Below are 123000 nucleotides of genomic sequence, written 5' to 3' on the forward strand. Positions count from 1 at the left end.
GATTTGCTTAAGTAGCGTGTCCTGTTTTATGTTGCTTAACCCCTCTGTTAACGAGTCTCTTTGAAATCTGGGGTTGTAACAGCAAACACTCTCTATATAGCTCAAATTACCCCACAGATCATTTACTATATCATTTAAAAAAAATACTAGTTTAGGTAGAAGTAGAAACATGCTGTTTTCAACCATGTCTTTTTAAATGCAGATGAGCTGCTGCTCTCCGCCCACTTTTCTAGAATAGAGGGTATGCATGTGACGTCACTGTCAGCTGGAGTGGCTGCAGCTCCGCCTACTGAGTGGCAGCATTAGTTTCAACGCAAATGCTGCGACAGAACACACACAAAACACCTCTAAAAACAGAACGAGCTTTGCGATTGACCGTACAAAGAGATAGGACAAGAAATCTGAGGTATATTTTTACAGACTGCTGAAAGCTACTGAAAAGAGAAGCAAATTAATCACTGCAGTTCAAAGAAACAAATGGTCTTACCATCTTAAATTCTGCATAACTGGCTGTCAAATAAACACTGACAAAAACTATATACGTTTTTCAGCTGGACGACATCACAATAACATTGATATAAGTGATCACCCGGGTTTAGACCAACCTGTTTTGTATTTACAAAATGAGTTCACAGGCAAATTTGCTTTATTTATTTTCCCCGGCATCAAAATCAGACACATGTAAGTGTTATAAAACAAAAAACTTCCTGGTTGCATCAATATCCATTGACCACTGGATGTTTGTTAAGTTGTTAAGAACATTATATCGAGTTCAGCAACCTTTAGTTTAAACTGATTATCGTTTGTTTTACTCATGTTTTCGCATATTACCTATTAAATCTGTTCACGCCGAAGGCTCTTTTGCCACTCAGACTGGCTGAGGGGGCGTGTCCCGACAGGAAAGTGACGTCAATGCATACCCTCTATAGGGCTGTCCCTTTACAGCTTGTAAATCAGGTACCAAAAAAACAACTGTTTGGTTTTGATTAACACGTCTATCGTGCGATATCATGCTTTTTAAACCATATTAGTTTAAACTTCTGATTTAAGGTTTTCAGAGCACGCACATCCAAAGCACACACACAGAAAGCGGCTATCACATGGCATGTGAATACTAAACTAAGTTCTCTTTCATGTCTTATTGCACTTAAACTGTCAAGTACATACAAGTAATGGTAAAAACACACGAGTCGGTTATGTCTGTGAAGGTAAACAGATAGGAAGGAAATCGCATGTTTATAGTAGATATAGTAGTTTCAGTAAATCCACTGCTCTCTTGTCTCCTCTGAGGCTGGGACTCTAAATAGTGTTATGTGCTCATCTGTGCAACCAGTGATTGAACAGTTAGCATGTTTTAGGAGCGAAATCTGAGCAACTTGTTTTTTCACATGCTTGCAGTAAAAGGCTTCTCAAAACAAAGTTACTGGGCTGGTAGATGCGCTGGGGACCCGATTATAACACTTCGCCACAATTTTCATGATATGTCACCTTTAAGACAAACTGCTTAATATAAAATCCTCTTGAAGAGATTAAATGTTATTTTTGAATGGAATTAGTCTACAGTTAGCCTAAATAATAATAAAACTCAATAGAAAGTGTCCATGTAGATAGCTAAATTAGGTAAACGTGTGCGACGTTGAATGACTCAGATGACTCATGCCAGGAATGCTCCATTAAATCGAGAAAAATGCTGGGAGAAGGGGCGTGGCCTCCGTTCTTCAAAGCTCCTGTCACTCACAGGGGCTCCGGATTCCAGCTTAGGTGTTACAGAGCAACACGCGCAGCCCCACGAGTCGCGCTCAGAGCAAAACACACGCACAACTCACTTCTACCCGAGCAGCGCGACCGGACAGTTGTCACTGGGGACAGAAGTGGCTCTGACAGACGCTTATTTTGAGGTTCGCACTAATGGCGTTGTCGCGCGAGAGTTGTGTCCTATTTCAGGTGAATAGTTTCTGTTTGTTATGGGAGCAGATCACCTCCGCTCAGCGTTTGCGCACCTGGCCAACCCACGCCAATGAAGTCGTGCTCCTACATGCAATCTGAAAGGCTCTGGAGCGGAATCAGGTTCCCGTGCGAATTGTGGATTAAAATCCCTCGCGGGGTTTGATACGTGTAATTTGTGGCTCTTTTATTTGTCCTGGATTGATGACTAATATGGAGCTGCCAGGAAGATGTGTGTTATTCGCAGCGCTCGTCATGAGCGTTCCTCACCCTGTGTGTTCAGGTCAGTGCTTTACGCAGGTCAACGTGTGATCAAAACAAGTTGGCTGGTTGTCAACCAAACAGAGACTCATGGTGTCTGACGAACCGACGGGGAAGATTTGAATATGCAAAACAAAACCAAACTTTGCATATGCATACACACCCAGCATCCAGATGTTTCTGAATCCAGCCAATTTGCATTCAGATTGATTTTTACAATAGTAGATTTGTCTGTGTAATATACTGTGTGTTTGTTTATCAGTTTGGGAATTATACAATCACTTTTGAACGCTAAGTTAGACAAAAAACGCACTAAAGTTTTTGTGATCTGTAAATCTGTAACAAAGTCAGACAGTGCTGGGTAGATTACTTACAGATTGTAGTCCATTGCTGTTTATAAATTACATGGTGAAAATTGTAGTCACTAGTCAGTGGCATGATCTTTTTGATTACACATATTAGGTAATGTGTTATAACTACTTGATTATTTTACTAACTCATAAGAAAATATATTCCATTTGTTATCAACATCAACAACATTACATAACACATTACTTCTTATTCAAGAGCCACACAAATTTTTCTTGTAATCTGTCTTTAATCAGTGCTGAAACCCATATAATATAATATTAAAAAATTAAAAATGTTTCAATTTCATTGCATTATTTGATTTAACTATCAAAGGTATCTGCAAGCAAAGTATGCTAAATCCAATCTCAAAACTACATTTCTTAAACTTTTTATGTAGTTACTTTTTTATGCTTTTTGGAACAACTACACTGCCATTCACAAGTTTTGGATCAGTGTGATTTTCTCTTTTGCTAATCAAAGTTTATTTTATTTAATCAAAAATACAGAAAAAATATATTATGAAATATTATTGCAATTTAAAATAACAGTTTTCTATTTTAAAATATATTTCTGTGATGCCATGCTGAATTTTCATCAGCCATTACAAGAAATCATTCTAATATGCTAATTTATTATCAATGTTGGAAACGGTTGTGCTGCTTAATTTGGAATGTGATGCTTTGTTCAGGATTCTTTGAATGAAAAAGTTAAAAAGAACAGTATTTATTCAAAATAGAAATCTTTCCTAACACTATAAGTTTTTTACTATCACTTTTTATCAATTTAACAGATCCTTGCTGAATAAAAGTATTAAATTATTTCAAAGACAGAAAGAAAAAAGGTGTACTGATTCCAAACTTTGAACATTTTAACGTTTTATTCATCAAAGATTCCTGCAAAAAGGATCCTGCATCACAGATTCCAAAAAAAAAGCACAACTGTTTCCAGCATTAATAATAAATCAGCATATTAGAATGATTTCTGATGGATCATGTGACACTGAAGACTGAAGTAATGATGCTGAAAATTCAGCTTTGCATCACAGGAATGAATACTATTTTAAAGTATATTACAATATAAAACTGTTATTTTAAATTGCAATAATATTACACAATAATACTATTTTTTCTGTATTTTTAATCAAATAAACACAGCGTTGATGTGCAGAAAAAACTTCTTTAGAAAAACGTTAAAAATCGTACCAAATCCCAAACTTTTGAATGTCAGTATTTCGTCATCATTTGAAATTTGCGTCATCTAATATTACCCTTTTTTGTGCATTTATGCAATTTGTTTGTTTAATGTACTGTATTTTAAAAATGTTTGTTTATGTAACAGGATGTGAGAATCAGGTGTGTAATCCACGCATGGGAAACCTGGCAGTTGGGCGTCCTGTACAGACAATTTCCCAGTGTGGCTCAGCCTCTCCAGAACGTTACTGTAGCGCTACTTACAAAATGGATAGATGCGCGATGCATTGTGAAGTGTGTGATGCTTCAGTAACGCATCTTGCGCACCCACCTGCCTCCATGACAGACTCGCCCTTCAAACACCCACCGACCTGGTGGCAGTCCGCTCAGGGTGTTTCCACAGAATCTCTACAGCTGGATCTGGAGGTGGAATTTTACTTCACCCACATCATTATCATATTTCGGTCAGCACGGCCTGCTGCCATGGCGATAGAGCGCTCGCAGGACTTTGGACACACATGGAGCGCTCTGATGCTGTATGCGCACAACTGCAGTGACGTGTTCAACCTGGAGGATGGACAGAGCTGCACTCAGAAATACTCCACAGCAGAGCCTTGCAGCAATGGAGAGGTGAGAGTGTGCATGTCAGTATCTGCCATTTCAGAGATGCAATTTGGGGTGAATAATGATGATCTTCTTAAAGGAGTAGTTCACCCAAAAATTTAAATTTGCTCAAAACGTAACCTCAGGTCATCCAAGGTGTAGATGAGTCTCACCCTCATGTCGTTCCAAACCTGTACCATTCATCAGATATTTTTCATGAAATCTGAGAGCTTTCTGACCCTGCATATACAATAATGCAACTGACACGTTCAAGGCCCAGGAAGGTAGTAAGGACATTGTTAAAATAGTCCATGACATCGGTGGTTCAACCTTAATTTTATGAAGCATACGAGAATACTTTTTGTACACAAAGAAAACAAAAATAATGGCATTATTCAACTATTTTTTTTTCTCTTCTGTGTCAAAAATTACGTACATAAAATTACAGCTGAACCACTGATGTCTATTTTAATGATCCTTACTACCTTTCTAGCCTTGAATGTGCCAGTTGCATTGCTTTCTATGCAGGCTCATAAAGCCCTTGGATTCCATCAAAAATATATTACTTTGTGTTTCAGCATTGAGCGAACATATTACAGGACATGAGGGTGAGTAATTAATGACAGAATTTTATATTAAGAATATATATTAAGTTTATAGTGTTCAGTTCCCAGTTCTAATAACTAGTACTTTGACATTTTAAAAATGAAAATTAGCTCATTGCTAAGTAAATTACTGTTTTTTTGTTTTCTTTGATATATGTATTTGTGTGTGAGCAGGTCATTTACCGTGCTTTGTCACCCTGGGACAAACTGGATCCGTACAGCATTGATGCCCGAGCCCACCTCGGCATTACTAACATAAGGATACGTCTACTTCAGCCGCAGTCATGCCTCTGTCAACAAAAACTTCCTGATGCCAACGTACTCACTCCCCACTATGCCATTTATGACCTCATTTTAAAGGGAGGCTGTTTGTGCCATGGACATGCAGACCAGTGTGTGCCTGCTGGTGACCAACAGATCACACACCCTCCTGTTAAACACATGGTAAGTGTATAATTGTAATACAGGGTCATTATTTTTTGGGCCTGTACATGCTGTATGCTCACACAATGTGGAATGAAACAGGTCTAAGATTTAGTTTGATAAACATAAACTCTACATGACATCATCTACATGTTGTTCAAACCTGTGTGACTTTCTTTTTTTTAGACAGAAGACAGTTTTTTTTTTTTTCGTACAGCTAAAGTTATTAAGATCCAGTGTCATTTTGGACTAGTGTTATTTTAGAACTTGCAGTCAAAGTCAAAAGTTTACATACACCTTGCAGAATCTGCAAAATGTTAATTATTTTACCAAAATAAGAGGGATCATACAAAATGCATGTTTTTTTTTTTAAATTTAGTACTGACCTGAATAAGATATTTTGAGATCCATCTTTTCACACAGAGGACACTGATATTTCAGAAAGAAATGAAAAGCTAGGGGGTGTAAACTTTTGAACGGAACGAGGATGTGTACATTTTCTTATTTTGCCTAAATCAGAAGCTACAGAAGATAACAGAAGACAAAATAAGTTCATTTTACCCTGATATTCAGATTCCAAAAGTTTTCACCCCCCAGCTCTTAATGCATTGTGTTTCCTTCTGGAGCATCAGTGAGCATTTGAACCTTCTGTAATAGCTGCATATGAGTCTCTCAGTTGTCCTCAATGTGAAAAGATGGATCTCAAAATCATACAGTCATCATACAGTGGAAAGGGTTCAAATACACAAAAATGCTGAAAAAACAAAGAATTTGTGGGACCTAAAGCATTTTTCTGAAGAACAGCAGGCAGTTTAACTGTTGGGGACAAACTAGGGACTCATGAACAACTATCACTAAACAAAAAAACAGCTGTGGATCATTCAGGTAACAACAAAGTATTAAGAATCAAGTGTATATAAACTTTTGAACAGGGTCATTTTTATAAATTCAACTATTATTTTCTCTTGTGGAGTATATGTAAACATCTTTTATGTGAAATACCTTATTCAGGTCAGTACTAAATAAAAAAAAATAACATGTATTTTGTATGATCCTGCTTATTTTGATAAAATAATTAACATTTTGCAGATTCCGCAAGGTGTATGTAAACTTTTGACTTCAACTCTATATATCAGTTTACATTTTAGGTTCGGTTATTTATCTTTTATTTTATTTCTGCTTTATTTGAACAAAAATGTTCTTAAATACTTTGAGTTTTAGTTAAAAATTAACAACACAATTTTGGACCCCCATTGACTTTATATGGGCAAAAATTGTTTCTGCTCTACTGAAGAAAGAAAATCATCCAGGTTAAAATGACACAAGGATGAATAACCAATGACAGAATTTTCAGAGACTTCGTCCCTGTAAAGGAGAACAATGGCAATGCAAAACAAAAACAGCAAACAACCTTGCATTACTTATGGTTATCACCATTCCCAGAAAACACGTTTCCCGTGTGATTACATAAACAGTTCCCCCTTTCCATTTACTGTCTTTCACTCTTTCATTCTCTATCCCCCTCTGACTCTCACTGTCTTTGTTTCAGATTATATAAGGCATGTGTTTGCTGTTCATTTGGCTCTAACTCTGTGGAGAGATAAAAGTCTGATAGCAACTGAAGGATAAAAAGACAAAGTCAGGCAGGAAAACAACGGAGAGAGGAATACCGATAAGTGCAGAGACGAAAACGAGGGGCTGCGTTGCTCGCCCCTTTCGCTAATTGAGTTGTTGTTTGCATGCTGTGATCAGACAATAACAGCAATTAGTCTCACTCGCTCAAACGCACACACATCAGCTCTTTGCTCTCTTATCAAAGCTTAAACTGTGTGATCTAGCAGCCCAGACAAAACACACACCCCGTGCCAATCGACAAGCATGCACACAGACATACACGCTACCCACCCAGACATGCAGACAAACACGGTCGCTTTGACATGCTTTGTCCATCCACACTCATAATAGGAACACGTGCTCACACGCAACCCTTGTGTGCCCCTGCAGGAATGTTTTGGTTAGCAGGGAGAGTATGTGCGTCTGAGCGCGTTTCCTCCCATATTATGATGATAAACATGTGAAAGTGTTTCAGATGCCAAGCGGATGGAGCGCTGCCAGTTTACCCCCCTCCCTCTGAAGCGCTAATTTGTCCTTCTCTTTCTCTCCTGAAGTATTTTCAAAATTCTTCTCTCGCTTGTTTGTTTTCACTGCTCTGTATTGGAGAGTGACCGATAATAATTATCCGTGCTTTCATTTGAAACTCATGGAGGAGAGGACATCTTGATGGATGGCTGAATCTGGGATATTAGCATTAGGTAATCGTGGACATTGAGGGCGAGGAGGATGTTTTTATACAGGACTATTGAGTGAGAGATTAAGCACATAAATTAAGAGATGTAGGAGAGAATGATTGACTGTAGCAAATGAAAAGACTTAGGGCTTTGTTTAAATCTCTAATTGTAAGAGCAATAGTAAGACTGATGGCCTTAGCAGGAAGAACTAGAGATCTTACAGATCCATCAAGTCAAAATGTTATCAATTACACTACCATTCCAAAGTTTGGTGAAAAAGTTTGAATATGTTGTCAAAGGTATTTGCGATATTTTATGTCACGTTTTTTCACAATTGCAATGTATAGATAAAAGTCAGAACTGTTAGAAAAAGTCGCAAATGCGTATTATTTAAAAAAAAAAGAAAAGAAAAAGAATTGTCAGACGTAAACTCGGAATTGTGTGGAAAAAAATTTGAGTTCCTAGTTTATACCGTTGAGGTCAAAAGTGTACATACACTTTGCAGAATCTGCAAAATTATTATTTTACCAGAATAAGAGGGACCATACAAAATGACCTGAATAGCATTTTCACATAAAAGACATTTACATATAGTCCACAAAAGAAAATTAGTTAATTAGTTAATGCATAATGGTTGAATTGATTAAAATGACCCTGTTTAAAAGTTTACATACACTTGATTCTTAATACTGTTGTTACCTGAATGATACACAGTTGTTTTTTTTTTGTTTAGTAATAGTTGGTCTTGTATCCCTTGTTCATCCTGAACAGTTAAGCTGCCTGCTCTTCCTCAAAAAAAAATCCTTCAGGTTCCACACATTCTTTGGTTTTTCAGCATTTTTGTGTATTTGAACCCTTTCCAACAATAACTATGATTTTTGACTCATATGCAACTATTACAGAAGGTTCAAATGCTCACTGATGCTTTAAAACCCAATGCATTAAGAGCTAGGGGGTGAAAACTTTTAAGATCCGGGTAAATTTAACTTATTTTGTCTTCTGGGAAACATGTAAGTGTCTCCTGTAGCTTCTGAAGGACAGTACTAAATGAAAAATATGATATTTAGGCAAAATAAGAAAAATGTACACATCTTCATTCTGTTTAAAAGTGTACACCCCTGGCTCTCGATGCATTGTGTTCCCTTCTGAAGCTTTAATGAGCGTTTGAACCTTCTGTAATAGTTGCATATGAGTCCCTCAACTGTCCTTAGTGTGAAAAGGTGGATCTCAAAATCATACAGTCATTGTTTGAAAGGGTTCAAATATACAGAAATGCTGAAAATCCAAAGAATTTGTGGGACCAGAAGGATTTCTGAAGAACAGCAGGCAGTTTTACTGTTCAGGACAAACAAGCGATTCATGAACAACTATCACTAAATAAAAAACAAAACAAAAAACACAACTGTGGTTCAGATCACAACACAGTATTAAGAATCAAGCACATGTAAACTTTGTCAGAATGGGATCATTTGTATAAATTCAACTATTATTTTCTCTTTTGGACTATATGTAAATGTCTTTTATGTAAAATACCTTAATCAGATCAGTACTAAAAAAATAACATGCATTTTGTATGATCCCTCTTATTTGGGTAAAATAATTAACATTTTGCAGATTCTGCAAGGTGTGTGAAAACTTATGACCTCAACTGTATCTTGCAATTCAGAATTTTTCTCAGAATTGCAAGAAACAAAAAGTCCCCTCCATAGAAATCTGTTACGCTCACCAGTTTAGTTGATCAAAATACAGTAAATACAGTAATGTTGTGTAATATTATTAATAACTGTTTTGGGTTTGAATAAGTCTTCATTATCCCATGATCCTTTAGAAATCTTTCTAACATGCTTATTTGGTGCTCAAGAAACATTTCTCTTATCAATGTTGAAAACAGTGCTGCTTAATGTATTCATGGAAACCATGAATCTTTAATGAAAAAAAAAGTTCAAAAGAACAGCATTTATTTAAAACATTTTTTGTAATAGTGTAAAAGTCTTTACTGTCATTTTTGTTTCATTTAATCCAAAATGATTCATTTCTTAATAGAAACTACTGACCCCAAACCTTTGAACGGTAAAGTTAACAGTAACCTAGTGATTCTAATAATCAGTTTTTGCAAGGTGACATCCACTGAGGGGGGAAATCCCAAGCTAAGTGTAGTTTCTAGTAAGATGACAAAAATGTGCTGGGTGTTGGCCTATCCTGTTTGGTTTATAGTTTGGCAAAGTATGTGGTATGATAAAATATTTGGCACCTGAGTGAACATAGTTGATGCTGGAGCATGTTGAAGATCGGCTTCGTAAAACTCTGATCGTGAGATTATTAACAAGGGTTCAAACTGAGGTCTCCCTAGGTGAATGCATAACAATGTGTCATTGTATTGTCAATTGTGTTTTCTGGTCTCTGCCACAGGTGCACGGCAAATGTGTGTGTCGGCATCACACGGCTGGGGATCATTGTGAACGGTGCGATCGCCTCTACAACGACCGACCGTGGCAGCCAGCTAACGGTTTAACTGGAGAAGCTCATCAGTGTGTTAGTAAGTTTCAGTTCATATGTAAAACTAAGTACTGACTTGGAAAGAGAAACACTGAAAGTGGAATGTGTTACTGTGCAATAGTTTACTTACTGGAATAAGTTAGTCAAGAGGTCATGAACTGCCTTTATATTATTTTGTACTGCAAGTCCACTTATAATGTTATCAGGATTTTTACATCAAAAAACAGTTTAGAAGACCCTCTTCATCCGAACGCTCTGTTTGAATAGGCATGGCCAATTGTAGACTCGGAAGTAAACGGCCACTGCTATGATTGGCTAACAGCTGTGTATGTTTGACAGCCTACATCCTTTATAGATAGACGCATAAATACATAAATACTGCATTAATCTGTAAAAATAATATTCCCTTTTTCAAACTCAGCCATTCTCAGATGCCTGTCGTTGTGGCGTCACACCCACAGAGACCGCTCCCACGATAGTTGATAGACATGAGCGTCTTAACTAAGATCAGTTGAAACAGTCTAACTTCCATGTTTTGATGCCGGAGCAGGGATGTAAGTTAGACAAGAATTGAGCGATTGAGGTGTTGTGTTGCTGGATGTAATAATGAACATAGTGGTCGTCATTTACTCCCAACATCTGAGCTGCTGAAGATGCAGTGGATTATGTTTGTTTGTGAAGGGAATGCGCCTCCCAATCTACATGTATCCGTCTATGTTCGCGTGAATCATTCGTGATCCAGCCTCACTTACAGCAGAAGTGTGTATAAGGTTTTTTTTATGAATCTTTGCAATCGTCTTTCCTAATAATGTGCTAGTTAGCAAGTTTAGTGGCTAAACGCGGCTAAAGTAAACAGGCTCGTCACTCCACAGAGAGAAGAGAGGGGCGGGGTGAGCAGAGCTCATTTGCATTTTGGCAAGGTAAAAAGGGTGTTGTTTTACACTAACCAAAGTATGTTATAGACGTTTAATTAAGACCCTAAAGAATCATATCAACTTGTGGAAAATGGGCATCCGATGACCCCTTTAATACTTTACTATAGTTAGGGGTGGATAATTTTATCAGTTGTTTATTATTCATGCAACAATACACATTATAGTTGTAGTTTTTATTAATAACTATTGCTTTATAGCTTATAACGTTGTCTAGTGCTCTTATGATTGTTTATAGCATGATTTGTGAAAATTTAACGACTATACTGACAGACTTCTTCATGGCTAGTGTTTGTGTATTTAATTTTATTCTGTAACATACTTGTTCTACAGATCTGTGTACTAGTGTTAAATTCTACTTTTTTTGACGGCGTTGCTAACGTTTCTGAGAGATAATACCTTTTACCGAATGTGGTATCCTGTCAGCAATAACCTGTCCGTGGGCTTTTTTGATTACTGTCAGTTTAAGTGCCAGCGATGCGGTGTTGTCAGATATTGCATATTTTGCAAATAAGAAAAAAAAAAAAGATATCATTGACCGCAAACTGCAGCTTTCTACTTTATTAACTTTCTAGTGTCAAATTAAGTGGAAAAGACAAGTCCAAAAATGCTTGTAATAGCTGGATCTGGCAACACGGAGGCTGCACCCACGCCCTCATTCACAAGCTACTCTCTCAAGCCTCGTTCACTCCAGCTGTGTCTCGCAGCGATCATTTTCATACCATGGACGTTAAACATTCCATCCATATGAGGAGTTTTTGCACACTATTCCATCATAAAGTGGCACATTTCACAACCTGTCATTTTGGCAGATTGGCTTCACAATAAGCTGTTTTTAGACTAATGAGAAAGTTTTGAATTCTGAAACTTATAGGATGTTTTTATAGTACAATGACCTCCTATATGTCAAAAGATCAAGGGAATTTTCTACTGATTAAAGTAGAAATCTTTTCTAACATTGTAAGTGTCGCTATTGATCAATTTTGTGCATCCTTAGTTTTTGTGTAGATATATGTAGCTCTGATCCCTCCTTCAATATAAATCTATGATTACTCTACTTTTAAAGCATAAATTTGATTTAAACAATAGGTCTATATAATATTCACATATGCTGTTCATAGGGGACGCATTATATTAGCCCTACAGTTAAAGCATGAAATATTATTTAAACCTATTACAATTAACATTTTTTACATAACATTTATTTTATCTCACTGAATTTTTCTCGCAAATGCAAGTTTATATCTCCTAATTGAGACTTTATAACTCGATTTAAGTAAAAAAAAATAGTGAGTTTGTCAATTCTGAGGGAAAAAAAGGCCAGAAGTGTGCGATATAAACTCCTATTCTGAGCCGAGGGGAAAAGAGGGAATGACAAGTTGTTTTACATTATTAGAATTGTGAGATATAATCTTGGAATTGCAAGAATAAAGTCAGAATTTTAAAATAAAATTTTTTATGCTTTCATTCCATGGCTCTATAGACTGCCACTTAAAAACTGTCATTTTCTGTCACCAGATAGGCTCAGGCCACTAAAAACATTATCCCTGTTTCGAATCTGTAAGATTATTCTTGTAATATGCGGAGAACATTTTGAAATAACCCAAAATGTATTTTTCCATGTAGAGTGCAAGTGTAACGGACACGCAGAGAGCTGCCACTTTGACAAAACCGTATGGCTACGTTCGGGTCAGCGGAGTGGCGGCGTGTGTGACTGCCTTCACAACACCGGCGGCCGCCACTGCCAACACTGCCAGAGCGGCTTCTACAGAGACCCAGAGAGACCCTCGACTGCCCCAGATTCCTGCAGACGTAAGACACAATCATGCATCACTCACAACGGTTGTGTAACACGCATTCAAGCACATGATCTGCATAAGCACAAAGGTGTAAATTTGGTGGAATTGAATGCAGTGTTCCTTATATTGGTCATAATTTTTTTTTACTGTGTTTCTGTGTGTCTTGGACTAAGATGAAAGCCATTAATCTCAGATTTTGAAAAGCTGCTTAAAATGGCATGTGGAGTATCTGTGATTTCCCTGCCGTACGCTTCCGTTCCTGACCTTGGTCTTTCTTCAGCGTGTGTGTGAAAATATGTGTGGTTTTTCTGTTTACGTGTACAGCTTGGCCTAGATGATGTCAAAATCCAGGAACTCGCCAGATCAGCGAACATGTCCGATATTGTAGCGCACACACGCGTACACACACCGAGGGGATGTTTGGTATTGAATGTTGTTCCTGCTCGGAATGCTAATGGCTCTTATGGCGAGTCAGGACATGTAGAATAACAAGAACAGTGGTGGGATCTCAGCATGAGTGTAAACGTGTGTATTGTGTATGTGGAGGCAGACAGATTAATCATCACATGACACCAGGCTTATAATTATTGACTGCGCATACAAAGCGTCAGTCTGGTCTGGACAGCTCTGTCGTTGTAGTCATTGAGAAACTCATTACACTGAACAAAACATTAAGTTTGTTTAGAGATTCAGAAAAGACCACTAATTATATTTTGCAGTCTGATGAGTGTGTTTTGAGTAACTTTCTTTCTTTCTGAATTGCAGCTTGCATGTGTGACCATGCTGGTTCCACACATTGTAACCCTGATAATGGAGACTGTGTCTGTAAGCCAGGGGTGGCTGGACCTCACTGTGACCAGTGCATGCTGGGATACTGGGGTTTCGATGAATATGGTTGCAAGCCCTGCCAGTGTGCTGGTGACTGTGACCCCTATACAGGAGACTGTATGATTAGGTGAATATGAACCTTTCTGCTGTTTGTTTTATAATTTTAGGGGTAGCCAATGTTTCCACAGACATTTTCATCTTATGCATGAGACTATATAGGGAATTTCAGAATCTACAGTTTTTGCTAATTTAAACTATAACAATATTTTGACAATTTTTTGATAATTGAAATAAAGCTGAATTAAATAGAACAAATATTAGTTAAAAATATATATACGCTGGCGTTCCTAAAGTTTGGAATGTTTAAGATTTTTTAAATGTTTTAGAAAGAAGTCTCTTATGCTCACTAAGGCTGTAAAAATACAGTAAAACAGTACAATTTTACAATTTATTTTTTTACTATTTAAAATAACTGTTTTCTATTTGAATATATTTTAAAATGTGATTCTTTTCTGTGATCAAAGCTAAATTTTCAGCATCATTACTCTAGTTTTCAGTGTCACATGATCCTTCAGAAATCATTGTTATATGCTGATTTGCTGTTCGTGAAACATTTTTTAGTATTATTACTATCAATATTTAAAACAGTTGAGTAAATTTTTTAGGATTCTTTAATGAATAGAAAGATCCAAAGATCAGAATTTATCTGAAATAAAAAGCTTTTGCAAAATTATTGTTATAGAAATTATAGAAATTAATCTGTTTATTTAAAAAGGATACTTTAATTTGATCAAAAGTCATGATAAAGACATTTATAATGTTACAAAAGATTTCTATTTCAGATAAATGCTGTTCTTCTGAACGTTCTATGCATCAAAGAAACCTGAAACAAATCTACTCAGCTGTTTTCAACATAATAATAATAATAATAAATGTTTTTTGTGCAGTAAATCAGAATATTAAAATGATTTCTGAAGGAGCATGTGACTGGGGTAATGATGTTAAAAATTCAGCTTGGAAATCAAAGGAATAAATTACATTTTAAAATATATTCAAACAGAAAACAGTTATTTTAAATAGTAAAAATATTTCAAAATTTTACCGTCTTTGGTGTACTTTGGATCAAATAAACACAGGCTTGGTGAGCAAAAGACACTTCTTTAAAAAACATTAAAAATCTTACTGTTCAAAAACTTTTGATTGGTAGCGTGGGTGTGTGTTAGATTAAAAGCATAGACTTGAAAAAATTAAAAATGAAAATTAGAAATGTTGCATTGACAACTAACTGAAATTACTGAAGTTGAAGTACATAAAATTACTAAAACTGAAAAACAAATTATCGCTACACAGTCATATAACTAATAAAGTAGTAAAAATGACCAAAATTACTAAAACTGAAATTAAAAACGAATTAAAAACATTCATAAATAGCGCACTGGTATGTGTCAAATATTAAATTAAGTGATAACATTTTACCAGCTGGTCTCTGATGTTTGGTGAGTTTATGACAGCAGTTCACCTCAAGTTCAAACACAGATGTAGTTCATCCCATTAACTCTGAAATCAACCAGTAGGACAATCAGATTAAGACAAGTGTGCATAATAAAGCCAGTATATGGAAATAAAATGTTTTGTCTTTTTAATTTCTTTTAGAGCTAATATTATAAATGAAATATAGGTATATAACCATGCATGTGTCTGCTTTATGTGTATTTCTTGTCCAGGTCTGAATCGGATCACAACAGCACATCAGAAGATCATCTGTTTCGAACAGAAGAGCTTTTCTCCGCCCTTAGTCATCCAGGTATTAAATAAAAATCCTGGAGCTGATAACAGCACTGTTTTGTACAAGTCCTATAAAAAGTTTATTGTCTCGTCTGAGATAACAGCATGCGCTGTTGTAATATCGTTCCTGTTTTTAAGTTGTCGTAGCAACAGAAAGAAACTGACAGCAAGAAACCGACAGCCAATACTTTAATTGGTGGGTATTTCTTTTCTTGACAGACAAATGTGTATGCAAACAGCAAGCGCTTGGAAACAACAAAATATTCTGCAATGTAAAATATGTTTATGGTAAGTAGCATATAAAACAGTGCCCTCAATGTTCTGTTCAGTTGCTATAATTAACGTGTGTTTTCTCATGATTGTAGCAGTGAAAGTGAGAGTGTTGGGCGCTCATGATAAGGGCTCTCACGCAGAGGTGGATGTTAAGGTTCTTAAGGTGTTGTGGGATAACACACGCCTCAGGCTCTCTCGTGGAAACCGAACTCTTTATCCTGAGTCTTGGACCTCACGAGGCTGCACCTGCCCTGTGCTTTTCCCAGGTTAGCCGACATGCATAGATTTATGATTTGTTATGAGATGAAATATGCAAGCCCTTATGGAATCTGCACATTTTTTCCCACATGTTCTGTGTTAGCTGTGGGAAACAGTCTGTGGAATGGATTTAAATACGATCAGATGTGTTAAATGGACCTCAGAGAAATTACGGTATTATCAAATTAAGTGCATATCTGTAGTGTTTTCTGCTGATTTCTGAAATCCTTATGAAAGCATAGTTATTATAATTATAGAAAAGGTTCATATCTTGAATAAATGCTGTTCTTTTTATTCATCAAAGAATCCAGAAAAGTATCACAGGTTCCAAAAACGTATTTGACAATACAACTGTTGCCAACATTAATTCGAATAATAAATCAGCATATTGAAATGATTTCTCAAGGATTATGTGACACTTAAGACTTGAGTAATGACTGATAAAAAGTCAGCTTTGCATCACAGGAGTAAATTATATTTGAATGTATTTTAAAATAGATATTATAATAATAATTATTAATAATTATAATAATTATATATATAATTTTTTTCTTTCTCTGTTTCATAATGGTATGTTGTCCTAGTCTTGTTACTGTTAACTATAGAACTAAAGACTATTAAAAATCTTTTCTGATAAATAAAATAAAGCTGAAATAAAATCTAAAATATTATATGGGGAAAAAAGCTAAATGAAAATAAGAAATGTTGCTGTGCTAACTAAAACTGAAATAAAAATAAATAAATACAAAATAGAAATATTAAGAACTTAATAACAATGACACAAGCATAAAATTAAACTGAAACTAAATTAAAATATAAAAAATATATGGGTTGTTGACGTGAAATGGCATTTTCACTGTCCCACAAGATAAAAATGAATGTAATTAATATTGTTGTTATTTAAAATGCAGTAAATCATAAAACAGTTCTTTGTCCTACATGGACCTGTTCTTTAAAAAGCTGCAGTATTATTATTATTATTATTATTATTATTATTATTATTATTTTTTTTTTTTTTTTTTTTTTTTTGAGCCAAATGTAAAAATTGTCCTATGGTGTGACTGTCTCAAGCATGGTTCAATAAATTACAACTTTTATAAATTAAAAAGAAAAGCATAAAAATGTTAATAAATACTTTAAGTGCCTAGTATGGCAATCATTTTTTTCATCCATATATTTCTGAAAGCATACAAACTTGATACATTTTGTCTCTGAAAACCATGGTCAATTTTTGTCTCAAAATTGTTTAAATATTTCACTTTTTTGGAACCACTACAGAAGTGTTACGTTTGGTGTCCTTTGGTGTGACATCCCTAAATTATATATATATATATATATATATATATATATATATAATTTTTTTTTTTTTTATTAAAAACTGTGTTAAACTACATAATTATAGAATAATGTGTCTTGCAAACTGCTAATGACAGGTTAGCTTGGAATAGCAAGGTAATTAATTGACAGGCTGAAACGTCCTATGGTGTGACAGAAAATGTAGGACAAAAAATGTCACACCAGAGGACAGGGTCTCTTTGAGCACTTATTTAAATAATTAAATAAGATTGGTTTAACTCCTTTTTATTATTTTATATTGATCATTTTCAGTGTCCTTAAATGCAATAATTACATTAATTAAACTAGTTTCTGGGCTATAAGAGTTTCAGTAACAAACTGATTGACTAAAAGACTAAATTTTGTTGATGATAAAAAATTTGTTTTGTTTAAAAACATGTTGATATTGTTTATATCAAAATTAAACTTTTTTTTTTCCTTATTTGATGTTCAAAATTAAATAGAAATACTTTAATAACTACCATTTCTGTCCTTTAGAGTGACGTAATGTCCTATGGTGTGACACACAAAAGAACCACAGATTTGTTTTTTTATCACAAAATATCTTGAAAAACAGTTGAATATTGCTATAGGGGAGATACATATCACTCATCTTAAAGTGGTATAATTTTCAGGAGTTTTGAATGGATGACAGCAAAGTTTTTCTTGTTGTCAAAGTTTGTGTTTGACATTGTCCAACAAGTTTGTCTTGACATTGTCCAACAAGTCATGGGGAAAAATGTTAATTTCGTATTAAATAAATAACACTATATGAAAAGAAGTGTCTAACAATGAAGATAAATCTCTCATGCTATTTGTATATTATTAAAAAAAATCTTATTTTTTTGCTGTCACACCATAGGACAAATTTATGGTACAGTTCAGTAAAAATGTTAAAAAAGATCAGATTACACTACATAAATATATGCATTTATTCTTCATAAATGGTCTTTTACAAAAACTTTTACTGACTGTTTGTCAACTACCCATATATAAAAATAAAAAATAATACTGCAAGAGTCTATAATTAACACTGTGGCCTATATTTGTTGATACATGTTTAGTGAAATTAGGCTAATTTGATCATTTTGTTGACTAATGAGACTGTTTTTCTCTTGCTGTAGGGATGGAATATCTTGTAGTTGGACACGAGGATGTGAAAAAAAGGTCGTCCTATGGTTAACATGAAGAGTATAGTGAAGACATGGAAGCCCAGCTTGAGCCGAAAGGTTCACCAGCTCCTGAAAACCAAATGTAGCTGAAAGACGTGGAAACACAAAGAGACACTGAATATGTATCTTCAATGCCACGCGTCAACTTAGACTTTATTTTATTACGCTCCTTCTTCACCCTCTGAATCATACTAATGCTTTAAAACACTGGTTCTCAACCTTTTTGACTTCCTAAGGCCCTAAGTTAATATGTACCTCTGCTACTTCTGTTAAAAAAATAAAAGAATTTGAATGAACTTAAAAATATGATGGTATGATATTTGGTTGAGAGCCACTGCTTTAAAATTAGCTGTGTGGATGTATTTGCTAGCTGTCAGATGAATACTAGGACTGTACAGAATGTATAATATATATGTATGTATGTGTATATATAAAATAATATATGTAGTTTTTTTATATCTATAACTAACCATGTATATAGCATGCATTTTGTACACATGAAAATACAATGCATACATGCAATAGAATTTTCCTATGGTTATTTTAATTATTTTAAACGTAAAAACAATTGAAGAGTTTATTTGCAAAAACAGATAACTTTTTTTTTTAATTTTCCAAAATCGTGTTTTTTATTCTGTTTTGATGCTTTTGTGTTAGCTGTATTTTGTATTTTTTACTAAATCAAAATAACCCAACTCCAGTTTGACTGAGATTAATTGAAATGTACAATGAAAAAACATGATTTTTGCAAACAAACGGTTCAATTTTATATGACTGATACGCTTTTCTTAAGTTTGTGGCATTAACATGTACTTTTTAATACCAGTCAGGACCACAAGGTGTCAGCCTATGATCATATTATTGATTATGTAAAATCACATTCACAGGAACACGTATTCAGGTATGAAACGTGCTGATTTATTGCTGAAAGAATTGAGAGGCAGGCTAACTAAAAAAAAACTAAAAAAAAAACGACACAAATATGGCTAAAATCTAGACTGTTTTACATTGTTGCTTAAAGACCTAAATGAAACCTCATCACTATTTAATTATTTACCACATTATATGAGAACTAAAATACAATTCAACAAATATAACATATTAATCTCTATAAATGTAAAACACAAAAGTATAAAACTTTTACATTAATAATTCAAAACCAGGGATTGCTCAATATCAGGCAACCCCTGCTGATGGGCGGAGCTAACGTTGGTCCATGAGGCCCCGCCCCGCCTGCATCCGCGCCTCTGTCAGTCGCGCAGATTGGGGTGCCGCGATGTCGCTTTCCGCAATGAGTACTTTGATGGAATTACAGTCAAACTAAAGAGGAAAAAACATGTCCGAAGTACGAAAATTCACAAAGAGGTTGAGCAAACCTGGAACGGCTGCGGAGCTCAGACAAAGTGTGTCGGAGGCGGTGAGGACGTCCATTGCTGTGGTTAGTAACTCAAGAGCGTCCCGTCTCTCTCTCTTTGGGCAGTGCATCTGTAGGCTGTGTCTCAACGCGTAGTGAGCTACCTATATAGGCGGCGTTTTTTGACATCACAGACTCGTGCGTTCTGTCTAGGTAGGCAGCTCACTAGATTTTGAGACCGTTTAGTTTATTGTAAGACATCATATGTGTATATAAGCTGTCAGATGTTGCTTATATTCGTTTTTTTAGTTTTTTTTTTTTTTATTGAAACACGTGCCAGAGTGCTGAGGCATAACGTCTAGTGCCTACCAGGCAATTACACCAGCACAGCTTTAACATCTGTCTTACACATCCCACAGACAGCAGTTCAGACCTTGTGCACGTAAATACTAAGATATGCATTTAATTAAAAGCAAAATTAGGTATCTCCTCACCTCATAAAACCGGTGATTCTCAGTTTCCTAATAGGGAAAGACATTGTTCTGTAGCTCCTACTGGAACCACATGGAGCATCCTTATGCCTTTGTGTAAGGAGTCATGTGCATGTGCTCATGCACCAGTCCAAGAGCAGAGCCCATTCTCTCTTTTTGCCTTTATTGAACTGTTGAGAAATGTATTAACAGAGGTGGAGAACAGAAATGTGTCATTATTAAGGAGGATCTAATTTCTCAGCACTACTGACGCCTCTAATGAATGCTTAGTGGTGAGAAATTATATTGTTAGCCAGACATATGTCATGTGACTGAGATTTTCTATAGGTGTTATGAATATAGGCCTATAATAGCCTGCGATTGTCAGTTTGATTGTGGTTTCCAGGGAGACAGACAACAAATGGTACACTATGGAGATTGCAGATCCGTTGTGTTTCCCTTGAGAGTACCCTCAGGCTGCTCAGCTATGCTTCCTGTGTCCTCTGCATGGGCTGAATAAAGTGTTTGTCTCATCTTTACTCTTTTCCTCTTTCGCACATTGTGCAATTGCTCAAATATGGCCAAAATGATGATATGAGTGACGCCTTTTGTTATTATTGCTGTTGATTGTGTTACTTATTGTGTTACCCAGTGGAACTGATTAGGGACGCTGAGCACTTTTTTCTTACTGGGAGTTTTGGTGGCATATGTTGAAGGCCTCGTCCCTTATTTTTATGAGAAGCATAGTTGGTTTTAAGAAGTATTAAGAGGAGGGGCATTCTTATTCAGGAGAGCATTTGATTGGTCAAAAATGTGTGTAGTGCAGTGTATCAAGATTTTTTTCTTAATTTTTTTAATCTGTTTTTGTCTAAAGAATATGGTTAATTATGAACATTTTGTACTACGCTAACACATTGAGTGCTAGTGACATTTTTTCAGGCCAGTCCAAAACTTTGTATGGCGCTGGTTGCCTCAACATAAAGACACTACGTTTTGCTTTTTGACTTTTGGATAATTGTATAAAAAAATCTCAGCAGCCAACAAAATTTCATGTTTCTTGATTCATGATACATTTTGTTCATTATGATCTTCACAAATGAGCACAAATGAACTGCTATGAATACAGTCGCCAAAAGTAAAAAGTAGGGCTGTGCAAATAATCGCATGCGATTATTTGCACAGCCCTAGTAAAAAGCTACTTCTTACAGGAAGTTTTGGTAGCATGTATTAAAGGCCTCATCCCTTATTGTTTTATTTAACCAATCGTTTTTTGTCACGTGTCAGCTTTAAACACAGTTCACTACTTGTTTTTGGTGGTATTAGGGAGAGGGACATTGTTATTCAAGAGAGCATTTGATTGGACAAAAATCTTTGAAGTGCAGGATGAGTCACTGAGACTTTTTGCTCTGTTTTTCTCAAAGAATATGTTTTAAATGTGTGTATTACAGTTGAGGTCAAAAGTTTATGTACACCTTGCACAATCTGCAAATTGTTAATTATTTTACCAAAGTAAAAGGGATCATGCAAAATGCATGTTATTTTTTTTATTTAGTACTGACCTGAATAAGATATTTCACATAAAAGATGTTTACTTATACGTCCACAAGAAAAAATAATAGAAGAATTTCTAAAAATCAAAAACGTACAAAAGTTTACATACACTTGATTTCCTAATACTGTGTTGTCACGAGTCACTTGTTTGTCCTTGTGCTGTTCTTCAGAAAAATCCTTCAGGTCCCACAAAGTATTTGTTTTTTCAGCATTTTTGTGTATTTGAACCCTTTCCAACAATGAATGTGATTTTGAGATACATGTGTTCACACTGAGGACAACTGAGGGACTCGTATGCAACTATTACAGAAGGTTCAAACACTCACTGATGCTGTAGAAGGAAAAACAATGCATTAAGAGCTGGGAGGTGAAAACTTTTTAATTATGGGGTGAATATTGGGGTAAATTTAACTTATTTTGCCTTCTGGGAAACATGCAAGTATCTTCTGTAGCTTCTGAAGAACAGTACTAAATAAAAAAATATGATATTTACGCAAAATAAGAAAAATGTTCATTCTGTTCAAAAGTTTACACCCCCGACTCTTAATGCATTGTTTTTCCTTCTGAAGCATCAGTGAGTGTTTGACCCTTCTGTAATAGTTGCATTTGAGTCCCTCAGTTTTCCTCAGTGTGAAAAGATGGATCTCAAAATCATACAGTCATTGTTGAAAAGGGTTCAAATACACAAAAATGCTGAAAATCCCAAAAATGTATGGGACCTGAAAGATTTTTCTGAAGAACAGCAGGAAGTTTAACTGTTCAGGACAAACAAGAGACTTAGAACAGCTATCACTTAACATAAAAAACAGCGGTGGGATCATTCAGGTAACAACACCGTATTAAGAATCAAGTGTATGTAAACTTTTAAACAGGGTCATTTTTATAAATTCAGCTATTATTTTGTCTTATGGTCTATCTTGTGAAATATCTTACTGAGGTTAGTACTAAATAAAAAGTAACATGCATTTTGTATGATCCCTCTTACCTCTTAACATTTCACAGATTCTGGAAGGTGTATGTAAACATTTGACCTCAACTGTATATAAAAGTGAATTTGGTTACACATTTGGTTCACGATAATCTTCACAAATGAAAACAACTATTATGAATTCTGAAGCCTGAAACAATCGTCAGAAGCAAAAAGCTAAAGGTAGGCTATAAGCTGACTAAACTGTGGTTGCAAGACTTCCGTGTCATCACTAGTTGAGTATCACAAGTATAAAAACAATGAGCCTGTAAAATTGGACCAGTAAATTCATAAATGTTCCTGCTCTGTTATGATGTTTAATGTCACTTGCAACCTCTGTGCTCATTTAGTCACTGTTTAGAAACCTCCTTTGGAAAACATGTAAAAAATCAGTGGGGTATTACTGATGTATTTTATGTCGTAGAATAAGCGTGAAAATATGTTGAGCTTGTGTTAACCACAGACCTTATTTTAGATATTTAACCAAAAGCCCATTCAAATAACCTACTTACTCATTTCTGGGTATCAGGACTCATTACTACAGCACTCTGTAGATGGCCACTAAACTCTTTAAATCCAAAACTGACCCAGTTTACTTTATAAATGCATCTTTATTGTAAGAGACTCATTGGTGCATGTCTTCATAATCTAAACTTACTGTTTTAACATGCTCTTCCTTTCGAAATGACCCTCCGTTTCAATTTTGACAATGTGCTAATGTTGATAATGCTAACTGAAACCTTTTTAGCAAACAGCAATTCATACTGACTTTAAATATGGGAGAGTTGTGGTCAAGGTGCAGAAAGTTGTGTTTTACGACGTGTACTCCAAAGTCACAATCATTTACGCTGTGTTTTCGAAACAGGACGCACTGGATATAAATATTTCAAGATGCTTTTCAAATAGTGGGCCTCAAATGCTTACAAATCCACAGAGCATGTGGTCCTCAATGAGATTTACAAGACAAGAAAAGCTTTTCAAAAGCCTTGTAGTGATACAAAAAGAGATCAGATCTGTTCGCTATCAGTGCAGAAGTTCAGACAGAGGCCGTAGTCGTTGAGTTCAGATGTTGGCGTGTGTGTTTGCAGACAGTTGAGGAGCTCTTTCTGTCTCACATCTGGAAAGTACATTAACCACCCTAGAGACGTGCTCCAGTCGTAGTTTCTGTACAGCATTAAGTCACCCACTTTGTCGTCCTTCACATTTTCATGTTGCGTTCTTGCATACGGAAATAACATGAGTGAAACGTGTGTGGTGCCAACGCCCATCGGCTTGTGAGCGGGCAGTAAAGCGGCTCATGTTTCCCCTTACCTCAGCCTGTGGTTTGTTACCCTGTGATTCTTCTTCTAATTCTTCTTGAGTTCCTTTCTGTCCTCAACAGGGTTGATGCTGATGGCATTTTTTTTAAATGATCTAAGGCCTTGTGGTTGTTTTTGCAGTGGTTGGGTTATTTTTGGCTGTAGGAAATTGGTCATACTACTGAATGGTAGCTTGATTTTGGCCCTGAGATTTTAACGCCCGGCTTGCAGCGATTAAGGGACTTGGATTGGGGAAGGACTTGGATTGGGGAAGTTGGTACAGTTTGGTCTGAAGGGCAGTTGAGAGAGAGTATAGCCACAAGCCAACAGAAATGAACTGTAACATGCTCTGTTGCAGTGGGAGCTGGACTGGCTGTGGTTTTCTGCCTCTATGTGGTATGACACATGACAGGAAGTTGCTGCTGAAACGCTCATGCGTATGTGCTTGTGAAACACAGGAAGCGTTTATGTGTATTATAAGAGATGATACTGATGTATGGCTGTGTTAGTCTGGGTTATATTTAAGCTGTCATTTTCCCCTCTCAAGCAAGGTATATAATAAAAGCAATATATAATGCAATTGGATGCACTGACTAAAATGGACAGTCAAGACTTTTAAATTGTTTAAATGATTTCTGAAGGATTGTTTTTTTCCTATTTTTTCTATTTTGTATGTTATGTTTCATTTTATTCTTAACCTGAATGAATTATGACAAAAAAGCACCATAAAATTGGTCCATATGGCATGTTATTTTGCAAGTTTTCAAGGCTGCAACCATTTTTTTTTTAAATCCTCGATTGCATTTTGCCCGTGTTGAGTAATCAGCAAAATGCCGGAAGTGGCGCATTCCACATATTAAACCAATTTAAAAATCGTAAGAAAGCATAATGCTTTTAAGAATTCACAAACGCTACGATTTATTTAAATAAGTGTATACGCGATGCAGGTTTAATATATGCGCTTTAATGGACCTTTCTCACTTTTCCGGGTTTCTCATAGCAGAAATCGTCATAGTTGGGTAAAATCTGAGAGCAGTGAATGGGGGAGTACCACAAATATATTTTTTTGCATTCACATTTGCTCAAATAGCAAAAGAAAAACTACACGATAGTGTTTTCACAACTTTCAATCAAAGGAAAAAAAGAGAAACTAATATCGGCAGTCAGAAGAGAGAGCAATGTCAAATTTACCGTCCCTCCCGTAGACGCGGCATTAGAAACACCCTCACATAGCGTTGCGTAGTTTTTTTTGTAACTTGATAAAAAGGTGGTATAATACAAAGTATAGTGTTATAAATGCACATACATATTTTTAAAAATCTAAATATATAAAAAAGTTTAAAGGATTTATGATGATGATGACTGTTAAAACGCGTCATCACAGGCTTGTGAAAAGAGTACATTGTTCACGTGCGTGTGGAGAAGTTTACGTACGTGCATCTCAGAGTGACTCCTTTCACAGCACTGCTACACAAACTGTTATCATTTACATGTGGAGCTTCTCAAACTCCATCTCTGTATGTTGTTGTAAGTTTGGGTTTATTATAACGTTCATCTGGGAACGCGATGTGCCCTATTTCTTCAGATTCGTAAGGTAAATCGTTTATAAACCTACGCAAACACAAGAGAATACACCATTAGCTTTCTAAATATGCTAACTGATCAACGCGATTATAGAATAAAAGTTTAAACCTTCACTGAGTGTATGCGCTTTAATGTCCACATATTCAAGAAATTACAGTGGCTGTGGCGTTCTGTCATAAATGGCCAAATATTAAAGATTAAGTAGATATTTGGATTAAATGTTAAGTCAATATTAAACACAGCCCTTAAGTCACAGCCCTTAAGTCATTAAACACAGCCCATAAGTCATTGCTTTAATTTGGACTCATTTCATTCCTTTTGATTTCAGATGAAATATTCACAAAAGACTTGTGTGATTATGGGTTCAAGCCCCGCTGATCCTGTTAAAGGTGAACTGCTTGAAACATCAGAAACAATGAGCAGCTTTACCCAGCCTCAGACTTTGGACAGAAGACTCTGGCTGCCCATTTTTTCATCTAAACCTTATGTAGTTGTGAAACTATAACTTCCTCTCTTAATCATAGTTTATTTCCTGCTGAACGACACCTTTAGCAGGAGGTTAAAACCATAAATGTAAAGTTTTCTATCATGAGTTGCTGGCAAGTCAGCTAAAATGTCATCTGTTTGGCAACTCCCGTACAGTGCAACATGGGTCAAAAGAGTGCAAAAGATTAATCTAGTCCACTGCCTGTGTTTTCTGTTCATCCCACGTGGTTTGTTTTGGTGAAAACACTTTCTCTTCCATGGGCTAAATTCTTTGAGTGAGTATCGGAGCATGACACACGCATGTCAGATGAGTCAGGAGTGTGTGTTTAAGCTTTAACACATGATTCTCCTTTAGAAGGAACTTGAAAAGAGAAAGCACTTGGGAGTAAGCTTTGAACTGAACTCAAAAGCAGGGAAAATAAGAAATCGGAAGTCCTGTGGTAAATTTTTGTTTTAGAGAAAGATTATGGGGGCAGTGAGCTGATAAATTCAGAGGCAGAGCTGTCAAATCTTTGTAAGCTGTGCTAACAAGCATGACATATGAAGGAAATCTGAATAACAGTGTGTGTTGCTTTGTTCAGTAGCAGCAGTAAAGAGGGATTCAAACACTAGAAATCGCAGGCCATTTGAGGGCCACTGTGTGTAAATTCATTGATCCGTCCTGTGTGTTTGCAGGAGCAGCCGAAGATCATCGAGCCGCTGGATTATGAGAATGTGGTGTTCCAGAGGAAAGCTCAGATCCATAGTGATCCACAGAGAGACCTGCTGCTGTGGCCAGCTGATGATGTATCAGTGAGTCATTTCATGAGCACATTTCCTGCCGTTTTTTTGTTTGACTTATTCTCAAGCTTGGTCCTCATCTGTGTGCTGCCACCATATGAATCTAATTATCTATCTATCTATCTATCTATCTATCTATCTATCTATCTATCTATCTGTCTGTCTATCTATCTGTCGATCTATCGATCTGTCATTCTATCTGTCGATCTGTTGTTATATCTATCTATCTATCTATCTATCTATCTGTCTGTCTGTTGTTCTATCTGTCATTCTGTCTGTCGTTCTGTTGTTCTATCTATCTATCTATCTATCTGTCGTTCTATCTGTCGTTCTGTTGTTCTATCTATCTATCTATCTATCTATCTATCTATCTATCTATCTATCTATCTATCTATCTGTCTCTGTCTATCTATCTATCTGTCGTTCTATCTGTCTTTCTGTTCTATCTATCTATCTATCTATCTATCTATCTATCTATCTATCTATCTGTCTATCTGTCTATCTATCTGTCTATCTATGTCTGTTGTTCTATCTGTCTTTCTGTTCTATCTGTCTTTCTGATCTATCTATCTATCTATCTAACTGTCTATCGATCTATCTGTCGATCTATCTGTCGTTCTATCTGTCATTCTATTGTTCTATCCATCATCTATCTATCTGTCATTCTATCTGTCGTTCTATCTGTCTATCTATCTATCTATCTGTCTATCTATCTATCTATCTGTCTGTCTGTCTGTCTGTCTGTCTGTCTATCTATCTGTTGTTCTATCTGTCTTTTTGTTCTATCTATCTATCTATCTATCTGTCTGTCTATCTCTGTCTATCTGTCTATCTATCATTGTATTGTTGTATCTATCATTGTCTCCGTCTATCTATCTATCTATTGTTCTATCGTTCTATCATTCTATCATTCTATCTATCATTCTCTCCGTCTGTCCGTCTGTCTATCTCTCTATCTAGGAAGCACAGATTGGACGTCAAAGGAGGACTATTGTTCCTTCAGTTCCTCAAAATGCCGAGAACGAAGCTAAAAGCCTGTTTGCCAAAGAGGTAAGGAACATCTCAGTGTCAAAATAAGAGAAGACCACAGCTTTCCAGACTAATAAAATATGTGATCACATTTTCCTGTTTTTTATATTCTGATGCGTTTCTGCTCATGCAATTGAGTAACCGAGCAATGCTTAATGCTTACACTCTTTGGCAGTGCATTAAGATGTACAACACCAACTGGCATGTCATCAACTATAATTACGAGGCCTACTCTGGAGATTTCCGGACGCTGCCCTGGTATGTCAAAAGTTTGCGTTTTTTGCCAAAGCTTTTGCAGTGCTATTTCCAAAGTTTGGCATAAGCTACTTTTTCTGTTTTGCAGTAAAGGGATGAAGACGGAAAAGCTTCCCAACCAAGTATTTGAGGTGGATGAGGGGGAGGAGGTAAGAGACATTAATGTTTGCAGATGGAAAACCGAGTCTAGAATATCACACTGTCTCAATGTATTCTCTCATCTCTCTGTCTGATGGTGCATTAACTGTGCAGAGTCAAAACAAAACTGAACAAAACAATCTTTTTTCCAACCACTAACCAATAATACATTGGAGTCTTGAGTGTTTATATAAATGGTTAGCAATTTGGTTAGCAAACAACAGTTTCAAAATAATTAATTTAAAGTAATTTATATTGTAGCACAAAAAAAGAATGTTAACCACAGACCTAATCAAAGCCACTGTTCTAAAAACCCATTAGAAATTTCCAAGAAAATTTCCATGAAATCTTCTGCCATGACTGAACAGCTCTGTTGCTGTCTGATGAACCAGACATTGTGTGAAATGCTTTTGAGTCAGTTTTGTTTTCATAATCCGTTATTGCTTTTACTTCCAAATACTCAAATGCTCGGGTGCTCAAGTGTTAATCTAAACTTTAGCACTTGCATTAACCAGCAGTTTTAAGTGTCAGCACATCTTGTTGAATTGTGCTACACCTTTTATTGACATTATAGATATTGTTCGTCGTCCAAGATAACACTCAAAATGTTGTGAGGCTTCTGTAAGGTCATAATCAGATGTAGAAATGAAGGCCGGACGGTCAGCAGAAAAGCCTATTACATGGAACCTGACCCTCGTGGTCTATGAATAGACACACACTGAAGTGTCCAGCAGATCTTGGTAAAATTAGATGTAAGGAGTCGTGATTACAGGGCAAAGAGATTGCCTCTCCACCCTATGTGTGTGTATGCATGTCTGAATCTATGTGTATGTGCATGTTTAGACATCAATAAACTTGCCTTTTTCCTTATAGTTAATGTGAATGATTAAATGAAATTAATTAAAATCATTAAATGAAATGCATAAAAGAACATTTTTGCCAGTGAAGCCAAAACATACACAGGAAATGATCTGTATGAGAATGAATTCAGGCCCTGTTTTCACTAGTGCATTTTCGTTGCATGTCACATGACCATTCATAATAAGTACAATGTTTTTGCAAATTCCCTTTAAAATGGAAACGCACTAGTGTAAACGAAGCCTCAGTATCTTGTTCCGTTGTAAAATTTAGATATACTTATATGTCATTCCAGACTATTTAAAACATTTTTTACTGACCCCAAACTTTTGAACTTTTTGGTAGTGTATATATATATATCATGTTGGCTCTGTCATGTCCATTTAATTTAATCAAGTAGCTGAGTGACTCAACAGGAGGACAGGGTGCAGGCGATTGATCAGTCTCAGAGGGGCTGTTAGGAACAGAAAGAGAGGGAGGGAATGAGAAATGCTGGAGGAAAGATGGGAGACGGGCATTGGGACAATTATATTACAGTGGAGAGCTAGAGAAAAGCACATTCATAAAGGACGCCAGGCCACTTCAATTAAATTAGACACACACATACTCTCTCTCACACACACTCACACGCACATGCTCACATTTATACATGCTGTAAGTAAAAAATCCCACCTCATTCTGACATTTAGGAATACATTAATATTACTGTAATATGTAATATATTAGTTTCCAAGCATTTTTAAAGCATGTTTGTAAAATGTAGAATGTTTGTAAAATCAGAACACACGGTGTTCATGTTTGTGTCAGAGCAAGATCTTTAAGGCAGAGAGGTTGCATGTGTAGAAACGGATTCATCTGAGTATTTGTATTCAAATTAGTCTGTCTGCTTTATTAGTTCTTGCTTTGTGTGTGTATGTGTGTGTTTCAGGATTCATCATCTCTTTGCTCTCAGAGAGGAGGTGTAATGAAACAGGGCTGGCTGCAGAAAGCCAACATCAACAGCAGTCTGTCCGTCTCCATGAAGGTTAGTAGAATCATCCGCACACTTTTGTTTTAAAAGACATCAGCAGAAGTACAGCAGTCAGTGTTACTTAATATACTCTACATCTGCTGATATAATGCAGCTTGAAGACCCATTGTTGGAGAGGTTTGTAAGGTCTTTTGTGACCCTGGACAACAAAACCGGTTGTAATCAGCACAAGTATATTTGTAGCAATAGCCAAAAATACACCGTATGGGTCAGAATTATCGATTTTTCTTTTATGCCAAAAATCATTAGGATATTAAGTAAAGGTCATGTTCCATGAAGATGTTTTGTTGATTTCCTACTGTAAATATATCAAAACTTAATTTTTGCTTAGTAATATGCATTGCCATGAACTTCATTTGGATAATTTTAAAGGCGATTCAATATTTAGATTTTTTTTGCACTCTTAGATTCCAGATTTTCAAACTGTTGTGTCTTGGCCAACATTGTAATATCCTAACAAACCATACATTAGTGGAAAGTTTATTTATTTAGCTTTCAGGTAATAAATCTCAAGTTCACAAAAATGACTTTTATGATTGGTTTTTGTGATTCAGGGTCACAAATGTCAATTACATGCACTAATGTTCATACACAAACACACACTGTTAATAAAGTGCAGCACTCTGCACTAAATGATGTCTAGCAAGGTACATTAGGAAATAAGGTACATTATATGACTTTTTCAATATCATTACTCATAAGTCAGGAGACCAGCAAAATCCTTTCATATACTATTAATAATAGATAACATGTGAACATTGCTTGTGTGAAGCTAAAGTATTATATCAGTGACCCAAATAAATATTTTTGAGGCACACTATCAAACAAGGTGAAAATTTATTTTAAGGAAAAATACCGCAAGCACACTTTTCAGTGAAAATATGTTTTCATAGTTTGTGTTGTCCCTTATCAGTGCAAAATGATCACAAATTGAAAAGGATTCATGCCAATATTGTCCAAACCCCACTTTTCTAGGGCGTTTTGGAGGGCAGTTTGTGTATATATATATACAGTTAAGATTAGTAAGAAATTAAGATTAATAGGAAATGTTTTTGAGTACCAAATCAGCATATTAAAATGATTTCTGATGGATCATGTGACACGGAAGACCGGAGTAATGATGATAAAAATTCAGCTTTGCAAAAGAGTAAGAAATGACATTTTAAAATAGTAATAGTAAAATAGTAAATAGTAAATAGTAAAATAGAAAACAGTTCTTTTAAATTGTAATTATTTCACAGTAGTACTTTACTGTATTCTTGATCAGATCCGGCACTGGTGAGAAAAAAAAAATCCTTGTTCTGCTTATTTTCAATATAAACATGAAGGATGAAAAAAACTATAAACATATCACAGTATTTCTGGCTCATTTTTTTTACATACATATATATTTTTTCTTCACAGGTGTTCAAGAGGAGGTATTTCTACCTGTCTCAACTCCCTGATGGTTCCTACATACTCAATTCATACAAAGATGAGAAAAACTACAAAGAATCAAAAGGCTCCATATACCTGGACTCCTGTATAGATGTAGTTATGGTACATACTGTAAATTTTTATACAGAAATCCTGAGAAGTTTTTGCATGTGATCAAGGGATACAATAGTTTACAGGCCCTGATAAACAAGGTTTAATTCTAATTGTCAGAAACTCAGTGGTAAATATTATTATAAAGCCTTTTTGTTGCTAGAAATGAGCATTATGACGATGATGGAATTGTAGTTCTTATCATTGGACAAAAGTATTGCATGTTAAACTTAATTTACAACTTGGAAAATCTGAACTTGGTTCGATGCATCAGGAAGTTTAACAACAGCATGTAACAGCCCTTAGGCTCTGTAACACAACCAGAGGAATCTTCCTAGCCGAACACCCGTTGTTATTATAACCACAGACAGCTCTTAAAGTTACACCTTTAAATTCCTCCACCTACTGACGAAGCACATTTCTTGCAGTGTTCCAAGATGAAGCGCAATGGCTTTGAGCTGAAGATGCAGGAGGGTTTCAGTCACTATCTGGCGGCAGACAACGAGGCCGAGATGGAAGAATGGGTGAACACGCTGAAACAGGCCTTACTGAGTGCAATGGAGGACAGGAGGAATGGATCAGAACCTTCTGAAGGTTCTCTAGGTAAATAACACACACACGTACCAGAAACACCCATATTAGCATACATAAAGATGCCTTAGACATTCTCATTTTATGTTGAACCATAAAATAAAACTTTGGGGAGTTTTAAACTGTTCCTTTAAGGGGGTGGTTCACACCAAAAATAAAAATGACCCCATGATTTACTCACCCTCAAGCCATCATAGGTGTGCATGACTTTCTTCTTTTAGACAAATACACTTGGAGTTATATAAAAAAGTCCTGCCTCTTCCAAGCTTTATAATGGCAGTGAATGGGTGTTGAGATTTTGAAGTCCAATAAAGTGCATCCATCCATCATAAAAAGTACTCTGCACGGCTCCTTTTTTCTAAAAAGTTTTCTAAAGTGAATTTATGTGTTTGTGTAAAAAAAATATCCTTATTAAAAACTTTATAAACTGTAATCTCTAGCTTCCGTTAACTGTTGTACACACGTTCAAAAGAGAGTGGCATTCCAGCGAATGACATAGGACGTAGCTGTAGCGTGAGCTACGGTGAGAATATAAAACAAGTTTTGTTTACAGCAAAGGAAAATCAGTCTCCTCTTGGCTTATATTGAAATCCTCTGACTTTTTTCTGTACAAATCATTGTTTTGTACTTCTAATTTGTGACTGGTGGTTTGTGCTCCCTCGCACTGTGCTTCCACTTTCGCACCGCATTCCCCTACACCCTACATCATTGGCTGGAACGCCACTCTCTCGTGAACGCATGTACGACAGTTAGCGGAAGCTGGAGATTACAGTTTCTGAAGTTTTAAATATGGATATTTTTCTTACACAAATGCATCAATTCACTTAAGAAGGCCTTTATTAACCCTCTGGGGCTGTGTGGAGTACTTTTAATGATGGATTGATGCACTTTACTAGATTTAAAAATCTCAACACCCATTCACTGCCATTATGAAGCTTGGAAGAGCCAAGACATTTTATAACATAACTCCAATTGTGTTCGTCTGAAAGAAGAAAGTCATACACCTAGGATGACCTGAGGGTGAGTAAATCATGGGGTAATTTTCCTTTTTGGGTGAACTATCCCTTGAGACCACCAGCATCACTTTAATGAGCTAACTTATTGCATCATCATCTTCAAAGAAGACATGATGTCACACCCAAAATAACAACAATAAGCAGTTTCTAATTGGCTGTTCTCCTACAAATACCACCCTCATCCTAATGAAAATATCCAAACGATCCCCCAACATAACCAAATGACAAGAATTTTGGAAACGTAGGGAAACTCTGGTATGTGCTACTTCCTGAAAAGATGCGTAGTTCCCATTCTGCTACTTCCAAATATAATACGTTTATTTGTTTTTATTTTGGGGCCTTTTTGAAACCTTTTGAACTTGGTGTTTTCTCTGAATTCGAAATAAGGCCAGCTAAAAAAACTGTAATAATAATAGTACAGTTTCTGCTATTTTATTATAGGAGCCTGTGAGTAAATATTCTTGTGTTGACAGATTACTGAAATGTTAGGGAGGCTGTATTCACATAGAGGAGCTACTTTTGGCCTGTTCAGTAAAGACACTGATAAACAACTCCCTATCCTTCCATGGTATAAACTTTGGCCAATAGTGGCTTTGTTTTTAAGACCTTTCATGTGCTAGTCATGAGGAAATGAAAATATATTTTCAATAACATGCTTTCAATCTTTAACTTCTCGATTTTTGGACTGACTAATATGCAGAATTGAGATCTCTGTTGAAATGATTCAGTTTTTCTATGATCAAATCTCTGGGCTTTGGTGTGTGGGCTGTAGAATTAGAGTTAAACATAACCATATCCGTTAGCGTAAGAATTAAACAAAACCATAACTACATAAAAAAAAAACAGCACACAACAATCTCTGAATGTCTTCATGCAGACTTCGGTCTCAAATGCTGCTTTGTAGTTGATCTGGTTTTCATTGCTCTAAGTTTAATAGACTGTTGTACCATTTATGAAACCTTTCTTTGCATGTCCCTATTTGGGAATGAATTTATTTTGTTTATTGTAAGTCTAGATAGTATACCAAGCACTTTCCATTAATGGTGTATAAAATAGTCTAAAATACTTTTTTGTTCAGCAGTGAAAGGTGCTTCAGAAAATGCACATTTAGCCTAAATTAAATCTAGGTCAGTGTATTTTGTAGTTAAAATAAGTTATTTATTTAAAATATTAATGCAGTGAATTTAATATAGATCAAACGGTTTATAATAAATTATTATAATTGCAGGATTTAGACCAAAATCACATTTGAACAGGAGGAGAGAGGCAGATATTTTGTGTCCTGGGTTAGATAATCGTTTTACGAATCTGTCTAACGAGATAAAACCTGACCAGTTTGTAACCTATTTATAGAAAGTGACAGTATAAGAACCAAGCAGCCATTTAAAAATCTTCCACCTCACAGTGTGAAGATAAATCTTCTATCAACCTAGAGAAGGTTTCTCTAGTGTCTGTGTGAATAAATGAGAGTAGCTGATTTTCCAGAAAGCTCCACCTAGTGTCCTAGATTTGACACCATTTAACACATACAGACGTTACAGTTAATGGCGCTGCTTTCTGTTCCAGTGGAGCGGTTTAGAAACTCATTTGACTTTCAGATGTGTCAGACACCTTGATCAGCAAATCAGCAAATATGAGATTTTGTCTTTTACTTTTTAAAAGTACCATTCAGCCTTGGCTAAAGACCGTTTTCATTGTTCTGCTTGGTGTCTAAGATAAGGCCATATTCACACACTACATAATGATATAATGTTTTGTCTGTTATGAATGCATCTTCAGTTAGAATTAATCAGTTTGCCTTTTGATTAACAAGTGTCTCATCCAAACAGATGACGACAGCAGTAGCCAGGGGAGACCAGAGAACATTGCGGAGAGCTTTGGCCGGAGTCTTCATCCAGAGCTAATGAAGGTACTTGATGCAAAAATAATTACAATGCAAGTCGTAGAGGTTTGAACCCTTCTTTGTGCATTTTAAGTGGGTGTATTTAGAATAATAGGATGTTGTCTACTGTGCAGTATATGATGAATACTGTTTACTACATTGCTTCATTGATGTCACATGAGCACATCATGTTGCATCATTTAATTTAGTGAGTATGGAAATAATATTATTTTGTGTTTTATACATATTTTGTGTTTAATAATATAATATTATTTTAGTATTTTGTCCAGTATTGTGCTTAAATGTCTTAAACTGTGACAGGCCAGTCAAAAAAAGTAAAGAAAGAGATATTAAAAATTGCAGTTGATTTGCTTCTGGTTTATTCATTGTACTGGAAATGAAAGGTTGAATTGAGTTCAGTGCATTGTGGGATAAAGTATATTAAAAGAATAATTTACCAAAAAAATTAAATTTGCTGAAAACTGACTCATCTTAAATGCATATGAGTTTGTTTCTTCTTCAGAACAGATTTGGGGAAATTTAGTATTACATCACTGTAGATCACATCACTAATAAAAACTTCATCATAATCCAAAAGTAATCCACATGACTCCAGTCCATCAATAACAAAAAACATTTATTTCAGTGAAAAAAAAAAAAAGAGTCCAAAACTATCAGTTTCAACATTCTGAACAACTACAATCTTTTTCTTTCTTTTTTTTTCCCAGAAATTTTTGTGTTTTAATTTTTCTGATAATCAAATGAGGGCATTGAACATTTATATATTTTTAATCAAATGAAAATTAAACCCTTTTGTTTTTTGGCCAACAAACAGAGGTTTACAGTTAAAATTAATACATGGAAGAACGTGGGTGAATGTTCTGTTAAAAATGTTTTAATAATAATTGTAGAATTTTTTTCTGTAATTAAGTGGTTAATCTGATTGTAATATTTTTTTTATCATTTAACTGTTTTTATCATTTAAATGTCTTTTTGTGTTTTAATATTCACAGACATTATCCACCATTTGTATTAAGTGACAGACCCAATTTTGATGTATTCATCCAAAAATTGATGAGTTCTGTGGCATTCCGCGCTATAGAGTAAATTCCGTTTTTATGAATGGACTCGGCGATCCCGTCCGCGTTTTCGCTGAGGAGAAATTGTAGACGCGCGTTCATATAAAGACAGAAATGACATGCCGTCGTGTAAATAAGATAAATAACATAAGACCTTTCAGTTTGTTTAATGAAAGAACAAGGTATAGACCTGTTCTATAGGAAGGGTAATCTTAAATGACTTCTGTTGTGATCTGGCGCAATATTGAAAATAAAATTAAATAAAATTAACTTGACCTTCAAGGGGGGCGGGGGTGCTCCTAATATAATGAAACACTGGGGAAACACTGATCAGTTAATGTCTTGTGAAGTGAAAAGCTGTGTTTGTAAGAAAGTTTAAACTTAATTTTAGCTTTAAATTTATAAATATCAGAGATCCATAATCCATAATAACACTTCCTTCAGTGAAAAAATAAACCCCTTGTTGTCTTACATCAATTTTAGAAAGAAGTAATGGTTTGATTAAAACATCTGAATGATGAATTTGTTTATTACAAACACTCAGTTTTTTGCTTTACATGCCGTTAATTGATGGACTGGAGTTGTGTGGATTGAATGTGGATTATTGTGATGTTTTTATCAGCTGTTTGGACTCTCATTCTGACGACACCCATTCACTGCATAGGATGCATTGGTGATCAAGTGATGTAGTGCTACATTTCTTTAAATCTGTTCTGATGAAGAAACAAACTCATCTTGGATGGCCTCAGGGTGAGGCCTGAACTATTCACTCTGCTCTTTTCTGTGCAACTCATTTTGGTGATTTTTGGTTTTATTCATTAATACAGTTTTACAAATGCAAACCGTATTTTGTCATGTTATCTCCAGTATGCAAGAGAAACCGACCAGCTGAATAAAATGAGCAGAAATGAAGGTCGACAGAAGATTTTCACCCTCGACCCTGAGACGCAGGTTAGTTCATTATGTTCAATGTACAGCTATTAGAACGACAGTCTTTCTTTGCCAATGTGGAGTAATGAGGAAAATTCATCGATTATGTCTCTTCCTTCGTCTTCAGAGATTAGATTTCTCAGGCATAGAGCCTGACGTGAAGCCGTTTGAAGAGCGATTTGGGCGAAGAGTCATGGTTAGCTGTCACGACTTGACCTTTAGCCTGCAAGGATGCGTCAGTGAGAAGAATGATGGCATCCTAACCAACGTGAGTAAACTCTGATCTATGAGCTTCATCTTCTTTGCCAGTGTCACATTTGTGTTGCTCCTGTTGGCCCTGTGTTGTAACACTACCGATGTAAATGCTGTCAGTGCTACTGTAATGTTGATTTGTTGATATGACACATGAGAATGTTTAGTCTATGAAAAATCATGATCAATATTAGCCAATGCAGTATATCCCTGTCATTTTCAAAGCAAAATTATAATTACAGCTGAGGTCAAAAGTTTGCATCCCCCTTTCAAAATCATTAAAGATTTTAATTGTTTTACCAAAATAAGAGGGATCATACAAAATGCATGTTATTGTTTATTTAGTACTGACTTGAATAAGATATTTCACATAAAAGATGTTTACATATAGCCCACAAGAATAATTTATAAAAAAGGACCCGGTTCAAAAGTTTACGTCAACTTGTTTCTTAATACTGTGTTGTTACCTGAATGATCCACAGCTGTGTTTTTTTTGTTTAGTGATAGTTGTTCATGAGTCCCTTGTTTGTCCTGAACAGTAAAACTGCCTGCTGTTCTTCAGAAAAATCATTCAGGTCCCACAAATTTTTTAGTTTTCCAGCATTTTTGTGTGTTTGAACCCTTTCCAAGAATGACTGTATGATTTTGAGTTGCATCTTTTCACACTGAGGACAACTGAGGGACTCATATGCGACTATTACAGAAGGTTCAAACACTCACTGATGCTTCAGAAGGAAATGCAATGCATTACGAGCCGGGGGTGAAAACTTTTGAACATGTGTACATTTTTCTTATTTTGCCTAAATATAATATTTTTTGACAGATGACAAAATAAGTTCACTTTACCCCGATCTTCAAATTCAAAAAGTTTTCAGCCTTTTTGAAATTTGTGGGACCTAAAAGATTTTTCTGAGGAACTGTTGGGGACAAACAAGGGACTCATGAACCACTATCTCTAAACAAAAAAACACAACTGTGGATTATTCAGGCAACAACACAGTATCAATAATCAAGGGGATGTGAACTTTTGAACAGGGTCATTTTTATAAAATCAACTATTTTTTCCTCTTGTGGTTTGTATGTAAACATCTTTTATGTGGAATATCTTATTCAGGTCAGTACTAAATTAACAATCACATGCATTTTGTATGATCCCTCTTAGTTTGGTAAAATAATTAATATTTTTTAATGATTCTGAAAGAGGGATGCAAACTTTTGACCTCAACTGTATGTACTCTGAAATTCATATTTCTTTTCTCGAATTCAAGTTGTTTTTGTGAACTTCATATTTAGAGAGTCCTGGTATGTCTTAAAAAGAATTTCCTGTACTTGAGTTTGGCCATGACAACTTCCTCTTCTTGGTTTTTAAACATGTCACAATTATAGAAAGTAGAATAGTAGCCATATTATTTTTTAAATGAGCAATTGCATGTATCTGATTTTCAAAATAAATATTTCTTTTCAACATCTTAGAGTAAATTTCTTTATATTAAAAAATGAATAAAGAGTAATAACATCATTAATAATAATAATAATAATTAGAATTATTATCAGTGTTTTATGTTTCTTATTTGTTAAATATACAAAGTTTTAGTGAGATATTGAAAATATATTTTGCAGTATTCAAATTATTATTATTATTGTTATTATTAATTATAAATGTGCTTAAATGTCCATTTAAATGCATATTATATGTATGTGTACTGTTGAACATAAAAAACAACCTTTTTAAAATCAAAGGTTAAAACTATTTGAGCTATTGTCTAGATTTGGCTGTCAAAGAACAGCAGTTATAGGTCATTATAGTTGAATATCATGGAGTTCTTTTAATTATAGATAGCTGGCATAAGGACAAAGGACTCATCCAGAGCGCAGGGATGAATATGATCATGCTCAGTGAAGCACTTTTAATGGCTCCAGGCAAGGAATGCTGGCGCTCATCAGCAGGGTTTGGAAAGCTGTAGCTCCCTATCAGAAAACATCTTGACTTTCCCACACTTTGTTAAATGATCTAAAGAGACATGACTGATGTGAAATTACACACAGAGATGTGGTTACATAAATAGGAGAAGTACAGTCTTTTGGTTGAATCTGATTTGCTATCATTAAATTATAAAATCTATATAAGCAGCAGCCTATTATACCGCTCAGACAGATCGCTTGCTTGAATCAAAATTACCACAGTAAAGATGTTAAATTCGATGTGATGACTCATCAGCCTTATTTATTCCACACTCTGCGGTTTCTCCACAGGTAGAGCCGTTCTTCATCAGCCTAGCTCTGTTTGATCTGTCCAAAGGATGTAAGATCTCTGCTGACTTTCATGTTGACCTCAATCCACCCTGCGTGAGAGAAATGCTTCAAGAAGCTTCTCCTGGGACGCCAACAGAACCAGAAGGAGGAGATGGAAATGAATCAGTCAGGGTAAACGGGCACGGATTGCCGGTTCTCCAGAGGGTCGCGGAATCTCTTATACGCTTCCCCACTCAGGTAAAAGCTCATGGTGCTGACACAGTAACACTTTTGGAGTGCCTTTCTAGACACATGTTCTCTAAAGTCAATTAATAAAAGCCTTTGCTATAAGAAAATGCTGTACTTCCTATATAGTAGCAAAGAATTTATTTTATATAAAGACTATTATATATATATGTGTGTGTGTGTGTGTAATATAATAATTTTTTACAATTTTTATCTTCATTTTCTGGAGACAGAGTAAGTGATGCTTGCCTGTCGTATATATATATATATATATATATATATATATATACACACACATTATTAGTCAAAAGTTTTTGAACAGTAAGATTTTTAATGCTTTTTAAAGAAATCTCTTCTGCTCACCATGCTTGCATTTATTTGATCCAAAGTACAGCAAAAACAGAAATATTTTTTAGAATTTAAAGTATTTTCTTTTTGAATATACTTTAAAACGTTTTTTTTTTTTTTATTTCTGTGATCAAAGCTACATTTTCAACATCATAACTCCAGTTGTCAGTGTCACATGATCCTTCAGAAATCATTCTAATTTGCTGATTTGCTGTTCAAGAAACATTTTTATTACTATTATTATTGATATTTAAAACGGTTAAGTACAGTTTTTTCAGAATTCTTTGATGAATAGAAAGATCCAAAGATCTACTTTTTTTGGAAGAAATTATAGAAATAATACTTTTCATTAGCAAGGATGCTTTAAATTGATCAAAAGTGATGATAAAGACATTTATGATGTTACAAAATATTCCTATTTCAGATAAATGCTGTTCTTCTGAACTTTATATTCATCAAACAAACCTGAAAAAATGCTACTCATCTGTTTTCAACATAATAATAATAATAATAATAAAAATGTTTTTGAGCAGGAAATCAGAATATTAGAATGGTTTCTTAAAGGGGTCATTGGATGCCCATTTTCCACAAGTTGATATGATTCTTTAGGGTCTTAATGAAAAGTCTATAATATACAAAACCCATTTTACCTTGTCAAAATGAGCTCTGCAAAAATCATCCCATTCTGAGGAGATTGTTCCTTTAAATGCAAATGAGCTCCGCTTGCCCCGCCCCTCTCTTTTCTCTGTGGAGTGACGAGCATGTTTACTTTAGCCGCGTTCAGCCGCTAAACTTGCTAACTAGCTTATTATTAGGAAAGGCGATCACAAAGATTCATAAAAAAACCCTTATACACACTTCTGCTGTAAGTGAAGCTGGATCACGAATGATTTGCGCAAACATAGACGGATATATGTAGATCGGGAACCGCATTCCCTTCACAAACAAACATAATCCACTGCATCTTCAGCGGCTGAGATGTCGGGAGTAAATGACGACCGCTATGTTCATTATTACATCCAGCAACACAACACCTCAATCGCTCAATCTGAGATATTCTTGTCTAACTTACATTCCTGCTCCGGCATCGAAACAATGGATGTCTGACTGTGACAGCTGATCTGAGGTAAGCTGCTCATGTCTATCAACTATGGTGGGAGCGGCCTTTGTCAGTGTTACGCCACACCAAGAATGGCTCGATTTGAAAAAGGGGATATTAGTTTTACAGATTAATTAAAAACCACTGCATGGGTTTTTATCATTATAGGGTAGATTTGTACGTACACTGCCAAAACACATTAATGTTCAAATAACATGAAAAAGTTAACTTTGCATCCGATGACCCCTTTAAGGATCATGTGACTGGAGTAATGATGTTAAAAATTCAGCTTTGAAATCACAGGAATAATTTGTATTTTAAAATACATTCAAATAGAAAGCTGAAATAGTAAAAATATTTCAATTTGTTTTTGCTGTACTTTGAAACAAATAAATATAGTCTTGGTGAGTAGAAGAGACTTCTTTATAAAAAAAAAACAATAAAAATCTTACTGTTCAAAAACGTTTGATGATACATATATAAAAAACATAAAGAAATGAAAATAAAAATAAATCAAATTTAAAATATTAATAAAAACTATAATAATATCCAAGGATAATAATAAATAACTTACACTGCCACCGTGTCTCTGTGATACTCTGTGGTCACTAGATATTGCTCTTTTCCTCGAAAGAAATACATGGGTTTTTATTTAGCATGTTTTATGGTCCACTAGATGAAAAAGCCTTAGCAAGCACCATTAAAAATCAAGAGAGAGCTTTCTGTTCTTTAGTATGTGACAGATTTATCCTCGTCACCTTTTAAAATCTGCACTTTGCTGAATATTTCTGCAAATGACTGGCAACCCTTCTCAGTAAGCATTGTCCAGCACTGCTGAATAGAAAGGATGCTTCTGCTGTGCTTCTGATGGGGAAGTCAGTGTGGTTTTAGAATTTTGCACATCCTTGCAGTTTGCACGGCTGCAGGTGGCTGAATATAGTTATTGTTTGGCTGACTTGCGTCATTTTCCCTTCTCACTGTATTTCTGCCTTCTGTTGAAAGCCTATGTCCATTTTGCAATAACAGCCATGTGTGCAATCATGTGCACATAAACTTTCGCATGAAACTAAGACACATTTTTGCTTTATTATTTACATCTGTGACCTTTTGCAGGCCTGAAGCTTTTAAATGCAAGATGATACGGAGATTTCTGCTAAATAGATGCACCTTTTTACCTCTGGTATTAAAGTTTTCCAGTTATAAATCATGGATTGTTGTATTTAACTAATCCTCTCAAGGCTTACTTATCTGCGTGTGTTGTCATGTGTTTGAGCTTGCTATTCTGTGCAGGGCATGTGGCCAGGGCAGAAACTGTTTTAAGTTTTAACACAACGCTGTTTCTTAACACTAATGCAATGGACTAAATCAAAGCCAGTGCCGTGATGGTCTCAGGCCTCTGCTGGCAGGCTGGGAAATGTGACGTGGCTTTACTGGAACTGACATAACACAGGGCCCCATGTAACACTGGGTAGGGCAGCTGACATGAAGAAAGAGAGCTGGAGAGCTACAACAATGTTTTGAACAATCTCTTGCAGTTTAGTTTATGAATTTAATTTATTTTGATGATGAAATGGTTGTGAAATGGTTGTGTAGAAATGACATAGAATAAGTCTGCAGGGCCCAGAGATATTTACACGAGTTACAATGAATGAATGAATAAACAAACATTTTCTGTTTATTTAAATGGTAGAAAATAATGACTGTTGGGTCATTCCATGTCAGCTCAACCAGGTCCCTGGCTCAAATTTTTGATTTTGTTCATATTTTTTTGTGAAGAAATATAAACGTGTATAGTAAGGAAAGCTAAAATAACAAATGTCACAGATGTATATTTACTGAGTAATCCACTGTTTTGTAGAGAGGGGGTCAAAATGACAGTTTTCACCTGAGATTCAGAGCCAAATTACAGGGGGGTAAAAATGAGTTCAGAAAGATGGCAGCACCATTGTGTTATTTTTACACAGAGATTGGTATGTCTTTTAGTAAAATCAGTTGACTTTCGCAATTTTTGTTGTGTTATGTGCCAATGGTGACCAGTCAAAATTAGGGAAAGAGCACTTTTCACTTGGTGCTGCACTGATATAAAATATGAATATGAAGCCTCATTGAAATCCCCATATCTCTGGGACTGAATGATATGGGGCCTTAAAAATGAAGATTCCAAAAGAAAAGTTTATCAAAAACTAGAATCTAAAATTATATTGAGATATCTTTAATACTTCTTGAGTTACATGCATGCAAAGTTTGGAAAAGGAATATTTATGGCACTCAGACAGGTATGTTCAATGCATTTGTTTTGACAAAAGGAAACAAGATACATTTTCAGTTACAACATTATTTGTTTTTCAGACATTCCTCTTTAAAAGAAAAGAAGTATCAACTGTATGCAAAGTGACCCACATTTGTTTTTTGACCAATGTGCACAATTTACTATAACAATTTACTCCTGGAGAAATATTGAAATTCCAGTATCTCTGAAACTGAACCATACTAGGCCTTAAAAAAGAAGATGGCAAAACAAAAGTTTGTTAAGACCCAATATCTACAAGGGCATTAAGCTATCTTTAATACTTCTTGAATTACAGGCATGCAAAGTGCTTTTTCCCCATTTTTAAATGGTCACCGTTGGCACATAATGCAACAAAGGCGGCTGAAGTCAACAGATTTTACTAAGAGACCTACCAATCTATGTGTAAAAATAACATTATGATGCTCAAAAATTTGAGCTGGGGAAGTTTCTCCAATTTGGTTGATTTGACAGAGAATGACCCTATTGGAAAAGAAAGAAAATAATGCTCAGAAATTATTATTGTTGTTGTTGTTCAAACCAGCAATAAATAAATGAACTAGCTATTTAAGCCACTGTACTCCCACATTTTGTCTTTTTTTAATGACCAGTTAATTACACTGAACTTCCATAATCAACAAAACACTTACCGATGATAATCTTTAATGATCTGTCAGTCTGTTTCATTTTCCTTTTTACTTCTAGCCATTCTTACAACCACAATGTGTCCTTTGTGTTATCCAGGGTATTTTCTCTGTTACCAACCCCCACACAGACATCTTCCTGCTGGCACGGGTGGAAAAGGTTTTACAGAACGGCATCACCCATTGCGCTGAGCCCTACATTAAGACCTCTGACATTAGCAAGGTCTGGTGCTCAATGACACACACATGCTTTAAGAGAGCTATTAAAACAATTCTTAGTCATGACGTCTTTCTATTAGAATAGAGCGCTGCATAACATCAGCAGGCTGTCTAGGATGCATTTTAACGTTGTTAAAAAATATTGTATAAAGATGTGTTGTATTTATACAATTGTTTGTTGCTAAGTAATGTTTTTGGCCTGAATTGTCTTTTGTTAATTCAGATTTAAATGCTTCCAAAATGTTCCGTAGAATATTTCCATGCTTTTTTATGTGTCTGTGTCTCAGACAGTACAGAAAGTGCTGAAGACTGCCAAGCAGACGTGCCAACGGCTGGGCCAGTACCGGATGCCCTTCGCTTGGGCTGCCAAGTAAGACAGAAACTCACTCCTTATTCACTTAATGGACTAGTAAGATTGAAATGATCTATGTTCTGCGTCAAGCAGAATTATGTGCCCTTCAAACTAGACAGTCAGTACTCTTTGGAAATAGCTTTAATAAATATTTAGGTAATGTATATGTGTTTTGGAGTTCATTTCTAGTGCCAAGGCTGTGTGCATTGTGTGTATTCAGACAGGTGTTCAAAGATTCCCAAGGCAGTTTAGACACTGAGGGAAAGTTTTCTCCACTTTACCGCCAAGACAGTAGCAAGATATCCACAGAAGACCTCATCAAACTGCTGACAGATCTCAAAAAGTGAGTGATAATGCATGTTTACCAGATTTAGTACACTGTCTTTTGATGTTTAGTTTCCCTAAATGGTCACTGTGAAGTAGGAAATTCTCTTGGATCAGCATGCCTGTAACAACAATCCTACAAACAGTCATAGATCTTTTACCTAAAAATAGCTCTGAATCAGAGGGAAGTGATAAGAATGGTGTAAAAGCCTTTAAAGGGTTGAAAATTAGCCCAATATGTACTCACCCTTACGGCATTCTAGGCGTATGTGACATCCTTCTTTCAGACGAATCTAATCGGAGTTACATTAAAAAATGTTCTGGCTCTTTCGAGCTCTTTCATGGCAATAGGCGGGTGTTTCTCTTCATCAGTCCAATAAAGGCACCCATCCATAATAAAAAGTGCCTCACATGACTCCGGGGGGTGAAAAAAGGCCGTCTGTAGCGAATCAATTCGTTTTTGTAAAAAAAAAAATCCATAATCAATAATCACTTTAATCTAGCTTGCACTCACTGTTGTATACGGAAGCCGTTCCGGGCAGATGAAGTAGGACGTCGGCGTTGCACGTGTGCCGGTGAGTCTTGTGAAAACCAGAGTTTGTTTACAGGAGCAAAGGAAGCAAAGTTTCCTTACTTTAGCAAAGAAAAACCTTATATTTTATATTTATATTGAAATTCTCCAACATTCTTCTTTACAGATCCTCGTTTTGCGCTTCTAATTCGTGACCATTGTTTTGTTTTGCGTTCATCACTTCTGAGCGGCGCATGCGCAACGTCTTACATCATCCGCCCGGAGCTGCTTCTGTGTACAACAGTGAGCGCAAGCTAGATTAAAGTGATTATCGGTTTTTAAATATGGATATTTTTCTTACAAAAACGCATTGATTCGCTACAGGAGGCTTTTATTCACCCCCTGGAGCCGTGTGAGGCACTTTTTATTATGGATGGATGCACTTTATTGGACTTGTTTTGACCTGTTAAAGAGAAACACCCGCCTATTGTCATGTTAGAGCTTGAAAGAGCCACGTCATTGTTTAATATAATTCCAACTGGATTCGTCTGACAGAAGGAAGTCATACTCACCTAAGATGGCTTGAGGGTGAGTAAATAATGGGATTATTTTCATTTTTGGGTGAACTATCCTTTTAAGATTATCCCTACTTTGCCTGTCTAATTTGTTGATGGGTATGCGGTGTTCCACTTGACAAATGCCTGATCATTCACCATGCATGTATTTTCTTGTTAGTCACTTTATTGCATTATGAATGTTTTGAAGAGACATTTTTGTTCATAGACCAGAGAAGAACAAACTGCAGATAATCCCTGGACAAATTAACATCACTGTTGAGTGTGTACCTCCAGACTTGTCAAGTAAGTTTGTTTGTCTGTTATCTTAATTCCTGTGGCTTTTAATATTTGTTTTTCTCAAAAACCTTAATTTATTTTTGACCGAAGAAAAAAAGACATGAATATCTTGGATGACATGGATGAGTACATCATTATCTAGCCATAATACTTATGGTATTTAATATGTAATGTATATCTTCACAGACTCCGTCACACCATCTTATATTCCTGTGAAGCCGTTTGAAGACAAGTGTGAGAGAGCGTCTGTGGAAGTGGAGGAGTTTGTCCCAGAAGAGGCCAGATACAACCACCCATTCACCATCTACAAGAACCATCTCTACGTCTATCCTCAGCAGCTCAAATACGACAATCAGAAGACATTTGCGAAGGTGAGATTCCTCACACTTCCCAAAGCACATTCTGTAATTAGTGGACTAATCTGTGGGAATCTGTGGGTGGTGGTGCAACAGCAAGCTCCTTCGAGCACTAACAATGTCTGCCTACGTGTTTTCAAACATGAGACTCCGTGAAAAGCCCCCGGGATTCTATTCATAATCAATTCACGAAAGATCGTATCTCTAATTAAACAGACTTCAGGGTTAATTGCGTCCTCCTCCACTGCTGGAAAGCTCATACTACTGGCTGTTTGCCCTGTTACTCTTCAACTTCTTTTCTTCTAAATTAGAGATGCTAGCAAACAAGTATACTTGTTTATTTCTCAGTGCTACTAATGACATCTGTTTATTGACTTTTGTTCAGTTTTATTCATTTGCCAAATAGCAATTTAGTTTATGTATCACTTCATAATTGGTGTCCTATTACAATATTTATCATTATTATATACATGCTGCTGGCTAAAGGTTTCGAATGATCTATGTATGTACAATAGCAAAAATTCCCTAATATATGATGTGATCTGAAACTGTGTCTGTTTTTATTTCCAGGCACGAAACATTGCAGTTTGTGTTCAGTTTAAGGATTCTGATGATGAAGCAGCCGCCCCATTGAAGGTGACTGTGTGATTATTCTTTGTGTGGTACCAGTTTTATTCCACTAGTTCTTTAATATTTTTTATAATTATTGGAGTATAATGTATAATTGATTAACCACTGTTTGCTTTTAGTGCATCTATGGCAAGCCAGGGGACCCACTTTTCACCACCAGTGCTTTTGCTGCAGTTTTGCATCACAATCAGTGTCCAGAGTTTTATGATGAGGTGAGATCTGTATATTAATGTTAATATACATCAGACTGATCCATAAACAGCACAAAGTACAAGCTTTCCTGAGTCATATGAATAGCTGAATCATTCCAGAGACACATCCTGCTTCACCAGACCCTCAGGGCCAAGATATTAAAGACAAATTGTTCATTCGATAGATGAATGAGTCACAAGACATTGGCATAGTACGCACAGACATAGCCCGCAAGCTATTTGATACGGTACTGCGAAATTTGCTGGACTGAGCCTGATGATGTCATCAGCTGGAAGGCATAAAAGGAGTAATTCAGCTAAAATTAAAAAGATTTGTGAATATTTACTCCGCCTGTGTTGTTCAGAAGTAATTACAATAATGTTTTTGCATTGTCATGCACTGTATATATATTATGAGTCACAATCAGGCTTGTAAAAAAAACTTTTAACTCAAGAAGATTTCCTTAATGCTTTTATAGCTCAAAAGACAATGCTTTCCTTAAAGTTTTTATTTCTGTCACAGATTAAAATCGAGCTTCCTGTTCATGTCCATGAGAAGCATCACATTCTCTTTACCTTCTACCACATAAGCTGTGAGCTTGGCAACAAAACCACCACCAAGAAACGGGATGGAGTGGAAACACTGGGTGAGTGAGTGAGTGTGTGTGTATTGTATACACTACACTTTTAATATTAGTTTCTTGATTTTAATCAATTCTTATTTTTACGAAACAATATTGATTCTTAAATCTTAAGAATCGAATAGTCTAGCCTGTTTTCAGTTAATGAATGAAACATTGTAGCGCGCCTCCCATCCACTAAATCGCAATAAGCTTTGTGCTTTATTACTTTGATAGGAAAAAACGTCTCAGATTTCAAAGGGGTAATTTACTTCCAGAACAAAAATGTACAGATAATTTACTAACCCTTCTTGTCATCCAAGATGTTCATGTCTTTCTTTCTTCAGTCAATAAGAAATTATGTTTCTTGAGGAAAACATTTCGGGAATTATCTCCATATAGTGGACTTCAATGGTGCCCCCAAGTTTGAACTTTCAAAATGCAGTTTAAATGCAGCTTCAAATGGCTCTAAACGATCCCAGGCAAGAAAGAGTCTTATCAAGCAAAATCTTCAAAACAAATTGACAATTTATATACTTTTTAACCTCAACCGCTCATCTTGTATCTCTGAACTGTTTTTTTTCCCGTTCATGACAGTTAGGGTATGTTGAAAAACTCCCGTATCATTTTCTCCTCCAACTTCTAAATCGTCCTACGTCGCTGCAGAAGTACCGACCCAGTGTTTACAAAGTGAACATGCAAAGAACCTCAAACACCCTTTACAAAAAAAGGTAAAACAGCAATGTAGGGCGATTTTTAAGTTGAAGAAGAAAACGAGATGGGAGTTTTTTGACATACCCTAACTGCATTGACCTGGATTACACAGACTACGAGACAAGATGAGCATTTGAGGTTGAAAAGTATATAAATTGTCAGTTTGTTTCGAAAATGACCGATCATTTCGCTAGGTAAGACCCTTCTTCCTCAGCTGAGATTGTTTAGAGCCATTTGAAACTGCTTTTAAACTGCATTTTGGAAGTTCAAACTTTTGGGCACCATTGAAGTTCATTAGATGGAGATAATTCCTGAAATGTTTTCCTCAAGAAACATAATTTCTTTATGAATGAAGAAAGAATATATGAACATCTTGGATGACAAAGGGGTGAGTATATGTACATTTTTGTTCTGGAAGTGAACTAATCCTTTAAATTCTGTTCATTTTATTACAATATTTAAACAATAAATGCCGTTTTGGTGCTGTTTAATGTGGAGTGATGGATCGCGCCTCAGTTCAAGAGAAGTGGCCAGTGAACTGATCCTCTCAACCACTTTGATACAGTTACAGCATGAAATATACATGAATGAACATCCGAATGTATGTTAAAAGAAATTACAACTTATTGAATCCCTATCCGATCTCATGTAATTGCTCAATCAGTGTTTCAACCGTGCAAAAAAGATGTCAGTATAACAACTTGTAAACAGTATGTCATGTAACTTCACATTTACCTCAGAAAAATTATTTGGTGATCATAAACTTGTTAGTCAGCTAGAAAAGTGAACTCTAGAGAGGAGCATTTAGCTAAATATATGCACCATATAACATATTCATTATAATTTTTGCTGTTCTTCAAAATTTATGTTTGAATAAATCTGTCAAGTTTTTATGACAGCCACCATTTAAATGCCTATATTTCAAAAAACTAATTGGAGTAGAGATATAATTATGCAGTTATAAAGTTAGTATTACTATTGTAGCTTTATTGAGCGTAATCTAAGTGTTTGTATACAAATCAATTATTTCAACCCATTAATACTATAATACCAACTGACTCTCATGTATATTTTATACCATTACTTGAGATTTTTTTCCTTGGAAAAAATGAGCTTCGTACTGTACCTGATATATATGCAAAATAATCGATATTGAATCTAACTGATTCGAAATCTGAATGAACCACAAGAGAATAAAAAAAACCTTATGTCATTACCCAGCCCTAACTTTTAAGTTGTAAAAATACTGTATTTCACAATATTTTTAAAAAATGCCTTTGTGTGCATAAGAGACTTTTCTCAAAAACATAAAAAAATCGTACTGACTGCAAAAGATTAAATGGTAGCGTGTGTGTGTAAGGAATACCTTTAACTTTGCTTGCTTTGTCTACAGTGGGTTATTCCTGGGCTCCTTTATTGAAAGATGGCAGAATACAGTCATCAGAGCTGCAGCTTCCTGTGTCTGCTAATCTACCAGCTGGTTACATGTATGACAAAAGCCAAGACTCAAAAAAGGTGAAATCTACCTTTCAGCAACACTAACTCTACAGGTTCATTGTTTGTTGGTTTGGTTTTTGATTGGTTGGTTGGTTTGCTCATTGATGGTTTGATTGGATGATTCACTGATTCATTCAGTCATTTTTTTGTGTGTGTTTTATTTTTATTTATTATTTTTACAGTCTTCCCCAGACATCAAATGGGTGGAGAATGCCAAAACTTTATTTAAAGTACGAGCATATGTAGCCTCAACAATTTACACTCAGGTATGTTCATCTGATCTAAGGATTGTTCTTCAGCCATTGTCCATTGTACTGAACAGAAAGTAATGACGTGTTCTGTAAAACAAAAGCATTAAACCTAGTAACTCTCGCCCACCCAGGATGTGCACCTCCACAATTTCTTCCAATATTGCCAGCTGATGAGGTCGACGTCACAAGGCAGTCCCGCTGAACTCGTCAAGTACCTAAAGGTGAGAATTACATGTGGAAATATAGGAAAATCAAAATATTGTCTTTTAAACTAAACAATATTACACCATTTTATGTGTACAAAAATACAAAATTTGATGTGCTTTTTAAATGTTTTTCATAATGGAGGACATTATTTTAATAATGTTGAACCTCAGTCTCTGAGCTTTTGCATGTTTGATCAAAAATACTGTAAAAGCAGTAATACTGTAAAATGTAAAATATTATTAATGTTAAAATTTCTATTTGAATGTATTTTAAAGTGTATTTTTTTCTGGTGATGACAAATTTACATAAACTTTATGCAGTCTTCAGTGTCACATGAATTCTTTCAATTTCCAAGTGCCTACATGCAGTAGAGACTCAGGTCATCATCAAGTTCCTGCCTACGGTGCTTGTTCAGCTCTTTGAAGTCCTCACTATGGCAAGCAAAGAAAGTCAAGATATTGCTGTCAACTCCACAAGGTGATTCTCCACTTGATTTGACTTCTCTGAAAGATTATTATATATATTACTGTTTTGTATGCCTGTGAATAAGTTCAATGTTTTGGGCAGTACTTCCTTATATAATCTTTTTATATGATTTAAAGCATATGAGATTACTGATGTGTGTCTGTTTTTCTCAGGGTAATCATTCACATAGTGTCTCAGTGTCATGAGGAGGGTCTGGAGCATTACCTTCGTGCTTTTCTGAAGGTATAACATTAAAGCTCCCTGGTAAACCTGGCATTGCAGTGTGTTTGTTGATTGGATTACACTTGACCACATTAAAAGCCAAAAATTAAAAAATAAATAAAGAAAAAAGAAAAAGACTATAATGGATGACTCATATGTGAGTTTTGTGAAAATGATAAGTTACTTGGTAACACTTTATGAGTGCACAAACTAAGTGTTTACAGATCATTTGCAAAGTTCATAGTTTAAATGAATCTAATAACCAGTTCCTTTACTACAAGCTAATTAAACAATAATTGTGTGAATTACAGTGATTTATTTATATATAGCAAATTCTACTACGAAACTATGAATAAACTATATATAGTAGAATGATTTGTAAGTGTTGTAAGTGTACTGTGTATACTTATAGTGCTACCAGCTGTTTTTATTAATTTGCTCACAAAAATATTAAAAATGTTTATAGTAAACATTTGCATCTGTAATTTGCATCTCATACTTTTTTGTACATTTAATGAGACAATAATACAAAGAACTTAGGATACCAAGAAGAGCTTTGCTGGGTTTACTTTTAACAAGTGTAAATTAAACTTTTATACTCTTTTGATTTATCGGTTTTATTTTTTAAAAATGTAAAAATCTTCAAAACCGCTTTTATTTCGCAGTACGTGTTTCGGATCAATAACGCAACTTCAGAAAGCTCTGTGACGACACATGAAGTTTTGGCTACTGCAGTGACCGTCATCCTCAAACAAACCGCAGACTTCAATACCTGCAACAAACTCCTCAAGGTGACAAAACTGTTCAGTTACAATGAATACGAACTGTTCTTTTTGCACAGCAGATGGCGCAGTTGTGTTTATTTTCTATCGTTTTTATTCACTTCGGAGTTGCGGTTTATTTTCCAAGTAAGTTATGAGGAATTGGTGGGTTGTTCCAAATAAAATGATCATGATATGACTATTCATAAGTAATATGAACCAGTTTCTTTTATCCAATACCTCTGGACCTTCCTCAGCGTATTCAGTTTACTACAGAAACAACATCTCCTTAAGGTCTTACATAACCACTTCCAAGGAAACATGTATTAATGTACCCACATATAAACTCGGAATCTCCTTAAAGTATTTACGCAACCACTTCCAAGGACACATTTTCTTGGAATTCAGTTTTCAGGGCTTTATTAGAACTAGGTTTGAGGGAATTTCCTTATACGTTATTAGATAACAGAATACTGGTTTGACTTTGTATGGTATCAGAGATTTTATGATAGTGTAATAGAATAATAAGTCCATTTTTTCAGCAGTGCAGTTCACTTTCACTTTCCTTTACTTTTGTGATTATGTTGTGGTATAGTACACACTTACGTGTATATTTACAGTTTATATATAGTAGCACACAACGTATATGTGATATGATATAGTATTAAATAATGTTACAATTATTATATTATTAATTTTATACATTATATTAATTAGATTTTATGTTACACTACTGTTCAAAATTGGATGAGAAAGTTTTATTTTTTATTTTATTTATTTTTTCCCCCTGAAAAACATTAATGCTTTTATTCAGCAAGGGTGCATTAAATAAACCAAAAATAAATGATGTTACAAAATAATTCTATTTTGTAAATAAATGAAATGAAGTCTCTACTGCATGTTCTTCTGAACTTTCTGTTCATCAGATAATCCTAAAAAATGTATGATAATAATGAGAAATGTTTCTTGAGCACCAAATAAGCACATAAGATACGGCTGATGAAAATCCGTTAAATAATAATATAAAAAATTTAATCTAAATATTTTAGAAATTTTCTATTGTAATAACATTTCATAATATTCTTGTTTTTAGTCTTTTGAATGAAATGTCTATGTGTAAAAAGTAGGGCTGGCAAACGATTCATCACGATTAATCGCATACAAAATAAAAGTTTGAGTTTGCCTAATATATGGGTGTGTACTGTGTGTAATTATTATGTATATATAAATACAAGCACATTCATGTACATTTTTAAGAAATATTTACAAGCATATGTTTATTATAATTTTTTTCTAAAATTTATATTATATATAAATGAAAATATTCTGTACATAACATATTTCTCCTAAATATATACATTAATGTGCTTGCTTTTATATATACATAATAATTACACACAGTACACACACATATATACGGCAAACTCAAACTTTTGATTAATCGTTTACCAGTCCTAGTAAAAAGGTTTGTGGTATCTAAATATTTAAACTGTTGTGAAATGTATTGGCACACATTTACGACCTATGGTGTTGTTGTATCAAGTCTACTTTCTTTTTGTCTTGTATTACAGTATTCCTGGTTCTTCTTTGAGACCATGGCCAAATCAATGGCGCAGTACCTCCAAGATGGTAACAGAATGAAAGTTAGTAAAAATCCATTCACATGTTTTACACTTTAGAGTAAAATCAAAGAAACTTTAAAGTATTATCAATTAACAGCCGTTTTTAATCTAAGAATCCATATGGCTTTCCTGTCCACTTCCTTTTTCCTACTCATAATCTTTAGTAAAACATACAGTAAAAAACAGCTGCATGTAAACAATCCTGGGCTGTCGAGCAGGATGTTGTTTTCAACTTTTTTGGCATTAGATCATAGAGGGCAGTTAACTTCCTCATTCTTCAAAAGTGTGCATGATCAAAGTGTCTGGGAAGAAACACACCTTTTAAACTCATAAACAGAGAACACTGTTCTGTACTGTACTGTTGACACACTGTTGTCTTTTGCATGTACAGTGTGTGTTTAACAGTTTTAACTTTGTGTTGCCCCATTCCAGACATGTTCAAACCTATTTGACATGCCATTGGATCTTATTTGCATAACTGAAACCATGACTAACTCATATCTTGTAAAGACCAGTGTGTAAAGTTTGTTGCTCAAACAGGCCTTCAGCAGATTGCATGACGAGCAAGAAGAATGTTTTCTCATTTGTTAAAAGTGGACTTCCGTGTGGTTTAGAATATCTCGAGTAAACTAAAATCAGATAATACTCTACTTACAAAAGACTATTTCCTATAACCACTGAAACAATGTAGTATCCATAGCATTGCTATGTGACAGTTAACATCGTGTAACCGCATACTGTACATTTCCCGCAGATGCCGCGTGCACAGAGGTTTCCAGAATCGTTCCACCAAGCACTGCAGTCCCTGCTGTTGTCAATCATGCCTCACATCACTATACGCTACGTGGAGATCCCAGAGGAGGCCCGCTGCGTCAACTTTAGCCTGGCCTGCTTCATTAAGGTCAGGCCTAGAGCTGTGGTGTTTAAATAAGACCAGGCCTTTTATTTAAAGGAGAACTCCACTTCCAGATCAAAAATTTACAGATAATGTACTCACCCCCTTGTCATCCAAGATGTTTGTGTCTTTCTTTCTTCAGTCGATAAGAAATTATGTTGCTTGAGGAAAAAATTCAGGACTTATCTCCATATAATGGATATCAATTGTACTCCCAAGTTTGATCTTTCAAAATGTAGTTTAAATGCAGCTTCAAATGGCTCTAAATGACCCCAGCCCAGGAAGAAGGGTCTTATCTAGCAAAACGATCTGTCATTTTCTAAACAAATCGACAATTTCTATACTTTATAACCTCAAATGCTCGTCTTGCCCAAGTCTGCGTGAACTCCGGTTCTGCGTTTTTGTTTTTTTTTCCCGGTTTAATACAGACAATACAGGTATGTCAAAAAACTCCCATCTAGTTTTCTTTCCCAACTTCAAAATCGTCCTACATGGCTGCAAAAGAACCGACCCAGTGTTTACAAAGATGATCAAATGCCCTTTACAAAAAAAAAGGTAAAACAGCGATGTAGGACGATTTTGACATTGAAGAAGAAAACGAGACAGGAGTTTTTCTGCAGTTGTACTTTAACCTTTAATCGGGCTTTTAAACCATTCAAACTAATAAATAAAATAAAGTGATAACATTTTATAGAACAGGCAAACAAGTTGATGAATATATACATTGCCCTCCAAAAGTTTGGAAACGCCCTAGAAAAGTGGGGTTTTGGACAATATTGGCATGATTCCTTTTTAATTTGTGATAATTTTGCACTGATAAGGGACAACACAAACTAGAAAACATATTTTATTACATAAACAGTTTATACATAGAAAAAAACTTAAATTGTTAAATTCATCAAAATATCCACCATTAGCAGCTATTACAGCTCTGCATAATCTGGGCCTAAATTCATTGTATTCTAAACTTAATTGGCAAACAATTGTTGAAGGTATTATGGTGTGCTGATCCAAAAATCTTTTAAAAACCTGGGCCAAGTTTAAACCAGTAACCAGGCATCACAGCTAGCAAAGGGGCATGTCTGACTTTGACATGTATGTATTGCCATTATTATGTAATCAAAATCAAAATTATTATTGCTGGTTTTCAATGATAATGCCGTTACTTTGATGTATTTTGCACCAAAAATAAGGATTTATGCTGATATCATCCCAAACCACACTTTGCCAGTGTGTGTGTATATATATATATATATATATGTACACACACACACACACACACACACACACACACACACACACACACACATGTCTGGTTTATTATCCTTGTGGGGACTCTCCATAGGCGCAATGGTTTGTATACTGTCCACACTGTATTTTCTATCCCCTTACCCTAACCCTACCCCTAAACCTAACCCTTACAGAAAACTTTCTGCATTTTTACTTTCTCAAAAAAACTCATTCTGTATGATTTATAAGCTTTTGTACCCATGGGGACCTCAATTTAGGTCCCCACGGTGACACTAGTCCCCATGAGTCTGTGTGTATTCAGGTTTAGGTCCCCACCAGGATATAAAAACAAGTCCACACACACACACACACACACACACACATATATATATATATATATATATAGTACTGTGCAAAAGTTTTAGGCCACTAGTATTTTCACCAGCTAAAAAATGTTTTAAAGTAAGTTATTTCTATCTTTTGCTGTAGTGTGTCAGTAAAAAATATCGGTTTACATTTTCAAAACATTCTGTTTGCCATTAACTGTAATAATCTAGTGAGATTTTTGTTTGCACAAGGAGTCTGACAACAGCCAGTGCTCCACACTGATCTGATCTCATCATCATCCAGTCTTCCTGGAACAAACTGAAACAGAGTAAATCCAGAAGAACTGTGGCAACGTCTCCAAGATGCTTCAAGAGACCTACCTGCAAAGCTACCTGAAAAATTTTGCGCAAGTGCACCTAGGGAAAAAGCTGCTGTAAACGCAAAGAATGGTCACACCAAATGTTGATTTCATTTAGCTAATAGAAGGTAATTGATAAAGAAAATCTGTTTATGACAGCATCCTCATTTTACAGCATTTTTACACAAGTGCCTAAAACTTTTAACAGTGCTGCAGTTTTGCAGGTAGGTTTCTTGAAGCATCCTGGAGACTTTGTCACAGTTCTTCTGGATTTAGTCTGTCTGAATTTGTTTTGTTTCTTCATGTCATTCCAGACAGACTGGATGATGATGAGATCAGATCTCTCAGCACTGGCTGTTGTCAGACTCCTTGTGCAAACAAAAATCTCACTGGATTATTATGATTAATGACAAAATGAATGTTTGGGAATGTAATCTGATATTTCCTACTGACACACTACAGCAAAAGACTTTAACTGACTTTAAACCATTTTTAAGATGGCCTAAGACTTTTGCACAGAACTGTGTGTGTGTATATATATATATATATATATATATATATATATATATTATTTATTTATTTATTTATTTATTTTTTCTGAAATTCTGATATTAACATTCATCTCCTTGATCAATTACCCACAGTCAGTGACTTTTTTTTAATAGCCATTTTATTTAAAAAGCCATTATAGCCATAACATTTGGCTTAAGAGTGTGTTATGATGTGAAATGTTTTTGTAGTTTAAACCAAGCTAGATTTGACTGAACGTCTGGCCAACATTGAAGACACTGTCCCTGACAGTATAGTTTAACCAAACTAATGTGATTGCTCATCTATAATATGTCTAAATTTTTGTTGCGCTTCATCCTTTATTTTTACATTTACATTTATTTTTCACATGAAGTCATTTCAAGACATTACATTGTTCTGACTGAAACTCTCCCCCTGCACAGCGCTGCCTTACGTTCATGAACCGAGGATTTGCTTTCAGTTTGATAAATGACTACATGTGTGGCTTCAGCCTGAAAGATCCAAAGGTAGGCAAAATAACTTAAGAACTTATTGGTTATTAATATTAATTAGTAAACCTAATGTTTTTTTTTTTGTGCCAAATCAACTTGGTGGTCTTCAAGGTAACATTAGTTTCATGACAGTTGGGGGTGGGCGATATACAGTACACCGTAAAAAAAAAATCTGTAAAATTTATGGTAAACTGGCAGCTGTGGTTTCCAGAATTTTACTGTTAAAATATGACATTTTAGGTTTTACAGATTTAACATAAATCTTCATTTAAATACAGTAATTTTATTAACTGATATAATGTTATTATACCAGCCTATTGAAGTACTGAAATCTGTTTTGTATCTTTGTAATACACTGACTCAGCAAAAGCAGGTGGTGATGAGAAAGTCACATGATGAAGCAAAGCTCATCACAAGCAGCTTTTAAATATTAACACATGTAAAAGGAACACTAAACACACAAACACTAAACACAAAACACCATCATGGTAACACACATGGTGCCCCGAGTTTGAACTTCCAAAAGCAGAAATACAGATTAATTAAAAACTACTGCATGGATTTTTATCATTATACAGTAGATTTGTACATACACTGCCAACACACATTAATGTTCAAACAGCATGTAAAAGTGAACTTAGCATCCAATGACCCCTTTAAGAATAACTTAAACACATGTCTGGATATTGTTAAAGTCTAACGGGAAAAGGACTGCACTGAATATGCTAAAGTGAAAAAATATAAGTGTGTAATTTGGTCTATAGACTAGTTGTAATGTTTTAGAAAGGAGCTAAGTGGTAAGTCAGATGGTGTTTCTTGATGTTATGGGTAAAAAGGGTTTTCTAAACTTGCTCTGTTTCTTTTTGTGTGACTCGCAATCAGAGAAAGTTAAACTGAGCTATTGTTCAAATAGTTCAAGTTTTGTGGTTGTTAAGAAAACAAATACTGACACGCCCTTTTTTTAGTCCCCCCCTCCCCATTTTTCTCCCCTTTCCCCTCCCACTTTAAATGCTGCTTCTCACAATATTTTTCAAAACTCTGACTAGCAAGAAAGTAAATGCTGTTCAGTTTATTTCATGGAATTGTAAAGGGCTCAATGGAGCAATAAAGTGGGGAAACGTATTAGCTCATCTTGGGAGACTGGGGGCTGATATCGCATTTTTACAAGAAACGCATTTAAGGAACCAGGACCAGAGCCTATTAAAAGAAAGATGGGTGGGTCAAATCTTTCATTCAAACTTTAATTTTAAGTCCAGAGGTACAGCAATCCTCATAAAGAAGGGAATACGTTTTACTGCAACAAAAGTTATTTCTGACACCAGTGGACGTTATGTTATAGTGGCGGGGAAACTCTATAACACACCAACATTGTTTGTTAATATATATATGCACCCAACATAGATGATGAACAGTTTGTATCTTCTGTTTTTTTCCTAATCTAGATACTCATCAAATGATAATGGGGGGTGATTTTAATTTTGTGTTAGACCCAAACTTAGACAGATCTTCAAAAAGAACGATACCCCTACCTAAATCAGCCAAATTACTACAAAAGTTTATGAAAACCTTTAAAATAATAGATCCATGGAGATACACCTTTCCTAACCAACGAAAATATTCATATTTTTTGCCAGTTCATCACACATTCTCTAGGATAGATTAATTCTTAATAGATTACAAACTTTTGTCAGCAGTCGCACATTGTGATTATGAAGCAATGGTAATATCAGACCATAGCCCCTTAGTTCTTCAGTTATTATTTGAAACTAAATATGAAATGATTAAATGGAGATTTGAACAATTTGTTAGCTGACAAGACATTTGTAGAACAAACCAAAGCTCAAATAAGATTATATTTAGAGACAAACAATACGGCAGATGTTTCCAAATCCACAATTTGGGAGGCATTTAAAGCGTATATGCGCGGACAAATTATTTCTTACAGTATCTCGATTAGGAGGCAATGTAAAGAGCAAAAAAAGAAATTAACAGACAGAATACTAGAAATAGACCAAGAATATGCACTTTCCCCTTCACCAGAATTGTGTGAGAGGCTCTCTCTGCAGTCAGAATTTCAGTTACTTTCCACTTCAGAGACTACTAATTGTCTGATACAGGCAAAAGCCACGTATTATGAACACGGAGAGAGAACAGGTGAACTCCTCGCTTGGAAAATTAAAGAGTCAGCGGCATCAAGAATGATAATAGAAATTAGGAAAGAGACAGGACAAATTACATCTAATCCACAAGAAATAAATAATATTTTTAAAAACTTTTATATTAAATTATACTCCTCAGAATCTGCTAACAACCCATCATGTATAGCCCAGTTTTTTGCATCACTTTCCTTAAGCATGGAAAACAGGGAAGTTTTGGAACAGTCACTAGCTATTGGTGAAATCAGTCAAACAATATCCAGGATGCAATGCTCGAAGTCCCCAGGTCCAGATGGTTTCACAACCGTATTCTATAAATCTTTTAGTCAGCAAATTTCACCATTGCTTTTGGAGGTTTTTAAGGAATCATTTGAAAAAGGCTGTCTACCACCAACATTTTATCAAGCTTCTATACAAACGAATAATAACAACTCGGTTATTTTCTATATATTTTTATAATAACAGGTTATTTTCCATTAAGTCGATCTACAAGACAGGGTTGCCCCCCCCTGCTATTTGCTTTAGCAACCCTTGGCAATTTCTGTACGTGCATCTACAGCCTATAGTGGGATAATGAGAGGGGGAAAAGAACACAAAGTACATTTCTAACCCCTTAAAATCGGTACCATTATGTCAATTTTAGATAAATTTGGAAAGATCTCAGGATATAAGATTAATTTCTCTAAAAGTGTCATATTTCTGATCAACCCTTAAGCTCAATTAGAAACACTTTAATCTCTTCCTTTTAAAGTAGTAAACTCATTTAAATACCTAGGGATCACCATAAGGAGATGTTTTTCTACACATTTTAAAGAAAAATTCTGAGGCTATACGAAAACACTCAACACATTTTTAAGAAGTGGTCCACTCTCCCTCTTTCTTTAGGAGGTCGTATTAACACAGTGAAAATGAGTATTTTGCCAATGTTATATATTTTTTCCAATGTAGCCCAGTCTACATGAATAAGTCATTTTTGGACAGATTTGGACAGATTAATTACCCAATATATTTGGAACAAAAAGAATCCTAGAATCAAGAAGACATACTTACAGAGGATTAAACCGAAAGGAGGGATGGGTCTACCTCATTTTCAGCTATATTACTGGGCATGTAATATAAGACCACTTTCATTTGGAATGCAAGAGGGGTCTATATAATGGTGTGATATGGAAAATAAATCATGCTTACTTTCCTCTTGGCCAACTCTAATTTATTCAGCTTTGTCTGCCCACCCTCCAACCAGATTTAACAATCCAGTGGTTTCCAACTCATTTAAAATTTGGAAACAGATGGCAAACATGCTCTGTGCTAAGCCCATTAATCACTAATCATTTGTTTCTCCCTTCCCAAATTGATTCAGTATTTCAGACCTGGTCCAATAAAGGGATACACTCCTTTCAAAACTGTGTTTTATGACATTTCAGCAGTTGCAGCTAATTCTACCTAGTACACATTTTTTAAAAAATATTTACAAGCTTGCGGTTTTGCTCAAAAGAATTTTTCGTCATTTCCTATTGAGCCACAAACTTCTCAAATGGAGACATTTTTTTTACAGAATCCATTTATCAAAGGAGGAGTTTCACTTATATATAACAAATTATCACAGCTAGAATGTGATGTTTCATTAGAGCATCTAAAAACGGCATGGGAGGAAGACCTTGGAGTAGATATCGAAGATTGGCAATGGAGTAAAGCACAAGAACAAGTTCATTCTTCTTACTTATGTGTTAGACATGGTCTAATGCAATTCAAGATCTTGCATTGACTTCACTTGTCCAAACTAAAGCTCTCTAAGATGTTTTTCTCTGTGATAGGTGCAGTCAAACTCCAGCATCCCTAGGACATATGTGTTGGAGCTGTCATAATATCAGTAATTATCGGATTTCAGTTTTTCAGTTATTATCAGAGGTGTTGAGAAAACAATTGGACCCAGACCCAATTGTGGCTTTTTTTGGTGTCTGTAGTGATAATATGGAGCTATCCAAAAATCAGTCAACGAGCGGCTCCTTTGGACTACAACGTTTGTTTTCCGCATGCAATGATGTCACAACATGGTCCATTGGAATATCATTAAAATAAATCCCGCCCATGGAAATTCGATGTGTTGGAGGGAGGGTAGGGACAAGGTGGGGAATTAGCCTAACTTTAGCGATGCAGTGCGGAGAACCGCTTCAACGAGCCGCAGCGCTGCAGGTATAAACACAAGCATTGACTGGAGTGGCCGCTTCAGAGCTGTAACGCACTGTAGACGTGTGCAGTACAGGGGGTCGAAAACACATGCCGAAGCCATGATCTACTCTGTTTGCGCGTTGGAGCCGCAACGCACAGCAGACGTGTGCAGTGTGTGGTAAGAGATATCTACAGTGTAGATAGCTGGAGCTGGTTTCTTGCAATGAAACTAAGTATGTAAATAATTAAATACATTAGCACTATAATATCATGTATTGGCGATCTCGCAGGCTGATGATAGGACCCAACACTACTGTAGCGTATTATTTACTCACCCTCCATGTATCTTAGATGTACAGTATGACTTCCTTCTTTCAGAGGCCTCCTGTAGCGAATTGATGCGTTTTTGTAAGAAAAATATCCATATTTAAAATGTAAGAATCACTTTAATCTAGCTTGCGCTAACTTGCTTCTTTGGCAGTACTGAAACACAGTCTAAGCTGTTCGCCAATCACAACGCAGTGGGAGAGCTAACCAATCACAACATATTTTGTTTGCGGAAGGTAGGCCTTCAGTAAAGCCAGAGCTAATCGAGCCTTATGTGCCAGGCTGGGAGAGATGTATTGTAATAATGTAAATTATGTTAAAATAATGTGTTTTTCGAACCACCAAGCATGAAAGCATGTTCTAGTACACCCCCAAAACAAAATCAAGACTTTGTAAAAGGGCATAATAGGACCCCTTTAATAGTAACAGTTGAGAAGTTGAGTACAGTAAACAGTAAAACAGTAAAAAAAAAAAAAAACATTGAACATTTCTATAGATTTTACGGTGACCTTGCATGACACAAAGTCATACAATATGTCAGTTTTTAGAGCACAGAGTAAGGTTTACGAAAAGTCAACTTTAACAATCATAAAAGATCAGAAGCTATTCAATGTGGAATGGACGTGATGAAGTGAAAAACTTTCTTTAGAAAAACATAAAAAAAAACTTTCACCTATATCTTCTGACTGAAGAAGCGCATGTACTTCAAATTTTCCACAATTGAAGAGGGCGCTAATACGCATGTGCGAAGCAAATATCAAAGATCAGACTTGTTTGTTATTTAAAGTTAAGGTGTTTCAAATGTACCCCTGTACCAACTCTACCCAGTCTACCCTACTAGGCTAGAATCTGTGATTCCTAAGTACAGGATCCACACCAGTGCGATGACTGACAGTCACACATCAAAAGATTAACTCTGCAAATAACTGCAAATACAGGTTTTCAAACAGAGATGGCGACAAAGAGGCAAAACTTACGGACTGCAGCTTTAAAAGAGAAGTTCACTTCCGGAACAAAAACAGTTTAAATGCAGCTCAAATGGCTCTAAATGAAGAATGAGAAAAAAGGGTCTTATCTAGCAAAACGATCGGCATTTTTGAAAAAAATTGACCATTTATTTGCTTTTTAACCTCAAATGCTCGCATTGTCTCGTCTCTGCGATGCGCATGCTTAGTATGTGTAATCTGTGTTAATACATTTAGGGTATGTCAAAAAACTCATGAAGACCTTATTTAAAGCAAAAATAACTATTGTGATATATATCATTACTGTTAAATAATATACTCATATTGTGATATATAATTTTGGTCATACCGTTCAACCCTAATGATAGTTTAAGATGAGAATTACAATGCTTTCAGTTTTTTAATTTCACTTTCATCGAACAATACATAGAAAGTGATGTTTTTTTTTGTTTTGATTCCTCAGAGATTGTCTTCCCTGTGAGGTCTGTCATAACAGACATCCAGATAATGAGTATGACTCATGTGTGAAATAGTTTCTCTGTTCTCATTTTCTGTGCTGTTGATATCACAGTTGTTTTATGTGGAATATACTATCATAACATCATACATGACTCATTTTGACTTGCAAAGTCTATGTACCACAGCCTATCTGTCCTTGACATGCTTTGAAATGGTACAAATGATGTACTTTCAGTTGTACCTAATATCTGATCAAACCTCACAGTTCAATGACAATTCTGCTAAACAGTAAATGAGCACTAAAAGCTACAACTATATCTGTGCATATACATTTTAGATTTTAAAATGGTTTAATTTATTTATTTGTAGTGCTTTTCATAAAACATGTTTTTTTCTGAAGCAGCTTGTTTGAGGGCTTTTTACACCATAGTGTACTGTAAAAATTATGGTTATTAATCATAAGAAATGTCAGGGATGCACAGTATTATGGTACTGCCTTAGATATTTGATATTGGATATTTAATTGTGAATGTTTATTTCTATCTATGTTTACGTTTAGATGACCATAGCAGACCCTAAGATTACATTTTTTTTTAACTATTGTAATTTAATTTAATAAACACTGTTATATTTAATCTTCATTCATACTGTACCTTGCATTGTTGTAACTATTGTTGTAAATAAGGTCGTAACATTTATTGCTCATTTATCAGCAGTAACATAAAACTAATTATACTGTCATATCAGCCAGGATTTTTATGTTGGACTTCCTTTATAATTAACATTTGTTGACTGTGTTGCTGAACTCTGACCTGAGTTAAGACATAAATGTAGCTTGTCAGAACTTGCATAGATATGCTTTTGCAATAAATCTGATTTGTCTTGTCTGTTGTTATGTCCCATATCTAGATCTTCAAACCCTTCCAAGCTTTCCAACATCTCACTCATCACTTTTGTGCAATGTTTACAGGTGCTTACAGAGATGAAGTTTGATTTCCTCATGACGGTGTGTAACCATGAGCACTACATTCCTCTAAACCTGCCCATGGCGTTCGGCCGAACCAGGTTGCAGCGAGTCCAGGGTAGGTCTCTCTGCCCTCCACCCATCTTGCCATTGCTTTTCTTGCCCCCATCCTCCCCTCCATTCCAGTCTAACAACTTCACCACTTTAAGATCTGCTAGCAGCACTATTCCTCAATATGCCATGTAACTTGAACCTGAAAACCCAGCTGCACAGGGATTTAAGTGTCACGAAATGGGGCGTGATGACACTCAAGCTTAACGTAGAATTTTGGCACGAATCAGAATGTTTTTTCCAAAACATTTTCCTAAACACTGGAGTTAACAAGGTCAGTTGTAACATATTTAATGTCATGAGTTTATTAGTTTCACCATTTCTGATTACAAAGAAATCAGTCAGCATGGATTACTATTCCACTGAGTGTCTCACCATAAACACGTTCAAATGAAGTTCAGACAGTATGAACATGTTGTTATTTTCATTGAGAAACAGGATTAGCGTACTACCATACTACTCATGTGTGCAGTAACAATTATGTATACTGTGCACAGTATGTACACTTCCTTTCCAAAGGTAGTTTTTTTTTTTAATGTTTTTTAAAAATTCTCTCATGCTCACTGGACTGCATTTATTTGTTCAAAATACTGTAAAAACTGTAATATTGTGAAATATTATTGCAAATTTAAAATAAGTGACTTCTACGTTAATATATTTTAAAATGTAATTTATTCCTGTGATGGCAAAGCTGAATTTCAAGCAGGTCCAACTTTATTTTCAACAGCGGAAATGCTGCAGGTGTCAAAACAAGGGTGGTGCACGTTATTCGCTAATGAGTTTTAACGCTTTGTCACACCTATATTCTAATGGCGCAAACCACAAAAGATAATATTTTTACAGCTGATTCACATCATTGATCAATCAATAAAGACATTATTCTCATACGAACATTGCATTTGGCTGTTATGTAGTCAAAAAACGTGAAGGAAAAATATTTTATTTGCTCTGATATTCCTCTAGTTTATGAAACTAATATATATATATTCACACAAAGACACGAACATATTTTTATATTGTACACACCTTTCAAAAGTTTTGAGGTCAGTGAATTAAAAACTTAAAAATGACTTTAAATAGTTTTTTAATGTTTTAAAATGTAATTTATTCCTGTGATGAATTTTCAGATTTCTGTGTAATATTTTTGTGGAAATCATTATACAATTTTATCAGGACAGGATGTCTTTACTGTCATTTTTACTGCATCTTTACTGAAATAAAGTATTAATTTCTTAAAGGAGAAGTTCAGAACAAGTTCCGGAACAAATATTTACGGACAGTTTACTTACCCCTTTGTCATCCAAGATGTTTATGTCTGTCTTTCTTCAGTCGTAGAGAAATTATGTTTTTAAGGAAAACATTTCAGGATTTCTCTCCATATAATCGACTTCAGTGGTGCCTGTGAATATGAATGTCTAAAATGCAGTTTCAATGCAGCTTTGAAGGGCTCTAAATGATCCCAGCCGAGGAAGAAGGCTCTTATCTAGCAAAACGACCAGTCATTTCCTAAAAAAGATTACAGTTTATTTACTTTTTAACCTCAAATGCTCAAGAACTCTGTGTATTCCAGTTCAAGACAGTTAGGGTAGGTCGAAGAACTCCCATCTCATTTTCTTCTCCAACTTCAAAATCATCCTACAGTGCTGTTTTACAATTTTTTGGTAAAGGGCATTTGATCTTTGCATGTTCATTTTGAAAAAAACTGGGTCAGTACTTCTGCAGTGATGTAGGCCAATTTGAAAGTTGGAGGAGAAAATGAGATGGGAGTTTTTCGACCTACCCTAACTGTATTAAACTGGAATACACAGAGTTCACGCAGAGCTACACAAGATGAGGATTTGAGATTAAAAAGTATATACATTGTCAATTTTTTTTTAGAAAATAATCGATCGTTTCATTAGGTAAGAGCCTTCTTCCTAGCTCTGGGATGCGCGTCCACGACACTGCGTACTATAGAATTACGCCAAAAGGTCATGCGTGACTCACCACCTGACTTGCTGATTCTTTCCGACAGTGGGAATAATATGGTCCATTCTTGACAGCATTGAGATTCCTGCTCCGTTGGCAGTGGTTGGCATTTTCTACACGTGCACCGCCATGTCTTGTTTGAATGTGGTCTGCCCGAGGCTTGAGAGAGTTCGCCGCAGCAGTCTCCTCTCTCTGTCGTAAGTTCATCGTCTGTGTACTCCGGCTCAAAAAGGTAGCGTATGGCGAAAAACTCCATCTCATTTTCTTCTACAACTTCAGAACCGTCCAACATCGTTGTACCTTTTTGTTCGTAAACAGCGTTTGACTTACTTGCACTTCATTAGTCTTTGCATGTTCACTTTGTAAACACCGGGTCTGTACTTCAGCCTACGTCTCGTGTGACCTTTCGACGTGATTCTGTAGTACATAGCGTTGTGGACGCGCATCCCAGAGCTAGTGTTACATGAGCTTTCGTCCTTAAAAAGTATACAAATTTTCATTTTTTCGAAAAAAAAAAAAAAAAAAAAATGACAGATCGTTTCTCTAGATGAGACCCTTCTTCCTCGGCTGGGTTCATTTACAGCCCTTTGAAGCTGCATTTAAATTACATATTGGAAGTTCAAAATCGCACCATTAAAGTCCATTATATGGAGAAAAATACTGAAATACTTTCCTTAAAAAACATTATTTCTTTACGACTGAAGATAGAAAGACATTAACATATTGGATGACAAGGGGGTGAGTAAAATATTTGTAAATTGTTGTTCTGAAAGTGGACTTCTCCTTTAAAATCTATTTAAAAATGAAAAAAAAAAAAGTAAAAAAAGAAAAGGATGTAGTATATACTGTGTGCAGTATTCCATTTCAAACACAGCCACACACCCTCACAGCTTCACACCCACCATTGATAATGGCAATCCTGCATGATTGCTTCCTTTATTCATTATTTCAGATTTTATTTCGTATGCGGCGGAGTATTTGGGTGTAGTAGGTAGGTGATGCCGACCAATGCCAATGCCGACGCAAACGCACTTCCAGTCACCAGATAATCATCCTGATAACCCCACTAATTGCCTTGCTGTGCTTCTGCGTCACTCATCAATCACTGTCTAACACTTCAGGTTGAGGCCCTTTGCTTTTTCTGTCACCAAGCATTGCGTATTTGCTTCGCGCTGATGAAATTCAATGACTAAGTGTCCATTGTGAGAATATTTTTGGGATGATTTTATGCCATGGAAATGTAAAGGGCAGCATTTTATGCTACCTGAGATGTTTGTTGCTGTAACAAAGCATATTTGTCTGTCTCCTCCTGTCCTCACTTGCCCTTTTTAACTCTGTAATACTGTATGTGCATAATGAGTGCGGAAACATCTTGTGTGCACTTGTTGTAATCTGATTTTTATTGCTATTGTTGTAGATGAAAATGTGAGGAAGTGTGGTGTCCTGTTTTCAATTCAGATTACTGGAAACACAAGGGATCGTTCAGCCAAAAAATGCTAAATTCTAAACTTTTCATCATTTACTCACCTTCATGTTTTTCCAAAACCAAATTCTTGTCTGGAACAAAACAAAAATAAGTATTTAAGTAGCATTGTTCCATTCATTGATGGCTCCAAATATAAACACATGTAGTTCACATGACAAAAACTGCCATTCAAAAGTTTAAAAAGCATTTATTTGATTACAGTAAAAACAGTAATACTATGAAATATTGTTACAATTTAAAGTATCAGTTTTGCATTTGAATATCTTAAAATGTAATTTGTTCCTGTGATGCAAAGCTGAATTTTCAGCATCATAACTCCAGTCTTCAGTGTCACATGATCCTTCAGAAATCATTCTAATATGCTGATTGGTGCTCAAGAAACAAGAAAACACTTGTGCTGCTTATTATTTTTGTGGAAACAATTATACATTTTCAGGTCATTTGATAAATGGAAAATTCAAATAAACAACATTTATTTTAAATAGAAATCTTTTGTAACATTATAAATGTTTTTACTGTCATGTTCGATTAATTTAATACAACCTTGCTTAGCAAAAAAGTATTTTTTTTAGTACAAAAAGCATTTGAATGGTAGTGTGAGGCCTTGTGAAGCCATGCAACATTTTTGTGTAATGAAAAGACTTAGAATCATGGAATCACTTGAACTCCTATTCATTTAGTGCAGTTTAAAAATAACTGGTTTAAAAGAATAATTTGTTTCATGACCCACTTTTCAGTGTGTGATGATTCTTTAAATATTCTCCTTTTGTATTTCACGGAATAAATGAACGGCATGCATGTCTAAACCAACATGAGGGTGAGTAAAAATGTGCAGAATTTTTAATTGTACGTGAACAACTACATCATTAGGGAAAAACTTGTCATTAGGATTTTAGTATTATTGCTAAAGACAGCTCTTTTTAGTTATATGACCTATTATCCAAAAGAAAAAGCTTTCACTTTAAGCACAAGGTTTTTCTGTCACTCTTTGGTTTCTGTTTCTCCTATTGTTTGATGTCTGGAATGCAGTGAAGTCTGCTTTCAGAAAGCATTTGAAAGTAGTCAGCCATCAAACCCTAAACACTGTCTTTTCATTTGGATGCCTTTCACTACCACAAATGTCAGTGACTTAACACAGGAGCGATACCTGTTATACCTGTATGTTAAGCACCATTTGCATATATGCATCTTTAAAAGTATTGCGTCTTTAGGATGCATGAAATAAAAGTGTTGCTTGTTACTTTTAAATAAAAAGGGCCACACACGTTCATAATACTGCAAATGTAAAATGTAACATTACTAACATGGAACATCGCTGACTATGAAATGATATGTTTCAGATCAGAGTTTGGAGTACAGCCTGACTGAGGATTATTGCAAAAACCATTTCCTGGTGGGTCTGCTTTTGCGAGAGGTTGCTGATGGACTCCAGGGCTACCCAGAAATCAGACAGCTGGCTGTGGCTGCGCTCAAAAATCTGATGATCAAGCACGCCATGGATGACAGATACAATGCTTTTAAGGTATAAGTTACATAATCGTGCAAACATATATATTTTGTTTTAGACAGTGTAAAATCTTCTGTCCCTGCTGCTGCTGAATAGACAGGTGTCATTAATCTTTGTCTGCAGAAGATGGCTGTTTTGCATGTGCAGCTTTACATAATTGTTATATTAAAAACATTAATGTAAGTCTTTGGTTAATGTAATGTTTTGTTAACATTAATGCAATGTATTAGTCTTTTGTTTCACACTGTTGGTTTAATTTGTAATGTTTAGTAAAGCAAACACTGCTAGTATTGCTTATACATGTGGTTAGGAATTTAAAACAAACCCCTAAAGGGATACTCCATCCAAAAATAACTCTTAACATACTCATTTACTCATGCCGACCCAAAGTATATGATTTTCTTTCTTCTGTTGAGCACAAGTAGAGATTTTAGAAAGAAAAAAAAATACATTACTGATTAGTTGGTTCAGGTGTGTTTAATTAGGGTTGGAGCTTAATTTAGCAGGACTGGTTGGATGTTGTCAGATTAGATGTTGTCAGGCCATATATCAGTAAAAACAAATTTACCTGTACTGTCAGCCATTATAAAGTGCTTGTAGCACATGCGCTTCAACTGCATACACAAACATGGTGGCACACGCTGTAGCCTGTATTATTTCATAATAAAATGCAAATGAAACTACGAGCATGAACATGTCATGTTCAGCAGCAGTGAACATTAATGTGTGTTGGCAGTGTACGTTCAAATCTACCCTATAATGATACAAATCCATGCAGTGGTTTTTAATTAATCTGTAAAAAATAATATTCCCTTTTTCAAATTGAGCCATTCTCAGATGCCTGTCGTTGTGGCATCACACCGACAGAGGCCGCTCCCACGATAGTTGATTGACAGTTTTTTACCTCAGATCAGCTGTAACAGTCCGCTCTCTTTGTTTCGATGCTGGAGCAGGGATGTAAGTTAGACAAGAATATCTAAGATTGAGCGATTGAGGTGTTGTGTTGCTGGATGTAATAATGACTGAAGTGGTCATCATTTACTCCCGACATATGAGGTGCTGAAGATGCAGTAGACTACGTTTTTTTGTGAAGGGAATGCACCTCCCGATCTACATATATCCGTCTATGTTCGCGCAAATTATTAATGATCCAGCTTCACTTACAGCAGAAGTGAGAATAAGGGTTTTTTTTATGAATCTATGCGATTTCCTAATAATGTGCTGGTTGGCAAGTTTAGCGGCTAAACGCTAAATGCAAATGCAGCTCATTTGCATTTAAAGCAGCCTGAATGAGATGATTTTTGCAGAGCTTATTTTGGCAAGGTAAAAAGGGTGTTGTTTTACACAACCATTGAGAATTTTTAACCAAAGTATATTATAGACTTTTCATTAAGACCCTGAAGAATCATATCAACTTGTGGAAAATGGGCATCCGAAGACCCCTTTAAGGGTTCATCTAGGGTACATCAACTTAGTATTTAGTGTTTGATAACTTTATTCAATTTCTGTATATGTTCTACTTGCTGAAGGGCACAGGTAAATAATGGGTTTATGTGAAGATTGTTTTAAGTTCACTTTAATTAAAAGTTGTTATTTTTTAAAGTCTTTTAGAAAAATATACTCTCTGTATGTTGTTTCTACATTCATTTGAAGATTGAATGTGAAATTTTTACAATATAAAATTATATTTAAAAACGTTAATGTTAGGTGGGAAATAGTTGAGATTAATTTCCAAAAAAATGTGTGATTATTTAGTTTTTTTTTTTTTAATCAGTTAACAGCAGTATTATATATAGTCAATTACATTATGTGTCAATTAATCACAAACTACATTTGTGACCCTGGACGACAAAACCAGTCTTATGTTGCACAGTTATATTTGTAGCAATAAGCCAAAAATATATTGGATGGGTCAGATTTATCAATTTTTCTTTTATGCCAAAAATCATTAGGATATTAAGTAAAGATCATGTTCCATGAAGATATTTTGTAAATTTCCTACTGTAAATATATCAAAACTTAATTTTTGATTAGTAATATGCATTGCTATGAACTTAATTTGGGCAACTTTAAAGGCAATTTAGATTTTTTTGCACCATCAGATTAACTTACAGATTTTAAAATAGTTGTATTTTGCCCAAACATTGTCCTAACAAACCATACATCAATGGAAAGCTTATTTATTCAGCTTTCAGATGATGTCTAAATCTTAGTTTGGATAAATTTACACTTATGACTGGTTTTGTGGTCCAGGGTCACATTTGGCTGTGAAAATACCCCGAAAAGATTATTTTAAAGCAATTTTTTTTGTTAAATGAGAAAATATTAAGCAGACATTACCAATAGTAGCTTTAGAAAGAAATACTTTGATTCAACATAAAATGTATTGCACGTTTAAGCTACAGTGGCCTAACATAAACTGTTCAACATAAAAGAAGATCATTTGAGAAACATCTCAGTTTTTTCATTCCTGCAATGAAAGTTATTGGTAACCAAAACAGCTTTGTTACCAATAGTCTTCAAAATACCTTCTTTTATGTTCCACAAAAGAAAGTTAATTCAAGTTTGAGTAAATGATGATATAATTATTTTTGGGGGATGAACTATATTTTTTACCTTTTTTTTAAATGGGTCCTATTATGCTCCTTTTCAAAGTCTTGAATTTGTTTTAGGGTTGTACTAGAACATGCTGTCATGCTTAGTGGTTCGAAAAACGCATTATTTTTCACATAATTTACATTATTACAATACCATTCTCCCAGCCTGGCACAAATAGCTGGATTAGTTCTGGGTTTAATGAAGGCCAGCCTTCCGAAAAAAGGAAATGAATTATGATTGGTTAGCTATCCCAGTGCGTTGCGATTTGTGAACAGCTTAGACGATGTTTCAGTACTGCCACGCCCTTTGTCAAAGCAATTAGCGCAAGGAGACTCCCGGGAGCCGTGTGAGACACTTTTTATTATGGATGGATGCATTTTATTAGATTTTATTAGACTCTGATTGCATTCATCTGAAAGAAGGAAGTCATATACACCTAGGATGCATGGAGGGTGAGTAAATAATACACTACAGTAGTGCTGAGTCCTGTCGTCAGCCTGCGAGATCGCTATTACATGATATTATCATGCTAATTTATTTAATTATTTTACATAATTTCATTGTGGGATACCAGCTCCAGCATAAGGCTAAAAGCAGCCTAACATTATCAAAAAACATAACCATCAGCCATGATCAGCCTAGCCTATTGTAGTGCAAGTGTATGCATTTTTAAAAAACACTCGCGTTACCAGTGAAGCTATCTACACTGTATGATGAATAAATCTCTTACCACACACTGCACACATCTGCGGCGTGTTACGGCTTCGACGCGGCAACCTGAGTAGATTGCGGCTTCGGCGTGTGTTTCAATCCCCTGTATTGCACACGTCTGCGGTGCGTTACTGCTCTGAAGTGGCCACTCTAGTCAATGCTTGTGTTTATACCTGCCACGCTGCGTCTCGTTGAAGCAGCTCTTCACGCTACATTGCTACTGTTCGACTAATCCCCCACCTCATCCCTACACACCCCCCCAACAATTCCATTTCTGTGGACAGGATTTATTTTAATGATATTCCAGTGGACCATGTTGTGACAGCATTGCATGCGGAAAACAACCGCTGTTGTCCAAAGGACTGTAGTTCTTGGAAAGAGATTTTTTAAATTCGAAATCTCTCCCTTTAGAGTGGACTTTGAGATTTGTAGCTTTGTAGATCTTTTTTATGCCCCAAGATACACACCACACACTGACTAAAGTTCAGAAAGTGAAAAACCATAATAGCACCCCTTTAATGAAATAATACTCTAAATAAGAAACTAAAACTGCCAGCAGGTGACGATAAATGTCTTTATGAGTCATTCATTCATTCGATTCGTTCAAACAGCTGATTCATTCAGGAATTCAGTAAATGGATCACTTCATGAAAGGGCTTTTGAGTCATTGGTTCAACCAATTCATTCAAAATGCAGATTCATTCAAAAAAACGAAACACCGCTGTGTTGTTCGAAGATGCACATTTCTGCTGTGGCTTTATAGGTAATATTTTTGTTGGCAAAACCAAGACGTACCCTAACGGTCATGACCGGAAAAAAACAGCTACTCAAGACGAGCATTTGAGGTTAAAAAGTAATGTTTTTAAAACATTTCTTCTTTCAGAACATTGTGAAACATGAGATTAACACACTGTGAAACTCACATGAACAGTAATGCAGAACAACTAACTGTTGAGTTTCACATGAGACGTTTGTCAGGTGTGAACTTGCATGACAGTTGGCCAGAAACAATGGACCTTTATCACACTGGAATTGAACACCTCAAGCGCTTGTCGAAGCAGTGTATCGATTCTTCCGGTTATGTATATTTTTCAATATGCTGTAATCACTAGTTAAATAAAAGCCTGTTAAAATGAGCATCTGCAGGATGATTTCAAAATCTGGACATTTTCAGAGACAGGCAAAGAAATATTCTGATGATTACTGTGCACAGAATTTTCCAAACGCAACAGAACTTGTAGTTTTAATCCAACGTACCGATCTGAGAAACCCATGGCTCGTAAATGATCGTGATTTCACCACACTGCGTCAGTGCTGCAGTGTGTGTGAGACCTGATGAATAAGATCAGAATCAACATATTTATTCATTTGTATTAAATTTTAGTCTTTATTCTGTCATTTTTCATTCACAGTCATTTCACTCTATGTAATTCACTTTTATGCCAAAATTCTAAAGTAATACTCAGATCACGCTGTCAACGTGTTATACTGTCTAGATGAATTAGCTAAAATGTTCAAAATTGTTATTTCTTTAAGGCAACGCCCGCGCATTCAGTGATCTATTTTAATACCGCTCTTATGAAAATGAACAATGGTATGTGTAGTAAAACTATGGCAATACAATTGGAAATCAGTCAGCGGAAAAAATAAAATATAACATGGTTACTACATTTACTATAGTAAATCCATGGTTAATTTAGTAAGGGTGTTTATTTAAAATGTATTTTAATGTAAACCGGTGTAAAATATAATGAGAAAAACATTGTTAATGAGAAGACCCATTGACTGCAGCAGGTTAAATTAATTTATTATTCAGAATGCACATTAATAGAAGCATTTCAGCAGGTGATACGAGATGTAGGCGTAAACATCCTCAGTTTCGAAATGCATACTCCACGCGAACGTGCTCCCGCATAATATTTTGGTAGGACCTTAATTCATCCCACGCATCTCATCTGTGTTGTGTCAGGAAATCCTGAAAACTGAGGCAGTGTGTCGTCGTTTAGAACGAAAGCAGCCAAACACACTACAGTAACACCGGCGAAAGACAGGATACACTGCTTCGCTTACCGGATATAGGAAGTGAAATAAAGGTCCATTGTCTAGTGTTTAAAACGTTTTACTTTATTATTTTTCTCGTAAGCACCTACCATTTCACATCAGAAGACATCAACTGGGGGTCGTTTTGTGTGGTTTTTGAAGCTTATTTTAAGGGTCCTATTTACTTGTGTTATATGGGCTCAGAGAGATGGATTATTTTCCAAACAAAAACCAAAAAAAAAAAAAACACAGTTTGTGTGTTCCTCCAATGAAAGAAAATCAAATATATCTGGGCTGACATGAGGGAGACTACATGATGAGAGGTTTTTCATTGTTGGATGTAGTGTACCTTTGACCCGCACATAAAATGACAAACATAAATGGCTCCTCAAATCATGCAGCTAGTTGAGGAGAGGTGTGTTATTACTTTTCTAAGACAACAAATTTGCAAGTTTTGTGTGGTAGCAATAAAACAAAAAATCAGATTGACTTGGATTAAAAGCAGAAACCGAGTTGTATCTAAAGACCTGAATATCATAGAGTATGAACCTGGATTAATTAATTAATTGATTAATTAATACTGAGCACCACAAATAATTCTAGGTAAACCTTTTTGTACATAGGGATGCAGGAGATTATTTGAGATGACCCCAGTGCATAAGCAGGTCGATTTTATTGAAATGTGTGGTATTTGCATTTTATCTTTTAACAAGGAGGGTGGCCGACAACAATGCAAAGAAATCCTTCAGTTATGTCCGTACCGTTAGTACAGTACCGTAGTAAATAACTGCTGCACATTGTGTTTGCCTTAATCGCAGACGGACATCTGTCTGTTATGCAAATGCCAGACTTGAGTCCAGATCTAAGTTCCAGATCGTTGGCACACACAAGACTCTTGCTGCAATCGCATTTCCTAAGAAGCCACTATGATCTGTTTGCTCTAAATAACATATTATTTTTAATATAGTGACTCAGCTACTACTGGTGCCAGACCCTCTATGAATGGAATCATGGGGCAATTCCTAGAGGACAGTGAACATCAGAAGTTAATATGTTTTAGTTTTTAGCAGATTCTGTAATAAACACACTCAACTATATGGATAACATAAAAAAGAAAAATGACAAGAATGACACTCATTTTCTAAAAACATGAGACAGGGCATTCCAGGAATAATTCCTGGAAGTCTTAGGAGTTTTGTCTTTAGTCTAGTTTTATTCAGGTGGTGCTTGCTAAGGCCAAGGTTAGGGATTGTAAAACCTGATAAGTTCAGAATACTCACATTTGTGGAAGCTGATTACCTCAAAACTAACTTCAGTTTAACTGAAATATTGAATAAACTGACTTATACAGAGAATTTGCATAAACAACATATTAATACCAAGTTAGCACTTAACATAACAGACTGTTAAACACTAACACATCTTTCCTATATTAATCCTGTGCAAAAACACACAAAATATCACACAATTTTAACTTAAATTATCCTACAATCTGACACAAAGTATGCTGGGAACTAGAAATGTGCTGCAACTCAGTCAAAGTTCATCTTACTACAATCAAATTTTGAGTTGAAGTAACTTTTTAAGTGCAATGAACTTTTAGTCATATTTTAGTGAAACAAATTCATTTTTAAATTAAAATTAAATCTAAAACATTTAATTTTAAAATTAAATTGAATTAAATATAAAACATTTTACAGTGAATAGACTTGTGTTATTTGGTATTATTTTTACACCATTATTGTATTTACTCATATTTTAAATTAGCTTTACATTTTTTTAATTTATTTTACATTATTATTATTATTATTATTATTATTGTTGTTGTTGTTGTTGTTGTTGTTGTTGTTGTTGTTGTTGTTGTTGTTGTTGTTGTTGTTGTAAATGTGTATTTAAATTTGTTTTCAGTATATTTAGTACTTACAGTTCTACATGTTAGTTCCCAAGCAACATTTCACATTTTTGTTTAAGCTTTTAAAGGTTAATTTTTTTTATCTAATATTTGAAGACTTCAGATGCAAAAACCCATCCGTCTGAGCTTTTTCTAAAATTTTGTCATTGAAACAAGCTTTTTTTTTTTTTAGGCTCCTGTGTTCAGTCATTTCATTTTAATCGCAAAGAAAAGGTTGTTAGTCATTGAATGCCTTATTTTCAAAAATGTCCAATTATTTTGTGACAGGAGCGTGATGATAAAACTTATTCAAAAGAAAAATCTCAGACAGACTTTGATTTTTTTTTTTTTTCTCTAGTTTTTGCATCTGACGTCTTCATTTATATTTTGTGTAAATTTAGGGCTTCATCGTGATTAATCACATACATAAAAAACGTTTGAGTTTGCGTAATATATGTGTGTGTACTGTGATTGTGATGCAGTTATTATGTATATATAAATACAGACATGTTCATTTATATATTTAAGAAATATTTACAAGTATATGTATTTATTATAATTTTTATATAATTTATATTTTATATAAACATATTTTGTGCATAAATAACATATTTCTCTTAAATATACACATTAATTTGTGTGTTTGTATATATACATAATTACACACAGTACACACACATATATTAGGCAAACTCAAACTTTTTTTATTTTGTATGCGATTAATCGCTTGACATCCCTAGTTTCATTCCAGCTTTATTTAAGGTGACAGAATTATTTTGAATAGTTTTTTATAGTTAACAGTAACAACTGCTAGAGACTTGGTAGGTCACATGCACAGCAAACAAACTAATATAAAGCAACATTGTTTTAGCTGCATTCATTGGCTAGTGACCTTTCTTTCTGCCACGGTGTGTCATAATCATTCGTTTCCTTTCACTTCATGACAGAACCAGCAGGCCCGCATTTGTCTGCTGTACCTGCCACTCTTTGAGCTGCTCTACCAGAACCTGAGTCATATGAACAGCCTGGGGCAACTCTGCAGAAATGGCCTCGGCCTCATGGTAAACATCCATTATTCCTTATCTGGAATCTAAAATGACTCAGTGTTCATCTGTTTTGTGAAATCAATAATTTATGAAACGCATTTTGCTTAATCAATTGAAACTCCATTGAAACTCTTAAATGTCAGTCCAGAGAGATGAGATAAATCAGAGGCATTTAGAAAATATGGTGTTATTTAATATTTCCTTGTTGTTTTAATAGAAACAGACTGTGGAGTGGAAAACTCGACTCTCATTTGACTCTCAAATGTCCATCTGATACGTCTCAAAAAGGGATATTATGCATAATGTTATTTTACTTTAATCTAAATCCATCCAAAAAAAATACATCTGCTGTCATAGAGTTCACAGATGGACCAATTTTCCTTATTCTAGCTGTTTTGTTTTAACAGCATTATATGTTGATTGTGGGTGTGTGTGCGTCGTTTCAGTATTTACTGTTTCGGTTTACTTTTGCACTGTTGTAACGCAAGACTTGCGAGTGCTACATTTAAATGCCGTGTCATAGTGTCAATGTTAACCTTGCAAGTTCTTAATCAGATAAGCACTTCCTGTTTTCCCATGCTCCTTTAGTACCGGGATGATTTGTCAGTGGACAGCCGCAGAAGCAGCACAATCGTTGATAAGGAGCCAAGTGAGTATTAATGTTTTTAGCAACAAGAGTTGCAAGTGACAGACACACACACGACAGTATGTGTAAAATTATCTGCGTTTGTGTGTTTCACAGCCAGTGTCATCACCCAGAATGGACATATCAGGAAAGGGGAGTCTAGAGGCTCTTTGTATGGAGATCCTGGCACTCCAGACATCAATGAGGTGAAACAGACACAGCCATGATTACACTACAGGCGGCAAGTGTTGGGGAATGTTATTTTTAAAGAGCAGGTCATATGGTTTTGTAAATTGTCCTAATATTGTGTTAGACTCCCCTACAATATGTTTAAATGCATCTAAGGACAGAAAGCATTGTCATTTTCTCAGAATATACATTTAATATTAGAGTCATTTCTTAGTGATTTCGAAACGATTTCTGATTGGTCACTGAACAAGTCTGTTGTGATTGGTCTTTCCATATACAGTGCAAGTGAATCATGCCCACAGCTAAAGTGTAGCTGCTACACTGTAAACACTTCACAAAACAATAATGGTGGATACGTAGCCGAGTGCTAACGTGACTGATGAAACAATACAGTTTGTAAACCAAAACATGTCTACTGTAATGACCGAAAAAAGACAAAAGACGCTCCGGGTCTTAACTTTTAATTAGAACGCAGAACGGCTGTATCACCCCGCATTAACCCTATAACTCCTGGTGCAGCAAAATGAACAGCAGTTTTATAAAGTGGTTATAAAGTCTGTGCGCTACACTACATTCTTTATTATTAAAGGAGAAGTCCACTTCCAGAACAACAATTTACAAATAATTTACTCACCCCCTTGTCATCCAAGATGTTCGTGTCTTTCTTTCTTCAGTCATAAAGAAATTGTTTTTTGAGGAAAACATTTCAGCATTTTTGTTCATGTAATGGACTGCTATGGTGCCCCGATTTTGAACTTCCAAAAGGCAGTTTAAATGCGGCTTCAACGATCCCAAATGCTTTTGTAAATTATCCCAGCCGAGGAAGAAGGGTCTTATCTAGCGAAACGATCAATGATTTTCATTTTAAAATATACCACTTTTTTAATGCCAAACGCTCGTCTTGTCTTACTCTGCCTGGACTGTTTTTGTTCCGGTTCGTGACAGGGTATGATGAAAAACTCCCATCTCATTTTCTTCCTCAACTTCGAAATCGTCCTATATCGCTGTTTTACCTTTTTTTTGTTAAGGTGTTTGATCTCCTTTGCATGTTCACGTTCCAAAGACTGGGTCGGTACTTCTGCAACGATGTAGGATGATTTTGAAATGATTTTTGAAGTTGAGGGAGAAAATACGATTGGAGTTTCTCAACATACCCTAACTGTCTTGAGTCAGAATACACAGAGTTCAGGGAGAGAAAGGCGAGACGAGCGTTTGAGATTAAAATGTATTTAAATTGTATTTTTTAATGAAAATAACCGATCGTTTCGCATTTGGGATCATTGAAGCCGCATTTAAACTGCATTTTGTAAGTTCAAAATCAGGGCACCATACCAGTCCATTATTTGGAGAACAATGCAGAAATGTTTTCCTCACAAAACATAATTTCTTTACGACTGAAGAAAGAAAGACACGAACATCTTGGATGACAAGGGGGTGAGTACATTATATGTGAATCTTTGTTTTGAAAGTGGGCTTCTCCTTCCAAAGTAATTAGGACAATGACAGTCTACGTTAATCGACACATTTTTAGGAAAAAGTGGTTTCACAGCGAATTATTAGAACTATTTCAGTAAGACAGTAATATCGTGGTTTACCTGGAAACCTAAAGCTGCACAGGTATACATCACATATTAGCATATCAAAAATTGAGAATTGAGTGATTCTGAGATGCTTGGTGGTCTAAATAAAGAAGGTAAAGACTTATCTTTCATGGACAAGCATTTAGCAAATCTGGCGTTGGACTCTCCTAGATTATGGGTATTATGGGATTATTATAATTAGGTCATTAAAATGACGAGCACACAACAAAAGATTTGAATTGTATTGCTGTGGTATCATGGCAAAAATGAATTTTAACTACTGATTCTTCACATCATCAACTTACAGCAATGAAAACAAAACGAACTTTTTTTTCACAGCGTGGAAAATACTGTCTTCTTGACACTAGCTACACACTAGCTAGCGGAAGTGTTTGTGGTCAGGTCAGACTGTTCGTATTTCGCAGGCAGGTGGGGATTATGCTAATATGGTAATAATACCTAGTGACGTAGATTGGTAACAGGCAGAAGATTTGAAAATATGATAACCTGTTAAGGCGATTCAGAATCGACTCTCTCTTTTGAGAGGCAATATCTTTATTCATCATGCACTTTTTTGAACAAGTTTGTGGACTGTTTACATTTAAGGATAGCTACGTTACAAACGGCAAAAAATATATTTTTCGAAAACCCATATGACCTGCTCTTTGAAGTAACGTTGCAATATTGTGTTACTCTATAAAACAAGCTAATTTTATTACTTTAGTAGTTTTTATAGAAAAATTAAGATACATGAATGTATTTATTTACCAAGAATTCATTAAAGTAGCAGTAAAGACATTTAGAATGTTACAAAAGATTTCTGTTTCAACCAAAAATATAAACAGTAAAACTGTTTTCAACAGTGATGATAAGAAATGTTTCTTGAGCTCCAAATTAGCATATTAAAATTATTTCTAAAAGATCATGTGATGCTGATTACTAGATTAGTGATCCTGAAAATTCAGCTTTACCGTCACAGTATTAAAGTAGATTTCATTGGAATTCATTTCATTAGATGTCATTAATTTCTCACCCTCATGTCGTTCCAAACCCGCAAGACCTTCGTTCATCTTTGCAGCACAAATGAAGATATTTTGGATGAAATCTGAGAGCTTTCTGACCTGCATAGACAGCAACACAGCTACCACATTCAAGGCCCACAAAGGTAGTCTGTTACATTGTTAAAATAGTCCATGTGACATCAGTGGTACAACCTTAATTTTTATGAAGCTACAAGAATCCTTTTTGTGTGCAAAGAAAACAAAGATAACAATCAACAATTTCTTCTCTTTCGTGCCAGTCTTCGATGTGCGCTCACGAGAGTACCACTTCTTTGCATACAAAAAGTATTCTCGTAGCTTCATAATATTACGATTGAACAATTGATGTCACATGGACTATTTTAATGATGTTCTTACTACCTTTCTAGGTCTTAAACATGTCAGTTGAGTGGCTGTCTATGCAGGGTCAGAAAGCTCTCACATATCTTCAAAAATATCTTAATTTGTGTTCCAAAGATGAAAAAAGGCCTTATGGTTTTGAAACGACATAAGAATTTTGAATTTGGGTGAACTATCATTTTAAATATACAGTAACGTGTATTAACAAAAACAACTTATGTTGTTATGATATAAATTTAACAAGTAATGCATTACTCGTTAAATGTAAAAAAAAAAAAAAACCCAGGTAAGGTATCTTATTTAACATCACACAAATCATACATAATTTTTTACATTTCTTCCTTGCACTTCTGCTCAGTTACACAGACGCGGTTCCACTATGAGCAGCGTACCCGCCGCTGGCCGTTTGGGGCAGTATGAGATCAGAGGGCTGCTTCTGTGTTTCCTGCATATCGTAAGAACTTTGTCTGATGGTAAGCACACTTTAGCATCATAAAACACCCTCGGAATTGTAGTCATATTATTTTATCCTTACTTTCAGATCAGCTTTAATCCTATAGTCACAGGCTCTCTTCTCCAGCATTACTATAGTTCATATTCTGGGTTAGTGGTTTTTCAAAACTACCAGCAACCCCCAAGAAATTTTCTTTGCAACCAGCCAACCAACCAACCAACACCCTACAACCCACTCAGAATGACTTAGCAACCAGCCAGGTACCCCAACGACCCCAAAGCGATGCCTTAGACACCAAAGACAAAAACCACGCTCTCAACCACATACTGTAATATGCCGCGTACTGTAATATGCAGAACAGGGCAGGTTGTGACCTGGGGTGGCAGCTGTTGTTGATCTTTAAATGACGGGTGTTTCAATTCTGTGGAAATCTGTTGAACGTTTGTTGGAGTTCTGTGGGCGAACATGCGTTTCTTATGACAGGTATCACATTAAACCATTAAACCGTCCCTGCTCTTGGCTTTCCCAGCACCACACACTGTAGATGACTCCCACATCATCTTACCGGCTCATTTGTAGAGTAACGCTCAGTCTTGATTGGGTGTGTCCAATAAGTGAGACATGTAAAATATAAAGCAGGATTGAGAAACTCTGATTTTAGTGCTCATAGAAAACCTCCTGCAATTGTGATTTACATTCAGAAATTCCTATAGAATGTCTAGTTTTGTATTCTCTAAAATAGCACTCACAACATTATAAGACAACATTACAACGAACATTATTGCTCTTTTGAGATTCTAACTGGAGACATTTGTACAGTATAAGAATAATAATTTAAATCTGTTAAAACCAAAACCTATCTGAAATCCATCCCAGTAATCAATGAAATCATTTCTGGAAAAAAATCTTTTTGGTTTTTGGTCAAAGAGCATGGGAACCTTGTGGATCAGCTGTCTTTGTGTCCTTAAATTTTTGAGAATGTCACTGTGAACAGGAAGAGTTGAGCTATATTGCATTAATGCTTCTGTTTCTGTGTTACTCAATGTCTTTCTGTAGACACTCTGATGGTCTACTGGTCTAAAGTCAGTCCACAAGACGTCATGAACTTCCTCAGTCTGCTCGAGTAAGTGACATTTCCCATGAGGTGTCGTACTTGTTTGACCAGTGTTGATCTAATTATTCATGTGTGTCTGAATCTTGTGTAACTACACAATGAGACAGTAAAACATTGAAACATGAGATTTTTTTTTTTTTTTTTTTTTTTTTGAAAGAAGGCTGCATTTATTTGACCAAAAATACAGTAAAACAGTAATGTTGTGAAAATTTAAAATGTCATATATTCCTGAATTAAGTAATTTATTGCTGAATTTTCAGCATCATTACTCAAGTCTTCAGTGTCATATGATCCTACAGAAGTCATTCTCAAAAACAATGTTGCTCAAAAACATTTGAAGAGTTCTTTTGCAAAAACAGACAACTCTGTTTTTAACAATTTTCAAAAATCATGTTTTTTCGTTGTGCATTCCAATTAATCTCAATCAAACTGCAGTTGTGTTAATTTGATTAGGTAAAAAATAACAAAAAATACAGCTAACTAACACAATAAGTAAGGGATAATGTACATCCAGCCGTTTCCTATCGCAGAATAAAGCCAGAAGCGGATGGCTGTTGTATATGACGAAAGGGCTTTATTATGCGATAGCAAAAGGCTGGATATACATTATTCTGCTTATTACACGGCTACTTACCACAAAAGTAAATAATTAAACGTAACACATTGATCTGAGTTGAATTATTGGAACGCAAAGCTTCCATGAAGAAAGCAGTTGCTAGGAAGCGGCGTTCAAACTAGACGGGCGTTTAAGGTGCAGTCATACCACATATATATAAATAAATAATTAAAATCATAAATAATTATGGCGATAAAAATATTGATTTTAGATGAAAATGTTTCAAAATCAGCAGTTTGTTATCTTGTAATCCATTACTGTGTAGCCGACAAAAAAGTCGTCGCAAAATGACAGCAACTGCGTTTGTATGAAACGAGAGAGCGAGTCCGCGTTATCAGGATGATACAATTAATTAAATAATTGTACTCATAATATTGAATTGAGTTTTTATATGTTATTAGCCAACCAAAAGGCAGTTACCTGGATGAGTCTGTGTTATTAGTTGTTATCTGGGAATATCAAACCTTGGAATGTGGTAACTGACCAATCAGAATTCAGTATTCCACGGAGCCGTGTAATAAAACACAATAAAAACATGATAACATAATAAAAAAACATGCAAATAAACTCTTTATTTCTTATCATTATCAATGTTAAAAACATTTGTGCTGCTTAATATTTTTGTGTAACAGTGATATATTTTTCAGGATTCTTTTATAAATTTATAAAGTTTTGAAGAACAGCGTTTATTTGAAATACTCATATTTTTGTAACAATAGAAAAGTCTTTACTGTCTCTTTTGATACATTTAATGCATTTTTGCTGAATGTAAGTAAATTGTGTCTTCGCTAAGAATGCAGCACACAGTTGTGTTGCTTTAAAGGATTAGCTCACTACTGAATTAAAATTTCCTGATGATTTACTCACACCCATGTTATCCAAGATGTTCATGTCTTTCTTTCTTCAGCTGAAAAGAAATTAAGGTTTTTGAAGAAAACATTCCGGGATTTTTCTTCATATAGTGGACTTCAATGGGGATCAGCAGGTTGAAGGTCCAAATTGCAGTTTCAATGCAGCTTCAAAGGGCTCTACACGATCCCAGCTGAGGAATATGGGTCTTATCTAGTGAAACAATAGGTCATTGTTTGAAAACAATAAAAATGTATATACTTTTTAACCACAAGCTCTGGGATGCACATCCGTGACTTAACGCATTACGTACTAATGTTAGATAGGTCACGTGGTTAGTTCCTCATTTGTGTACTCCAGTTTAAAAGGGTGGGGTAGGGCGAAAAACTCCATCTCATTTTGTCTTCCAATTTCAAAATCATCCAACATCGTCGTTTAACCTGTTTTTGTAAAAGGCATTTGACTTTCTTTGCATGTTTGCTCTGTAGCCACTGGGTCAGTACTTCACCTATGTCATGCGTGACCTCTCCAACATGACTAGGTAATGCGTGAGGTCGAGCTAGTGCAAAATGAGCTTTTGTGGTTAAAAAGTTTAGGAAATGACCTATCGTTTCACTAGATAAGACCCATATTCCTCATCTGGAATCGTGTAGAGCCCTTTGAAGCTGCATAGAAATTTTCAGGCTTTCGACCTGTTAGGTCCCTTTGAAGTCCACTATATGGAGAAAAATCCTGGAATGTTTTCCTCAAAAACCTTATTTCTTTTCAAATGAAGAAAGAAAGGCATGAACATCTTGGATGACATAGGGCTGAGTCAATTACCAGGATATTATAATTCCGGAGTGAACTAATCCTTCCAGACTCATGTTTTGACAAATAATGAAATCCAGCTTGTGTAGCTGGAAGCAACTGCATACTTACAAAATGTTCCAGATCATAATCTGGGTTTCTGCCCCTGAAAATTGCTTGAATATATATATATATATTTATTTCTTTCTATCACACAGTACACTAATTTTCAGTGTTCTCTGTCTTGTAGGATCTGCATAGTCCAGTTTCGTTATGCGGGCAGGCGAAACATCAGCCGGTATGCTTGATAGGGACTATCAACCCACTCAGAATGACTTAGCAACCAGCCAGCCAAAAATCAACCACATTCAGAACTTATATTTACATGAACCACAGCTGCGACGTGCTGTCTGCTATCGTGCCATCAAAACCAGATCTTTATATTTCATTACCCCCTGTGTTTTCAAATAAGCTGTGGTATCAAGATTAACATTGCAGTGGACAATACACGTTTATTGTGTGTGTTTTTTTTTAGAAGCCAGGAACCCTGGGTGTCAAAACTCTTCTCATCTGACAGGAAGTCTCAGACCATGCCGGTGCTGCGAGGTCGAGGAAGCCTAATGCAAGCGAAGCTGCAACAGTTTAGCACTATGGACACCTCGTTGACCCTGAACATGGGTAATTGGTGTACTCATGTTATTTATTCCCTTTCGTTCTGTGAAAAACTACATTACCTTAGTGAAAAATAAATATACTAAAATGTATTTAAAATACATTTATTGCATGCTAAGTATACTACAAATACATTTACAAATGATGTACTTAATAAAAATACCCTGCAGTTGTACTTTTACTATACTAAACTGGTACATTTAAAGTCTACTAAATTGGAACAACTAATTTTCCAACTACTTGTAATTGTGCGGAAGTAGTGCTGAAGTCCCAAGTAAAGATATACTTCAGTATATTTGATTGTGCTAAAGTGGAACTATACTTTACTATACTAATTTGATATCATTCTTTATATCAGTCCATTATATGGAGAAAAATGCTGAAATGTTTTCCTCAAAAAACACAATTTCTTTACGACTGAAGAAAGAAAGACATGAACATCTTGGATGACAAAGGGATGAGTAAAATATTTGTAAATTGTTGTTCTGGAAGTGGAGTTCTTCTTTAAGTTCCCTTACTATAATTGACTATAGTACTAAATGTCTTTTAGCTCGAACTATAATTTGAATCTCACATGAGTCTGTTTTCTAGAATCGTATGACTATGGGATTAACACGAAAACTACAGAATTTTTTACAAAACTTGAGTAAAGCCAGTTGTAACATTAACATGTGTTTGTGTAATCTTGTATTTCAGCTGGAGGTCCCACAGAAGCAGAGATAAATCATCAGTCTTTGCTTGAGGGGAACATGTCGACAGAGGCCTGCCTTATCGTGCTGGACGTCCTCTCACTCTTCACTCAGAGTTTCAAGGTAATCACCAAGACTCAAAGTAGAGGGAATAAGCTGCAGTTCTTCTTGTCGTGTTGTTCATACTGAAGCAAAATGTTTAACTGCTGGTTGGATAGGTTGATTCTTTCATAAACTGATAATATAATTAATTGGATCCTAACAGAATCAGCTGCTGGACAGTGATGGTCACAATGCTCTGATGACAAAGATCTTTGACACGTACCTCACTTTATTAAAAGTCGGACAATCAGAGTCAGCAATCAAACACATCTTTGCCTCTCTGCGAGCTTTTATCATCAAGGTAAAATCAGTATATTTCTTTTACAAACTTTTAAAAGAATAGTTCTCTCAGAAAACAGTGATTTCTTGTCTCTTCATGTCTCAGTCTTATGTCATTCCCAATCCAAATGTTAATGCAAAAGATGCAGCTTTATTATTTTTTTTGTAAACATTTTTTAGCATACAGGTTCAGAACAGGTTCAAATGTAAACAGCAGAGATGTTTCCAAGATGTTCCAGTATTTTCTACTTGAACATTAATGTGTCTCACTCTATATGTTTTAGTTCCAGGTTCCTCTTTTTAAGGGCCGTGTAACTCTGTGTGGTTCGCTGTGTTATGAAGTCTTGAAGTGCTGTATGTCTAAACTAAGTGTCCTCCGTGGGGAAGCATCTGCTCTTCTTTACTTGCTCATGAAAAACAATTTTGAGTACACCAAGAGGAAAAACTTCCTGCGCATGCACTTACAGGTATATAATGACACTTTCTTGCAACTGTACATGCCAATGTAACATCTCCAATTAGCCTCCTCAACCTTACAGAGCTAGTTCTTTTTTTTCCCAATTGTAACATGCACACATGCCCCAACATTATTTATTCTTGGAAAACAATTCTGTGCTTGCAAATCTGATGACAAATCTAGCCTTTCTGTTCCTTGTTAATATTGGACATCTTATCTTACTGTGTGTCAGCAAACTTCTTGGCCCATTACTTACATTTTTTTCTTGTCAACGGTCAGCTGTTGCGCAGTACTTTACGGTAAAAGATCATTTGGATGTGGGGGAGGCGTTTGTGTAACATGGAGGAGTACCATAACCTAATGCCTAAAAATATGGGTGGTTACTTCAAGGTTACATGTTTTAAGACCAAAAGAGGTGATTAATGAGCCTTGCAGCATTGGGCTGATAAATAAGACGCTTTAATGAGCGTTTACAACGTCATAACACACTACTGTTTTAATGCAAAAACTTTACCAACATTGTAAGTGCAAATTATTATTTGCATGTTGTTAAACAAATTATCAGGTAATAGATCAAATGTGATCGATTTAATTGATGTTTCACATTTTATTATTTCAATGTTCTTAAATGATCAAAAATAATAAATCAAAGATGTTTAATAGGCTAAGAGGCTACAAAGGCTGTGTTTATTTGATTAAAAATACAGTAAAACTATAATATTGTGAAATACTGTTAAAGTTTAAAATGTATGTTTTGTATTTAAATACATTTTAGTATGTAACTTGTTCCTGTGATGGAAAAGCGGTATGACACTGTGGTGGGTGGACCTCGGTCCCTCTAGGGGGGTCCCAAAGGGGGGTCCCTAAAGTTAAATTCAACTATCTGGTGCACTTTTCAAAATTAAGGGCTCCAACACAGGTTCAGTGTGCAAACTAAACAAAAGCTGGTGAACTGACTTGTACTTGAGGTTTAAAGTGGACTCAATCCTCTTTTTAGTTGTGATATAGTGGCGCAGTCCAAATTACACTCACACAATAATCATTTTTTATTATTATTCCTATGAGAGTAATAGCCATATACTGTAAAACAATTGCATAGTGAAATAAATGAAAATAAGTATTCTCACAGGCATATTATTTTACCTTACTCTACAGTAGAGAAATTACAATACTTTTGTCCTAATTTCTACACTTGAAAGCTGGGTCTGAAACTAACATTTGGTGACTTGAGAAAATTTACCGGCCATAAATATTTTTTCCAGGGCATGAAACTGTTTTTGCAGTTGCTGCTACTACAACAGATAAACATATTTAATAAAAAAGCCATTAGAACCAACCACTGCATTTTCTTCACAATACAAAGAAAGATGATACACACATGTAGCATGAGCAGTTTTATTTAAATTTGATTGTATAATTTCAGCATTTAAAGCAAAATAAGAATGGTCTGACTTTAACTTTGTGAAGTTTTGCTATAACCTGCATAAAACAAAAACAGCAGACAGGCTGAGTTTCATTCTCTGACAGCAGGTGGCGCTTATGGAACAACAGTGATAAGAGCGCTTGCAAGAGATAAACCTATGAACTTTTATGTTGGCAGAAACTGTAGTTGAGCTTTTACTTTGGTGGAAAACTCCAGCTTCAATGAAAACAGGTTTACAAACGCGTGTCATTTCAAATCTAGTGAAATACTGTAAATATTCGCCCATTAAAATGTTAAAAAATTATGCTGCCTGTTGCGTTCCCAAGCGCTTGCCAAACTCACAGCACATTCAAAAACAATGTTCACCACATTCAGTGTCAATTAAAGGTGACACTCTGAGACGCGGCAAACAGCAGATCACGAGCTGATCGCCTGAACTAAGTGCGAGCTTCAATGAAACAGTCAAGCAGCGCAAACAGACTTGATAAAGGGATTAAGCCAAATTACGCTTTTGGTTTTAGTTCTTTGACAGATACTTGCAGAGGCAATAGCACGAAAAACAACGTTTAAGTCCTTTAATAAATGTATTTTTGCTTTATTATGAAACAGGCCGCCACAGTCTAGTTAAAGAAGAAGTCCACTTCCAGAACAACAATTTACAGATAATGTACTCACCCCCTTGTCATCCAAGATGTTCATGTCTTTCTTTCTTCAGATAAGACCCTAGATAAGTCCCTTCCTTCTCGGCTGGGATCGTTTACAACCGCATTTGGAATGGCATTTAAACAGTATTTTGCAAGTTCAAAATCGGGCACCATATCAGTTCCTTATATGGAGAAATATACTGCAATGTTTTCCTCAAAAGACCTAATTTCTTTACGACTAAAGAAAGACATGAACATCTTGGATGACAAGGGGGTGAGTACATTATCTGTAAACTGTTGTTCTGGAAGTGGACTTCTCCTTTAATAAATGGGAAACACTGACTCCAGTCTTTAGTGTCACGTGAACCTTCAGAAGTTTTTTTTCTTTAGGATTCTTTAATGAAAAGAGTTTTAACAACGCAATTATTTGAAGTAGAAATCTTTTGGAAGATTATTAATTTCTTTTTTTAAATCAAAATAAAGCATCCTTGCTGAATAAAATATTAATTTTTCTTTTAAAAAAGTACTAACCTAAAACGTTTGAACTGTAGCGTAACTTTAGATGACAAAATAAACCAGTTTTAACTGGTGTTTTCACACCTTATAAAACAGTCATAAAACCTGAAGGGTTAAGATTTTTCAAATGTTTCTGAAAGAAGACTCTCTTGCTCAGCTGGACTGCTTTTTTTAATTTAAAAATACAGTAAAAAGAGTAATATTGTGAAATGTTATTGCAATTTAAAATAACTGTTTTCTATTATAATTGAAAATAAAAATGGATTTTTTCCCCCCAGCAAAGCTGAATTTTCAGTAGCCATTACTCCAGAGTCGCATGATCCTTAAGAAATTATTGTAATATGCTGATTTGGAGCTCAAGAAACATTTATTATTATCAACGGTGAAAATTTGTGAATTTTTTTTGTGGAAACTAACAGTTGACCGATCCTGATGCAGACCGATAACCAATATTTTGAACCAATTAATGTGTCTGCTATAAAAATCAAAATTAATGTCAAAATTATGAATAACAAGGGCTCTGACAAAAGACTTTGTTTAAATGCTTATAAATTTTTCAGTCAAAATTACCGATAACAATAAAAATGCTTAATATTGGCGCCGTTAAACGGTCGACTCCTAGTGGAAACTGTGATTTTTTTTTTTTTTGCGTTTTTTTTTTTTTTTTTTTTTTTTTTTTTTTTTTTTTTTGCGTTTTTTTAATAACAGAATTTATTTGAAATTTTTTTTTTTTGTAAAAGGTACTGTCAATTTGTTGACCAATTTGTGCATCCTTGTTTGATTTAAAAAAAAGTCTGCAAACATTTGTGTGGTAGTACAGGATCTAACAGTAAGACTGTTTAAATTCATCACAATGTTCATGTTCGTGCATGTGACTTGCGTGCGATCTGATGTTTTGGAATTTTAGGTAGACAGTCTAGTCTAGGTGTCTTAATGTCTTTGAATGTGCTCTTATGACGTCATGGTGCCAGTGAGACTGGTCAAGCCACATTCACTTGTTGTTTGAACTTCAGTTGAATATCACTGTCTCACATGTCTTAAGGCAGGGTTGGCGAACGTCGGTCCTGGAGAGCTGCAGGCCTGCATAGTTTTGCTTCAACCCTAATCAAACGCACCTGAACAAGCTAATCAAGGTCTGAAGGGTTACTAGAAAGCAACAGGCAGGTGAGTTTTAATTAGGGTTGGAGCTGAACTCTGCAGGGCTGCGGCTCTCCAGGACCGGAGTTCGCCACCCCTGTCTTAAGGCATCTGCATCATTTCTACTCGATGCAAAACAATAACTTTTTTGTTTTATAACATACATTTCAATCGCACCCTCATAAATAAAAACAAATTGTCTTTTGTTAGTCACACCGAATTCACAATGCTTTTAGACGAATCTGCAAACTGTACTTTTTTGGTTGCACTTTCACTCCATGAAACAATGTACTGTATGAGGGCATTCCTTTAGCTTTTATGAAGGCAGTTTAGGCCTTGAGGGCATTTAGTACTGTAAATGAACTCACTTTTCACTCTTTCACCTTTAATTCTTTTGCTTACAATGTAAATATCACAGTAAATATCAGGGTTGACAGTGATGTGTGTTGTCTTGTAAATAAACGACCAAAATGCATAACAAGTTTTTATTTTTAGTTAAAATACAGTGTCATGTAAATGCTCCCTAACGCATCACAAGACACACAATGTATAGTGTTTAGTAGCATCCTGTGATGGAAATGACATTTTAGACATCTGTGAAATAAAATTGCTGACTCCTTTGCCTTGCCAAGGCAAATTTCATAGCTGGCAGTTACACACAATTAAGTCATATTTTCATACTGGCTGCATTATTTTACATAACACATTTGCATATATTTCAGCCTAATGGACAATTATGTTCAAGTTAGATTTGACTTGATTTTCTTCTTTTTCTTCACTCTTCTTTTCTCAGATGCATTTCTCAAATTTCAAGCATGACCTTCACTGATTTTGAATTCTTCTGTAAACAAGTACAATAATGTGTGTCTTTTTTCCCCCTCTGACCATTAGATCATCATCGCTGTGAGCCAGCTTATCGCTGATGTGGCGCTAACCGGCAGCTCACGTTTCCAGGAGTCACTGTCCATCATCAACAACTTTGCCAACAGTGATAAAGCCATGAAGGTGCAGTAGAAAATGCAAGCTGGAATCTGCAGTCATTTTCAAACTACCTCATAAATTATTCTCATTAAGGGGCTGTTCACACAGGCATCATTTGTGGGTTGGACGGATGGTAAAAATCCCCAACACTCTTTGAAAGCCATTAAAAATAAAGCAACTTTTTTATAATTTGTTAATCGAGCAAGACAAAACACATTTGCACCATCAGAGACCTGATGTATAAATCTAGCAATGCATTTATCTGGATTTATGAAAAATAAACAGCGTTAATATGCGCAAACTCTGGACTGTGCATACACACTGTTATACTGGTGTAAGATAAAGTGAACAGAATGCTCTAAATATACACACATTTAAATTTAATGAATAGAATTAAGCAAAAAAACTGTACAGAAATTTTAAAAATATATATATTTATGCTAATGTAAATTAATAGAAAAATGGATTTGCTGCTTTTGTAACACTTTTTTTATTACATTATAATGTTTCATGGTTTTATTTTACTGTAAAGTATAGCATCTTAAAAGCACCTTGAGTGCTGACCGAAGTGCTGCATAACAGAAATAAAACAAATCATCATCCTGCAATGAAACTGGATGTGTACAAATCTTAGTGAGAAATATTAAATTATAAAAATAATTTAAATACAGTTAATAATATTGCTGCAAGCAGCGATTACCGGGTTTCAAGTGCTTTAAGGCATTTAAGCACATATGAAAAAAGACATTACATATTCTTTAGCAAGCCTATAACCACCGAAATCAATGATTTAAAAACAGCAATTTTGGCAATTCCAGGTAATTTACCATAGAAATATGACGGCTTTATGTTTATGACTGCTGTGGTCCGAGCTTTATAAAACTTTGCATGCTTGTTTGGAATCACCTATTGCAAATGCTCACCCGATTTCGTGAAGTTTTGAGTTTTCATTTAAGCTTTATAGGTTTTTTTTTTTTTTTTTTTTTTTTAATGTTATTTTTTGGGCTCTTGTTACTTTTTTTTAATTCAGATAGGACAATGGAGAGATGACAGGAAAGTATTAGGTAGAGAGAAAGGAGCGGGATTGGCAAAGGACCTTGATACGGGCATTGAACTCGGGTCGCTGTGAACGCAGTTGCGCAGTATATGTCAGCACACTAACCACAAGGCTATTTGAGTATATTTGGACAGGCCCCTTTTCTAAACGACTCCATTATAGCTTCCAAAAGGGTAAATTTCAACTTTTTTTTTGATAATTATTGACAGAGAAAGTCCAGAGATTTGCACTGCAATGTTTTTTTCCACACTGAGTGAAAAACCTAGAACTGTTTTTTTTTTTTTTGTTTTGTTTTGTTTTTTTACATCTTCTCAACACACATCTCAAACATTTAACAAACAGTTTGATTGACAGCAGTGATTCCAGAGGCAAAGTTATTTGGAATGAGGAGTTCTATCGTATGATAGGAATATTGTGCGTATATGTCCAATATGCAATTATTTACGTCTTTGAAAAATGCGATATCACCCCCCAGTGGCCGATTTCCTTCAAATTTCTCACAGACCTTTAGGGTCGTGAGTCAAACAGGCCCACTGAGTGTTATTCCGATCGACCTCCGTTAACCTTGTCTAATAGGTGCTCAACTTCATTGGCCAGTGGCAGCATGTTTTTTGCGATATGCAAATGTCTTTATAGACATTCACAGGCATATTGGACCAAGACCATGCATACCGATTTTTATGTCGATAAACAAATGGTTGCATAGTTATAACCTTTTTTATGTTTTTCCCTCTTATACCACCACCAAGTGGCCAAACCCAGTGACTTTTTTCACATGATTTCAGATTCAGCTGTTACATTCGTGTTCTGAGTTTAAAGATACCTCATTCAATTCAAAAGTCATAGCCATTTTAGTAAAAGCAGCGCTTCCCCTTTAAGCATTTTGGCATCTCTTTGCGACGGTGAGTCAAAAGTTGAACTTTTTTTTGATAATTATTGACCTTCATTCTCCGGAGAATCTTCCTGCATTGGTTTGGTTCCAAACGGGCGAAAAACCTAGGACTAGTTCGCAAAAGTAGGTTGTTCAAAAAATGCGAAATACCCTAAAAATTTCACCAAGGATTTCAACAACATAAGACACTTGAGCCTGCAATAATTGGTTTAGGAGTTATGAGCGATTTGGTACTTTTGATCGCTATAGCGCCCCCATCAGGCTGATTGGGGCGAGCTTTGGTGACGTTGTAGATGGTGTGAGTACTACCATCCCTCCATATTTCACGTCTCTATGATTTATGGTTTGGTCTGCTCAATCAATTTTACGTGGAGATTGCGGATCCTTGGCCATTCTAACAATTACAGCAGGGTTTTAGCACTATGCGCTTGCATCCCTATAAACAAGTTAAACATAGAAACATAGAAAATCTGATAAACATACTACAAAGCATGACCAAACAATGAAATGAAAATATCATAAATTTAACACAGGTGAAAACGAGACTATGAGGAATAGACTTTTTTAGTGTTCTTTACAATGACATGCACTGTATAAAGGTCTTAGATCACATGCTTTTATATCTCACAACTTTCGGAAAGAGGTGAAAAGAACAGTACAACCCATTGAACACACAGTACTTCTTTCCCTCACAACCTCAAACATTTTAAAGAGCCATGTAATAAATTGCAGAAATCACTGAGTGCAGACAGTGAAATATTTTCAAAGTAATTGCAGTCGTTCATGGGTGCAAGATATCGCCTTTAAAGTTGTCCAAATGAAGTTCTTAGCAATTACTAATCAGAAAATGAAGTTCTGATATATTTATGGTAGGAAATTTACAAAATATCTTCATGGAACATGATCTTTACTTAATATCCTAGCGATTTTTGGCATGAAAGAAAAATCAATAATTTTGAGAATACATCTGTACTACTAATGACTGGATTTGTGGTCCAGCGTCACATATGGCATTACACATGACGAAAAGATTTGCATAGACCAGAAATGTAAAAATAGCACAGAGGAATGTGACTTTCAATAATAGTGTGCCAAAATGTCTTGTGTAGTATTTTTGCCTTTTTTAGTCAATATTTGTTAATATTTTAATAGATAAAATCTGTCTGATCTGTATGTCTCCCCAGACCACAACATTTCCATCTGAAGTGAAGAATCTGACAATGAGAATTCGTACGGTTTTGATGGCCACTGCTCAGATGCGCGAACACGAAAAAGACCCAGAAATGCTGCTCGACCTTCAGTACAGTCTGGCCCGATCGTACGCCAGCACTCCGGAGCTCAGGCGGACGTGGCTGGACAGCATGGCACGAGCACACAGCAAGAATGGAGACTTTTCTGAGGTATGTTATTTTAAACATGTGATACAGGTGTTTTGATGGTACAGGCGCATTGGAAAGGCTCCATGTCAGCTTGTTTTGGCTTTAACATATTCTACATGGATGAAATGAGATGCTCAGTCATGATGCCTGTAGGCTAGTTTTAAGCCTCACCTCACCCTGAAGCTGTAAGTAAACACTCAGTGTCATTCTACTGCACGCAGGTTGCAGATCGTATCAGCTGCTTTACGGTGGAAATTTCAGAGGAAACGCAATGTTTGTTCTTCAGATCTTTATCGTAATGTCATACATTGTTTCATTCAGTTTTCAATTTTATTACCAATAAATTTACATCGTTTCACCAAAACAATGTATGTTTTCGACACAATATAGCTAAGTTTTCAACAACAACAAAAACATACAAGCTTTATAGATGCATAAGCTGATTTTTTTTTTTTTTTTTTTGGTTAATTTATAAATGGCATAAGTATTTGCATCTTGTATTGTGCATTTGTTTTTGTGGTCTGTTTTTCATGTGAAGATGATTTTACTTTTAGGGGCGCATATTCCTATGTAATATGAATCATATATATATATATATATATTTATATATATATATATATATATATATATATATATATACAGCAGGTAAAATAAGTACTGAACACGTCATCATTTTAAGTAAATATATTTCCGAAGGTGCTGTTGTCTTGAACTTTTTACCAGAAGTAAAGTAATCCACTAAGTACTCAGTAATCCATACATAGAAAGAAAACGAAACAATTAAGTTCATAAATTATGTGTAATAAAATGGAGTGGCACAGGGAAAAAGTACTGAACACATGAAGAAAAGGAGGTGTAAAAGACATGGAAAGCCGAGACACCCACTGAAATCTGTCAGTACTTAGAAAGCAATCCTGCTCTTGTCAGTGAAAATTAATATTAGCTGGTTCAGTCCCAACACCTAGAGCACCAGGATGATGATGAAACAAGGGTGGACATTTCAGCAAGACAATGATTCCAAACACAGGCAAGAAGACTCTCAATTGGTTTCAGAAAGAAAAAATAAAGCTGCTAGAATGGCCCAACCACTTCCCTGACTTGAATCAAATAGAAAATAACAACTAAAGATCAGAGTTCATAGAAAAGGCCCACAATACCTTCAAGATTTGAAGACTCTGTGAAAGAATGGGCCGAAATCACATGCATGCGACTAGTTTCTCCATACAGGAGGCGTCTTGAAGCTGTTGTTACCAGCAGAGGCTTTTGTATTAAAAACATTTCAATACTTTTTCACCATGTCATTCCATTTTATTACACATAACTTGAAATTATTTGTTTTGTTTTATTTGTATGTATGGATTGCTTGCGTTACTAAAAAAATAATCAAATTACAGTAACGCGTTACTGCCTAACACTGTAAACAGTACACACACATATACTATGTAAACACAATTTTTTTTTCACAAATTGTGATTAATTGATTTGACAGCACAACATATATATAATATATGCACTGCCATTTAGAAGTTTGGGATCAATAAGATTTGTAATGTTTTAAAAAAAAAACAAAACAAAACACTTATGCTCATCAAGGCTGCTTGATCAAAAATACAGAAAAAAAGCTGTAATATTGCCAAATTTTATTACAGTTTAAAATAGTGGTTTTCCATTAAATAATTTATTCCTGTGATGCAAAGCTGAATTTTCATCAGCCATTACTCCAGTCTTCAGTGTCACATAATTTTTCAGAAATCATTCAAATATGCTGATTTATTACTTTATTTATTACTGCTTATTTAATATTTATTATCAGTGTTGGAAACAGTTGTGCTGCTATATATTTTATTTGGAGCTTTTTTCTTTTTTTTCTAATTCTTTTTTTCTGGATTTTTTGATGAACAAAAAGTTCAGCATTTATTAAAAATAGTAATCTTTTCAAACAATTTTAGAACAAAATTTCTAACAATTTTTCTAACAAAACAGTTTTGCTATCACTTTTTATCAATTAAACATCCTTGGTGAATAAAAGTATTAATTTAAAAAAAAAAAAAAGAAAGAAAGAATAAACATTTTCTTACCACAAATTTTTAAATGGTAGTTTATATTGTTACAAAATATTTCTTTTTTTAATAAATGCTGTTCTTTTTAACTTTTTTTTTTACTTTAACAGTATCACAGGTTCCAACAAAAATTAAGCAGCACAATTGTTTTCAACATTGATTATAAATCAGCGTATTAGAATGATTTCTGAAGGATCATGTGATACTGAAGACTGGAGTAATGATGCTGAAAATTCAGCTTTGCATCACAGGAATAAGTTACATTTTAATATATATTTACATTTGAATAATGTTTCACAATATTACAGTTTTTCTGGATTTTTGATCAAATGAATGCAGCCTTGATGAGCATAAGAAACTTGTTTAAAAAAACAATAAAAATCTTACTGAACCCAAACTTGAATGGTAGTGTATATATAATATATTAAATGCTAGTTCTTTTTAAACCATCAGCTTCCATTTTTGATGTAAACATCTTTTCTTGTACAGTCTAATTGATCAAGTGAAACATTTTAAAAAATACATTATGTTTGATGTTTTACTTTGCTTACTTTTTTTTTTTTACTTTTGCTTACTTTATAGAAAGCATTGTATAAGTCAATCTTTGAAACATTTTATTTTACTTCAAAGTTTAAAGTTTATATAACTTTCATTCAACTTTAGTTCGATGGGCAGGCAGAAACTTACACAATATATTTAGTCAGACATTTATACTTTATTGGGCTTTATGCACATGCATCATCTTTTGATGCGTTTTATAAATGTTTTATTTTGTTGCTTTGGGCCATCTGTTTGGGGATTTCTGTTGCATCTCAAAAGTCAGTTATATTTTATTAGAATATTTAATGCTGAGTAATCCTCTGGGAAAGCACCTCCTGTTAGGAACGTTTATGTTATTCTTTAAACAAATAGCACTTCGTAATAGCACCTGTCAGCCTTTGCCTGACTGAACTCTGGTCGAGCCTTTTAACAACAGTCCACAAGAGACTTTCATTGCTGTTTAACCTTTTCTGTTTATGTGATTTATAAATAATTTAATAATTGGGTTTAATCTGTTCCGTACTCTTCTGATATGCTTAGATTAGCAGCAATGTTTAATTCTTAATGTAAATATATCCCCCACAGAATGAAAAACAGGAACTGAATTGGACTAAAGGCCATTTCCTTGCCAGCGTTCTCTAATATTTCTGTTTTAGGCACATACAGGGATTACATCCAACAATGGAAAAGATTACATCAGATGTTCATTAAGCAATGGATGCGTCAAACATATAAACATGAATAGTTCAAGGAATAGTTCACCCAAAAATGTAAATTTGCTAAATATTTTCCAACCCTGAGGCCATCTGAGATGTAGTTTCAGAGCAGATTTGGAGAAATTTAGCATTGCATCACTCGCTCACCAGTGGATCTTCTGCAGTGAATGCGTGCAGTCAAAATGAGAGGCAAAAAAGGTGAAAAAAACATAGTAATACACTCATTTGTGACCCTGGACCACAAAACCAGTCAATTTTATGAAATTTAGATTTATACATCATCTGAAAGCTGAATAAATAAGCTTTCTATTGGTTTATGGTTTCTTAGGATATGACAATATGTCCGAGATACAACTATTTGAAAATCTGGAATCTGAGGGTGCAAAAAAATAAATAAAAAAAAATTGAGAAAATTGCCTTTAAAGTAGTCCAAATTATGTTCTTAGCAATGCATATAAGTAATCAAAAATTAAGTTTTGATATATTTACGGTAGGAAATCTACAAAATATCTTCACGGAGCATGATCTTAATATTCTAAAAATTTTTGGCATAAAAGAAAAATCGATAGTTTTGACCCATACAGTGTATTTTTGGCTATTGCTACAAATATACCCATGCTGCTTAAGACTGCTTTTTTGGTCCAGGATCACATTTTTGAACTGGAGTTGTGTGGATTACTTGTGGATTCCTGTGTTGTTTTTATCTGCTGTTTGGACTCTTATTCTGACGGCACCCATTCACTGCAAATGATCCATTGGTGAATTTCTCTAAATCGGTTCTGATGAAGAAACAAACTCATCTACATGTTGGATGGCCTGAGTGCGAGCACATTTTTTTTTTTTAGCAAATTTTCATTTTTGAGTGAACTGTACCTTTAAATCAGTTGACACTGATGACCTTAAGTTAAGTTCACTCTATGTGAGATTTGTTTTCTTAGTGGTGTGAGCCTTATTTTTGTCTACTCTTGTGTTTTCACAGGCTGCTATGTGTAATGTTCATGTTGCTGCATTGGTGGCAGAGTATTTGCACAGGAAAAGTAAGTTTGCTAAGGTTTCTTTACTTTCAACAAAGAGCTCATGCTCATTTATTTGGATCAATGACATTCTTTCTTAGATTCTGTCTAAAAAATCAGCCGGAACTGTATTTTACACTGATTGCACTGAAATTAAAATCAGAAAGCATGTCTGGCCTCATATTACAGTGATACATTAATTCTTGCTTATTTAATAATAATTTTATAATTTTATAATTTATTTATAATGAACAACACAAAACCAATAAATACCTGTGGCTCGTGTAATTTCCCTCATTTCCCCATGCAAATAATGCTCCTGCTCAGGACAAGCACTTTACTGTCCTAGTCCTAAATTGTGGTGCGCCATGCAAATGGCTATGCAAAAACTCAAACAATGTGTGTCAAGTATTGTGGATAGCATTCTGAACCCATTTTTGTTTTAGATAAAGCATGTATTAGCAGAAAATATCTATTTAAAAAAAAAACATTAAATAGCAAACGATTTTGTTAACTTCTGGGAGTTTAGAGGTTTTTGCCACCCTGAACTTCTACAGTGCACAAACTAAAAGGGTGTCACAAGTCCCACAAATTTACATAGCTAGAAACTAGTGATGAAAATAGCGTTGTGTAAAAACCTGCTGTATGTTTCTCAGAAGTCATGCGCTGGTAACAGTAATGCATTTATTTTGTAATCCTAATCATCAGCTTTTCTTGAGTAATCTTTAATAATGCTATAGCTTATGTATCGTGGCCCCAAATTGTATTTGCACACACAAGGAATGAAAATGTGTTAATATCACTACATGTCACTACATGTGATTAAAAAAAAATGTTGTACCAGAGGACGTCATCTTTGACGTCTTTGTTTTAAAGAAGTATTGCACAAGAACACATTTCATGCAAAGAACATTTTATGAGGTTTACTGTAAATGTACTTTTGATTCTTATTTGTTGTATATAAAGAGTTTTTTGCTTCTTTTGTTACCTTATTGTTTCAGAGCATTTCCCGAGTGGGCTGGCAGCTTTTAAGAAAATCACCCAGAACATTGATGAAGAAGGATCTATGAAAGAAGACGTAGGGATGCAAGATGTGTACTACAGTGAGGTAAACAACACTGTCAGATCAAACCCCATAAAGGACCACATCAGGAATATGTTTGACATACAAGTCAACAGATGCATTTGTGAAACTTTGGTTGTACTTGTGTGACAGGACGTCCTGGTTGAGCAGTTGGAGGTGTGTGTTGAGAGTCTATTGAAAGCCGAGAGGTTTGAGCTCATAACACACATTGCGAGACTCCTCATTCCCATTTACGAGAAACGCCACGAGTTTGAGGTATGGAATGATGCTATTTGGATTCAAGAAGTGTGCTCATTTTTCTTTGGCATGTGCTAGTTGCCCAATTCTTCTCTTTCACAATGCTGTGTCTATAAGACTGTGGCACCTGTGGTTTATTACTGACTGAAGCTTCTTACTCAATAACCAAACCCTTAGAAAGCACAAGCACGCTCTGACCAGGCCCAAAAGGAATGAAGTAGCTCAGTCAGATGTTTATATGGGCGGCGAGGACATAATCAGTCATTATGAACACAGTTTTGATCTGTTTTACTTTCACTTCTCAGTTAATGTGGAAACATCCTGAGTGTCAATTGATGAATGAAGTATGAAAAAATCCCCTACGTGTTAAAAAAAAGAAACCAAAACCATATCTAGGGACCAGAATATCATAGACACTTTTAGTACTGTTTATACATGTTTATATATTTTAATAGCATTTATTAACATTCAAAAATTATTTTAAATTTAAATTTTGTCATGTTTATTATTTTTAAATATTTATATTTATCTTTAATTAATTATTTTTTCAATTGTAGTCATTTTAGTTTACATACACCTTGAAAAATCTGCAAAATGTTAATTTTACCAAAATAAGAGGGATCATACAAAATGCATGTTATTTTTTATTCAGTACTGACCTGAATAAGATATTTCACTTAAAATACATTTACAGATATGTCCACGAGAGACAATAATATAATTATAAAAATGGCCCTGTTCAAAAGTTTACATACACGCAATTCTTAATTGTTAACTGAATGATCCACAACTGTTTATTTTTGTTTAGTGATAGTTGTTCATGAGTCCCTTGTTTGTCCTGAACAGTTAAACTGCCTGCTGTTCTTTAGAAAAATCCTTCAGGTCCCACAAATTTGTCTTTTATAGCTTTTTGAACCCTTTCCAACAATGACTGTATGATTTTGAGATCCATCTTTTTACACTGAGGACAACTGAGGGACTCCAGAAGGAAAAACAAGGCACTAAGAGCCAGGGGTGTAAACTTTGAAACAGAATAAAGATGTGTATATTTTCTTATTTTGCCTAAATATCATATTTTTTTCATTTAGTACTGCCGAGAAGATGTTTCCCAGAAGACAAAATAAGTTACATTTACCCTGATCTTCAAATGCAAAAAAGTTTTCACCCCCTGGCTCTTAATGCATAACTTTTGCTTGCATCATTGGGTGTTTTAACCTTCTGTAGTAGTTGCATATGAGTCCCTCAGTTGTCCTCAGTGTGAAAAGATAGATCTCAAAATCATACAGTCAATGCTGGAAAGGGTTCACATACACAAAAATGTTAAAAAACCAAAGAATTTGTGGGACTGTCCAGGAAAAAAGGGACTTATGAACAATTATAAAAAAAGCAGTTGTTAAGAATCAAGTATTAATAAAGTGTATTTAAACTTTTGAATAAATTCAACTATTATTTTCTCGTGTGGACTACATTTAAGCGTCTTTCATGTGAAATATCTTCTTTAGGTCAGTACTACATAAAAAATAGCATGCATTTTTTTATGATCCCTCTTATTGTGGTAAAATAATAAACATTTTGCAGATTCTTCAAGGTGTATGTAAACTTTTGACACCAGCTGTAAGTTAGTAACCGAGGCAACATATGAGCATTCAAAACTTACAGTCTCTCACTTCCACCAATATGGATCAACAATTTTGATGACATCATCCTGTACTTCAGCTTCTCATCAAACTTCTGTCCAATCAAATGGTCTTCAGAATCCGAAGCGTCCCGCCCCCTACACTATGACTAGATGCTGAAACTGCACCTGAAATCGGTCACTTGTTCACAGAGTTAGCGTTTTCTGTATGGTCAACAGTATGTAGTGTAAGATACATATCACAAAATGAAAAATGAAATGAAAAAGACCACAAAATGTGTTGGACCCGTTTGAACACAGAATGCTATATATTATATCAGTATGGATGAGATTAGAAGGAGAAACGGTTGGACAAACAGCACTAATGGGTAGAAGATATTTTTGAAACACTTTTGAAACTACACGTTCTCAGCATCATTGTAATCACTGTTTTGCTTTAGAACCGGTTTAATATTTAATCTAAAGGGGTAATCTAATAGGCTTTGGCTGTCATATGCTGTTAAATGTGGCTTTGCCAAGCTCAACCGCTCTGGCCCAAGCTGTGATATAAACAAAACACTATTGGCTATTCAAAAAAAAGGGGGCAGGGCTGTGCTTATGTCCTGCCCTGTTTTCCAGTTGAAATTATGTCAACACAGTACAACGCAGCACGTTTCAAAGCACTTCAGTGGACCTTTGATCATAACAGCACTGCATGCTAGCAAGCACAACACCCTAGCAACCACGTACATAGCTTTGACCGGTCAACCACCATAACATGCCAGGAACCACTGAACACCACAGCAACCTCAGAGCAAAGACTTGGCAAACACTTGCTAGCTGACATAAACCACACACGTAAATGTTAAAATCCTTCAATAAACCGATTAAGAGACATCGTCCTCTGCCTTCAATAGCCAGTGTTTGGAAAGCAATTCATAAACACACTCTTCTACATGGAAACTTTTTTACAGTAGCAGTGCTATCATGAGAAGTTTGACCTTTCAGAAGAATGTCATTTGTTTAAAACCATTTGCACCAGACGCACATGCAAACTATAAACTTTGAGGCACCATCTTGAGTTGTTTCACTCCATTACATAACAGCAAAGGTGTGTGACATTTATTGCATTGCTTTTTGTGGTATTTCTTTAAAGTAAACATTGTTAAACGATCATGTTCTGTAATTGGTGAAAAAAAATCCATCAGATCAACCGGTCTGTGTAATAGAGTAGTGCATATTACGCTAACTTGCACCTTTGCCTTATGCAAATAAATTAATTTAAATATTTAATTAGATTTCATTTGTTCCAATTTGATTTTCCATATCCATTTTTTAACAACACCCATTAATTATGTATGAATATAGTGTTATTACAATATTGACACTTTGTTGACATTTTTTCCAACTAATTTCCATACCCTTGTCTCTAAATGTTTGAGTAAATGGCACCACAGTGTCAGGAAGATTTATTTAAGAATATGTGTCATGAAGGAACACAACATATTTTTTAGCCTAAGCCAATTTACTCTACTCTAGAGTCAGTTCTGAGGAAAACTGTTTGCTACCGACTTTATAGTATGTACTTTTGCTAACAGTGACATCTTTTTTTAAAGTTGACATACAGTACAGTTGTAGACGTGTTCTAGTCGTTTATTAACTCAACACATCCAACCTGTCATGTCCTGCTCTTGTTCCTAGTCTTTATTTATTGGTTCAATACAATTAAAGCAGTCAGTAGAAGTTATTTGCATTGTGCTTTTCACAATTCATATTAAAAGAATGGTTCACTCAGAAATGAAAATTCAAGTCATTAATTACTCACCGTTATGTCATTACAGACACCCTTTGTTGATCTTCAGAACACAAATTAAGATATTTTTGATGAAATCCGAGAGCTTTCTTACTCTGTATAGACAGTAACGCAACATTCGAGGCCCAGAAAGGTAGTAAGGCCATCGTTAAAATAGTCCATGTGACATCAGTGGTTCAACCTTCATTTAATGAAGCTACGAGAATACTTTTTGTGTGCAAAGAAAAGAAAAATAATGGCTTATTCAACAATTTCTTCTCTATCATGTCAGTCTTTGATGCACGTTCATGAGAGTATCTTTCTGGGTCAGTTGCGTTGCTGTCTATGTAGGGTCAGAAAGCTCTTGAAATAAGTCATAAAAAATATCTTAATTTGTGTTTGGAAGATCTCCCACATTCCCTCACGTAACTGTTATTTCTCTTTATTTCCTGTAGAAGCTGAAGCGATTGTATGAAACGCTGCAGCGAGCTTATGGGAAGATATTAGACGTGATGCAGTCTGGGAAACGTCTGCTGGGCACTTACTTTAGAATTGCCTTTTATGGACAGGTGGGTTTAAACGATAACATACCACAGTATTCTATATGCGTAGCCTTGACTTGCTTTTTTGCTACCACTTCCTAAAATGACTTCTCTGTAAACCATTGATATGATGTACAGTATTTCATGTATAAGTAATATTCTAGACATTGTCTTTGGTTTCATAAATTTATGGCTAAAATACACTACCGTTCAAAAGTTTGGGGTCAGTACATTTTTATTGTTTCTTTTTTTTTTTTTAAGAAATTAATACTTTTATTCACCAAGGATGTATTAAGTTAATAATTAAAAGTTTATTAAAAGTTAATAATAAATAATTTACATTGTTATAAAATATTTATATTTTGAATAAACACTGTACTTTTTAAACTTATTCATGAAAGAATCTTTAAAAAAAAAAAATCACAAGTTCCAAAAAATATTTGGCAGCACAACTGTTGATATTATACAACATTGATCATTCTAATAATAAATCTGCATATTAGAATGATTTCTGAAGGATCATGTGACACTTAAGACTGGAGTAACAGCTGATAAAAATTCAGCTTTTCATCACAGGAATAAATTCTATTTTAAAGTATGTTCTATTTCTATTTTCTATATTTTTAATCAAATAAATGCAGCCTTGATGAGCATAAGAGACTTCTTTAAAGACTATTACAAGTCTTACTGACCCCAAACTTTTGAACGGTAGTGTATGTTTTGAGAAGATGGCAAGCATCACATCAAGTGCATTTTTATACTACTGTTCAAAAGTTTAGGATAGTGTTTGAAAGTAATGCTGCATTTATTAAATTAAAAATACAGTAAAAACAGTAATATTGTAGAATACTATTACACATTAAAATAGCTTTTATTTTCATATCTTTTTAAATGTAATTTATTCCTGCGATTGCAAAGCTAAATTTTCAGAATCATTACTCCAGAATTCATTGTCACATGATCTTTCAGAAGTCATTTTAATATAGTGATTTGGTGCTCATTCTTGAGCAGTGTTAAAAAAAGTTAATCTTTGTTTAATATATGCTTATTGGGACCTCAGGGCTTCTTTGAGGAAGAGGATGGAAAAGAATACATCTACAAAGAGCCAAAGCTCACAACTCTGCCTGAAATTTCCCATCGGCTTCTAAGTCTCTACGGAGAAAAGTTTGGAGCAGAGAATGTCAAAATCATCCAAGACTCCAACAAAGTAAGAAGTCACAATTTTTCTATTTAAATGTGCAGCTTCCTGTATTGTGCTGAAATGACCGTGAAGAACTGCTCATCTGAGTCATCGTCCAGGAAAGACTTGTTTATGTTAATACCAAACAAACATCCAGCTTGCAGTCTTTGCATATTTTTGAGTATTTAACATTTGAAAACAGATTATATAAGCATTTTTTTTTATATTCGTAAAATTTTCCCAGTTTCATAATAAACGTTACTCTACCATCTCACTTTCTTTAAATAAAACAAACCATACACAAACTTGCTTGTCTTCATACAGGTTAACCAGAAAGATCTAGACACAAAGTTTGCCCACATTCAGGTGACGTTTGTCAAACCCTACTTTGATGAGAAAGAACTGGCGGAAAGGAAGACAGACTTTGAGAAGTGTCACAACATCCAACGTTTTGTCTTTGAGACTCCTTTCACACTAACGGGGAAGAAGCAAGGAGGGGTCGAGGAACAGTGCAAGCGGCGAACGATACTTACCAGTAAGTTTGCAGACAGCAGAAGATCTGGCATTGCTCAAAGTGCATCATATTTTGAGATTTAAACCATTTTTGCAACTCGTACATCAACTCTGCACTGTGTATGTGTTCACTTCACCATTTAGTGTGAAACCGTCGACCCCAGAGAGTTAAAGTTCATGTAAAGCGATATTAAATCAGGGTACCCACGGTACAAAAATTCAAGGCCCTTCACGTTTCTAGATACGTGAAAATATAATAACTAATGATCTGTTAAAGGGGTCATCGGATGCGAAGTTCACTTTTACATGTTGTTTAAACATTAATGTGTGTTGGCAGTGTGTGTACACATGTTTTTTAATTAATCTGTAAAAATAATATCCCCTTTTTCAAATCGAACTATTCTCAGATGCCTGTCGGTGTGGCGTCACACCAACAGAGGCCGCTCCCACGATAGTTGATTGACATGTGCGTCTTACCTCAGATCAGCTGTAACAGTCTGACCATGTTTTGATGCCGGAGCAGGGATGTAAGTTAGACAAGAATATCTCCTCTTGAGCGATTGAGGTGTTGTGTTGCTGGATGTAATGATGAACGTAGTGGTCGTCATTTACTCCCGACATCTGAGCCGCTGAAGATGCAGTAGATTACGTTTGTTTGTGAAGGGAATGCGCCTCCTGATCTACATATATCCGTCTGTTCGCGCAAATCATTCATGACCCAGCTTCACTTACAGCAGAAGTGAGTACAAGGGTTTTTTTTAATGAATCTTTGTGATCGCCTTTCCTTATAACTTGTTACTTAGCAAGTTTAGCAGCTAAACACGGCTAAAGTAAACAGACTCGTCACTCCATAGAGAGAAAAGAGGGGCGGGGCGAGCAGAGCTCATTAACATTTAAAGCAACCTCGACCAGAACAGGATGATTTTTGCAGAGCTGATTTTAGCAAGGTAAAAATTGTGTTGTTTTACACTACCATTGAGAAATTTTAACTGAAGTATATTATAGACTTTTCATTAAGAAGGATCATATCAACTTGTGGAAAATGGGCATACAATGACCCCATAAGCAGTACATAATGTTTGTTAATGATTTATTAATAAAAGTTAGTTAATGAAATCAGTGGTTCAACCATAATTTTAGAAATACTTTTTGTAAGCAAAGAAAACTAAAATAACGACTTTATTCAACAATTCGTCTCCTCCGCGTCATCGTAGCGACATTTTGGAGAGTATCCGCTGGACACAAACAGCGTACCCTATACTGTGTGAGCCACGCCACACGGATATGTTTTCTACATTTATTTACGCTTTGATTCGAAAGAAAACAGCGTATCTGTGTGATGCAGCTGACATAGAACAGCTGCTTCTTTCCATACAAAAAAGTATTCTTGTAGATTTGTAAAATTATGATAGAACCACTGATAGCAACCTTGACAGTGTTGTTGACTTGGCAGTGGGACAGTCACAAACCAAAATATCATTAAATTGTTGAAATATCATTAAAAGTACCAAAATGTCTTAAATTGTGTTTACGAAGACAAACAAAGCTTTTACGGGTCATGTCGTTAATAAATCGTTAACAGTGATTAATGACAAAATTTTCATTTTGAGGTGGAGTAACCCTTTAAGTTTAGGTATTGGGTAGGATTGGGGATCTAGAATAAGGTCATGTAGAATAAGGCATTAATATGTGCTTACTTAGAACTAATAAATGGCTAATACTCTAGTAATATGCATGCTAATAAGCAACTAGTTAAGAAAGTGTTACCATTTGTTTAGCACGGTTTTGGACAGTTTTTGCTTGTAAGCAGTGCTTGATCTGTGCATATTTCACTCCTGATTAAGACAAACATGCAGCTTTTTGCTTCACAAGACATTAATTGATGGACTGGAGTCATGTGGATTGCTTGTAGATTGTTGTGATATTTTTTTTATCTGCTGTTTAAACTTTTGAATTAAACAACTAGTGATTAATGACATATTTAAACACATATCAGCCTTTCAAGCATAAACAAAAACACAGTGCAGTGTAAGTGTTGGTGGTTAAAATTGCAAAACTCTGAAGCATTGCTATGGTTACCACTGTGTCAATCATCGCATTTTCAGAAGTTACTCATGTTTCGTACACACATGGAATGATCCTTTATGGTATTCACTCTCAAATTTAGATGTGGTTGCCACTCCTGCAACTTGTTGGCGTATGTGGTCCTAATGAACAGACGAATGCCTGTAATTGTTTACATTTACATCCAACTTCATAACCCAGAGAATGGCATGTGTTTAATACTATATAACATCAGTTTAATAATTGATGACAGGTTTCCACGTACAATGGCAATGACATGTTCCCCATGGGCCAAAACATGGCTGTTCTGCAAACTGGCACGCACTTGGTTTGACAATGTTTGTGAGCGTCCTCAGAATATCACTTAGATAATGACTCTTTTCAGACAGCTTCAAACAGTCAGTATTAACAACAGCAGGTGTGTGGCTAGTTGTGAGCTTGTTGACTCTAATTGACAGTCAGTCGTAGATGAAAAATCGGATACGCCACTATCAGATCACGATCACTAGCTTTTGTTTTGGTGACTGTGTGTTTTTGCATGTTGTTTGTGTCTGCAGCGGCCAACACATTTCCCTATGTAAAGAAGCGCATCGAGGTAGTGGGAGAAAAGCACATGGAGCTGAAACCGATTGATGTAGCAATAGATGAAATGAAAGAAAAAAGCACGGAACTCGCCAAGCTCTGCTCTAATCAGGAGGTTAACATGATCACACTTCAACTCAAACTCCAAGGCTGTGTTAGTGTGCAGGTACTAGTATGCATTACACACTGTAGACCTTTTAGCACACTACTGTTCAAAATTGTGGGGGTTTCAAAGCAATTAATACTTTTACACTCTTAAAAATAAAGCTGCTTTATTGGCATCAGTGGTTCAATGAAGAACCTTGAACATCCATGGAACCTTTCAAATGCAGAAAAGGTTCTTAATAGTCAAAAAAGGTTCTTTAGATTTTTATAATGTTCTTCAAAATGGTTCTTTTATGGCGTCACTGCAAAAACACCCATTTGGAACCTTTATTTTAAAGAGTGTAAATAAATGTTCTTTTGAACTTCTAATTTATCAAGGGATCTTAAAAAGATCATTGTTTCCACAAAATAATAAACAACTGTTTACAACTTTGATAGTAATAAAAAATGTTTCTTGAGCAGCAAATGAACATATTAGAATGATTTCTGAAGGAAATCTGCTGAAAATTCAGCTTTGCATCACAGGAATAAATTACATTGTAAAGTATATTAACATAGCAGCAATTATTTAAATTTGTAATAATGTTTTACAGTATTGCTGTTTTTTATACTCCATGTACTGTCATTTTTAATCAAATAAATGCAATATAATCAATAATTTTCAATAAATCCAAATTCTTCAAGCAAATTCTCCATGCAAGAAATCTCTTTCTCATAAACGTACTGAGAAGAAACAGAATGACGTGTTTTTACATTATGCCTTTACAATGAAAATTGTGTGAGAAAGTGTTTAGTCATCATGAAAATGTCACATTTAACAATTATGGATAATAGCAGTTTTGTTGTTAATTTCCTGTGTGTTTACATGATACACAAAAAACATTGGTAAATATAAAAAACTGCTCATTATAATGCAAGAAAACTGTTTACAGGATATTTATAAATTTTTTTTCTCCATTTGTGACTTTACTGATTCAAAGTCACACATATGTTGATTAAACCAACACAATGTCGATAAAGGCAATCACATGCAAACCAAATTTCCCCTACATGCAAAACAAAATTCCTATTATAGTAGCATGAAAAAAATGAATGCATGAATAATGAATAATGATTTTTGTGTGTGTGTATATATATATATATATATATATATATATATATATATATTAGAGGTGTAACGATACATGTATTCGTACTGAACCGTCACGGTACGAGGCCTTACAACGAATACAGGTCATTCGATTCAAACTCCAGAAGGGGGCGGCCGCAGTAATGCAACGCTCTATGATAACCGACAGCAGAAAATCAGCGAATGCCAAGAGTTGCGCACTTGAAAACAAAGCCCACTAGACAGTGACCGTGTGCTGATTCTGAACGCGTCTCTCACTGACAAAGGAGTATAACGTTACTTTAAAGCCTTGCACACTCAACTGTTTGCGAAATGTCGCACTGCTTTCCCCCTTCTTTAGTCTAACAGTATACTAAAGTCGAACAGTTAACTAAATTAAATACATGTCAAGTATTTACTCATTGTATGTATATATGTACTGAAGATTTTATAGCCTCTATAACATTAGAATTTGATATAATATTTAGTATTTTCACATGTAGTTGGGGAAAAAATGTAACTTGTACTACTGTCTGTTAAAAATAAATTGAAAGAAAGTAGCACAGTAGATTTTTTTTTCTTCTGTTGTACCGATATTGTATCGAACCGTGACCCCCGAACCGAGGTACGTACTGAACCGCGACATCTGTGTACCCTTACACTTCTATATATATATATATATATATATAATACGATAGTGTATTCGAATATTCTTATGCATTGTAAACAGTCCCTGAGCAGTCTTTTCATTTATAGTGATTTGCAGGCAATCATTTCATGCATCTTATACCATTTTGGGCTTATAGGTGAACGCGGGACCGATGGCCTACGCCCGAGCTTTCCTGGATGAATCCAAATCTGGTCAGTCCAGTAAGAAAGTAAAGGAGCTCAAGGAAATATTCAGGTATGTGGTGTTCAGGTATCCGGGTATTACTTTTGCAGTTTGTTGAACTTAGACAGGGAACAGATACCTGTGTGGCTACATAACAAGGAAAGACATGGTTTGGTGAAACAACGGTTACAAGGAAACCAGCTAACACAGATAATGGTTTCTGAAGTTGATCAAACACGTACAGTTCTCTTATTCAGTGAGCTTAATATTGTTTTAGTTTGCTCTTAGTGAGATTTCATGATTTTGCAAGGTTATAAAACAGCGATCATCTGGTAAAGTCTTTAAACTTTCTTCTTGAGAACTTTAATTTCAAGAGAATAGTAACGCGACTAAAAATAGCTGAAGCTCTGATGTGTTCAGGAAGCAACCAACTGTTTATTCAACAGCATGTATCAACTTGCCATGTTTCAGGAATGTATTGGTTGTCATACCAGGGCATCTTATTCTTGTAAATGGAATTATTTAACAGTCTTACTTTTCTTCTTTTAATACAAGTCCATTTTCCACCCTATGAAATTGTCAACCTAAATCAAACAAATCTTTCGCATTTAACTACTAGATTAAAAATAATGTTAGCATGCTAAAATGAATTATATGAGCACACACTATAAAAATATTTTGTTTATATTATTATATTGTTTCTGTTATGCTTAAATGTTTGGTTATATGTGTTGCAGGCAGTTTGTCAATGCATGTAGTGTGGCTCTGGACATTAATGAGAGACTCATTAAAGAGGATCAATATGAGTATCATGAGGGATTAAAGGCAAACTTCAAAAGCATGGTGAAAGAACTTTCTGAAATCATCCACGAGCAGGTATGTTTGATTTGGTCATTTCCATTTTTATTATTCTTGCAGCACTTATTGTTCTTACTTCTTGTTCTTACTTCTGTATAACAAATTTCTGCAATTAATTCAGGCCTAAGGTTATAATAGTTAAATAAAACAGACTATAAAACAATATTTGTTACCTGAAATATATATACACGTACGGAAAAAAATATTCAAAAATTAAAAGAAATACAAATTTAATAAAAACAACAAAAATACTAAAACTTGAACTAAACTAAAATTAAAACAGAAATAAATAAATAAATAAATAAATATTTCAAAATGTCAATAACAAAATATAATAGTACCTGAAATACTACTTCAATAATACTGGAATAACTAACTAAAACTAAAGTAACTAAAATAACACTGTTCAGTGCAAACTTCTTAGAAATGTTGCTGGAAAAAATTAAATAAATAAAAATTTAATAAAAAACAAAAATGTCAAAAAAACAAAACAAAAAAAACAAACAAAAAAAACAACAACCTTTAACTAAACTAAAATTAAGACAGCAAAATAAAAAATAATTTAAAATGTCAATAAGTCATATAATAGTACCTGAAATACTACTACAATAACCCTGGAATAACTAACTAAAACTAAAGTAACTAAAATAACACTGTTCAGTCCAAACTTCTTAGAAATGTTGCTGGAAAAAACAAACAAACAAACAAAAACTTTAACTAAACTAAAATTAAAACAGAAAATTAATAAATAAAAAATGTCAATAAATCATACAGTAGTACCGAAATACTACGACAGTAACCCTGGAATAACTAACTAAAACTAAAGTAACTAACATAACACTTCAGTGCAAAATTTTTAACAAACAGACACTTGATTATCATGCTTGTTGAAACTTCAGATCAACTTTAAGTTTCAAAATCCTACATTGGTTGGCACCATCTAACTGGCAGTGGTGACGTGTATGCAATATTAGCCGCTTTTTTTTGATTGTCAGATTTTGGTGCACGTCATTGATACATATCTAATGGCCACTATGTGAAATGGCACTTCTCATGAAAATGTTGACCCATCATGATTTCGTTCCTCATTTTTTGTTTCAGTCCTTTCGGTAAGCCCCAGAAATGTATTTCCACACTAAGTTATTACTTATTCTTACACTAAGAAGTTAATTGCCAGAAAGAACAAAAAAAACAAACAAAAAAAAAATGATGTGTGAAATTCCTTATGATGTGTGAAAATTTGAAAGATTGTCTTTTTCTCTTTTCACACTTTTCATTTATGTCAGATTTCATCTGTGCTGTGCCTTATGTTGCACTTCCTAAAAAAGTTAAAAAGTAATCTTTCATATATTAACGGGAGTTTTTTCAAGCATTTGTTTGCTTGGCAAATTCTAACTTCAGACGCTGTGTAATAGTTTTGTTGGTTTTTGTGGTTGCACTACATTTGTAGACTAAATTAGGATAAGTCTATTCTCTTGTCCATGCAGACTCCAGGAAATGGGCTAACTGGCCATTTCCCCTGAGTAAACAAACCACAAAAACACATATTTACTGTGTCTGCCGGTTTAGACAATATGATTTCAAACTTTTTGAGGTTCTGAGCTTTTATTCACCTATTATGGAGTTAGTGATTGGCATACAGGCTTGTTAGGTCGGTACAGTGAAAGGACAACAGGTTTCTGGTTTCTGGTTTGTCTTGCGCGCTCAGTTATCCCAGAGAGATCGTGTCCTGAGATGACACAGTTGACTAAAGAGTTTGAGAGTGAAAGATTCAAAATACTTTTCACTTTCATGTTGTTTTTGTGTGCTAAGAATACATCTGTTTTACCTTTGTGATTTCACTCTTGGCTTATAAACTGGAATGAACGGAAATTGAGCTTACCATGGTTTCAAACTGAATGTGTTTATTTAAAGTGAATAATTGACATCTGAAGTAAAGATCATTGTTGTTATAAATTACTCTTCTGCCACAGTGTTTTTTTTTTAATTACCTGCATTTAGAGGCTTGCAATATATATGCTTAGATTGTATTAATCATTTAAATGGAATCGAATTACATTTAAATGTGTGGGGGGATTTTTTGTGCATATCGTGAAATTCTTGTGCACATCATGGATTTTGAACACTTGTCATCAAAACATCAATGTTTATAGCAATAAAGTGAACATTATAAAAACTAGGCTAGCTGAACAAACAAAAAAAACTAGCAGTTGCATGTGTCTTTTTCTGTAGAAGTACATGTACATGATTTGGTATTAATTAGTAAAGATCCTAACAAGATGCAAGTATCAGAATCAGAATTAGAATCATTTCATAGGCTATTGAAAAGTCAAAAATCAAGCTTAAAGGAGAAGTTCACTTTCAGAACAACAATTCACAAATAATTTACTCACCCCCTTGTCATCCAAGATGTTCATGTCTTTCTGTCTTCAGTCATAAAGAAATTATGATTTTTGAGGAAAACATTTCAGGATTTTTCTTCATATAATGAACTTCAATTGTGCCCCCGATTTTGAACTTCCAAAATGTAGTTTAAATGCAGCTTCAAAGGGCTCTAAATGATCCCAGCTGAGGAAGAAGGGTCTTATCTAGAGAAACGATCTGTCATTTTTTTCTCATGTAGCACAGGCTCTGGCATGCGCGTTCACGACACTATGTACTATTGAATCATGTCGAAAGGTCACGCCGAATGTGGGCAGAACCACAGACCCAATGTTTACAAAGCGAACACGCAAAGACTAAAAAAGTGCAAGTAAGTCAAACGCTGTTTACGAACAAAAAGGTGAAAAACGTGTTGGACGATTCTAAAGTTATAGGAGAAAATAAGATGGAGTTTTTCACCATACTCTACCTTTTTGAGCCGGAGTACACAGACAATGAACTTAGACATGATTCGTAGTAGTAATGGGAAGTTTGGATCATTTTACCGACTCGGACCTTTGAGTCTCGTTCAGCAAAATGAACGAATCTTTTTTCGAGTCATGTCGTTAATTTTAGCAAAATCAGCATCACGTGACAGCCCTATAAGATGAACGAATGACACGAAAAACCCGAAGACTCGAAACAGGTGAACTAATTCCAGTACAGAACCTAATAGGATGTTGCGCATGCGCGACTGAACGAATCACTCCCCGAGACGACTCGTTCTTCGCGAGTCACATTGAAGATTCGTTCTAAATGTACGAATTGTTCAAGAACGACCCGTGGACGCGCATCCGAGAGCTTGTGCTACGCGAGCTTTTGTGCTTAAAAAGCATACAATTTTTTATTTTCTGAAAAAAATGACAGATCGTTTTGCTAGATAAGACCCTTCTTCGACTGGGATCGTTTAGAGCCCTTTGAAGCTGCATTTAAACTACGTTTTGGAAGCTCAAAATCGGGGGCACAATTGAAGTCTGTTATATGAAGAAAAATCCTGAAAAGCTTTCCTCAAAAACCATAATTTCTTTCCGTCTGAAGACAGAAAGGCATGAACATCTTGGATGACAAGGGGGTGAGTAAATTATTTGTAAATTGTTGTTCTGGAAGTGGACTTCTCTTTTAAGTAAAAAAAATGTGTTTGTATTTACTGTAAAAACCACAAAACCAGTTTTTTGAAATTGAGATTAATACATCATCTGAAAGCTGAATAAATGTTTTGTATGGTTTGTTGTATGTATGGTTTGTTAAGATAGGACAATTGGCTGAGATGTAACTATTTGAAAATCTGAGAGTGCAAAAACGAAAATTAAGTTTTGATATATTTACGGTAGGTAAATTTACAAAATATCTTAAAGGAACATGATCTTTACTTAATATCCAAATGATTTTTGGCATAAAAATCTATAATTTTGACCCATACAATGCATTGTTGGCTATTTCTACAAATATACCCCGTGCTACTTATGACTTATGAAGGTTTTGTTGCCCGGGTCACATATGGAGATCATAAAATACAATATATAATCCTTTGGCAGTTATACAATCACATTATTTTAAATGCGTGTCAGAGCTCTTTGAAGCACCTGTACTTTCAACACAGCGCTAATCTTCTGTCAGGACAGGGTATATTTCTATTAAGACATTTGGTAATAGATCAGTTCCTCTGTAAACACACAGTAATTTCCTTCAGCAGAATTGCAGCAAGTGTAACTATGGCTTAATGTGTCATCATGATTATTAAAAAACTGAACTACTACTGGAAGTGAGAGTGTGGTAATTTGTTTCAAAATTTGTAGGACACTTGTTAAAACAAGTACTTCGGAGTTGTAAAGTGCTGTTTTTCTTCTCTTTGTGTCAAGGTGATATTGTGAATGTAATGCTGTTTTTTCTTCTTCTGCTTCTAATGTGTCTCTGTTTTTCCTCATTATGCTGCCATGTCCTATAGATTGAGTTCTAGGTAACTGCTTTTGTTGCACAAAAGTCTTTTCTTTTAAATATTTGTGCATGCAGTTGCTAAATCCTATGACTATATCCTGTAATTGAGTGTGTGTGAGTGTGTGTAAAAGAGATCATGTTAGCACCTAATAACATGACTCTCCCATTTCGAAATCCTTATCCTGTTTTCATCTGCCGCCCCTCAGATCTTCCAGGAGGATATGATGCGTTCCCTCCTGCAGAACTCTCTTCACGTGTTTCGTGCTATCAGTGGAACCTCCACTGACCTGAGCTAGAACCTGATGGTTGCTGCTGATTGTTCTGGACTATCGGTTTTCTTCGCAACTGAATGTACAAATCAAGATCCTAGGCCTTTAGCAAACATCTCCTCTACGGGCTACAAGAATGTCAGCATTTTCCGTGCCAGGTTTTTACTTGTTGTGTACAGCTGATTTGTGTACATATTGCTTTTACAATTCATTGCTTTTACAATTCATTTTAAAAGCAACATGAAGTTAAAATCAACTGTTTACTTTCTTCATGCACATTCCTGGTCTTATCATGTTTGCATCACTGTTCCATTTTTTTTTTTTTTTACTTTTTCTTTAACTCTTACCTACTTACCATTATGTTAACCCATTTCCACCACACAAGAAAAAAATCATGCTTTGGTAAATCAAAAATAGTCCAAATTGTAACATGTCAAGTCATTATTATGACAAAGTCAAAATTGACATAAAAAGTCAACCCAGGCGAAAAAAGCGCACTTCCATAATGTACTTAAAATGCTCTATTTTCACTCACTAATTTTGTTCGTAATGTACTAAAAATTGATCTTAAGATCATCTTAAGAACATCTAAGTGTACTCAAATGTGCTGTATTGGGACACCATCTCTGTATTAAAAAAATAAATATTTAGTTACCCCTTGTAGTACACTTGAACCCACTTGTGTATGAAAAATGGCTTCAAGTGTACTACAAATCTTAAGTATTAAAGAATATTTTTTTTGTATATTAAGTACAAATTTAGTGCATAAAAATAGAAGTACATTAAGTACATTAAAGTGACATTTTGACCAAAAGTTGAAAGTCTGACATAAAAACTCAAAATTATGACACGCTAAGTTGTTAATATGAGAGAAAAGTCAGATATGACAAGTGAAACTAGGGCTGCCTTCGACTAAAGATTTTTCTGGTCGACTAGTAGTCGTTTATTTTAAGCATTGGTCGACTATTAGTCGCACATTATGAAACCATATTGATCTTAATAATGAGCTTTTAATTGCCTACATACACGCAGAAATATGATTATGATTTTTTTCAGGAAAAAACAGCACAGAGACTGCATTAATGTTTTAATAATGCCAGTTCTGTGATTTGTCGTAAATCTTGACTCTCAGATGGAGCGGCATTTACTACACAGAGCCGTAGTTCACTGACAAGCTACGCAGTTCGTTATCGGAGGTGATACATATCCGATGATGAACGCGATATTACGTAGCTTGTCAGTGAACTACGGCTCTGTGTAGTAAATGCCGCTCCATCTGACAGCACGTGATGGACATTTACGACTAATCACAGAACTGGCATTACTTACGAGATGCGCATGATAATCTCATCTGATTTTTTGCACAGCCCTTCACGAAGTTTCGCGTTCACAGAGAGCGAGATGGCGGAAAGCACATCCTGTTTGCTTTCATTATTTTACAAAAGCGCAACGATTTGTTGTCTGAGTGCACGCAAATAAATGTAGAGACTTTACAGATTTGAAAGATGTATTACTCTTATCAGTATGAGCAAAAATGACGGAGTATTTTAAGAGCAAATGTCTGAACCAGCGCCTCCATCTGTCATGCGGTAAACGCGATACTATTTAGCTTCCACACTCAGCACAGACACTTCAATAGTGCACATTTTTCTAGGTTAGCTTTATAAGGTTAAATTGAGCTGCCATGTAAAGTTGAATGATAGGTGAGCGTTTGGATGTACCCGATGTACTATATTACCACATAGACCAGCCGTTAACGATCTCTCAATCACAGACTTCATGACTTCACAACTTATTTATTTATTTATTTTTTTTGTGTGACTAAGCGATTAATAACATTTCGGTCGATCAAGCGTCTTCTCATCGACTGTTAGGGGGCAGCCCTAGTTGAAACTGACATAAGAAGTTGAAATCATGAATAATTATGAGACAAAATTTATGACATTCACATTTTTTGTCATAATTATTTTTATGATCTCAGTGTATAGTATGTCAATGTAATTTAGCGTCATAATTCAAATTTTTTATCTTATAATTATGTCTTGGTATGTTAGAATTTTTTTTGTTAAAAAAAGAACCTTTTTATGTCATAATTATGATTTACCAGAGTTTGTTGTTTTGTTTGTTTGTGGAAATGGTCTTTCACAGACCATATATCCAGTCAACGCTATATGACCAATTTTGGTATCCAGTCAATTATTGATGGATACAATTAAGTCCAGTTTTCTTTTTTCTTTTATTCTTTAATATATGTCACATTTAAGTCGAATGGGTTACCAGTCCCATTACGTTTTGACTGTAAATGTTCTCTGTGTTATACAATCTATTTTGTATCTCAGCCATACTGTTTATCGCAGGGATGCCACTGGAAATAAAACATGCAGTGTAGATCACCCAACACACCAAAGATCGAATGGACAGTTTATACTATATGCCTACATTTCTATATAACATAACTTTTACATTGATAGTTTCGTTTTCTAAAAATCAGGTGATTGTTAAGTCTAAAACTGAATCATTATTCTGAATAATAAAATTCACAGTTGTAAAAATGGCAGTGAATGAGATCACAATGGAGTGTGGCAGTGAACGCCCACATTTTCAGATGCGTTGGTTATGAAAGTATTTTTGCCATCCATTTTTTTTACAGCATCTTCAATTCACTCAGTCATAAGAAACAAACTAATCCAGCTAGCTTTCGAGATGAATCACAGCATTAGAAAAAGTATGTGGAAGGTGTGTTTTGTTTATTTTTATGATTTATGATTATTTTTTTTATTATGCAATCAAATAAAAGAAAACAATGGTACGATAAGAGTTCGACTTTTTAAATTATTGATATAGTTATTGACATTTTTACTGAATTAAATCATAATTATAACATTCTTTTGTTGGCTTTTCCTTTAATCTCTGTTTGATGCTTGGTGCAAACTCCATGTTGTGTAACATGGTTGCCAATTAAAGAGGTCAGTCTTTCTACTGCCAACTGCTGAAAAGAAGAATTTAAACTAGCTACTACTGTATGTGGTCAAATCACACCGTCCCTCTTCCTTATTTTCAGTGGTACACATGAGTGAGGTGGTTACTGGCTGGCTGCACATTTGCAAGACTGAACTAAAATCATTGTGCATAATTTCTGTCATGAATTTGAACTGGAGTTGCAACGATGTTATATAAATATGTATATGTAAAGCTTTTTAAAATGAATGCAAACCCAGATGGTAGAGAACAGCTGAGTAATATAATGCAGAATGTAACAGCATACTGATTAAGCAGATTTTTGTGATTCCCATTGTAAACATTTGTTTGTTGTTGGGCTGGTCCTTAGTAACTGCTCACGGATACAGCCAGTACAGTCTATTAAGGGCTGACTTATATGCTGTTAAATGCTGTTAATACTTATTGGACCCTGCTGCACTGAATATGCAAATTGCAAACAGACGATATGTAGATTTATATAGGGAATTGTCCATTTGTTGTAAATGTATATGTGTGTGTGACTGAGTGTGTGTGTTCGCACACATGGAAATGGAACAGTATTGACAAAGCAGTATTTGCAAGCAGTAATAAAGACATATTTTGATCATCAATGGACATTGAATTTGCTATCAAGAGGATAGCATGAGACAAGCTGCCATTTCTGAAGATTACTTTCATTTTTTTCATGTCATGTCAGCATATCATGTGTGATTTTTATTTTCCCCCTCTGTGATCTGTAGTTCATGAGATAAAGTAAATATTTCTAAAAAAAAATGTCTTTGGTAATGTTTATTCTGAGATCTTTTGAAAAGCACTGTTTTTCCAGGACACGTCGTCTCTGTTCTCCAAACACACACACACACACACACAAATTGTGGGAAAATACTTTCAAAAACGTTAGATGAAATCTATGACCCTTCTCTGTAAAACAGGTTTCAGATGTCATTTGATCCTTTACGCCAATGAGAATGTATTACCTTTTCAACAGATTTTGTCCAAGAATTTGAAAGAGGTTGTTCAAGGTGGCATTTTAGACAATTTGTTTTGTTGCGTGAGGGACTACACTGCAAAAATATTTTTCTTACTTAGCTTTTTTGTCTCGTTGCAGCCAAAATATCTAAAAATTCTTAAATCAAGAAGGATTTCCTAGAAAAGCAAAAATTATTGTCTTGTTTTCAGAAAAAAGAAGTCAAAATTAAGTGAATCTTTGCTTGAAACAAGCAAAATAATCTGCCAATGGGGTAAGCAAAATAAAAGTTTTCATCTTGAAATAAGATTATTTTGCTTATCCCATTGGCAGATTATTTTGCTTGTTCTAAGCAAAAACTCACGTAATTTTGACTTCTTTTTCTTCATATACCACAGTCTAAAGACAAAACCATACCTTGAGTCATGCTGTTCGAGGCAGGAGTCGCAATTGTTGAGTTAACTGTACAAGAAAATTGTTAGGCCTACAAATGCGTGTGGGTAAGAAAAAAAGATGATGACAGTAATGACAATTATGGTTGTCATTGACTTAATTAATGTTATGAAAGGTACTTTTATTTTGTAGTTTAAACCTCACTGATGCACACTTTCCAGTTTTAGAAACGTATAAATGTATTAACTGGTTGAAAAAGATTGAAATTAATGCTTTTTCAGAGAAAATTTCTTAATGAATTTTATCAGTCAGTATTATAAATAACTACATCTTCATTCCCATTATATTCTTTCTGGCATATGCCATAAGAATAATCATAATGCCATAAGAACAAATCAAGTAAATGTAGGCTATTGTGACTTTAAGGTATACATTTTATCGGTTCATCACTGTAAAATTCGTATAAAATTAGTAATGTTTATACATGTTTTAATTTTACTTGCATACATTTATTTGTCTATTGTGTACATACGTAAGTTTGTTTAGCCTACGACCAGTCACTACCAGTCAAAAGTTTTTAAACAGTAAGATTTTTAATGTTTTTTAAAGAAGCCTCTTCTGCTCACCAAGCATTTATTTGATCCGAAGTACAGCAAAAACAGTACAATTGTTAAATATTTTACTACTTAAAATAACTATTTTCTATGTGAATATATTTCAAAATGTAATTTATATCTGTGATTTCAAAGCTGAATTTTTAGCATCATTACTCCAGTCATGATCCTTCAGAAATCATTCTAATATTCTGATTCGCTGCTCAAAAAAAAACGTTGAAAACAGCCAAGTAGA

The 123000-nt window shown here is 35.1% G+C and overlaps 2 protein-coding genes across 4 annotated transcripts; both read left to right on the top strand.

The window, feature by feature from the left end:
- Positions 1-1751: 1751 nt before the first annotated feature.
- On the top strand, positions 1752-19333 carry ntn4 (netrin 4). The gene is given in 11 exon segments (XM_051113676.1): positions 1752-2227; positions 3895-4376; positions 5129-5398; positions 10075-10201; positions 12720-12905; positions 13658-13847; positions 15445-15524; positions 15725-15793; positions 15871-16044; positions 18496-18530; positions 18532-19333. Coding segments are annotated over 11 exon segments (1794 nt in total). The 5' UTR covers positions 1752-2148; the 3' UTR covers positions 18634-19333.
- A 419-nt stretch (positions 19334-19752) lies between these two features.
- Positions 19753-121025, top strand: dock11 (dedicator of cytokinesis 11). Of its 3 annotated transcripts, none has more exons than XM_051114272.1 (54): positions 19753-19981; positions 26929-27045; positions 27994-28083; positions 28238-28320; positions 28406-28466; positions 30242-30337; positions 31748-31882; positions 32299-32473; positions 35307-35386; positions 37306-37389; positions 37496-37636; positions 39874-40110; positions 44577-44699; positions 44983-45065; positions 45268-45390; positions 46666-46742; positions 46923-47107; positions 47663-47728; positions 47842-47934; positions 48437-48560; positions 50641-50762; positions 50927-51010; positions 51127-51216; positions 51558-51679; positions 51841-51910; positions 52555-52680; positions 54222-54293; positions 55027-55173; positions 58036-58119; positions 65151-65262; positions 68176-68214; positions 70050-70231; positions 78404-78517; positions 79091-79151; positions 79245-79333; positions 82655-82769; positions 83807-83873; positions 86369-86416; positions 86654-86796; positions 87487-87602; positions 87745-87882; positions 88145-88327; positions 92929-93042; positions 96152-96367; positions 100642-100699; positions 101677-101783; positions 101892-102014; positions 105859-105972; positions 107006-107152; positions 107450-107660; positions 110260-110450; positions 112304-112401; positions 113067-113205; positions 117750-121025. In XM_051114272.1, exons 1-54 carry the CDS (start codon positions 19880-19882, stop codon positions 117837-117839), a joined length of 6207 nt encoding a protein of 2068 aa, XP_050970229.1. In that variant the 5' UTR covers positions 19753-19879; the 3' UTR covers positions 117840-121025. The 3 variants fall into 3 exon arrangements, with proteins under 3 accessions (XP_050970229.1, XP_050970230.1, XP_050970231.1); XM_051114273.1 differs by having other exon boundaries at positions 86657-86796; XM_051114274.1 differs by lacking the exon at positions 68176-68214.
- Positions 121026-123000: the final 1975 nt, after the last annotated feature.

The sequence above is a fragment of the Labeo rohita genome, chromosome 7, assembly GCF_022985175.1.
Source record: "Labeo rohita strain BAU-BD-2019 chromosome 7, IGBB_LRoh.1.0, whole genome shotgun sequence".
Taxonomy (NCBI): domain Eukaryota; kingdom Metazoa; phylum Chordata; class Actinopteri; order Cypriniformes; family Cyprinidae; genus Labeo; species Labeo rohita.

Coding starts and splice junctions, on each gene's coding strand:
- dock11 (XM_051114272.1), top strand. CDS start 19,880: ATGTCCGAAGTACGAAAATTCACAAAGAGGTTGAGCAAACCTGGAACG. Junction 19,982..26,928: donor TGAGGACGTCCATTGCTGTG/GTTAGTAACTCA, acceptor GTGTGTTTGCAG/GAGCAGCCGAAGATCATCGA. Junction 79,152..79,244: donor AATCGTTGATAAGGAGCCAA/GTGAGTATTAAT, acceptor TGTGTTTCACAG/CCAGTGTCATCACCCAGAAT.